We start from the raw sequence: 101,479 nt of genomic DNA, 5'->3' as shown, positions 1-101,479 counted from the left end.
GAGGGAACACAAACAGGGGGAGTGGGAGAGGGAGAAGCAGGCTTCCCGCGGAGCAGGGAGCCCGATGCAGGGCTCGATCCCAGGACCCTGGGATCACGACCTGAGCTGAAGGCAGTTGCTTAACTGACTGAGCCACCCAGGCACCCCGAGATCTTTCTTTTTTATTTTTTTATTTTTTTTTTAAGATTATTTATTTATTTATTTGACAGAGAGAGACACAGCGAGAGAGGGAACAGAAGCAGGCGGAGTGGCAGAGGGAGAAGCAGGAGTCCAATGCGGAGCTCGATCCCAGGACCCTGGGACCATGACCCGAGCTGAAGGCAGACACTTAACGACTGAGCCACCCAGGCGCCCCTGACCTGTAGTATTTCTATAAGTGCCACAAGAAGTTTCCCCGAGCATCATTCCCCCCCCCCACCCCGTTCCTTTCCCCTTCGCTAGTCCAAAAGAAATCCGAGGTGATGAGATGGCTCGTGACAGCTCTGGCTAACGAATTTACATTTAAGCTGGTTAGTTGGGCTTCTAGAATAGAAATCGTGTCATGCGTGGCATCTGCTAAGGTCAGAGGTGAGTTGGGGACCACCTTTTCCGATTCTATTTTCCCTACCGTGGGAACAGCAGCTGCCGTGAAGGAGGAGCCAGGTGTTTCATTTTTCTTTTTGCTTTTTAAGATTGTATTTATTTGACAGAGAAAGAGAGAGAGAGAGAGAGAGAGCGCAAGCAGGGGGAGCGGCTGGCAGAGGGAGAAGCAGGCTCCCCGCTGAGCAGAGAGCCCGACGCGGGGCTCGATCCCGGGACCCAGAGATCATGGGCTCTGAGGAGTTTCTGCTTGCCTCGTTGTTGGAGATCTCTGGATAGCCTCAGGGAAACATGGTCCACCGGAGGGTGGTAGTTTTAACTATCCGAATGTCTGGAGCAATTATCCTGAAGACACAGGATAAGGTAGTGTTGCAGCCGGCAGGGGTAAGCGGGTCCCCTGCTTCAGTACAGGTAAGCATCCTAGCGGAGCACAGATGGAACTGAGAGTGTATGTATCATTTATTACAGCAGGGGAAAGGCAATTTGCATCCCTCTAAAGGGGAGGATGTCTTGAGTGGAGTTAAACAGTAGCAGCAAAACAGGCTGCTTGTCCTCCCTTTGTCCCAAGGTTCTAGGGCTTTTGCTGATAGGGTTGTACTGACCTCCGCAGAAGCATTCTGTGAGGCCAGTGTCCAGTTCTTACAAGATGAAGGTTTGGGATTAATTTTTTTGAGGGAAATGTTAGGACCAGAAAGGACCTATAAAAAAGAAAGCTACCTTCAGAGGTACTTAGAGGAACAGCTATGAATTTTTTGTCAGGTGGATGAGTGTGTGTGCTTGAGAGAGAGAGAGAGAGAGAGAGAGAGAGAGAGAGAGAGAGATCAAATTCAGAATAGTAGCCATGGTCTGAGAAAACACCCAAGAGGGTTTTGTTTTTTCCTTAAGTGACAGAGGGAGACCATAGGAGGTCAAAAGTAACAGGGTGAAAGTAATGGAGATCTGGGGAGGTGGGGGGGGATGGGGTAACTGGGGGATGGGCATTAAGGGGGGCACTGGATGGAATGAGCACTGGGTGTTATATGCAACTCATGAATCACTAAACTACCTCTGCAACTAATAATATGTTAATTGAATTGAATTTAAATTTTAAAAAGTAAGGGAGATCATACTGAAAGATATTTTAGTTGGTTACTAGAGGGTGTCAAGATACAATAATAATCAAGATTCATAGTGGGATTGGGGCACCTGGGATCGAGCCCCGCATTGGGGTCCCTGCTCGGCGGCGAGTCTGCTTCTCTCTCTCCCTCTGTGATCTCTCTCGCTCTCACTCTCTTTCAAGTGAATAAATAAAAATCTTTAAAAAAAAAAGATTCATAGTGGGATAAAAAGAAAAAAGGGGTGCTGTAGAATCAGAATTAATCTTGTCATCTTGGAGAGAAGCTCTGCACCTCTGTGGTCATTAGCTTCCAGAGAATTCCTAAGAATCCGGTTTGACACCTACTAATGTCTTTTTCAAGAAGTTCGAGGGCAGTTTTCCCTCTGATCATGCAGGCTTTGTTTAGGTGGATATTTTGAAATTTGTTTATTTTTTTTTCTTTCTTTTTTTTTTTTAAGATTTTATTTATTTATTTGAGAGAGAGAGAATGAGAGGGGGGAGGGTCAGAGGGAGAAGCAGACTCCCCGCCGAGCAGGGAGCCCGATGCGGGACTTGATCCCGGGACTCCAGGATCATGACCCGAGCCGAAGGCAGTCGCTTAACCAACTGAGCCACCCAGGCACCCTGAAATTTGTTTATTTTTCAAGTAATCTCTACACCTAATGTGGAGCTCGAACCCAGGAGATGAAGAGTTGCTCGCTCCTCCTACTGAGCCAGGCAGGCACCCCTAAGTGGATATTTTGTAAATGCAACTCAAACCTATTAGGGAGACATCTGGAGGCATCATATGAGTCTCTAGTAGTATGAAGTCACATTGGCCTGTAATAGGGTAGAATCTAGTATTTAAAGTGAAATTACAAAACATATGGGGTGGTCTGTTATTAACTCAGAAGTAACTAGCCAGAGGTAGTCCACAGAGGGGTTAGATCTTATTGCCATCAAGGCTAATGATAATACTTTAGTCCCTGGAAGTTTGAGGGTTTCTCAGAAGTGTTGCGATTTTTAAAAAAGATTTTATTTATTTATTATTTATTTATTTATTTATTTATTTATTTGAGAGAGAGAGCACAAGTGGGGGGAGGGACAAAGGGAGAAGGACAAGCAGACTCCTTGCTGAGCTCAGAGCCAGACACTGGGCTCCATCCCAGGATCCCGAGATCATGATCTGAGCTGAGCCGAAGGCGGACCCTTAACCGACTGAGCCACCCAGGGGCCCTGATATTTTTTGTAATTCAAGTTTAGTTGACATACACTCCTACATTAGTTTCAGGTATACACAGTAATTCATAGTGATTCATCATCTCTATATGTAATGCTATGCTGACCACGAGTGTATCTACCCTGTGTCACCATACAAGACCATTACAACACCATTGACTATATTCCCTATGTTGTGCCTTTCATCCCCGTGACCGATTCATTCCATAACTGGAAGCCTGTATGCCCCACTCCCCCGCACCCCTTTGTGCCTATTCCCCCCACCCCTTCCCCTCTGGCAACCATCAGTTTGTTCTCTGTTGCTTTTATTTTTAGAATTCCATTCAGTCTCTCTACTTTTTCTGAAGTTTATGGATGATAATGGCTGTAGAGTTTGTGAGTTAAAACTTTACAGAGTTTTCAGATAACAGTTATTTAAACGAGTGCCATGTGTGTCCCTATTACTGGAGAGAGAAGTTGAGATTCCCCAAGTCAAATACAAAAGCAAGCGATTTCCCCTACCCTTACAGCAAAAGCTCTCTGGCAATGAAAAGCTCAGTTCACCTGGAAAATAAACCACAGCCAGAACATGCTCATAACCCATTTGGAGGTGTTCAAAGGGGCCTCAAGTCTTGGGTTCCTATCCACGTCCTACCTTTACAGTCTTTGCCATGATTGCGTCATTGGAGGTATGACATTCAAGGGGACCATCTCAGCAAGAGCCTTAAAGTTACCCCATCAATGTTGGTTCAGTATCAAGGCCAATTTATCTCTGCTATGGTGACTAATACCATGAAGCAGCTTTGCTGCCTTCCATTCTTCTTATGGCTATCTCGAGTATGGCAAGCGATATAGAATTGCCTTCATTTGTTGTCCATTTTGATAAGGGTTCCTGAAGTGGCTTCAGATGAACATGAAATTATCATGCCTGGGTGGCTCAGTCAGTTGGCCGCCTGCCTTTGGCTCTGGTCATGATCCTGGGGTCCTGGGATTGAGCACTGCGCCGGGCTCTCTGCTTGGCAGGGAGTCTGCTTCTCCCTCTTCCTCTGTCTGCCGCTCCCCCTGCTTGTGTGCTCTCTTTGTCTCAAATAAATAGATAAATAAAATCTTTAAAAAAAAAGAAATTATCACTGTAAAAAGCTAGTTATGTTCCCTCCACAAGTAGAGGGGAGGAATTTTGGCTGCGCGAAAATACAATCTGACATAAACATACTCAAAAGAGAGTTATTACAGGGGCGCCTGGGTGGCTCAGTTGGTTAAAGAGTCTGACTCTTGATTTTGGCTCTGGTCATGATCCCATGGGTCGTGGGATTGAGGGGATTCTCTCCCTCTGCCCCTCAACCCCCTCTTAAAAAAGCCAATAAAATAATAAAAAATAAAAAGAGATGGGATGCCTGGGTGGCTCAGTCAGTTAAGCGTCTGCCTTTGGCTCAGGTCATGATCCGGGGTCCTGGGATCCAGCCCCGCATCAGCCTCGCTGCTCAGAGGGGAGCCTGCTTCTCCCTCTGCCTGCCGCTCCCCCTGCTTGTGCTCTCTCTCTCTCTGACAAATAAATAAAATCTTTAAAAAAATAAAATAAAAATAAAAAATAAAAAAAGAGATGGGGCGCCTGGGTGCCTCAGTCGGTTAGGTGGAAGGTGCTTGGTTGCGGTTGGGGTCATGGTCTCGGGGGGTCCTGGGATATAGCCCTGCATCGGGCTCCGTGCACAGTGGGGAGTCTGCTTGAGGATTCTTTCTCTTTCTCCCTCTCCCTCTGCCCCTCCCCCCTCGTGTGCATGTTCTCTCTCTCTCTCAAATAAATAAAAAATCTTTAAAAAATAAAAAAGAGAGTTATTACAGCTGATTTAAACAATAAATTAGGCCCTTGACAATTTTATCAAGGCATAGTAGTAAAAAGTCAGCACTCTGGGGCACCTGGGTGGCTCAGTTGGTTAAGCAACTGCCTTCGGCTCAGGTCATGATCCCAGGGTCCTGGGATGGAGCCCCGCATGGGGCTCCCTGCTCCTCGGGGAGCCTGCTTCTCCTTCTCCCACTGCCTGCCACCCCCCCTGCTTGTGCTCTCTCTCTCTGTCAAAGAAATAAATAAAATCTTAAAAAAAAAAAAAAAGTCAGCACTCCTTGGGGCACCTGGGTGGCTCAGTCAGTTAGGCAGCTGACTCTTGATTTCCACTCGGGTCATAGTCTCGGGGTTGTGGGATCAATCCCAAGTAGGGCTCCACACTCAGTGGGGAGTCTGCTTCTCTCCCTCTCCCTCTGCCCCTCCCCCAGCTGGAGCACATTTATGATCTCTCTCTCTCAAATAAATAAATAAATAAATCTTTAAAAAAAAAGTCAGGTGGCTCAGTCAGTTAAGTGTCCAACTTGGTTTTGACTGGGGTGGTGATTTCAGGGTCATGGGATGGGACCTGCCCACCGCCCCCGGCCCCTGCCACAGGCTCTGTGCTTGGTGAGGAGTCTGCTTGAGATTTTTTTTTTTTAAAGATTTTATTTATTTATTTATTTATTTATTTGAGAGAGAGAGTGAGAGAGAGAAAGAGCACAAGAGGGGGGAGCGGGAGAGGGAGAAGCAGACTCCCTGCCGAGCAGGGAGCCCGATGCGGGACTCGATCCCGGGACTCCAGGATCATGACCTGAGCCAAAGGCAGTCACTTAACCAACTGAGCCACCCAGGCGCCCCGTCTGCTTGAGATTCTTTCTCCCTCCCCCTCTGCTCCTCCCCCTGCTTGAGCTAGTGTGCTCTCTATCTAAAATAAAACAAACAAATAAATAAATAAAATCTTAATAGTCAGCACTCCTTAACCTCCAAATACAGAAATGAAGAGAAGGGTGTCTCCTTGGTTAAACAAAATGATCTCTCTCTTATATAGATGAAACAAGCCATCTCTTCATGTGAATTTCTGCCCTTTCTGCTCTTTTTTTATTTTATAAACTTTGTTTTTTAAGTAGGTGCCATGCCCAGTGTGGAGCCCACTGAGGGCCTTGAACTCCCGACCCTGAGATCAAGACCTGAGCTGAGATCAAGAGTCAGATGCTTAACCCACTGAGCCACCCAGGTGTCCCAGCTGCCCTTTTTGTTCTAAGGCAGCCCTCAAATGAGCAATCTTGCTCATGGCAGAAGTTTCCCAAAGTGGTTACTACAATTTCGAAATTTCCCTGGTGAAATTATGTCAGTTCAGTTAGATAAACATATGTGTTGACTTTCCGGTGAAAAAACATGAACAAAGGTGCTTGGCCTGAGAGGCACAGTTTTAGACTGAGAAGATAATAAGAATTGCAGTGCTCCATAAGGGGTTGCTGGTGTAACTGATGTCTCCAGATTCTGGCTGAAGGCCAATCGTCATGATCATGGGCCAGGAATAAAAACCCTCCTGACGGTCGGAGCAGATGAAATTAACAAAGCAATTCTCAGGGACACAAAGACAGGACTGAAGAAGAAATTCATGTAAGTTTTGTTTGTTTTATTGCGGTGAAATACACATAAAATTTACCATCTTTACCATTGTAAGTGTACATTTCAGTAGTATTAAATACATTCATAATATTGTGCAACTATCATCACCATCCATCTGCGTAACTCTTCATCTTATAAAACTGAAACTCCAGGGGCGCCTGGGTGGCTCAGTCTGTTAAGCGTCTGCCTTCGGCTCAGGTCATGATCCCAGGGTCCTGGGATCGAGCCCGGCCAACAGGCTTCCTGCTCAGCGGGGAGTCTGCTTCTCCCTCTGCCCCACCCCCACCCCCCACTCGTGCTTGATCGTGTTCTCTCTCTCTCAAATAAATAGATAAAATCTTTTAAAAACCCTGAAACTCTGTACTCATTAAACACTAACTCCCTATCCGCCCCCCACCCCCTGCCCCTGGTAACCCACCATTCTACTTTCTGTCTCTATGATTTTGATTCTTCTAAGTATCTCATGTAAGTGGACTCCTTCAGTATTCATTCCTCTTTTGGGGACTGGCTTATCTCACTTAGCATAATGTCCTCGGTGTTCATCCATGTTGTAGCATGTGTCAGAATTTCCTTCCTTAAAGGCTGAATAATATTCCATTGTAGGTATATATCACATTTTGCTTACCCATTCAACCACCAATGAACACTTGGGTGGCTTCCATGTTTACCTGCGTGAATAACGCTGCTATGAACACGTTTGTACAAATATCTATTTGAGACTGCTTCCACGTAAGATTTTCTAATGGTTTCTAATGGTTTTCTCAGACCCGCATCCTTTGGACAAACAAGCCTTGGATACCAAGACTCTTCAGCCCCCAGGGTCAGCTTAAGAATAAATGTCAGGGTTATGCTCTTTCTCTTCCTATAGACTTTCCTTTTGTTGTGAAGTAACACTCAACTAAATATAATTATACTAAATATAAATGTAACTAAATATAACTCATATGTTTCACATATAAATTGGACAGACCACAGGAACAGGTGGTTGAAAGCTAGAAAATAATTTTACCAAGTAACAATGTGTATCCGATTAGATAACCAAAGTCCGGGGCATCCTTACTCCTAGGAAAACAAACAAAACAAATCCAATGCAGAGGACCTCATTGAAATGTCTATATTCAAGTCACTGTGAACTTACCCCCAAGCCAAGCATGGGCAGGGAGTTGACTCAACAAGCCAAGAGAGGGCTTTCAGATATGTGCACTATTACTGAGTTGAAGGTCACAGAGTAGGGCAGTGAGGGTTTCTGCCGAATCTCAGTGAAACCTCCTCCATTTGTGTTAATGCCCATCAGTCAAAGACCATCAGGAACCAAATTGGGTTTATTAGCTTGCTGCAATGAGGGAGACTATACATCATGGGGAACCATGGAATATTTGAGAAACGGATGTTGGAAGTAAGTGATTATGGATTTGAGCTTATGTTAGATGGTTTTTGTGGTTTTCAGGGTACAGTCTTGCACTTACTTTGTTAACTTTGTTTCTAAGTGTTTTTATTCTTTTTGATGGTAATGCAAATGGAATTGTTTTCTTTCATTTTTGGATAGTTCATTGCTCGTGTGTAGAAGCACAATTGAGTTTTATAATATTGATCTTATATCCTGTAACCTCATCTATTAATTCAAATGGTTTTGTTGTAGATTCCTTAAGATTATCCACGTATAAAGTCACGTCATTTGCAAATAGAAATAATTTCATTTCTGCCTTTCCACTGTGGATGTCTTTTTTTCTTGGCTAAGTGCCCTGGCTAGAACCTTCAGTACAATGTCAAATAGAAGTGAGAGAGGGGCGCCTGCCTGGGTGGCTCAGTCGGTTAAGCGTCTGCCTTCGGCTCGGGTCGTGATCCCAGGGTCCTGGGATCGAGCCCCGGATCAGGCTCCCTGCTCCACGCGAAGCCTGCTTCTCCCTCTCCCACTCCCTCTGCTTGGATTCCCTCTCTCACTGTCTCTCTCTCTGTCAAATAAATAAATAAAATCTTTGGAAGAAAAAAAAAGAAATAGAAGTGAGAGGGAACATCCTTATCTTTTTTTTTTTTAAGTAAGCCCTACACCCGGGAATGTGGGGTTTGAACTCACCACCCCGAGATCAAGAGTCAGGTGCTCTACCGACTGAGCCAGCCAGGTGCCCCTGGAACATCCTTGTCTTGATCCTGATCCCTGGGGAGAAAGCTTTCAGTCTTTCACTGCTAAGTATGATGTTAGCTGTGGGGTTTTGTCCTTCATCAGGTTGAGGATGTTCTCTTCTATTCCTAGTTTGTTGATGACATGTTACTTCTCAGCTTAAAACAACAGACTTCCAACAACATTAGCTCACAGTTTCTGTGGGTCAGGAGTCAGGACATGGCTTAACTAGGATCTCTGCTTAGGGTCTCACAAAGCTGAAATGAAAGTGTTGACAAGGGCTGCAGTCTCCTATCAGGCCTGACTGGGGAAAGATCCAAGCTCACTCTGGCCATTGGCAGAATTCAGTTCCTTGCAGGTGAAGGACTGGGGGCTTTGATTTCTTGCTGGCTGTCAGCTGGAGGCCACCTTCGGTTCCTCGAGGCTACCTCTCTTTCTTGCCACCTGAGGCTAGGGTAACCTAGAGCTTCATTATAATATATTTACATTATATATTACACTGCCAGGGTGGCCTGGGGTCCAGCCACCAGTCTGTGCCCAGTTTCAATGCCCCCCGACCCCCCTGTAGGGAAAGATGGCCATAACCGTTCCAGCAAGAGCCTTGTAGGGCCAAAAACTCCCACTCCCAACTGGTAGGAGGAGTCCCTTAGATGGTTGGAAACAACCTCAGTCAGAGACCGCCCTGCTATGACCCATAATCTATACAACCATAAAAAGAAAAGACACCCCTAACCTGGTGCAGTTGCCACCTCTGAGCCTGCCCTCTCTCTATTCTTGAGTATATATTGGCCTTAATAAACTGCTTCATCGGGCGCCTGGGTGGCTCAGTTGGTTAAGCAACTGCCTTCGGCTCAGGTCATGATCCCGGAGTCCTGGGATCGAGTCCCACATTGGGCTCCCGACTCAGCGGGGAGCCTGCTTCTCCCTCTGACCCTCTCCCCTCTCGTGCTGTTTCTCTGTCTCTCTCTCTTTGTCTCAAATAAGTAAATAAAATCTTTAACAACAACAACAAAAAAACTGCTTCGTGCTTGCTACCTTCCTCCTGGCTGCCTTTGAGTGTGGGTCCTCATGTAAATCTTTCATGGGGAATCCAAGAACCAGCACCTCCATTCACCCAACGCAGACTCTCCCGCCTGTAACAGTCCAACCTCATTTCTTTCTTTTTTTTTTTTTTTTAAGATTTTATTTATTTGACAGAGAAAGAGAGAGAGAGAGCACAAGCAGGGGGAGCAGCAGGCAGAGGGAGAAGGAGAAGCAGGCTCCCAGAGGAGCAGGGAGCCCGATGCGGGGTTCGATCCCAGGACCCTGGGATCATGACCTGAGCCGAAGGCAGACGCTTAACCAACTGAGCCAGCCAGGCGCCCCACCAAGCTCATTTCTGATGTAATTATGGACATGTAATCACATATATCTGGTCACCTTTGGTCATGCACACTTTCAAACGGGAGGGGATTACACAAGATTGTGGACACCAGAAGGCAAGGATCATGGGAACCACCTTAAACATGTGTTCATCACACCATCACTGAGTACATCATCTTCAGGTCCATAAAGGGATGTGTATAATGATTTTTATTATAAAGTTGTTTTTAATACTGAAGAGACGGAGACAGAATCAATGGATTAGATATACTCACAGCAGCATAAAGGGATCTTTGTTTTCTTCACTTTTAATTTGTGCCATGTTACCATACTTTGTTTTGTTTTTTTAATTTATTTCTTTAAAGATTTTATTTATTTGTTTGACAGAGACAGAGAGAGCACAAGCAGGGGGAGCGGGAGAGGGAGAAGCAGGCTCCCTGCCGAGCAGGGACCCCAATGCGATGCGATGCGGGGCTCGATCCCAGGACCCCGGGATCATGACCTGAGCCAAAAGCAGACGCTTCACTGACTGTGCCACCCAGGCGCCCCCATACTTTGTTTTAATTCCTAAATGAAAATAGCTTTATCTGTTACCTGATTTTAATAGGAATACATATTCGTTGCAACATTTTTTCAGACAACAGAGAGAAGTGTAAAGGACAGAGTGATAAACCATTATTTATCTCCCCACGCAGAAATAACCACTAACATTCCCTTCCCAACATTTTTTGCCCAATGTATACTCCAATTTTACCGAAGTTTTGGTTCCTTTGATGTGTCATTTCAAGTGGCTTGAAACCCTTTCTGGAACAATATATGGGTGAAACCTATTTATCTATGTATCCATCCTCACCCACCGAAGCGAGGAACTGTTTATGCAGTGAACAAAGTCGTATGTCTCCTCCCCAGGGAGGGAGAGGTGGGGACCGGATCCCCATTCCACCCCACTGAGTCACTTTTGCCTGCCCGTCTGCTAAGGGACAGCAAGGTCTGTTGCCCCGGTAACTGCCCTGCGACTGCCATGGCAACCGCCACGGCAGGCTCCAGCTACCACCTTGCCCCTTGGGCATCTCCATGGCGACGGGCAGGATGGGGGGCCGCGGGCGCTCCCCGGCTGCGCCTGCGTAGAGGGGCCGGAGAGGGGGCGCGGGCAGGGGGAGGGCCGGGTTCCCTGGCGCGCGCAGCCGCAGAGCCGCGCAGCCTTGCCCGCTCGCCGCGGCGCTGCGCATTTGCCCGCCAGTCCGCCCGTCCGGAGCCCGGCTCGCTGGGGCAGCATGGCGTGGTCGCCGCTGCTCGGCGGGCCGCGGGCCGGGGGCGTCGGCCTCCTGGTGCTGCTGCTGTTGGGCTTAGTTCGGCCGCCCCCCGCGTTCTGCGCACGGCCGGTAAAGGTGCGACACCGGTCGGGCACGGGGTGGGGGTGGCCGGGAGGATGCTGCGGGCCACGGTCCGTGCTCGGCTGCTCTCCCCTCGTCCTCGCGGGCCCCCCGCCTGCTCCCGGACGTGCGGGGGAGATCGGCCAGGGTGGTCCGGGCGCGCCCAGGCCGTGCGGGGCTCGCTGTCCGGGTGTGCGGGGCTCGGCTGGCCTCCACGCCCTGCCCACCCTTGGCCCCTGGCGCGGGCCCGGCCTCGCCCCGCCGCTCGCTGTCCCCGGGACTAGCGCGCATGAAGGCAGGGGTGCGCGCACCGGTCTCTGCCCGGGAGGCGCTGACTGGGGCGTGAGAATGTGCTGGCCCTGTCAGTGCGTGTCCTTTGATGCCAGCGCTTGCGAGCGTCCCTCCAGACGCGCCGTTGCGGGTCTGGGTGTGCAGCGTGTGTGATGCTGGGGGTGTTCCCGCATTTGACTCGTCTCAGGGACCCCGTGTGACTGTTTGTGAACCCTATGCTGATGGCTCGCCTATGGGCGTGTCTGTGTGTGTGTGTGTGTGTGTGTGTGTGAGATTTCGTTTTTTAGGTGGGAGTGGTCTTTGCATCCTCATGCGCACATCCCATTTTGGTCCTGTTGGCCTAAGTGACTAGGATTTTGTATGGGTGTTCCCGAGGCTGCTTCTCCCTGCCCCTTTATGGAGCTGTGTCATTCTGGGGAGAGAAGCCATGATGTCTCCGTGCTGCATTGTGTCTTTAAGGGTGGCGCGTGTCCTTGCATCTGGGCAGCTTGGCCATCGTAACCGCATGGGCAGCCGCCTATGTGAACGTGTGCAGTTCCTCGCGAGGGGATGTGGCAGTGTCGGGTTGCACATGTGACATCTCAAGGCCTGCTAGTGCATGCGAGTGTGTGTGAGGTTGTGATTGCTGGTGAGTGTGTGATTCCCCAGGAGCTAAGGCGTGGTGGGCGCCCAGGGCACCTGGAGCACATCATCCTCCAACTCGTCAGGGCTGTCTGCGTCAGAGATGGGGGACTTAAAAAATTAGTAAATAGTTTATATATGACATACTATAGTTAACATACATGTATGATGTAAGGAATAATGATAAAATAACCCTTGTGTTTACCCACCACTCAGGTTAAGAAATAGAGCATGACAGCCCTGCACCGGGCTGCTTGCTCAGCAGGGAAGCCTGCTTCTCCCTCTCCCACTCCTCCTGCTTGTGTTCCCTCTCTCGCTCTCTCTCTCTGTCAAATAAATAAATAAATAAAAATCTAAAAAAAAAAAAGAAAAGAAATAGAGCATGACCAATAGTTAGAGGCCCCTGGGGGCCCCTTGCGCACAGCAACCCCCCTGCTCCATAATCATTATCCTGTATTTTCTGTTCATTGATTCCTTACTTTCGTTTGTAGCTTCTCACATATGTGTGTATGTCTAAACAATATGTTGTTTAGCCTTTCCTCGTAGAAATGGAATCGTACCAGGCATCAGGCTCCTTGTAGTCACTAGGGGTCACTAGGAAGTCATCAGGGCGTCTGGTAATCTCAGGCAGCCTGCAGTGGAATTCGTTAACTTGCTTTTTTTTTTTTTTTTTTGGCTCTGCCTCGGTTGTGAGATGCGCTCGTCATCCACATTTGCACATTGAAGTGCGTGGCTATAATTCATTTATTTTTATTGCTGCCTAATATTTAATTTTCTGAGTATATCATCAGTATATGAGTATAGCATGGTTTATACATGCATTCTCAATAGAATTGGACTGTAGACATTTGGGTGGTTTCCAGGCTTTTTTTCCCCCTTGGTCCACTTCTGTGATGTCACAAACAGTGCCCCATGTGCTTTTTCATGAACTCGGGTCCAGTAGTATATACACAAAAGCTACCCTGGGGTGTAGCACCCCAGGAGTCGGTCATAGGATTTGTGCGGCGTTTTAGACATAAGCCGAATTGTTTTTCAAAGTTATTTTGGCAATTGAATTCCTACCGGCATGTATGAGAGTTTCTGTTTTTCCCACAGCCATATCAACATTGGGCATCATTAGGTGGTTTGAGTTCTGGCGATCTTTGGGACATATTATGCTTAGTGTCTCATTGGCGCTTTAATTTGCATTTTCCTGATTGCTAATGAGGCTCACTATTTTCCATATATTTAGTAACTCGTTTTGTTTCCTTTTTTGTGAAATACTTGATCATTAGTTTTCCCTATTTTTTTTTAAAGATTTTATTTATTTATTCATGAGAGACAGAGAGAGAGAGAGGCAGAGAGAGAAGCAGGCTCCCAAGGAGCAGGAAGCCCGATGCGGGACCTGACCCCAGGACCCCGAGATCATGACCTGAGCCGAAGGCAGACGCTTAACCATCTGAGCCACCCAGGCGCCCTAGTTTTCCCTATTTTTTAATCTAGTTTTTATTTATTTATTTTTAAAAGATTATATTTATTTATTTGACAGAGAGACCCAGCGAGAGAGGGAACACAAGCAGGCAAGCAGGGGGAGTGGGAGAGGGAGAAGCAGGCTTCCCGCCGAGCAGGGAGCCCGATGCGGGGCTCGATCCCAGGACCCTGGGATCATGACCTGAGCCCAAGGCAGACGCTTAACGACCGAGCCACCCAGGCGCCCCTCTAGTTTTTATTTTTTATTTAAGTAATCTCTACACCCCACGTGGAGCTCAACTCACTACCCCGAGAACAAGAGTCCAAACCTCTAACGACTGAGCCAGCCAGGAGCCTCTCCCTATTTTTATATTAGTTTGTTTTTCTCTTTGCTTTTCAGGCATTTTTTGGTATATTGGATGCTAACCCTTTATTGACTGTTTGTGTTGCGGGCATATTCTCCCGCTCCGGTTTGACTGTTCATTCTTTTTATGGTGTCTTGGGACAAAAAGAAATCCTTAATTTTAATGTAGTCAGATTTATTAATCTTTTCCTTTTTTTAGTATTTTATTTATTTGTCAGAGAGAGAGAGAGCACTCGATCCCAGGACCCTGGGATCATGACCTGAGCCAAAGGCAGACGCTTAACGACTGAGCCACCCAGGCGCCCCTATTTATCATTTCCTTTCCATTGCTCCCACATTTGGGTCATTTGTTGTTCCTGCATGGGTTTTTGAAGGAGTCGGTCCTGTCCCCACTGCTCTGAGTGTCCTTTCTGCCATGTAGCTAGTGCCAATATTTGTGGATCCGTTCTTAAGCTCTCTTCAATCCTATTAATTCCTTCTGCTGGAGTGAATCTACTGTTTAACTGGCCCACTTAATTTTTTTTGAAAGATTTCACGTTTAAGTAATCTCTACATCTAACATAGGGCTGGATCAGGGCTGGATCTCACAACCCAGAGATCCAGTCACAGGCTCCACCCACTGAGCCAGCCAGGAGCCCCTTGCCTTTTTCATTTTGAATTTCACTTAAAACATATTTGTAGATGTTCTAGGTGTTTCTTTTTCAAATCTTCATAGTCATTTTTATGGTCTTTTGTTCCTTACTCATACTTCTGATACCGGTTTTTTTTTTTTTCTTTAAACTTTCTGAAATTGCTTTAAAAATGTCTGAATTGAAAATAATCATTGGGTAATTTATTCTACAGAAAGATTTACACACATGCCAAATGATATATGAACAAAATTATTCATCCCAACATTACAAGAATAGCAAAAGATTGGGGGGGGGGTGCCTGGCTGGCTCAGTCACTGGAGCGCCAGGTTCTTTTTTTTTTTTTTTTTTTTTTAAAGATTTTATTTATTTGACAGAGACACAGCGAGAGAGGGAACACAAGCAGGGGGAGTGGGGGAAGGAGAAGCAGCCTTCCCCGCTGAGCAGGGAGCCCGATGCAGGGCTCGATCCCAGGACCCTGGGATCATGACCTGAGCCGAAGGCAGGCGCTTAACGACTGAGCCACCCAGGTGCCCCTGGAGCGCCAGGTTCTTGATGGGGTTGTGAGTTCCAGCCCCACATTGGGTGTAGAGATTACTTAAAAAATAAAATCTTTAAAAAAACAAACAAACCAATAGCAAAAGATTGGAAACACCGTAAATGCCCATCAATCGAAGACTGGTTAAATAAAATGTGTACATCCATACAAAAGAGATTCAACGCAGAGGAAAGAAAGGAAAACAGAGAGAGAGAGAGAGAGAGAGAGAGAAGAGGGAGGGAGGGAGACACGGAGGGAGGGAGGAGAAAGAAAAGAGAGAGAAAGGATGTACTGAAAGTACTGGTCTAGACATAGATTCCGAAATGCAAGGTGCGGAACAGTCTGCTACCTTTTGGGCAAAACAAGTGAATAGGAACCTATAAAATGCAAATATGGGTCTTATAGTGCGCAACATCAACGTAGAAAAATCTATGGCTCTCATAAACGCCATCACCACTCCTATAAAGACACCTGTTCTCAGGCAGCCCTGGGGCAAATTCGGAATCACTAGGAAATCGTCGGGGGGAGGGGGGAGTCTCCAGTGGCCTTAGGGGTGTCTGGGTATATTTGAGGGGCCGCGGTGCCTTTGGTGGCATCTGGGGGTGTTTGAGGTCCACGGGGCTCCCCTGGGTGAGGGGGGTCCCTGGCCTGACAGACGCTGACATCTCCCTCCTGCCACGTCTTCCGGCAGGAGCCGCGCGGCCTGGGCGCAGCCTCGTCGCCCCTGGCTGAGGCTGGCGGCCCCCGCCGCTTCCGGCGAGCAGTGCCCCGGGGCGAGGCGGCGGGAGCCGTGCAGGAGCTGGCGCGGGCGCTGGCGCACCTGCTGGAGGCCGAGAGGCAGGAGCGGGCGCGGGCCGAGGCGCAGGAGGCCGAGGATCAGCAGGCGCGCGTCCTGGCGCAGCTGCTGCGCGCCTGGAGCACCCCCCGCACCACCGACCCCGCGCTCGGCCTGGAGGACGACCCCGACGCGCCCGCCGCGCAGCTGGCCCGCGCCCTGCTCCGCGCCCGCCTGGACCCCGCCGCCCTCGCGGCCCAGCTCGTCCCCGGCCCTGTCCCCGCCGCTGCGCTCAGACCCCGGCCCCCGGTCTACGACGACGGTCCCACCGGCCCAGAGGCCGAGGACGCCGGCGACGAGACGCCCGATGTGGACCCGGAGCTGCTGAGGTACCCCCGCAAGGGGTGGGCAGGGGGCGGCGCCTGCATCCCCGGGCTGTGGCGGGGGGGCGGGTAGGAGGGCGAGGGGCGGCGGGGGGGGGGCCTGCCTCACGGCGTGCTGCCAACGCCTAGGCCCTGGGATCCTAGGAGGGAGTGGGGACCGCCACCCTAGGTGTTAGGGTCAGAGGTGCTTGGCTGCGGAGACAGTGGGGAACGGGACTGCCGGTCCCGGGCGCGGGAGGGGGGGCTCAGATGTCCGGTTGCTGGGGGAGGAGTGGGAGGCAGGGAAACCACAGTGTGTGCGCCGGGAGGCAGGGCCAACGGGAAAGCAGTGGGCTGGAGACGGCCGGGTCCCCGGGCGGTATGGGCTTGCAGGGCCGTCTGGGCCCTAGGGCAGCGGCGAGGACGCGCGGCACAGCCTCACGGCCTTCCTCTCGGGCTCTCCGGCAGGTACTTGTTGGGGCGAATCCTCGCGGGGAGCGCCGACCCCGAGGCTGTGGCTGCCCCGCGCCGCCTCCGCCGTGCTGCCGACCAGGATCTGGGCCCCGAGGTGCCCCCTGAGGGGGTGCTGGGGGCCCTGCTGCGGGTGAAGCGCCTGGAGACGCCCTCGCCCCAGGCGCCGGTGCGCCGCCTCCTGCCCCCCTGAGCACCGCCCGGGTCCTGCGCACCCTCGGGCCCAGGACCACCCCACCCCAACACCCCGACTGCTCCCCGTCGGCACATCGAGAGCGGCTTACCCCGTCAGCCGCAGTTGCAGCCCTAGAACCCCGAGATCCCCGCCTTTGGCCCCACAATAAATGCGATCTGAAGCAGCTCTATGCTTGTCCAAAGTGGCAGTTTCTGGGGGGGCTGGTGGGCTGAGTGGCGGTGGTGGCCCTTAGACAAAGGCAGAGGGGCCCCTGCCCTGGGTGGGCCCTTTAGAGCCCCCCTCCCCCACTCTGTGCCCCTCTTCTCACTGGGGGAGGCATGGGCCCCACCCCACAGGGCTCTGAGGACACTTTCAGGGCCTGCAGCAGCATTTTCCTGGGGTCCATCCTTCTGAGCACCAAGGGGTGGCTGTGAGGCCTGAGTGGTTTGAGCTGCGCCTCCGGCGGTGTCCACAGGCCCCCATGAGCCTTCCTGCCCCCCGGGGGGGCGGTGGTAAGGGCTACCAGTGGGAAGAGAGGGGGCGGTTGGCCTTCCCAACACACCCCTCCTTGCATGGGGCATGGGGCTCTGCGTGTGAGCAATTCAAACTTGGGCCTCCAGGTCATGAAGAAAGCGTACCTGTCAAGGCAGGGAGATAGGATGCACTGTTTGCGTTTGTTAGCTTCATCTGTAATGTTTAGATATTTAGTTATACGGTATGGAGGGATGCTCTCTCTATTCTCACCCCGACCTGAAGATACTGCGAGTTGTGGCGGGAGCTGGTTTATGCTCCGGCCTTCGCACCGGCTTTACTTCCCTGCGCGGTTTTACTCAAATGTCACCTACTCAGTAAGGCTCTCCTTGACCTCGCTGTCCCTCTATTCCTACCCTCGCTTTTAATACATAGCCTCATGTTACATCTGCGAGGGCAGGGATTCTAAGGGTCTTGTTTACCTCTACATCCTTTGCACCCAAAGCAGGGCCTGGCACACAGCGGGCTCCCCCCATTTCTTGAATGAAAGAATTCTCACAACTCAAGTAACATTCTCCCCAGTTTCACTCCCACCCACGTAACACTTGGCACAGAGGCAGCTTTGAAACCTGAGAACACCGTTTATTTAATTTGGCATACAATCTCTTCGCTCGCCAGTTACCATGATGCCCATCACCAAACGAAAATCTCCCCAACAGAGGGATTCATCTATCCCCAGTACACCAACAGTGTCCCACACAGCTAGTTGCTGGGGTGAGGGGTGGGGGTGGGGGGGGAGGTGGCCGCCTGTCTAGGATCCACCACCCTAGCCTGGGGGCAGGCCACTCTTCTTGACCGAGATCTTCAGGCCACAGAACAGCCGCAGCGGCACATGGCCTTCTGGTGCCGGGCCTTATCCCCACCCGGCCCTGTCATGGCCTCCTTTGCCATGGCCTCCCGGACCTTTTGGATCTCATGGATGAGCAGGGTAAAGGCCTCCTCTACACCTTGTCGTGTCTTGGCTGAGGTCTCCACGAAGGGGGCCCCCCAGCTCTTCGCAAGGGCTGCAGCAGCGGCCCGAGCATCTCCGGTGGTGCTCACAAGGTCACACTTGTTGCCCACAAGGACGAGGGGCTGGGTGTGGTGAGGGCCCCAGGTGGCCCGCATCTGCTGCAGCTGGGCTAGAGACGAGGGGTCATCCAGGGCGAAGACCCCCAGCACGCCATCCCCAATCGCCACGCACTGGTCACGCAGGGCCCTGTGAGTGGCCTGCCCTGCCGTGTCCAGCACGTTCAGAATGCAGCCCCCATGGCCCAGGGCCACCTCCTTCCAGTAGGAATCCTGGATCGTGGGGTCGTGGTCTTCCACGAAGCACTGGTGGTTCAGCTGGATGGTGAGCGCACTCTTGCCCACGCCACTCGCGCCCACCACGACCGCCTTGTACTCGGGCAGCTGCTTCCCGACACTCTTGGAGGGTGCCTGAGCCCTCTGGCTCTCCTCCTCAGAGCTAAGGCTCCACGTGCCCAGGCCCAGATCAAACATGTTGGCATTTCTCGGCAGCGCCATTCCCCCGGTGCACAGCTCAGGAAAGGGATGTGGACAGCAGGCCCTGCGAGGGAAAGAGAACAGAAGACAAGGGGGAGGGGCGGGGGGAGGTTAGGCAAGACCACTCGGGGGCAAGGGGTCAGCTGGGTGTCATTGAATCAACATTTACTAAGTGCCTAGGTGTGTGCAAAGCACCTTCTAGTAGGCCGAACACTTGATGTTGCTTGATCTCTGTCCGTCTCATTCCCTCTACGTGAAGGCGGGGATTTTAAGAGCAGCTTTATTTAGATGTAATTTATATACCACGGTTAATCTAGTTAAAAGTGCACAATTCAATGTTTTTGTTTTTGTTTTTGTTTTAGCATTTTCCCCACTGTCGTGCAACCATCGCCATAATCTAAGAACATTTTCATCACCCGGGAAAAAGAGCTCCTGCCCATTAGCAGCCCCTCCCCCTTCCCGGGGGAGGGCGGGGATTTGGGTCAGTTTTGATTTTGGTTTTGGATCGTATCACCGTTGAGCCCCAAGCCCGGCACTGTGCCGGTCGCAAATCATAGGCCGAGCAACATTCCTGTCCCCAGGGAGTTTGTATTCTAAAAGGTGGAGACAATAAATCAAATAAATCGGCAAATTATGAGGTCGGTTAGCCATTAGCATTAGAATTTAGTCTTTCTTACGTATTCAGCATGCGGCTATTGAGAACCCACTGTGTGGCAAGGACAAACAACTGGGGAAAATAGTCAAAATAGTTAACAAGCCCCGGCCCCCAAGGAACGTGACAACAACAAAGATAAATCAGTAAAATATACTGCAACAATAGGTGATAAACAGGTGGGAGATGCTTGGTTAATGTTAGGCCTTTTTATTATCATTTAATTTTCATGCATTATTTCCAGCGTCTTCCGGCGAGCGGGGTATTGTGATGGGTGTGGGGAAGGAAGGTGGGAGGTGTGGGGGTGGGGAAGTGGCAGCGAACAAAATAGACTAAAATCCCTGCCCTTGGGAGGATTAGATTCTGGAAGTGAGAAGGAGACCATCAACAAGATAAGCAAGTAAATTATCATGCAGTTAGGAGAGGATGGGCACACAGCAGGTGCTCAATTAGTGTTAGCTATTAATAGCAAATTACCATTAAACTTATTCAATACACATCCTGGCCTCGGTTCCCTGTGTGGCCTCAGGAAATGCATCATAATGGCTGCTACCCCGAGTCTCTCTGGAAACCCGGGGAGAATGGCAGTTTGGGGGCAGATGGTGGGTTCGAGGTCTCGGTGGGGGGTTCTGTTGAATTTGGGATCTGGAGGTCAGGGTTGGGGGGCGGGGAAGGTCCCAGGTGGGGATGCAGCTGTGAGGTCCTCGGCCCAAAGAGACTCCTGGCAATAATTATTAGATGCTCTGGCCCAGAAAGAAGGGGGGCCACAGTGAAGAGAGGTAAACTGAGGACCGATCTCTGGGGGGGGGTCCCCCGAACCCTTGGGGACAGAAAGAGGGAGATGATGTAGCAGCGAGGACAGACCGAGAGGCAAGGGCGAGGGCGGAAGCAGCGAGGAGGCCGCTGCAGGGGTCCAAAGCCATCTTCGATGGAGACGTCAGATTCTAAGGTGGAACGAACTGACAGGATTTGCTCTCAGAGCCAAAGGCGGTGCGTGGGGCGTGGGGAGGGGTGAAGGCTAACTCTCGAGTGTGGGGTCCGGGCAGCTGGGAATCTGAGGGTGCCCGCGCCCGAGGCCGGGGCCACGCGAGACGGGCTCTCCCCCGTTGGCAAAGGGCTCCGGGAGCGGTAAAGAGCGGCAGGAATGATTTCCCGGGACGTGGGCCTGCGGCAGGGGAGCCGCCTGACGGCCCCGCGACTCTTCCCAGCGCCCCCGAGAGCCTGGGCCATCCGCAGCCAGGCCGCTGGGTCGGCGCGGAACAGCGCCGCCGCCGCAAGCGTGGTGGCCGTGGCGGTTTACCCGCCGGAAGCCAAACGGCCCCGCGGGGGACCGGACCGACGGCAGTGGGGGTCTCCCCCTCCGCGAGGGACACTGAGCCACTTGCTGTGGGCCGAGAGCTACGAGCGTCCCCAAAGGGCCCCTGAGACCCTGTCACCCCCGCCTGGAGCCACCTGGCCCACGGCGTGTGGATTCGCCCAGGATCCAGGGGTGAGCGTCGAGGGGAGGGAGGCACCGGAACCTGGGCGTCTACAAACGGACACCCGCGCCGGGCCACGCTTCCCTTGACTCAGCCCGGGGAGGTGCGGCTGGGGGACCCACAGGTTCTCCCCTAAAGCTGTCCCCCGTTCCCCGGCCGGCCCAGCTCGTCCGGTTTTCTTGGGGGCCGGGACGCCCCAATCCCGAGGCTCGAGCCCATAGCCCCCGCTTCCCGCGCGCGCGGACACCCGCGCCCAGGTCTGTCTCCGCTAAGGCGGCTGAGCGAGAACGGGAGGAGGTAGGGGAAGGGTCCCCCTCCAAGCCCACCTCCGTCGCGCCCCCACAGCCCACCGCGGAAAGGCCTCCCCGCTCGGGGCCGGGGGCTGGAGGCCCGGCGGCCCGGCTCACCTCGGTCCTGGGCAAGGCGGGAGTGCTCGGACCCGAACCCACCGCGGCTCTGACAGGACTGACAGAGGAGGAGACGTTCCCACCCCGCCCCAACGGGTAGGGGGGTGGGGAGGCGGGGGGCGGGAGGGGCAGAGGGAGAACGCATGCGCAACGGCGCTCCCAGGCCCCTCTGCCGGCACGCCCCCCTCCCCTCCCGAGGGGTGGGTGTGGGGTGGCGCCCCCGCCAGTAACCAACCGGCCGCAAAGGAGGTGGTCTTGGGGGTGCACCGAGCCAGCGGCGGGACCTCCCTGTGTCCCCCCGGCTGCACCTCTTCCTTACCTTGCCTCCCTCTGGGAGGTGATTTCATGTTTTTGGCTTACGGAGGGTGTCACATTTTTGACCTGAGTGGCCAGACTTTGGCGTAGGTCTCATGAGGGCCTCAAGCAGAGCCTGGGCGGTCTCAAGCAGGCTTTTTGGAAAGCAGCTTGGGGGAGAGGATTGTGCCTGTTGCTGGAGGGAAAGAGTTGCAGGGGAGGGTTATTGTGTCAGGGCCCTAGGAACCTGATTTGAAGTGGATGGGTGTCAAGCTCAAACATTTCCCAGACTCCCTTGCAGCTATGGCAGCCATGTGACACAGGTCTGACCAATGAGATGGAAGCCCACGTTGTTGAGGGGGGCATCCAGAATGTTCCTTAAAGGAGGGATCACTGAGTTGGCCACAGCCCCCTGCCCCTTCTTCTTGACTGGGTGGGGCTCTGGTGGCCCACCCAGTGGGTATCTTGGGTTCATAAGGTGGCCATGAAGAAAAGCCTAAGAAACCTCAGCTTGAACTGTTCTCAATTGCCAAAGAAATTCTCATTATGTGGGAGAAATAAAACCCCCAAACTATCCTCTGGTTCCTCATCCCTGGTCAATGACAGGCACTCCTTCCCCTAGGAGGTTACGCATGACCACCAAATCTAAGTATGGGAAACCCAGACCACCCACACCCGAATCAGGACAAAAAGACAGATGGGGAGACTGAGGCCTGGTGAGGACACTTCCTGATGGCTGTCTTGCCTTCTCGGCCCGGGGTGTAGCTGGGACTGCCTGTGAGGCTATTTCTAAGGCAGGCACTCATTTGCTCTGGGATTCCGCCATTTAATCTACAGTCGAGCCAGTCAAGCTGCTTGCCCTATTTCCAGTCCGTTTTTTGGACACTGGATGGGCAGGGGGTTGACCTGGTAGAGACCCATGCCCTCATTGCTTCATTACTCAGCAGACCAGGGGTTGGCCAGGGGTGTGAGGTTCTTCACCCACTTAAGATTAAAAGGCTCTCTCCAGGTTTTGTAACAGCCTGTCCTTTATTACAAATGGAACTCTGCTATATATTGTCAGTTGATTCCCCTCTCTTCGTGATATCAGCCCCCTCTTGGGACCACTGAACCCCCCTTTCCTTCCAGGGCAGAGAAGATGGAGTCCCTCCAACAGACAGTGGGCAGAGGGAGATTTACAATTGATCATCACAGTCCTCTTACAAGTATTTATGCTTAAATCGGCACCCTTGGGGAGGTGAAAAGAGTCTTCAGGATGGGATGGAGTGAGGCTGCCCCTCATCCAGGTCCTCAGAAGGTGGAGAAGAGGGGCACGTTCCGGGATTTAGTGTGAGTGGGGCATGTTTTCCCCGAACTTGTTCTGGTGAGCGATGTTCTTCACATCCAGGAGAGCCTGAGGGCGCAAGAGGGTAGGTGAGAGAGAGTGAGGACCCCTCTACCTCAGCCAGGGGGCTGCCCCACCCCAGCCCTCGACAACCCTTCTCCTGCACTCTCCGATCTCCCCTTATCCCAGCACAGAAGGCATGTGTGTGCACGCATTCTCGGGGCTGCCCAGGACCCACCTGGTGGTGGACATAGGCCTCACAGTTGTAACACCAGGTAGACAGGTCGACGTAGCTGAGGACCAGCGGGTGTCCTGAGACTTCGTGGTGTTGGAGCATATGGGCACTGACGTAACGGCCACAGTGGACCTGAGGTTGGGGGAGGGAGCATCGGGTGGGGATCAGCAGCCACGTGCAGGCGGCTCCTGGGCCGACCTCCGCCCCCCCAACCCCCCCCAGCCCCCTCCGCTGCCACGTACCTGATAGCAAGATAGACACACCCAGTTCTCCTGGAGTGTTCCACAGTCCTGACAAGGTTGGGTCACGTCCAGGCCCGATTCAGGTATGGGACGTACTGCCACCAAATGGGGACACCAGGGCAGCGGTGTCACGGCATAAAACATGACCTGGAGTGGGTGAAACGGAGTCAGCTAGGGACTCCATGTCCGTGTCACATGTTCTCACACCGCACGCTCCTACGTGGAGGCGCACATGGGCAAGAGAAGGACGCCAGTCTCCTCCCTGACCCGAGCTCACCTGGTCAGCGTTGGCATGGTCCCCAAAGCTCTGAATCAGCACGGAATCATCCCTGTCCTGACCTCTAGCTGCCTCTCCTAGCAGCCCCTCCTCTTCTGCCATCTGAGATTCTGGTGCCTCCTGGAAGCACAGAGGTAAGAGATGCACCTGAGAGGCCGGGTTCTGGCCCCTTCTCCCCCCGCCGACCTGGGTGTGGTGGGGCTTACCTGAGCCTCGCTGTTTAGGTCCAAGGTCCTGAGATTCTCAGTCAGCTTACTGGGGGCTATCTGGGCCGTGGCTCCTTGCGCAGGTGAGGCTGGAGGAGTCTGGTTGTCAGTACATAAGGCTGGAGGGGTTTGGATCACCGCAGCTCCCCCCACGGCTTCCTCTGAGGTGGTCTGGCCCGGCGTGGCTCCAACTGTGGCAGACTCCACGATGGTCTGGTCCAGCGTGGCCCCTCCTGTGGCTGCCTCTGAGGGTGTCTGGTCCGCCGTGGCTTCCCCAGGGGGAGCCTCCGAGGTTTGGTCCTGACTGAGCTCCACCACGGCAGTCTCTGACTTAGCTTGGTCTGGAGTGGCCACTTCCATGGATGATGCTGAGGTAGCCTTCCCTGCGTCCGCATCCAGAATGTTCCCATCTGGTGCGGTCATCCCCACAGCTGACCCACGGTTGGCTGGCTGGGTCAGCTTCTTGGGGATCGACTTAGAACTGGAGGGTCCCTCCTTGTCTTCGACCTCTGGAACCACAGGAGGGAGATCCTTGAGCGTGGGTGCTATCCCCTATCCTGCATCTGATCCCTGCCCTCTCCCGAGCCCCCCACAGCCCCCCGTTCCCCACGCCTGCTCACTCATGGCCCGCAAGCTGCGCCAGTATCTGCGATGGACTTGGATGGTCTCGGTGATGGAGGCCAGGGCCCCTGACAGCGGGGGCCGTGACAGGGTTAGCAGTGGTGGTGGGTCCCCAAGGAGGGAACGGGTGCAGGCAGCCATGGACTCCGAGATGGATGTCAGGTTGTAGCCACCCTTTGTTAAGAAAAAAGGGGAGAAAAAGGTATGATGGGGGGTCCTCATGGAATTTGGGAGGCAAGAGGTTCTGCCTCCCAATCCCCCTTCGGGACCCTGGAAGTCTGGAGGGTGAGGACAAGTGAGGGGAAGTGTCATCTGTCAGATGGGCAGTACTCACCGTGTGAGGTGGTTGTTGAGGGGGATAAACTATGACGTCGAGTGCAAGAGAATAATTACCGCAACGACAGTAACACTGAGGATCACATCAGTAACGGCGGGTACGCATGAAGTGCTTGCGCTGCACCAGACCCTTTTTTGAGCATTTCGTGTGTGTCGACTCTCCTGATCCTTACAACCACATGTGCTCAATCTGCACAGGAACCCCCTTTCCTCACATTCTTTAGGCACCGCAGTCTCTGCTCTTTCTACAGATAAAGACACTGAGGCTTGGAGTGGTTAGATAATGTGTCTGAGGCCCTAACAACTGGTGGGAGGCAGCGCTGGGGTTGGGAGCGGGGCTACCGGAGGGAAGAGTTCATGTCCTCGACCACTCCCCTGCCCTGCCACAAGCAGGCCTGGGCCCACCGTGGGACCTGAGAGTAGCCAATTAATCTCTGCCAGCAACCGGGCTTATCCTCTAAGCAGTGAAAGGTAGCAGGTAAGGTGGCTGAGAGGGTTCAACCTGGTACGATGACTCACGGCGATAAGAAACTACTTAGACAGTGCTTACCGCATGCCAGGCACTTTTCCACGAGTAGCCAGCCCCATCTTATAGATGAGGAAACTGAGGCACGGGGGGGGGGCAGGGGCACTGAGTGACTTACAAAAGGTCAGTGGGTTTACTTTGTCTGGAGAGCTTGCTAGAGGCGGCTCAAGTAGTGGTAAAAAGCTTAGACGCTGGAGCCAGGCTGCTTGGCCCTGCCATTACTGAGCATGGGACCTCGGGCTAATCACCACACCTCGCCATGCCTCAGTTTCCCTGCTCTTGAGAGAGGAAAATGACGAGGCCAGCAGACTCGACCTCAACAGGCTGCTTTGTCAAGTAAGTGAATTAATAATATACACGGAGTGCCCAGAAGAGCGAATGGCACGTACTGAGCACTCAGTTAAGGCTGTTAAGCCGGTGTTGTGCTGAATGCCCAGTATGTGCCGACAGTCCCAGGCGGGGACACTCAAAGCCGGTTTTAGGAAATTGCCCCAAGTGTCTCAGCCAGCCAGCTGGAAGGACAGGACTTCCAGCCTTCCAAGCCGCCCTCCCACCGTAGGAAGAGGGACTGAGAGGGTTACCTCTAGGATCAGGATGATACGGCCATTGGCAAGGCCCATCAGCAGGTGGGTGAGGTGTGCATAGCCCTCGGGTGACACCTGGCAGCCCCCCAGCGGGTCCCCCCGTGCAGCATCAAAGCCAGCCGAGACCAGCACCAGTTCTGGGTTAAACTGAAGCAGGGAGAGAAGAGACACATGGCGTGAGTGTGGAGGCCTGGGTAGCCAGCAGGTGAGGGCGCCCCAGACACACACAGATGCAAGTCAGAGAGCTGGAGATGGGGAGACTGGGGGACACAAGACCAGGGCCCTGAAAACAGCAAGGGGAGGACGTGGAGACACAGGACAGACTCGGGGTTGGAGAGACACAGAGACACGGAGACAGATCAACAGAGACGTGGACGCACCAAACAGAGACTTAGAGATGTGACACACAGAGACATGGAGACACTTCTAGAAGCGGACAGATGGGGACATGAGGCCGAGACGTGCAATGTAGAGACTCAGATGTCAGGAGACGGTGACACGGGACATATGTGCACAACAACACAGGGCTTTGTATAAACGGCGCCAAAGGGAGGTGCACGCACACTTCCATCACAGAAGGTGACAAGGCCGGTGCTACACACAGAAAATGGTCGCATACCCGTATGTGGCCAGACGGCAGCATAAGGACTGAACCGACAGCGTGCTGATCACACACACGCGCGCGCGCAGTGCCCACCAAGAAGGCAGTCGCCTGTAGCCCCTCACGCAGAGTCAGGCAAGCACAGACAGGCCCCCCCGCCAGTCAGAGACACACACAGCCGCGGCAGACAGGCAGACAGAGGCCTGTCCCACACACCCTCCCACACGCAGAAAGCCACACACCAGCTGTCGCCGAGAGCACACCCGAGAGAGGCACGGTAGCGGCCAAGACCCATCTGCGCAGCCTCACACACGCACTCCCCCCCCCCGCCTTGCACGCGCCGCCGCGCGGGGCCGCCTCACACGTGCCCACCGAAGACCCCCGCGAGCACCCAGGGGTCCCTTACGGTCACGCGCACGGAGGCGGTCACGCAGAGCCACTCCGCGGAGGCAGGAAGAGGCCCAGGCCTTCGCAGAGTCAGCCCCCAACACAGCCCTCACTAGGGCCGCCCATCGGGACAGGTGCGGGCCCGCGGTCCCCCACGCGGTCACTGCCGCGTACATCCCGTACTGTACCTCGTAGGCAATAGGGAGCACCAGACGATGCCAGGCAGCCAGGTAGTCGGCGTCGCCCACGCGGGGCCCGTTCCAGGCCACGTTGACGGTGAAGCCGGTGCCCGTGGCCCGGCCTATCTGGCTGCTGGCGCCCTCATCCCCCATGGGAAAGAAGGTGCCGTGATCATATCGGTGCAGGGAAATGTACAGCACACTGCCGGGGTGGGAAGGGGGACCACGGCTGGTTAGTGGGCCGCCCCCGCCCGCCCGGCCACCCCTGAGCATGCATGGCTGCCCCCCCTGCCCCGGCCCCTCACCTGGGGTCTTGCTCAAATATGTGTTGAGTTCCATTACCATGATGGACGTCCCAGTCCACTATGAGGATCCTGGGGAGGGAACTGCTCCTCAGTGACCTGGGACACTGGCCCACTCGGGGAGGGGGCAGGGGCTGGAGCCCTGGGGTCTGTCTGCAGGGGCATTTTATTGCTGGTGGCAAAACTCTGGGTCCCCGGGGAAAGCAGTGTGGGGCAGGCTGGCGGTCCCATCAGAGGAAGGGTGCAAGCCAGAGCCTGGGTCCTGAGGTCTTCACTGTGGGCCCAAGCAAGTGCTCAGGGCCAGAGCCTCCTGCCCGCAGGATGGGTAAATGTGGGCAGCCGGATACTGGGTCTTCTTTAGTAAGCACTGGGGACCTGGACCCTGAATTCTGTCACAACAGCCCTCAGGGGCCAGAAATGAGGGAGCAGGGGGACCCTGGATCTTGTTTTATTAACTACCTGGGTGCCACAGTCTGGGGGTCCTATCTGGGGAAGCGCTGCAAGGCTAGATCCTTGGTCCTTTTCTGGGGAAGTGCTGGGCGATTGTACTCTTGGGTGTTTCTGGGTAAGTCCTGGGGGCGCTGCACCAAGGGGCCTGCTGAGTAAGCCCTGGGCTGGGGCGGGGGGGGGGGGGGCGCAGGGAGCCCTCACCGCAGCGCATGCCCACTGACGGCTTGGGCATGGCGAGCAGCCACAGCCACAGAGTTGAAAAAGCAAAAACCACACGCGGCATCCCGCTCTGCATGGTGTCCTGGGGGACGCACCACAGCAGTGCCATTCAAAACCTGGGGGGAGGGGCAGGAAGCAAAGATCAGACCACCTGCCCTCACTGCTTTCTCTCCCCTTTCTTCTCCCCTTCCGTCCCGGCCACTACCCCCAGCTGCTAGGGGCCTCCAGCCTGCAGCCCCATCCCCCCGCTGCCCTGGCCAGCAAGCAAGGCCTCCGGGGAGCAGGGGTCCCCCTCCGCAGGCCCCGCCCCGCCCTCCCAGGGCCCCCACCTCTCCCGAGCGGCGGCCCACCCCGCGGAGGAGGTACCTCGCCGGCCAGCACGGCTTCCACCAGGCGGCAGGCGGCGCCAGTGGCCAGCTGTGCGCAGGCGAAGGTGTCGGGGCAGATGTAGATGGAGTCGAAGCTGGAGCCCTCGCGGTGCAGCTCCCGGGTTTTCATCTTCGCTGTGGCCCGCAGACGACCCACGTACTCAGCACTGGAGGCACAGACGGGGCACAGGGGACAGTCAGGTGGCTACGGCCCCTCCCGTGTCCCACAGGGACGGGAGAGCCCTTACTCCAGCCCCCCCGCCCCCCCCACGGGTGGCAGGAGTGCCCTGAGGCCCCATCCCACCCCAGGCACGGGGTGGGGCTGGGGGGTCCCTGACCTGTGGCAGGTGAGCAGTTCGGCATCCGTGGCGGGGCGTGCGGGCAACGTGAGGCAGCGGCCCGCAAGGCCCAGTTCTTCCAAACGGCGCATGATCCGAAAGACTCGCTGAGGCATCTCTGGGTGGTGGCTGCGGGGGGGGGGGCAGGAACCAGAGGCAGGGCTTAGTGCTTGAGGAAGGGGGAGGGATCTCCCTGTCCACTTAGCTGGTGGCCCTCCGACTGCATACTTGTCCCACAAGTTGTAGTGACCCATCATTCGCTGGTCATAGACCAGCCCTGTTCGAGCCTGTAGCACCGGCCACATCGGGATTGGGAGCGCCGGGGGCTGCCACGGTCCCTCTTCTTCCTTCTCCACGTTCTCCTCCTCCAGGAAGTCCTCCTCCAGGGTCTCAGCTGTAAGGGGAGGCCACATTCACCCTACTCCCCCACCCTGGATCCCTGGAATGCTCTGGAACAACATTTACCCAAACGTGAAAGGGGCAGGAGGCCTGAAACCAGGGTCTAGTGCGAGAGAGGGCCTGACCCTCCCCCACCAGGGGGGCCCAGGGAAGCCCGAGGAGGGTCTGGAAGAGAGTCTCTCCCAAGGGCTCATTCCACGCTTGACTCCCCACCTAGCCCCCTCCCTGCCTCCTACCTGATCTTACAAGGACCTCCCAGAAGGGCTCCAGGGCTTCCAGAGCGCAGGAGAGTGACGCCTGGGCACTAGAGGGCAGGGGAGGGGAAATGTGACCAAATGTGCCCGTGGGTGGGCAGCGGGGGTCCCGCTTTTCTCCTCCTCCACCGGGGCTCACCTTGGGCAGGGGGCACCAGGAGACTCCAGCGTGGGGCAAGGGTCTCCCAGAAGGGTGTGGAGGGAGGCGCTGACGCCCTTGGCCAGGGAGCGGAGGTTGTAGCCACCCTGGGAAAGGAGTGTGAGGGGGCGTCAGGAGAGAACCAGGCGTTACCAGGGAAGAACAGGAATAATAATAATACTAGGGGTGCTGACTACGTTTCAAGCAACGAGGAATTGGAAGGGTGACTTCCGTTTCGTTCACTGAACAGTGCTACGAGGCGATGGCCACGATTACGGCGCCCATTTCATGCAACGAAAGCAGGGGCACGAGGAAGTTCAGTGACCTGGGTGAGGTTGTCCAGCTGGTGAGTAGAAATGCTGGGACAGAAACTCCTGCCTGACCTGAAAGCTTTGTTCTAACGTCCTCCTCGATCCACGGGCTGAGACAAGAAGTGAGTCACTCACCTCCAGAGACAGGATCAGTTTGCCTCCTGCCAGACCCATGAGCAGGTGGGTTAGCTGAGCGAACCCTGCCGGAGTGGCGGCCATCTCACCCTGGGGTGGGGGAGTGGACGTGGAGGATCAGCCTGGCTCTGTGCAAACCCCCTTCTGCCCACGTACCACCCCAGGGAGCCTGCCTTACCTTGGGGTCCCCTTGGAGGGCATCAAATCCAGCGGCCACCAGGACCAGCTGGGGCTGGAACTGAGAGGGAAAGGGACTACATGAGGCCACTTGCCCTCGTGGCCCATCCCTCAACATCGCTCCTGTCCCAACACACCCCAGACCCCCAGAACCTCAAGGGCGACTGGCAGAAGGAGGTACAGGAAGGCGGCAATGTAGTCGGCGTCTCGCATCCCCACCTGTGGACAGAGAGGCACGATGGGGACGTTCTGCCCTCTGCCCCGAACTGGCTGAAGGGCAGGGGTGGGCCTAACTTCGGGGGCAAAGGGCAGGCAGACACTGACCTGGTTCCAAGGCACATTCATGGTATATCCCTGGCCTCGGCCAAAACCTATGGTGGACCAGTTAGAGGCCTTCAGGTGGGGCCAGAACCGGCCCTGCTCATAGCGGTGGATGGAGAAATAGAGGACGCTGGAGGCAGAGGGAAGAAAAAAGAGGTAGGGGGCGGTTGAGAGTGAATGCCCCCAGACGCCCCAACCCACAGCTCCCAGTTTACTCAACCACTCATTCATTCTCTCGTTAACTTCCCCATTAACTCTTTACCTCCTGCATCCATTCATTCTTCTATTTAGTCGCCAACTTATCCACCCGTCCCATTCATGAATTCTCCCATTGCTCCACTACTTCCCTCACTCGTTCACCTGCTCTCTCACTGGGATGCCTCCTTTGGCGAACGCTCCCGCCCTCCTCTGTGCCAGCTCTGAGACCCTGATAGCTATGGGGTCTGTCCATCCCAGTCCCTGAGGGCTCCTGACTCTGCGGGGGACTCAAAATCATACCGGCCTGCCTCCTCTGCCTCCGCGACCAAGGTGGTGGTGGCAGGATGAATCCTGTGATGTTGGAGGCCCACAGTGGGGCACATGGCCCTTAGCTGGCAGGATCCGGCTAAGGTGGTAAAGAGCAGCAGGCCAGGTTGGGGAACCTGGTGCTTCCCCTGAAGGATGTGGGGAGACTCAGGCGTGAGGGGTAAGGGGGGCATGGAACTTGGTTGTGTGTGTGCAGCTGAGCTGAAGTGGGGACCAGTTCCTTCTCTCCGATACCATACAGGGTACCTCTACTACTTCCTGTATTTTGTAGGTGAGAAACTGAGCACTCAGAGCTGTGAGGACAGATACACGGAACAGACACTGAAAAGACACGAAGGTCCATGTTCTGATAGAAGGCCCAGCAGGGGGACCCCTGGGTGGCTCAGTCGGTTAAGCGTCTGCCTTCAGCTCAGGTCATGATCCCAGGGTCCTGGGATCGAGTCCCACATCAGGCTCCTTGCTCAGGAGGAGAGCCTGTTTCTCCCTCTGCCTGTCACTCCCCCTGCTTGTGAACACACTCTTTCTCTGACAAATAAACAAATAAATCTTAAAAAAAAAAAAAAAAAGGAAGGCCCAGTAGGAGGCTGTGGGAGGGCTTTAATTCTGACGGGGGCAATCAAAATGAGTAATCTCTTATCCATCCATCCATCCACCCATCCATCTGTTCATCCACTCCCTGTCTTGTTCCAGAAAGAATTTAAGGCAGCAGTTTTAGCTTTTTTTTTTTTTTAAGGGAAATGCAAGAAATGGTGGTAAGCAATAAATCTAGACCAACTTAGTGACATTTTAATAAATGCTGAAAACGTGGTTATGAAATCTGATGCAACTGATATAGAAAGATTCTTAAAATAGCAGAAAAGCGTCTTGGAACTGGGGGATGAAACCCACGTGAAAGCTGTGGTCTTGAGTAGGTGGGAGATGATGGGTTTACTTTTGATCTGATAAATATCAGTTCTAAACTTTTTTTTTTTTAGTAAGTTAACCAGTAGAGGAAGAGAAATGCACAGTAGAACATAAAGATGATCATCGGGGGAAGAAAGGAATAAAGAAAATATCTAAAGAAAGCCTACCCCATGACAGCCTCTGGAGCCAGTGGAAGAACGAACACCCAAGGAAACTAAGTTTATAAAGCAAACAGTGGGAGGCATTTTTGTTTGAAAGATTTATTTATTTTTATTTTAGAGAGAGATGGGCAGAGGGAGAGGGAGAGAGAGAATCTCAAGCAGGCTCCACGCCCAGCATGGAGCCCGAGGAGCCTGACACGGGGCTCTATCTCACGACCCCGAGATCATGACCTGAGCTGAAATCAAGAGTCTGATGCTTAACTGACTGAGCCACCCAAGCGCCCCAGCAGGAAGTTTTAAAATAAGTTCCACTGATTTCCAATGAAAGAATGATGGACTGACAGCACAGGTTCACCTCCTTGCTCTTCCACAGTCCCAGTCAAAAGATAGTAAGAGGAAGTTTAAACAAGTATCATCCCGGAAAGATGGAGAATGGAAGAAAGGATGTCAGACAATTAGAGACTTCAACAAATCTCTGGGAAATAGTCTTTGAGACTCCAGGGGCCCCACGGGGCCCTCTCTCAATCTGAGCGGATCAGGGAGGGCCCCCAAGATGACCTGAGGTTTCCCTTCTGAGAAATCAAGGGCGGATCCAGGTCAATGCACACAAAATCAATTCTGAATAGCCAATTCACTGAACGACCCATTCACTAGATTTCCTTGTTTCTTTTAACCACTTAGCTTTGGTTTACCTGTTTTTTGTCACCTTTGTAGTAGTATTTTAAGGCCTGATCTATTTGTCTCCACCGAGGACCCTGCTGATGGAATTAAGAGCCCGAGGGATGGAGAGCTAGGAGATTGAAGGGCATGGATAAATGCTTTTTTTCCCCCCAATTATACATTCTTATTCATGAGAAAGAATGCATTGAATATATTCACAATTCTTCATATCCGTGCATATTGTCAATACCATATCCACCAAAGAACACAGCAATAGCCTCCAATGCATTTATTAAAAGAAAAAGAATGATTCATGACATCAGGGAATTCTTGTTAGTTTGCTTAGAGATAACACTATGGTTATGTTTTTTTTTTTATTTAAAATATATGCTCTATGTTTTAGTGAGATGTTCAAGAATATTTACATAAAAAAGTGATACGGTAATCTGGGATTAACTTCAAAATATTACAGAAGGATGGCAGTGAGAGCAGGTCCAGATGAAACTAGATTGGCCACCACTTGAGTTGATAAATGTTGAAGCATTCAAGAAGCCAGAAATGAACAAAATAACACAGGAGGAAGAGATTAATAAAGATAAAAACAGAAAAAAATGAAGGATAAAAAAATAAACACTAGGGGCACCTGGGTGGCGCAGTCGTTTGAGCATCTGACTCCTGATTTCGGCTCAGGTCATGATCTTGGCTCAGATCATGATCTCAGGGTCATGGGATCGAGCCCCACGTGGGGCTCCGGGCTCAGCATGGAGTCTGCTTGAGTCTCTCTCCCCACTTCCCCTCTCACTCTCTCTCTCTCTCTCAAAGTAAAGAAATCAATCTTTTTTTTTTTTTTAAAGATTTTATTTATTTGACAGAGAGAGACACAGCAAGAGAGGGAACACAAGCAGGGGGAGTGGGAGAGGGAGAAGCAGGCTTCCTGCGGAGCAGGGAGCCTGATGCGGGGCTCGATCCCAGGACCCCGGGATCATCACGAGCCGAAGGCAGACGCTTAACAACTGAGCCACCCAGGCGCCCCTCTCAAAATAAATAAATAAATCTAAAAAAAAATAAATAAATAAACAGCAGAACAGTGGAGATGGCCAAAAAAACCAAAAGCTAGATTTGAAAAAATAAGTCAAACTGAGTAATGTTTGCGGAGGTGGAGGGTAAAAAAAAAAAAAGAGATGCCATCTCAAGAAGAGACCCCCTTTTAGCTGGCGTTTGGCAGAACCCCATCTAATGCATGTCATCTCAACATGACAGGGTGAGACCTGTCAGTGGGTATTTCCTGCCCCCATCCCAGGGAAACACCTCTCAGGAAACACTCCTGTGCACCACACGGCAGAGTTGGCCCAAGAAAGCCATGTGCAACAGCACTGTACCCTTCCATATGAATGCCAAACAAGAGCTGCTAGGGGGCGTAGAAACAGAGGAAGAAAGTGCTTTTGGAGATGAAAAGAATGGCTAAATACATAAATCAACAGAAGGGCTTCAAGGTAATAGCTGAGGAAATCTCCCAGGACACAGAGCAAAAGGGAGAAGAAAACACGAGAGAATACAACCCAAGAGACCAGGCAGAATACAGTAGAATACAGTGGAAGAAAGCATCAAAGGCCATTAAGAAGAAAGCGTCCAAGGGCTTAAGAAAGGCCTGAGTCTTCAGAGGTAAAACATCTACCCACCGCTAAGCAGAATGAAGGGGCCAGGGTGAAAGTTCAGAACACCAGGGACAGAAAGAAGAAACTAAAACCTTTGGAGAGGGAAACAGATTACTCAGAAAGGAATACAAAGCAGACATCTGTCAGCAACGTTGAATGCTGGAAAAGAACAAAGCCATGTCTACAGAACAGCCAACCTAGATTAAATAATGGGCCGCGGGAACTCAGGATCTATGGCGGACAAGGGGATTCTATGCAGTTGGTTTGGCAGAAGACTGGATCAAACAACTACTTAGTGTCCCTACTGACAAGGCCTTGCTCAATCACTTTCTGCAGGAAGGGGAAGCTGGTACCACCTTTCTGGAGGGACATCTGGTATGTGCCACTAATGAATCATTGAACATTCTGTCAAGAACTACCGATGTACTGTATGTTGGCTAATTAAATTTAAATTAAAAAAAAATAGGGGTGCCTGGGTGGCTCAGTCGTTAGGTGTCTGCCTTCGGCTCAGGTGATGATCCCGGGGTCCTGGGATCGAGCCCCGCATTGGGCTCCCTGCTCAGTGGGGAGTCTGCTTCTCCCTCTCCCGCTCCCCCTGCTTGTGTTCCCTCTCTCACTTTGTCTCTCTCTATCAAATAAATAAACAAAATCTTTAAAAATAAATAAATAAAATCTTAAAAAAAAATAAATAAAGCACGCTGATCCTCTGACCCAGCAATCCACTATTGGAAATCCATCCTATACATACATATATTTTAAAACTACAGATTATAGAATATATAAAATTATATATTTTCACCGTAGAACTGTCTGTTCTAGCAAAAACTAGAATTCACCATCAGTGTCCCACGGCCAAATGACCAGAGGTACAGCCATATAGTGGGACACTGAACAGCCCTTACAAAGACCGGGGTGTCTTTTTTAGAGGCACTAACATGGAGAGGTGTCCACGACATGCTGTTAAATGCAAAAAGCAAGCTGCCAAAGAGCATAGAGAGGACTGTCCCATTAGGCAGTGTGTTAGTGTTAACACTGAATATTCATACACCTAAAGGAAAAACTCTGTCAGAATATAACCTAAACTATCAATAAGCTATTTGGAGGTGACAGGAATTACAGGAGACTCACGGCTTTAGACATTTCCGTATTGTCCAATTTTTTTTTAAACAAACACTTGGCAGTTGTACTAATCAGAAAAATAAAGTAGTAATTTGAAGTTCACTCCAGCTCCAAGGTCAACTGGTGAACAAGATCTCCAAGCACCTGTGGGCTCAAATCTCATCTCTCCCACTTCTCTGTGTGACCTTGTGTAAGCCTCGGTTCCCCCATCTCTAAAATGGGGAACCCAAGAGACCCTGCCTTGGAGTGAAATTAAGCAACAATGCAGACGAGCAGGGAACAGCACAGAACCAGGTTCCGAGGTGGGCCCAGTGAATATGAATGCCTTCCCTTCCTTTCCAGGGCCCCTTCCGGCTGGGCCCGAAAGGGCGGGGGGTGGCAGCTGGGAGTCTAGCATCGAAGGCAGCCCTTGGAGCATACCTGGGGTCCTGGTCAAAGGTAAACTGTGTACCGTGACCATGGTGCACATCCCAGTCCACGATGAGCACCCTGTGAGGAGGACAGAGGGGGGTACTATAGAAGAGCATCAAGGCGCACCTGGGGGGGAAGGACCCAGGCCAGGACACCCTACCCTGCGCCACCCGCGTCACACCCCCCTGCAGGTTGCTGCTGACCTCTGAATGGCATGCTTCTTTTGAGCGTAGCGGGCAGCCACGGCCACGTGGTTGAACATGCAATATCCATCCATAAGACTGTGCTGGGCATGGTGTCCAGGAGGCCTGGGCAGGACAGGGGAGGCCACAGATTGGGGAGGGGGGTCCTCCTCTACAGAGGCAGACTCTCCGCTGCTCTCCAATTCTAGACCACCAACGCTCCCAGTGCCGATGTCTGCCAATCGGCCAGTAACTGAGTGACGGGGGCCCCTGGACCTCCACCCCCAGTCTACTGTTCTCTACCCAAAGGAAACCTGATAATGTTCATTAAAGTTATCAATGCATAGGGCTCACTTTGGCAGCACATATACTAAGATTGGAAACAGAGATTAGCATGGCCCCTGCAGAAGGGCGACACGCAAGTGAAGCCGTTCCATGTTTTTGTCACTATGTGGTCCACACGAAACCAACAGAATGCCATACGTTAACTATACCGGAACTGAAATTAAAAAAGCAAATAAATAAAGTAAAAATTATCAACACATACACCCTCACCCTCACACCCATCCTGTTCCTGGAGACTTAGCCCACAGCCCATATAACAAAAAGGGTGAAATTACAATGTTTCTAAATGGATAACGGTATTTGCTGTGACAGGTTTTGGAAGCGGCCAAAGACTGAGGGCAACCAAAACGCCCAGCGCAAGGGGGCCGGCTAACTTCCCGTGCATTCGCACAGCGGCGTTCCACGCGGGTCTATAGCATACACCGTTCGAGAAAAGCTTGCCAAGATGTAGAAGTGAAAAATGCACGTGTTCAGTGCTACCACCACTTGTGGCTACAAAAAAGGGGAGGGAGGAGAAAGGCCGTATCTTCCGCAGTTCACCAGTTCCGGGATGCCAACAATGCTTAGAGGTACGGTGAGTTCACGTGCCAACGATGAAGCAGAGAATGCTGCTAAATGAATTCTAAGACGCCACTGTTTGTCAGATGAATCCAGATCTCAAGACAATCAAATACGGACCTTAGCATCGATGAAATACAGATCTTAGCATCGATGAAATACGGCATTTACTCCATGAATAGGCACAGAAGGTTTCAGGGAACACACGTACAGTGACTACCTCCAGGAGAGGAATCAGGTCTCTGGGGGATGGGGTGGGAGACTTTTTTGGTACTCCCTTTTGTACTTTTTGACTCTTGAACCCTGTGAATATACCACCCATAGCAATACATTTTACATTTGAGGGGAGGAATCTTTTTAAATACAAAGAAAACAAAGGCTGGTGGGTCCTACCTGATGATGGCCATGCCATTCCGGATCTCGTTCCCCAGGACCGCATCCACCAGCCTGAGGACAGAGCCCGAGGCCAGGCAGGCACAGGTATATGAGTTCTGAAGAGACAGTGGGGAGCCAGAGAGGGAGTAAGGGAGAGAGTAGCCTGCCCACTCCGCTACTCCTCCCCAGGATGTGGTGGGCGTGGGGATGGGGAACCCCGGGATTGCCACCACCCTCTGCTCTCACAGTTGTTATCCATACCGGATGCAGGTAAACTGAGTCATAGGTGTCTGCTAGGATGCGGAGCTCTCCTTCATTCATGTACTGGGTCGTTTCCATCAGATCAATGTATTCTAGGCTGGGGACACAGACAGGAGATTCAAGGGCCTGCCTCCCTCCTGGGCCTGAGTCAGGGCCCTGTCTCTTCCCCATCTGAACCCTGGTCAAGTCAGGCCCCCTCAACTGTCAATCTGGGGGGACAGCTGGGATATAGGACATATTCCCTGCTTCTTCCCTAGCCAGCCTCATTTCCAGGAATGTCCCTTGTCCTGTGCTCTCGCCACAATAAATCCTACCCCCAGGCTGTTGGCTGCACTGCTGTGGCTGTCTGTACAGCTCTCCTCTTCATCTGACTCACTCTTTCTCAGCTCAGATCACCCCTCTGCCAAGCTAGCTTTCCTTGAATCACATCACCCCGGGGCCCTCACTCTGGGTTCCTGCAGCCCCACGGGGGGGGACCTCTGATCACTCTGTACACACACCCACCGTCTGTTTACATACTAGATTGTCATAACAATAGCCTCTCGGGGGTTAAGACATGGTGGGCACCATTCTAAGCACCCACCGCATCTCAAACCCTCCCGAGAAACTTCTGTTTGTTTGCTAGCTCCCATGTGATAGGCAAGGACTCTCAGATTCGGAGAGGCTCAGCAACTTGCCCAAGGCCACAGGGCCCATGATATCCCTTCCCAAAGAGTCTGGCCTGCCCTGGTTGGCCCGGGGCAGCCTCCTCCCCACCTCTACAAGGCTCAGAAGCCTTCACCTGTGAACCAACATCAGCTCCTCCTTTTCAGCAAACCGAGCCTGGGGAGACACAAGGAATAAAGGGCTCAGGCACTGGCCGCACCCAAGCTCCACCAGCTCCTGCCCACTACCCACCCAGGGTGTCAGCTGAAGGACTCACCTGGAAGGACACGCAGCGGTCCAGAAGGCCCTCCTGGATCAGCTGTTCCTTGATGGCATGGAGCCGCTCTGGGCCTTCAGGGAAGCTGGGTTGACAAGACATCCAGACACACACACATGCACGCGCACGCGCACGCGCGCACACACACACGGATACGGGTGAGCGGCTCCTCTGCTCTACACATCTTGCCCATCCCCCCTTCCACAGCTGGTCATGTCAGAGACTTTGGAGCCAACCCTGGCACCTGCTCGGCTCTGTTCTCGCAATACATCGAGAGCCTGCCCTCTCCTGTCACCCCCCCTGCTGCCACCAGAACCTCCTGCCCGCGCTCCTGCCCTCAGCTCCTCACTGGCTTCCCTGCTTCCGCCCTTGCTCCCCCAACAGCCCCTTCCTCCACACAGCATTGGCTAAAACCCAAATCAGATCACGTCACTCCTCTACTTAGAACCGCCTTGTGGCTCCCATGTCGCACAGAGGCAAAGCCCAAGTCCTCCGCCTGTTCTGGAAGGCCAGGAACCACCGGCCCCACCGCTTCTCAGACGCCGCCTCCCAGTGCTCTCCCCTCACTCACCCTGCTTCTCCCGCCCTGGCCTCTCCTTGTTCCTTCATCCAACCGAGTACTTTTCAGCTAGTTCCTCTCCCTGCCTAGAACACTCTTCATCCAGGTGTCTCCGTGGCTCACTCCCTCACCTTCCTTCCGATCCCTGCTCAAAGATCGGCGAGGCCTTCCCTGACCATTTTCTGCCACTCTCCCTCCCGCGTCGGTGTCTCTCAATAGCACCTCTCTTGCTAAAGCACTCTATCATTTTACTTTTTGGCTCACTGGCTGTCTTCCCCCTCTAAAATGCAATCTCCGCAAAGGCAGGGGTTCTGTTTGTTTTGTCTATTGCAGTGGCCTTAGCACCTCGGGAGATGGTAGACATGTATGCGATAATGAAGTCTTTTGCCATCACGAGCCTTCTGTTGGGATAGGGGACAGACACACGTAAGTGCGATCACGAACAAATGGTGACACGGACTAGGAATGTCTCAGAGAGCAGGTGTGGGGGAAGGGGAGTGGCCAGAGCCCTCTCTGAGAAAGTCTCTTTGAGATGTGAACATCAACTGCGAGGGGAGGAGGTGGAAACGAGTCTCTGGAAAAGGGGAGCGGCCAGGGTAAAGACCCGAGCTGGCCGAGCACCTGGCCTGGTGGAAGAACAGCAGGGGGACCCGTGTGGGTGAAATGACGTGAAGCGAGTGATTGGCCCATGAAGTCACCAAGGTGCCGGGCCACCAGATCACGTGGTACCTTAGAGGCCAGAATGAAGAATGTGGACTTTACCTTGAGGGCAATGGTGTGCCCTTGAAGGATTTTTAAGAAAGAGAACACAACCGTAACTAATGTAATGCTGTAAGTCAACTATATTTCAGTTGAAAGCTAACTTAAGAAAAAGAAGAGAACGACATCTCGTACCTTTTTTTTTTTTTTTGGCTGCCGTGTGGAGGACAGACAGCGGGGTGAGGGTAGAGGCAGGGGGGCCAGGGAGGAGGCCTCCGCAAGGCCAGGGGAGTGATGGTGGTGGCGGCAGCGGAGGCGGTGAGGGGAGGTCAGGTACTGAACACATTTCCAACATGGAGCCAAAAGAATTTGCTGATGGATTACAACATGTGTGAGCAAATGGGAGGTATAATTCTTCAGGTCTGCATGAATGTCCTTCTTCAAGGAAGCCTTCTGCGAACCCCGGATGCTAGTCTAGGGTCCTCTATCAAACACTCTTGAATCCCCCAGTCTGAAGTCATCCTTCATTAACCACTTCCCACTGCTGTTGGCTGTTTAAAGATTTGCTCTCCTACTCGACTATCGGCTCCTTGAGAAGGGACCCTGTCTGTCCGGTCTGACATGTCTGTACCACCAACTCCCAGACACAGTGCATACTCAGTAAGTGTTGGCCAAATGAAAAGAATCTTTTCAAGCCTAAGCCTCACCTCTCGAAATCATCTGCTTCCAGTCTCTAGGCTAGCAGAAGAATGGCTTCATTCTCGCTAATGGGCTCTAAGAGTGTTTATTTGTGCGGTCAGGGGGACAGCCTGGAGGACGCAGCCTCACCTGTCATCCCAGAGGCAGTGGAATTCATTTAGCTGCTCATCGAACACCAAGCCAGTGCCAGACAGTGTCTTGGCCTCAAGGTTCACATCCTGCAGGGGAAAAAAAAAAGGCGGGGGGAGACACCGATCCAGTTAGGGCCTGAGTCAGAAGGCACGCACCACACTGTCCAGGAGGGAGAACCACAGGGTTCTGATTGTCACAGAAGGCTAAACCCATTGAGGCCAGGCCACTCTCACCAGCTCTTTCAGGCCCACGACTAGGTCTTGCTCTGCTGCTTGGCTGAGCTTCTTCATTCTGCCTTTCTTCTTTAGCTCTGCTAAACTAGGGCTGGAGTGGAGTAAGGCACCCTTCTTAACACCTCGCTTCTGCCAAACAGAGAGAAGGGTCAGATTCCAGCGCACGGCCCACTGCTCCTTTCCACCCCCCACCCCCATCAGGGCAGGTCTGGGGCCTCACCGAGGTGACGCTGGAGTCGTGGGGGGGCGAATGGGGGTTATGCCTACTCCTTCGCTGCCTGGTTGTGGTGGAATCCTGGCCGGTGGAGGTCATGGTCGGGGAGACTTCACCCCTGACGCGGTTCTGGGGAGTGGGGTGGAGGTGACTACGAACCGGCTGAAGTGCCCTGAGGACCCCACCACCGCAGACCCTTCCCAGGCCCCGCCCCCCCCAGTCTCCATCCCTTCTTCTATCCTACTCCCCACCGCCTTCCAAACTCCGCCCCTTTCAAGGCCCTCTCCTTCCACTGGGGTGTCCATTCCACCTGGTCCCGCCCATCCCACTAGACTCCACCCCTTTAACACCATTCTTTCCCCTCGAAACGTCTTGCCCTTTCGCGGAGCAATAAACCCCCGGGCTCAGTCCGTCCTAGGGCCGGCCCTCTCTGGCTGATCACCGCCCTTTCCGCTTGCCCAAGTCCCATTCCTAGACTCCTTCATTCCTCCAAGCTTCGCTAAGACCCCACCCCTTCACAAATCTGCCCCCTCCAGCTAATCTCCCAGGATAATCACCCACCCTTTCACTCAGCCAGACCCAGACCCAGCTCCGGCCCCGACTCCACCCTTAACGATCCACTTAACTCCACCCCTTATCGGGCCGGCCCGGCACCTTCCACTTGGCCAGATCCCGCCCCTAACGTTTCAACGGGCCCCGCTCCTCGGGGGACTGCCCCCTTCCTTCCACCAGATCCCACCTCCTGCTCAAACCCTACCCTCAAGCTCCACCAAACCCCTTCAGTCAGTTTCGGGCCGCCTCCCGCCAGTCCCCTCCCCCTTCCCACCCCCGCAGTCGACACCGACCAATCCCCTCAGCGCCACTCACTGGGCGCAGCCCTTTTCTCAAACTCCGCCCAAGGCTCGCGCCGCCAAATTTCTGGCGACCTGCCGAACGGCGGGTCCTTGAAGCCCTCTTTTTCATTGGACCGGTCTCTCTACTGCCCGCCCCGATCTCGTACACACCGTGTGTCGTGGCACAGGGCCGCGCCCCTTGAGCAGGCCACACCTCTCGCGAGCTCACAAACGCCGTCAGCGCGTCAGCACGTCAGCGCGTCAGTGCGACGCTGGCCGTCCTGCGCCTGCGTGAAGTGCGCGCCGGCGGTTCGAGGCGGTGCTCAGGCTCAAGCTCGCCCCTCCCCCAACCACCGTCGCTGTAGTCCTGGCTGCCGTGACCGCTGTCCCTCCGTCCTTGTCCAGTCACCTTGGGAGTCTTCCGGACCCGCGCCAGTTGTGTCGCACGAGGACTCAAGAGAGCAAGCGAGGGAATTAGGAAGGGGCGTCTCCTCTCCTCCCGGCGGCTTCCCGCGCGGCGCGCTGTGATGACGTAGCGCGGGCGGGCTGGCGACGGGGACCCGGAGCGAGGTTGACACTGGAGGTTGGCTGGTGGCGGCCAAAATGGGAGTGGTGATGATGTTAAATACTGTGAGGATTTTCTTTTTTTTTTTTTAAGATTTTATTTTATTTATTTGACAGAGAACACAAGCAGGGGGAGTGGGAGAGGGAGAAGCAGGCTTCCCCGCTGAGCAGGGAGCCCGATGCGGGGCTCGATCCCAGGACCCTGGGATCATGACCTGAGCCGAAGGCAGTCGCTTAACGACTGAGCCACCCAGGCGCCCCTACTGTGAGGATTTTCTGAGTTAATATGCACTAAGGTGGCCCACAGGAAGCACTCACTAAATGTAAGCGACTGATATTCTGCCGGGAAAATGGATGGTAGGATGGAAGGAGTGTTACTGGGGGCAAGTAATTGTGATGATAGCAAGTAATATGTGACAGGCATTGTCGTAAGTCACAATTCTGTGAGGTAGTTCTTATTATTAAGGCTGCTTCTCAGATAAGGAAACTGAGGTTACGCGACTTAGCCATGTGACCTTGGGCAAGTTACTGAACATCTCTGTGCTTCGGTTTCCTCATCTGGCAAATTGTGATAATAGTCCCCAGGGCTGGAGTGGACTCAAGGAGGGGAGTTTTTCTTGGACAGCAGTTCTCCCTCCAACCCCCTTCCCTGGGTAACCTCTGCCCCCAAACTGTAATAGAAAGCATGTGCCTGGGAAGTAGGGGGAGTTGCACCCGTGTGCCCCTCCAACTCCCTCACTCGCCTTGTCTCGATGTCTAAATATCAGCCCCACAGGAGGCCGGTTTGCCCTCCTAATCTCCCTTGCTCATTCTTCACCATTTCCTACCGGGCTGTAGGCTGGGGCTGAAGAGATAAGCGGTCTGGGGTTCAGCATCGCTGACTAACAAACAGATTGACAGCCCCACTGCCCAGTAGCCTGGCCCTATGACCCTTTTGAAAACCCCAGTTCCACCCTTCTCTTTCCTTCCACTCTTTTCCTACCGGGACATTTTTTTTTTCGGTCCCAGTGGAAGAGGATCAAGTCTTAAGACCTTTAAACCTCCATGTGCACCAAAGAAAATGTGATACAGACTGAGGAACATTCTGGGGTTGTGATGCCTGCAGAGTAATAGAGAAGGGAGCCCTTTAAGACCCATGGCCCATTTTTCTGTATAATGAGAAGACAGATTCCTGAAGAGCAGAGGTCAGTAAACTTGTCTATAAAGGGCCAGATAGTAAATATTTTAGGCTTTGCAGGCCACATAATGGTCTCTGTGGCATATTCTTTCTTTTCCTTTAAAAATGAAGAGCCAGCAGGGCAGCTGGGTGGCTCAGTCAGTTAAGCGTCTGCCTTCCGCTTGGGTGGTGATCCCAGGGTCCTGGGATTGAGCCCTGCATCGGGCTCCCTGCTCAGTGGAGAGCCTGCTTTTCCCTCTCCCTCTGCTGCTCCCCCTGCTTGTGCTCTCTCTTTCTCTTTGTCAAATAAATAAATAAAATCTTTTTTAAAAATGAAGAAACCAGGGGCGCCTGGGTGGCTCAGTTGGTTAAGTGACTGCCTTCGGCTCAGGTCATGATCCTGGGGTCCTGGGATCGAGTCCCACATCGGGCTTCCCTTGCTCTGCGGGGAGCCTGCTTCTCTCTCTGCCTCTGCCTGCCACTCCCCCTGCTTGTGCTCTCTCTCTCTCTCTGTCAAATAAAGAAATAAAAATCTTAAAAAAAAAAAAAATGAAGAGACCAGCTGAAGTCTGGCTTTGGCCTGAAGGCTGTAGCTTTCTGATCCTGCTGTAGAATGTCAGTCTTTGGTTTCCTTTATCTGGCTGGGATTCTTTTACAGGATGAGTGCAGAGTTTCTATGCTTCCTGAAGAGAGGTATTCCCTTTGTGTAAGGACTGGGATTCATGGACAGGGTCAGGTCACTTCTGGTGTTTACGGGGTCAACCAGTGTTCCTGGACAGAGTGAGGATAGGGATTCCTGTAGTTTCTATAGTTTTGTTCCTTTCCTGAACCAAACAGGGATTTCTATACAGGACAAGACAGTTGTTTCTGGAGAGCTCCAGACTAGGAGTTCCCATACAAGTTCACGATGAGGCTCCTTAGACTGCGTTAAGAGTTTCCTATGGAGGGGTGCCTGGGTGGCTCAGTCATTGGGTGTCTGCCTTCGGCTCGGGTCATGATCCCAGCGTCCTGGGATCGAGCCCCACATCTGGGTCCCTGCTCGGTGGATAGCCTGCTTCTTCCTCTCCCTCTGCCTACTTGTGCTCGCTCTCTATCTCTCTGTCAAATAAATAAATAAATATCTTTTTTTTTAAAAAAAGAGTTTCCTATGGAGGGGCGCCTGGGTGGCTCAGTCGTTGGGTGTCTGCCTTCGGCTCAGGTCGTGATCCCGGGGTCCTGGGATCGAGCCCCGCGTCGGGCTCCCTGCTCGGCGGGAAGCCTGCTTCTCCCTCTCCCGCTCCCCCTGCTTGTGTTCCCTCTCTCGCTGTGTCTCTCTCTGTCAAATAAATAAATAAAATCTTTAAAAGAAAAAGAGAGAGTTTCCTATGAAGAGATCAGGTGGTCCAGTTCAGGGTCAGCACAGGTGTTTCTGTACAGGTTCAGAGCTATGTTAATGTAGACAGTAGGAACAGGTGTTCATGTCTAGATTCAATCAAATTGTTACTAATCGGGCTAAATTTTTTTAAAGATCTTAGTTATTTATTTATTTATTTGAAAGAGAGAGAGCAGGGGAAAGAGCAGAGGGAAAGGGACCACCAGACTCCATGTGGAGTATGGAGCCTGATGTGGGGCTTGATCTCACAACCCTGAGATCATGACCTGAGCAGAAATCAAGAGTCAGACGCTTAACGACTAAGCCACCCACGTGCCCCTGGGCTAAATTTTTTTGAAGATTTTATTTCTTGGAGAGAGAGAGCACGAGCAGCGTGAGAGGCAGAGGGAGAAGCAGACTCCCCGCTGAGCAGGGAGCCCGACGTGGGGCTCGATCCTGGCATTCTGGGATCATGACCTGAGCCGAAGGCAGATGCTTAACCGACTGAGCCGCCCAGGCACCCCAATTGGGCTAAATTATGCTAACTGCTGTAACAAACCCAGAATTTTAGAGGATTAACAAATAAGTGTTTATTTCTTACTCATATGAAGTCCAATGTGTATATTTATTACTGATCATTCAGGAACCCAGGCAACTTGCATTTTGTGGCTCTGCTCTCCTCTGAATCCTTGGAGTTCTCACTATTGAGCTGGTAGATGGGAAAAGAGAGAGTGAAGGATTCCTTGAGAGATTTTTATGGACCAGGCTTGGAAGTGGTGTATATCACTTTGCCCATACTCCATTGGTCAGAACTCTGTCACATGTCCACATCTCACTGTAAAGGAGGTCAGAAAAGTGAGTGAGCTTAGGAGAACACAGGTTTGAAGAGCCTGTAGCACTGCCTGCTACAGGATTCTATAGACCCCACAGAGCTGTTCTGTCCAATGTGGCAGCCACTATCCACAGGCAGAATAATGGTTCCTGTACAGTATGAGGGTGGGGCTTCTGGGACAAGGCTGGGGCCAGGGCTGTCAGACAGTTACATCAGGACATCCTGTTTGGGGTCAAGAGAATGTTTCCAGAAAGCAAGGTTAGGAGTTCCTATAAAGGATCAGGCCAGAGATTCCTGTGAGTGGAGTTAGGATTTCTTGTTGAGAGGAAAAGGTTTTCTATGGAGAGTCCAGTCAGAGGGTTCCAGTACAGTTGTAGGCAAGGCTTCCTGTAGGGGGTCAGGGCTGTGGAGCTAACACATGGTAAAGAGAGGAAGCCCTGTACAGTGTCTGCGTCGGGGGTCCTGTGCCAGGTGAGGCCGTAGGTACCTGTATAAGATGAGGTCTAGGCTTCAAGTAGAGGATCAGGACAGGCATCCCTGCCACAGGGTCAGGAAAGGTTTTTCTTTTTTACTTCTTTTTTTTTTTTTTAGGGAAGGGTTGTAAGTTCAAGACTGAGGTTGGTGTTAAGAGTTGGATTACAGGGGCGGGGGGGCGGGGCGGGCGGCGTGCCTGGCTGGCACAGTTGGTTAAGCATCAGATTCTTGGTTTCGGCTTAGGTTGTGATCTCAGGGTCCTAGGATGGAGCCCTGCATTGGGCTTCATGCTCAGCAGGGAGTCTGCTTAAGATTCTCTTCCTCTTCCCCTGCCCCTACACCCCACCCCCTGCACTTGCTCGTGCTCTCTCCTCTGTCTCTCTCTCTCTCAAAATCTTTTTTAAAAAAAAGAGTTGGATCATGGGTTCTTGTGGACTCTACAGGTTAGGGTGTGAGATCAGGGATTGTTGTGCAGAGTGACATCAGGGGTCATTGTCAACAATGGAGGCAAGAGCTTCTATATTCAATTGGAGTTCCTGAAGAGGTTGAGGATGGAGTTTCTGCAGAGAGAGTAGGTCAGTGGTTCAGAACTAGATTTTATTGTGACAGAAGTGTTTCTAAAATGCTATCTGGAGGGCTGAGCTCCAGTACAGTGTGAAGACAGAAGTGTCCTGTCCAAGGTCAAGGCAGGATTTCTGTAGAGAGATTGAGACTAGTGAAGAGGCTCAGGACAGGTTTCTCTTTTTTAAAGATTTTATTTATTTATTTGAGAGAGAGAGAGCACAAGATGTCCTTGAGGACATCTGCTTACCCCTACTATGTTCAGGATCTGAGGCAGAGGGGCAGAGGGAGAGGGAGAAGCAGACTCCCTGCTGAGCAGGGAGCCCAACATGGGGTTCTATCCCAGGACCCTGGAATCATGACCTGAGCCAAAGGCAGCAGCTTAACCGATTGAGCCACCCAGATGCCCTAGAATAGGTGTTTCTAAAGAGGTGGCACAAGGGCTTCCTTACAGTGTGAGCTCACAGATTCCTAACTGGGCTAAGTCCGAGGTTCCTGTGCCAGGGGAGGACAGGGCTTCTTCCGATGCAAGGTTAGGGCTGATACTCCTGTCCAGGGTCAGCATGGGTGTCCTGTTACTAATTAGAGAAAGGGTTCCCTTAGAGTGTCAGGCGAGGGCAGCTGTTCTGGGAGGCAAGGGCTGGGGCTCCTGAGCAAGGGCCAGGCACATGTCCAGCACAGGTTCTGAGAGGGGTTTCTGCTCAAGATGCGGACAGGGGCTCCTATAGGGTGAGAGGACTGGGGTTCTATGGGGTGGCCAGGCAGGCAGGAGGCTTTTACAAAGACCAGGGAAGTTCTGGACAACCCCTGTAATGAGCGTGGACTGCCGTGATTCTGCAGCGGGCCAGCATGGTGAGTAGCTGAAGGAGAGCTGTCCTTGAGGACATCTGCTTACCCCTACTATGTTCAGGATCTGAGGGCCCGCGGTCCTCATCTCTGGGGCTCTGGGGGAAAGCCATAAAGAGAAACAGCCCAAAAGCAAATTCAGATGTGAATGGATTGAGTGAATGATGAGAGCGAGAGAGAGCGAGAGAGAGGCAGCCCAGTTAAGTGTGAGCAAGACTCACGTGGGGGGAAGTTGCATCCAAAATCCACTCCTTAAACTCAGTGTGGTCAGGGCAAGTAATGCCAGTTCTGAGCCTTACTATTTCATTAGTAAAATGAAAATGTAAATTGCATAGTATACTTTCCTTTCCTTGGAGTGTTTTTTTTTTTTTTTTCAGGTGTTTATGAACCAAAGCAACTGAAGCTTCCCAGCCATTGCCCGGCCCAGAGTAAACACTCAGCAAATGGGGCTGTTTGCTATCAGGAGCTGCTGGGTAGTATGGACGCTAAGCCACGGAGCCTGGCTTTTCCCCCTGTCTCCCGCTGTGTGGCCTCCAGCGAGCCACTTAACCTCTCTGTCACCTGACTCCACACAGGCTCCTATGTAAGGGTTTTCCATTTTGGAAGAACAGATACCCCTCTGGGGCGGAGAAGTGGGCCCAGGTGAGTAGGTGCATTGGTGAGGGAGTTGGCCTTATGGGGAGGAGCTCCCCCACCTACGGGGTCTAAATATCACCCCCAGAAGCTATTTTGTCCTCCTAATCTTCCCCTCTCCTCTACCATTTCCCACAGAGCTGCAGGCCGAGCTGGGCCAAGAGAGATAAGAGATGACTGACAGGGAAGGCCCCCTGGACAACCCCCGTGGTCCCACACTGGCCATTCTGACCTTCTTGATGGCTCCCATTCCAGCCCCCCCCCTTCCTGTCCCGCACATGTCTTGTGTCTTCTGGAAGGGGGTCCCTAATGGAGGCCCAACTGAAACTCTGCATGTTGATACTTTGCATGAACAAGTACACACAGAGCTGCTCATGGCTGTCAGCCACTCAGAGACACTGTGGCCTGGCATACGCCACGTGATCTGCGCTCCCACATGCGTAGACGTGCAGAGAAATGCTGCCGTTACCCAACCCCCAGAGCTCCCCGGACGTGCAGACCCCCGCGGTCCCGCTGTTATAGCCTCCACACGCCCCTACACACAGCCTGCATTCAACATTCCAGAAGCGTCTGCTCCTGCTGTCGCCTGGTGTCACGCACCCTGTCTTGGAAAGCCTCACCCCCTCGGTCACACGCTGTATCTCACCCCATGGTGTGTGGCGACCCACGCCATCTCAGGCCACCCGGAGGCTGTCACATGCAGCTTCACGAACACTGTTCACAATCGCACGTCGCACCCCACAATCCTGAAGTGTCACATAGGCGGCCTCAGCTTCCCGTGGCCATACACTGCAGCCAGACACTGTCCTCAGAGACGCCCAGACATGCAACCTCCCTCCTGTTGTTCTTGATTCAGTCCCACACAGACTCACATCTCCGCTCTTAGGACTTTGGTGGTTTTATTTTACAAAAGCTTTGAAGGGCCAGGCCAGGGGATGGCTGGGGCCCAGAGGGTTGGGTTGTACTGACTGCTGGCTACATAGGAGAGGGACCCCACTGCCGCCCCGAGGCCATGCTCTGTGCTCTCAGGAACTCAGTGGAGCCACCACAGTGGTGGTGGTGGTGGGAGGAACGGGACCCGCGGGGAAGGAGCCTGCGGGGGAACCCAACAGGGGTCCCGGGAAAGGCATGAGGTGACTCACGGGCCCTGACAGCACCACGGGGCCCAGGCCTTGGTAGAGATGGGCAGCACTGGGTGGGCCCAACGTCAAGCCGGAGGCCACCTCCCCACAATTCCCACTCCCGCTGCCCCCGGCCACCACCATGAAGCCACCAGCCGGTCCTTCAGCTGCTCCTGTACCTCCCAGACTTGACCCTCGTTTCTTTTTCCCTTTTCCAGACGCTTTGCGGTTTCGAGTCTGGATACCATCCTTCCGCATAGTCAGTGGTCGGTTCACCTGCCCAAAGGGAGGCCGTGAGTGTTTCCCAACTCCAGATCTTTGCCTCTGTGTCTTGACCAGGGAGGCCATCTCCATCCCACCTCTTTAAGCATAGAGAATTGCTTCAGGGACTAGGGGAGCGTGACCCTGATATGGTGCGGGGATTGTCCTAAGGAATCCCAAGGTTGTGAGGCCCTGAGCTTGGGTAAGCCTCTGAGGCTGATGGAGCTGCCTCAGGTTTCAGGGCAGAGGGATGGAAGTTAGTGGATGGCTGGGAAGGAGGAGGAAGGAGATGGAGGAGGGAGGAGGGGCAGGAGGTCGTGGAAGGGTGTGAAGAGATGAAGGAAAAGGAGGAGGGAGGGATGAGGGCCAAGGAGGAGGGGAATAGAGAAGGAAGGAGGGGCAGAAAAGGTGGGGGAAAAAAGGGAGGGTTATGAGGGGAAGCAGAGGTGGGGGCAGAGCAGGGGAGGAGGGCAGTGGGACGACAGGAGGAGGGGGGAGGCTGGCGGGGGAACGGGCCAGGACAGACCTGGTGTAGCTTGTAGTAGAGGCCGCAGGCATTGCACACAGGGTCCCCACTGGCATTTCTCCGCCATAGCGTCGTGGTGGTTGTCTGGCAGTTGGTACACTGGGTACCCGCCCGTTTGCTGACAATCTGGGGGAGAGAGAACGTGAGGATCAGCCCCCTGGGGGGTGGGTGGAGGACTTGAGAGGTCAGGGTCAGGTTGAAGGCAGGGCTTCCCGTGCAGGGTAAGAACAGATGTACTCACAGGACGATGACTGTGGGTTCTGTATGGGGCAGGGCCTCCTGGCCGGGATAGGGGATTTTGGTATTGGGGGTGGGACTCCACCAGTGATTCCCAACTTTGACCATACATTGGAATCACTCAGGGAGTCGAAGGCAATCCTGACGCCCAGGCAGCACCCTAGGCCAATGAAATCTACACATCTAGGGGAGGGCGCCAGGCCCCGGTGGTTCAGGGTGTCCTAAGGTGAGGCCTGTGTGAAGCCAAGGAGGAAAACACTGCTGCGCAGGGACAGGACGGGTTCCCCGCATGTAGCCTATGAAGGTAGGTTGAGGATAGGCATTCCTATGCAAAGCTGGGTGCCTGCATGGCTGGGGAAGGGATGGGTGGGGGGCGTATGGGTTCTCGTGGAGCAGGAGGACCGGGGTCCCTGTACGGGCCGAGAACAGCAGTTCCTGGGGCAGGGGAGGCGGGCCTGGGGTCTTACCAGGCGCTTCTTAGGCCGGATGAGGGGCCTGTTCTGGCCATTCATCTTGTGATAGAGGCCGCAGGCATTGCATAGGTAGTGGCCCGTCCTGTCCCGCCGCCACAGGGGAGTGGCTGTTGCTCCGCAGTTCACACACTCCCTGGCCTCTGATGGGGCGGACAGAGGGGATGGGGGAGCCCAGGCTCAGCCCAGCTTGGCCTTGGACGCCCCCCCACCTCAGCCTCCCCGTCCCTTTTTGGGGACCTCACCACAGGGGGGCAAGGGCAGTGTCCCACGAAGCTTGGGGGAGGAATAGGCCGCTGGATTGAGGGGGCTCCCAGTGGGAGAAAAGAAGGTACTGGAAAAGTCAGGACCCCCGTAGGCACTGCTGGGGACAGGGATGGATGAAGGCAGCGCAGGCCCCAGCGTCAAGAGGTCTGGACTTAGCCTCTCTGTCTTTAAGGTCTCCAGGAAGCTGCTGCCGCCTTTCCCATCAGGGTCTTCCGGGGCCTGGGGAGGGGAGTCCTCGCGGGTGGGGCACACGGTCGAGGCAGGATAGAGCCCTGTCTTGCCGTAGGTCCAGCCGGCGTAGGGTGAGCCCCCTGGGATCCCCTCCATACAGTTGAGCAGTGGGTACACCTGAAAGACTTATTAGGGAGGGGGGTATGGGAAGGAAGGAGGGATCAGTCTAAAGCCGTCCCGCCTTCAGGGCGCAGTGCTGCCCCACAGCTCCAAGGGAGCAGCCAAGTCTCCAGTCTTCCCACAGGCTACCGGAACAGCTGCTGGCCGTCGGGTAACTCCTGGGTCCCGAGCCCCACCGGTCACTCTGGCAGCTGCGGTAACCTCCACCCGTTTCCAAAGGGGCTTTGAGGATGCCCGTTGGGGTTCGGAGCCCCATGGGTCCCTTGACAACTAGGGCCACCACCACCCACTTCCAATGTTGCTTTCCAATATGGCTACCCCAAGATGGCAGACCGGGAACATTGGCATTCCCAGGTCTGGGCTCAACTGGGGGAAGTGGCCATGTTCAAGGTGACCTCTTGGTGGGATTCTGCCCTAGCTAAGGGTCACCATGGCAGCCTGTGCTAAGACAGCCACCCAAAGGAGTTACCTGGGGAGTGCCTGTAGGCCTCGGCATCCCTGTAGTAGGCCAGAGCCGCAGCTGCAGCCGTGGCGGTGCTGGGGGCCGTGGAGGAGGCTGCTGCATCCAAGCCCTCTGACCCAGAGGGGAAGAAGACCCCCGACTCTGGTGGCGAGGATACCAAAGCCGGGTCCACAAACTGGGGCAGGGGCTCTGAGGTCCCCAGGGCCCCTAGGCCAGGGAACTCCATGGGGCCTCGGGTGGGACCTGTGAGGAAGGGAGAGGTCCTCAGACTCCAAACTCCTCCTCCCCTCCCACGCCACCCCTCCCCTCCTTTCTCCTTCTCCAACTCCATTCCCTCAGTCTTCATAGCCCTCTTTTCCTCCCCTGATTTCTCCCTGTCTTCCCCTCCATCATCCCCTCCTTCCTTCTATTCCCTCTTCTCTCCTTCTGCTTCCCTTTCTTCTCTCACCCTCCTCCCATCTCTTCTTTTCCCTCCTCCCACAACTCCCCTTCTTTCCCCTCTCCTCTTCCCCCCCTTGCTCCTCTTCCCACTCCTTCTTCTCCCTCCTCTCCGGCCCCTCATCCCCTCATTCTCTCTTTCCCCAGTCCTCCTCCTCTTCTCTATCTCCACCTATTCACCTCCTCCTCTTCCTCCTCTTTAAGTCAGCCACCTCTTCCTCCTTTCCCCTTTCTATATCTCCTCCCCTCCTCATTTTCTCTTTCCCTTCTGCGTGTCCCCCTTCCCCCTCTCCTCCCCTCCTTTTCCTTTATCCTTCTCCTCTCCCTCCCTTTCTGCTCATCACTTTCTCCTCTCCTCATTTTCTCCCCCTCTTCCTCCTCTTCTCTCCCTCTAGAGGAGCCTGGGTGGGATGGGCTGGGGTGCAGAGCTAGAGTCCCTTGAGCCACTTGTCACCCCTGGGACCTTGGGGTTTACCCTCTTGTGCTCCCCAACTTCATCCCTATCTGTTGCATATTTTAACTTTCTCAGAAACCCATGGTTTCCGGCTTGACTCCTCCCTCCCCCCACCTCCGTTGGGTCTGCAGACAGAGGGCCCCCTCAGTTCCTCCCTGCTTCATGGGGGGGGTCAGTACCCCCCACGGCTTATCTCTGCCATCCCCGCCCAACTTTTGAAATCACCCCAAGGCTACTGGCTTCCTCTGAGGAGGGGGACAGGTCTGCCCTGGGGAGGCCTACCATAGTTCTGCTTTCAGGTTCCTTCAGTTCCAGCCAGCCCCAGGCCTCAGTTTCCCCATCTGCCAGATAGGAGGTGGTGACAGGGGCCCAGCTAAGACCTGTGAGGTGGCAGCTTCATCTTTGCCCCTTTGTCTCTGGCTTTCCCTGTGTGTGTATCTATGTCCCCGCGTCTCTCTCCTCGTGACACTCTCTCCTGCCCAGCCTGGCCCTCGATATTTCTGTCCCATCTTTCTATGCTACCATGATATGTCTTGTCCTCTCTCTTTCCCTGTTTTTTTTTTTTTTAACTTATTTGACAGAAAGATAGAGAGAGAGTACAAGTAGGCAGAGTGGCAGGCAGAAGGAGAGGGGGAAGCAGGCTCCCTGCTGAGCAGGGAGCCCGATGCGGGGCTTAATCCCAGGACCCTGGGACCATGACCCGAGCCGAAGGCAGACACTTAACCGACTGAGCCACCCAGGTGCCCCTCTCTTTCTCTGCTTTAACGAGTGCCTAATTTTTCCCTTTCCTTTCTCCGGCTTCCCATGTCTCTATCTCTGGTTGTCTTTCTTTATCTCCGTGTCTTTCAACTCTTTCTGATTCACTTCTCCCTCCATCTCCAGTCATGTCTCTGAATGTCTCTACATCTCTCCCACTCAGTCTCTTTCGGCTTGTTTGTCTCTTCTCTCTCTCTCTTTCTGCCCTCTGGCTTTATTTCCATGTCTGTCTTACTAGTCCCACATCCTTGCCCATACCCCACTACACACAGCCCGGGTGAGGAGCCAGAAAACCTACCCTTGCCCCTAACTTGCCCTATGAATCTGAAGGCCTCAGTTTCCCTGTCCTTGGGATGGAGTAACAGAGATAGAGTAGAAGGCCATCTTCACAGCCCTAGCCTACGTGACCCACTGTGTGAACACGCTGAAGGTTGGGCTCAGGGTTGGGGGTTGTGCGGGCAAAGAGAGGAGCCCGTGGCTGTGTCTCTCACCAGCCTCATCCAGGCCGCAGGATCTCCTCTGACTCTCCCCGGAGTGGGTGTCTTGCCTCCTCCTCTATTTCCATCTCTTTTCCTCTGTGTGTCTCCATGATTCTTTCTATCTGTGAGGCTCTCTCTTTCTGCATTCGTGTCTTGCTCTCTTTCTGTTCCTGGGTCTCTTTCACTTTCCTGCTATCTCTCTGTTTCTCCTTCCTTTTTTTTTTTTAATATTTTATTTATTTATTTGACACAGAGAGACAACAGCGAAAGAGGGAACGCAAAAAGGGGGAGTGGGAGAGGGAGAAGCAGGCTTCCCACTGAGCAGGGAGCCCGACGCGGGGCTCGATCCCAGGACCCTGGGACCATGACCTGAGCTGAAGGCAGACGCCTAACAACTGAGCCACCCAGGTGGCCCTCTGTTTCTCCTTTCTTTTTCTTCCTGTCTGTCCCTTGCTCTTTGTCTCTCTTTTTCTCCCTTTCTCTCTGTTTCTCTCTTCCTTCTCTGTCTCTTGTTCTTTTTGTCTCTGTCACCACTGTTCCTTTATCCCCCCTCATCCTCACCTCCCCCCTCCCCCCCAATGATCTCCCTTCAGTCCCACTGCCCCACATCCTTGTGCCTAGCACCTTGGCGGGTCCAGGGCTGCCCACCCCTCCTATGGCAGGGGCCCAGCCCCCCCAGCCCCAGTTATCACTCTCCGGACAGAGATAAAGTTTATCTCGAGGCTGGGGGATATGAAAGCTCCTTATCAGCTGCCCCACTAGAGTAAGTGCCGCCCTAACGGGCAGCAGCAGCAGGCCGGCACCCTCAACTCTCCCAAGGCCCAGCCCCTCACCCCAGGTAACATCCCTGTCCCAGCCCTCAAGGGAGGGTCTCTTGGGACTGAAGGGAGCAGAGATGGGGTCTGGGGGCAGATGAGTCTTGGGAGGCTTTGAGGGGGAATTTGAGGGTCAGATGGGGTGGAGGAGTCAGGGAGGGGTTGGGGGTATAGCTGTAGAGTTTGGGGAGAGCAGATATGGGGTTTGAGGAGCAGAGACAAATTTGAAAGGTCACGTTTTGGGATCAGAAATAGGTTGGAAAAGCAGAACACAAGATTGGGGATCTGAGGTGAAGTTTGGGAGCCAGAGAGAACGTTGAGAAGCTGGGGATGTAGTTCGGGGGTCAGAGATGGATTCTGAGGGTCGTGGACAAGTTTGAGGGTTCCGTGGGTTTTGCTGGAGCAGAGATGGGGTTTAGGGGTCAGAGATGGGTTTGGACAGGCAGGAATGTGTCTGATAAAGATGGATTATGGGAGCAGAAGAGGAGTTTGAGAACCGAGATGGAGTTGGGGTGGAGAAGGATTTGAGGCCAGAGGGGATCCGGGGGGCCAGAGACACATTTGGGGCTGAGATGGGGTTTGGGGAAGGCAGGCGTGAGGAGGATTCATGTGGTAGAACAGACTTGGGGTAGTAGACTTGGTGTTTAGAGTGACAGGCATTTTGGTGTGTGTGCAAGGGGCTGGGGGAGAGTAGTGGTTTGGGGGGCTCAGAGGGAAGTCACAGAGAACAAATTGGGGCTTTGAGAGGCCCAGACGAAGATAAGAGGATGAAGCCAGGGTTTAGGGGACTGGAGAATTTGGAGCAGAAATCAGGATGGGGAGCAGGCAAGGGCTTGGGGAGCAGAAATAGACATGGGGGAGCAAAAGCGAGTTTTTGGGAGAACTCAGAGAGAAACAATTCCAGGTGAGTGAAAGCCAGATTCGGGGCAGAGCTAGGATTTGGGGGAGAAAGGCATGTTGTAGGGGGCAGGAATGGGGTATGGGGAACGGAGTTAAGCCATCAGGGGAACAGATATCTTGGAAGGAGAGGATGGAAGTCAGAGCAGAAAGAGGTCGGTTTTGGGGGGTGGTTTTAGGGCAGAGATGGGGGTTGGAAAGACAGATGGTTTGGAGGAGTTATGAAGGGCTTCAGGGGCAGTAGACACTTTGGGGACCAGCGGTGGGTTGGGGAGCCTGGAGCAGGCTGGAGGAGTAGCCTTGAGGTAAGGGACAGCAGGCCTGGGGTTTGCCTTGCTGGGGGCTCTTGGGGGGCTGAGACTGACCTGGGCTGGTTGGTGCAGAGGGTTCGGCCGCTTTGGGGATGTGGCGAGTTCAGTGTGATCCCAGGGGGTGTCCTGGCTGGCCTTGGCCTTTGAGGCTCCCTTCTTCCTTCCCTCCCTCCCTCCCTCCCCTCTCCCTCCTCCCTCCTCCCCAGGGAGTGGCTGGTGCCCCAGTGGGTGGGGCGGACCAGGGGAGGGGGCGGGCTCCCTGCTGGTGGGGCACCTCTTGGGCAGTGGGGGCCTTCCTCTGCCCCATCTGCCCACCCCACGGATTCTTGGACCCTGTTCAACGTGGGCTCCCGTGGACTTCAGTGTCCAGCCAAACAAAATGGGCTGAAGCCAAGATAACATAAAAATAGCAGATACGGTTTTATGACTCCACTAGGCTTTTCAGTGAGTGTTTCCAAAGTCCCTCCTGTGTGCTGCGTCAGGTTCGGGCTTGGGCACTTACGTACGTGAATCTTCCTGGCCAACAGGGAGAGGAGGGATGTTACTGTACCCATTTTGCAGACAAGAAGAATGAGGCTCACAGAGGTTCGGTGGGATTTGAACCAGAGCCCATGGGACATCTTGATGACCCAGGCCAAGCCGGGAGGCCGGGCCAGGCCGGGGCTGGCGGGAGGCAGGGGCACACTCACTCAGTGCCCCGCTGGGGCTTACGCCAGCTCCGGCCTGCCCTGGGGCAGCAGATAAGTCTTATCAGATGGAGGAGACTGTGGCTGTTGGCTCCGCGGTAACAGGCTGTCTTGGGGCGGGGGGCGGGGCTGGGGGGAGCACCCAGGGACAGCGGCTTCAACTTGTTGCCCGCCATGCTGCTTTGGAGGCGGGAAACAGGTGGGACCCAGGGTTGGTTTCTCTGTGGGTCCTTGAGGAGTGGGGTAGGGTTGGGGACGGGAAGAAGAACTGAAGGGGTAGAGAAGGGAGAGAGGCACATAGCAAGAGACAGAAGCAGAGAAGCAGAGAAGGGGGAGACTCGGGGAGAAAAAGGGACACAGCTAGAAGGAGGCAGAGAGAGGGTACGGAGAGGCGGGAGAGACGCCAAGAGAGCCAGCGACAATTAAAGATCTACAGAGAGAGGTGAAGAGAATGAGAGACAGGACAGAAGGCGAAAGGTAGAGCCTGAAAGTGACAGAGGCTAAGGACACAGGTGGAGAACCTGGGGAGGGAGACCGAGACAGAGATTCACGGGCACAGTCTGGGAGGAAGTCCACGAGACCCCAGGCGTCAGTCTGGGGTAGGCCCTGGGCCGGTGGTACTGGATTGGGTGGGACGGGGCCATGTGGGTCGATGTGGACCCATGTGATCTGTGGTTCTGCCCTCAACTGCTGAGAGGGACCTCCAGGACTCCTGCACCTCAGTCCCCACCTTTCTGCCCTGCCCCACCTCCCCCAGAGAGGAACAACAGTGACGGCAACCGGTGGTTCATGCTGACATGGACCCCAGGCCAAGCCTGTCCTGAGCACTTGGCTTCGTGTAAAATCAATGGATGCGCGCGCCCACACGAGGCATCCAACTCGGGTCCCCACAGAGCAGGGGTAAGAGCACCCAGTGGTGGCTCCAGGACTCCACAGGACGGAGCACCCTCCTGACCACCCATTCTACAGATGGGGAGACTGAGACCTGCCAAGGGCACAGGGCACTGACGGAGCCCTGGGTCAGTGGGGCCTGCTCCCCCACCGGCCGCCCCAGAAGGAGCTTGCTATCCTCCTCTTGCCTCCATGGGCCTCGTTGTCCTCAGAAGCAAAATGGGAGGTTTGAGGAGGAAAGAGAGCATGGCTATGACTCTGCATTTATTGAGCTCCTGCTGTGTGCCACGTCCCGTGCTGAGCCCTCCTAAGTAACAAGGGGGCGGTGAAGACCCCTATGACTTAAGGGCCGATGTTTTCAGGGCTTCCGCTCTGGAGCCAGCCCCACCTCGTTCATAGCCTGCCCTAACCACGGAGGGGCCGTGTGGCCTTGAGCAAGTTACCAGCCCCCTTGGACCTCAGTTCCTCATCTATAGAGATGGGGTAATAATAGTGGCTACTCCATAGGGTGATTGGGACAGCTAAATGAGATTTAATCCGTCAAGTGATTTTAACTCGCTTGAATCTGAGATCTCAGTAAACGTTAAGTACTCGTATTGATTTACTGAGTGCTTACCATAAACAGGGGATAGTACTTGACCCTTTTTTTACTAGCACTACTAATTCTAGTAATAATGCTAATCAATGTGACACTCATACCAATTTTAATTCCTAATCCTAATTCGAATATTGATACTAATCTTTTTTTTTAAGATTTTATTTATTTATTTGACAGAGACAAACACAGCGAGAGAGGGAACACAAGCAGGGGGAGTAGGAGAGGGAGAAGCAGGCTCCCCGCTGAGCAGGGAGCCCGATGCGGGGCTCGACCCCAGGACCCTGGGATCATGACCTGAGCCGAAGGCAGACTCTTAACGACTGAGCCACCCAGGCGTCCCGATACTAATCTTAATAGTGCTAGTAATACTGATATTAATTCTAAATCTAATCATTACTTTTCTATCTACAACCGTACTAATACAAATGCTAAATCTGATACGAATACTTTTTTTTTTTTAGCACTAATACCATCATAACAACTGTTAACCGAGCCATCCCAGGCCCTGTGCTAAGTGCTCTCCCTGCCTAATTTTATCCCATTCTCACCAGGTCTTTGTGGTGTAAGTGCGTATTATTGCCCGTATCTTCCAGACTGGGAGCGGGCTCAGAGAAATGAAGATGTCTGTCCAAGGGCCTGTGCTCAGCTCTGACACTGATTTGCTGCGTGGTTCCCGGGCAGGCCACCCTCTGAGCCTCAGTTTCTTTGCCTGGATGATGGGTACAATCATAGAACTCACAGCGAATGTTGTTGAGAAGGCCACTTGACACGGTCCTGCCCGGCCCGCTGTAGAGGTTGAGCTCTGTAGTGGTAACTTTCTTCGTTGTTATTTTTTATTAGAAACAACAGTTGCAATATTGGGAGCAAGGTAGGGAAAGCTGTCCTCCTCAGGAAGGTCAGGCTGGAGGCGTGTCTCAGACAAGAGTTTGGCCACCGGACTCAGCCTATTTCTTCATAACTGGAGCAGAGAAAGGCCTTAGGAGGGGAAGTAAAGGGTGGGGAGTGGGGGCCTCAGAACCCAGGCTCCATCAAGAGCCAGAAGCTCTGAGGCTCTGAGGCCAGGCTCACCCCATTCCCTCCCCCATCCCTGTGGAGGGGGCACAGGCCCAGAAGTCTGCGGCGACAGTTCAGCCAGCAGGGAGGCAGCTGGGAGTGGGCAGATAAGGGAATCAGCAGGGCCAGGCCAGGCTTTGGGAGAGACCCAGAGGGTGGGGGTGGGGGTGGGGTGTCCGGGCCAAGCATCCCCTCTGTCAGGCCTCCATTTGAGGCTCAGCCCCAACATCCTCTCTTCCTGGAAGGCTTCCCTGACTGGTTCCCTTCTTCCTGGCATCTTCTGAGGTTCTAGAGCTTTGTCTAAGCCCATGGCATGTGAACTGTGCTTCTTCCAGACGAGTCCGGAGGCAGATCCTAACTCCCCTTGGTCTCAATCGCGCAGGGAGGAAACATCAACCAAAGCCTGGCTGAGGAGTCCCACGTTTTTCTCAGAACCGAGCTGTTTTATTTTTTTTTTTAAGAGAAAAGTATAGGGATGCCTGGGTGGCTCAGTCGGTTAAGCGTCTGCCTTCAGCTCAGGTCATGATCCCAGGGTCCTGGGATCGAGTCCCACGCTTCTCCCTCTGCCTGCCTCTGTCTCTCTCTCTCTGATAAATAAATAAAATCTTAAAAAATAAGTATAAAAGATACTGTAACAAGCATTCACCTTGGTCAAATGTTAATATTTTGCCCTATTTGCTTCAGATACTTTTAAAAGAAATATATTCAGATCCAGCTGAAGTTCTTGTACAAAGTCCATTTTCCTCTCTCCTTCCACTACCTCGAGTTTGGTGTTTGTCTCCCTCGTGTTTTCATTCCATTACTACGTACATATGTATCCATAAACAGCTTACGATACCAGCAGTTTTCAGCTTGCTTTTGAACTTCATATACATGGAATCATATAGTTTATGTTTCTTTTGTTCTGCATAATGTCTGTGACACTCACCCACGTTGTCATGTGTATTAATAGTTCTTTTTTATTGAGATGTCATTCACATACCACAGAATTCACCCTTTGAAGTGTACGTTTCAGTGGTTAGTATGTTCATAAGGTTTTACAGCTATCACCACTGTCTAATTCCAGGACATTTTCATCACTCCAAAAAGAAGCTTAGCAGACATTCCCTATACTATTATCCGTCTCCCCACAGTCCCTGGAAACCACCAATCTACTGTCTGTCTCATGGATTTGCCTATTCTGGACTTTTCATATGAACAGAATCAGAATATGTGGCCTTTTGTGACTGGCTTCTTTCACTTTGCACAAAATTTCCAAGGTTCGCTCACATTGTAGCATGGATCAAACTACTTCATTCCTTTCAATCACTGAATAATATTTCACTGTATGAACATTCTACATTACGCTTGTCCATTCATCCAATGAACTGATGTTTTGGGGGTCACGAATAATGCTGCTATGAACATTCATATTAAGCTTTTTATGTGGACATGTTTTCAGTCCTCTTGGGTATACACCTAGGAACGGAATTGTGGGGCCATTTGGCAAGTCTCTGTTTAACTTTTTGAGGAATAGCAGAAGTATTCTCCACAGCAGTTGCATGAGGATTTCGAGTTATCCACATTTTCTCCAACACTTGATATTGTTCCTCTTTTTGATTCTGGTCATCCCAGTGGGTGTGATGTAATGTCTCGTTGTGCTTTTGATTTGATTTCCCTAATGATTATTGACATTGAGCATCTTTTCATGTGCTTGTTGGCCATCTGTATCTCTTCCTTAGAGAAATGTCTATTCAAATCCTTTGCCTGTTTTTAATTGGGTTGTCTATACTGTTGAGTAATACGAGTTCTTTTTTTGTTTTTAAAGATTATATTTGTCAGAGAGAGAGAGAGCACAAGCAGGGGAAGAGGCAGGCAGAGGGGGAAGCAGGCTCCCTGCCGAGCAGGGAGCCCAACGCGGGACTCGATCCCAGGACCCTGCCATCATGACCTGAGCTGAAGGCAGGTGCCCAACCGACTGAGCCACCCAGGCATCCCAGTACGAGTTCTTTATATATTATGGATACTAGTCCTTTATCAGATAATGTGATTTGAAAATAGTTGCTCCTATTTTGGGGTTGTCCTTTCACTTTCTTGTGTCCCTTGAAGCACAAAAGGTTTTAGTTTTGATGAAGTGCAATTTGTTTTTGCTTTGGTTGCTTATGCATTACATGTTGGCTAAGAAGCCATTGCCTAATCCAAAGATACAAAGATTTATGCTTTTTTTTTCTAGACGTTTAATAGTTTTAGCTTACATTCCTGTCTTTGATTTTTTTTTTTAGTTAATTTTTGTATATGGTGTGAAGGAGGGGTCCAGTTTCATTCTTTTGCATGTGGCTATCCAGTTGTCCCAGCACCATTTTTTTTTTTTAAGTGGATTTTTAAAAAATATTTTATTTATTTATTTATCAGAGAGAGAGAGAGAGAGAGCACAAGCAGTAGGAGCCCAGACACCCCTATTTAATTTCTTTAAATAGCATTTTATAGTTTTAAGTGTACAAGTCTTACCCCTCTTTTGTTAAATGCATTACTAAGTAGTTTATTCTTTTTTTTTATGCTATCGTGAATGGAATTGTTTTCTTAAGTTCATTTTTGGATTACTCGTTGCTAGTGTATAGAAATATGATTAAGTCTTGTATGATCTAGTATCCTGCAACCTTGTTGAGCTCATACACACACATATATATGAAGTGGTTTTGTTGTGGGTTCCTTAAGATTTTCTCTGTATAAGATCATGTTATCTGCAAATACTGACAGTTTTACTTCTTTTTTCCAATCTGGATGCTTTTTCTTTTTCTTACTTAATTGCCCTGGCTAGAACCTCTAGTACATTGTTGAATAGAAGTGGTGAGAGGGGACATCCTTGTCTTGTTCCTAATCTTCAGGAGAAAGTTTTTAGTCTTTCATCATTAAGTATGATATTAGCTGTAGGTTTTTTGTAGATTCACTTTATCAGGTTGAGGAAGTTCTTATCTGCTTCTAGTTTGTTGAGTGTTTTTATCATGAAAGGGTATTGAGTTTTGTCAAATGCTTTTTCTGCATCTGTTGAGAAGATCATGTGATTTTTGTCCTTTATTAATATGGTATATTACATTGATTTTCTTATGTTGAACAAATCTTGCATTCCTGGGATAAATCCCACTTGGTCGTGGTGTATAATCCTTCTTGTATATTGCTGAATTCTATTTACTAGTATTTTGTTGAAGATTTTTTGCATCTATATTCGTAAGAGATATTGGTCTGTAGTTTTCTTGATATGTTTCTGTCTGGTTTTGGTATCAGGTTAGTGCTGGCTTTGTAAGTTTATTCCCTTTTATGGCTGAGTAGTATTCCATGGAATGGCTATACCATAGTTTGTTTAACCATTCATCTGCTGTTGGACATTTGGATTGTTTCCAGTCTTTTCTGTATTACAGCAAACCTGCAGTTTACAAACTCATATTCCTCTCTATGCACACACAAGTGAAAGAGTTTCTCCAGGGCCAGAGGATATCAGTCCATCCATCCATCCACCCATCCACCCACCCATCCACACATCCACCCAACCACCCAACCACCCACCCATCCATCCACCCACCCATCTACGTACCCATTCATTCACCCATCTGCTGTCCACTCTTCCTCCCTTCCTCCCCCCTCTCTCCCCTCCTCCCTCCCTTCTTTCCTTCCTTCCTTCCTTCCCCCCTCCCTCCCTCCTTCTCTCCCTCCTTTCTACTTCCTTCTTCCTTTCATAAATCATCTATCTCCAAGCATATGACTCTGGGTACAAGGCAAGCTGTCTTTTAAAAATAGGCAGGAAGCGTGCCCCAGGGGGCCCTGGGTGCCTGGCTGCTGGGTGGCCTCTGAGCATGGGTGACCTCTGTGGCCTGGGGCCAGCAGCACTGGGGGCAGGGACCAGGGGTGCCGGGGACCCTGCACCCTTGTCAGGCACCACAGCAGTGGGAGGCCCACTGGGTTCTGTACCCACAGAGCAGCAACCATGCCCTTCCCTCCTATGATGGGCTCAACCAGCATGTATGGGTGCTGAATGAGCAAAAGGTGCTGATTCCCCTGCAAGAGGTTATTTGAATATATTTTGTTCTATAAGGATGGATTGATGTTTCAGATTGAACAAGCCACCAAGCAGTGCTCCAACATCACCCTGACAGACCCCTTTGACCCTCTAGACATTCCTCAGAATGCCACCTCTGAGGACAAGTACTCCATAGGGGGCCCCAGGAGCAGATCACGGTCTAGGAGGGGCCTGACAGAAAGCCAGCTAGATCCTATGAAACCTGGATTGGCATTCATACAGTCAAAGAGGGTTGGTTATCTTGTCCAGGAAACCTTCACCCAAAGTTACAGCATAATATTGTCCACGCAGTTTTTCAATGTACTGCTGGGCATTAAAGACCCCTCAGTGTTGGGGCGCCTGGGTGGCTCAGTTGGTTGAGCGACTGCCTTCGGCTCAGGTCGTGATCCTGGAGTCCCAGGATCGAGTCCCGCATCGGGCTCCCTGCTCGGCAGGGAGTCTGCTTCTCCCTCTGACCCTCCCCACTCTCATGTGCTCTCTCTCATTCTCTCTCTCTCAAATAAATAAATAAATAATCTTTAAAAAAAAAAAAAAAAAGACCCCTCAGTGTTTACCCCACCGAGCGCCTGCCAGATGGCCCGGCCAGAGAGGATGAGCCAGAACTGAACCTGGTAAGCCTGCGAATGCACAGGTGGCAGCATGGGATGTCATCCCCAGCTCGAAAGGGACTTGAGACTTGAGAAACGAGAAACTTGACCGGAGTGCAATATCATAATTGTAGGAAGAGAAACATTGATGTGGGTTTTTTTGTTTGGTTTGGTTTTTGTTTTTGTATACGTGATTTTGACAACTCAAGCTATGTTTGCCAAAGGGAATGGAATGGACTGGAGAACATGTGGTAATATGAACAGAAGAGATGGCCGAGGTGGAGATTTCAGACGTTTATATATAGCTCGTGGGGGTGCCGGGCCTTCTGCATGTGCAGGGATAGCTAAGTGCAGGGGCATAGATGGAGTGAGGGTCAGCAGGAGCCCTTTGCCTTGGCAGGGAGGACAATTGCTGGGTTGCTGCCACATGGTGATGATAAAGTACAGAACAGTTTTAGTCAGCTTCAGTATTAATTTTTGAGTTCTCTACAGATAATGACTCCTTTATTGCCTGCCCTGCCTCGTTCCCTTGGCTACCAACAAAGTGATTCCTTAAAGTCCCTTCTGGATTTAGGGCATGACCTAATTCACGTAAATTTGGGGAGGAAATGAAAGGCTATAAGACAAAGCAATCATTCCTCAAGGAGACGTTTCAAACAAGAGGGTTTGAAAATCTTAATGTCTGGATGAATGGATAAAGAAGATGTGATATACACACACACACACACACACACAATGGAATACTACTCAGCCATCCAAAAAAATCTTACTGTCTCTACCTGGGTAAGCGTGAGCCATGTATGCTTCCTTTTTTCTATGCAAGAGTACTGATACTTGTGAATCATCACATACTTGTCAGGATACCTAGAAAGACAGATGGTAGTCTAAAAATAGCATTGACCTGGGAGCCAGGAGACTCTGGTCTCCAGAATCCGGGACTGGAATTCCTTTGTACTTGAACTCCTTTGAATAACCAAATGCACTATGCTTTCCCTCACCGGGGCCTTCCTGGGGCACTGTTTCACAAGCTCTTTGTCTATGTGACATCTGCTCATCCTGCCCAGGTCAGCTCTCACAATTGACCTTCGGAGAGCTACTCCCAATCCCGAATTGGGTGCACCTTGGAGCTTCAGCATACTGTTCTCACAATACTGATTAGGCTGTGTGCTAATTTCCTGCTTTCTGGGAACTGTCGCCCAAGAGCCTGGCTACGAGCTCTTTGAGTACACGAAACACGTTCTGTTTACTTTTATATGCCCAGCACCAAGCAAGTGCCTGGCACATGGTCAGTGCCCTAACCATTTCTAGAGTAGAGAATGCCAGCCTCTCTGGTCATTCATTTCCTCAGCTGTGAGTGGGTTGGGTTTGCTGACTTCGAGGGAGACTCCTAGTAATAAAATTTATTATTCTAGATCCTTCTACTATTGTGTTTCATCTGGCTATTATCTATTACTAGGAGAAATGGGTGATATCAGTATCATGCTGAAAACAATCTGTATTACTCTCAGTTTATATTATTTTATTTTTTTAAAAAAGATTTTATTTATTTAAGAGAGAGAGAACACAAGCAGGGGGAGTGGCAGGCAGAGGGAGAAGCAGGCTCTGCACTGAGCAAGGAGCCCAATGTGGGACTCGATCCCAGGACCCTGGGATCATGACCTAAGCTGAAGGCAGACGCTTAACTGACTGAGCCACCCAGGTGCCCCCAGGTTATATTATTTTAATAAACATTTAATTATAAAACTAAGCAAATAATAAAAAAAAATTAAAATAGGAGACCTGCTACAGCTTTTGGCAGAGCCTTTCACATGCTGAAACTCACATCCTGACACATCCTCTCTTCCCAGCCTTTTTGGGGCTCTTTGGGGATTCACTCATAGGGTCTGGCTAAACTACCAGCTGGGGACTGTTTCGAGACCAGAGCCCATAGGACTAGGGGCTTGCTCACCTCAAGAGACCGTCAGACATGCTCCTTCATCCATCACTCATTCCTTCAGGAAGCCGTACTCTTACCCTTCCTCTCTGCCTGCCTCGTTTCCTGGTTCATCCTTGTTTCAGAATTCTAAATGTCCTTGGACCTTTTCTCCCACTGACATTTTCTCTCTTGGCGAACTCGTCCAGTCTCTGTCTTCAGAATATCTCCATAATCTACCCACTTTTTATCACCTCCCCTGCCAGCATCGCTGGCCTGGACCTCTGCAGTAGCCTCCCCCTCACGGTCCCCCTGCTTCTGCCCCTACAGCCTACTGTCCTCATAACAGCCAGAGGGAGCCTGTTAAATCCTAAGTCAGATCACGGGCCCTCCTCCGCTCACGACCTCCTGCTCTCCAGTCACTCAGAGTAAAAGCCAGAGTTCTCTCCAAGGCCCACGAGACCCTACACAATCTCTCCCCCACCCGCTGTATGACCTCACCTCCTGCTGTCCCCTCTCCCCCCCCCCCCCCCCCGCCAACTCACTGCTGCCTCTGTACTGGCTTCCTCACTGTTCCTCAGGCACCAGGCATGGCCACGCTTCAGGGCCTTTGCACTGGTTGTTCTCTCTGCCTGTTCTGCTCTTCCTCCAGCTATCAGGGCCAATCCCTCCCTCATCTCCTCAGATCCATGCTCAAATAGCTCCCTCGGTGAAGATGGCCCCCTGACCATCCCCTTACACATCAGAAACCACTCCAGCAGGGCGCCTGGGTGGCTCAGTCATTAAGCGTCTGCCTTTGGCTCAGGTCATGATCCCAGGGTCATGGGATCGAGCCCCACATCAGGCTCTCTGCTCGGCGGGAAGCCTGCTTCTCTCTCCCACTCCCCCTCCTTGTGTTCCCTCTCTTGCTGTCTCTCTGTCAAATAAATAAAATCTTAAAAAAAAAAAAAAAAAAAAACCTGCCCCGGCGATTTTTAGCTGCGTTCCCTCTTTTCCATGTTTTCTTTCTCTCCAAAAGCCTTTCGCATCCTCTAACATAGTTCGTATTTTCCTTACTTATTTTTATTCATTCTCTGTATCTCCAAACTTAGATATGCTTATCTCTTCTGTTCAACACTGTCTCCCCAATGTCTGGAACAGGGCCAAGCACATGGTGGGTGCTCAATATATGTTTATTAGTTGATTGAAAGGATGGTATTGGTCAGGGGGGAGGACAGACACAAATGAGGTTTGTCCTTGTCCTGTCTACTCTGTCAGGAGCTGAGCCTCAATCGAGATGAGTCTGGACCTAACAGATCCAAAGGTAGAAAGTACCACATACCCTGGGGGTGTGGTCAGATAAGGCACTCCAGGAAGAGGTCGTATCATCTGGGGTGGTCCTTGGAGGTTCCATGGAACTCACAGATCTTGAGGTTCAGTGAGGCCTCTGGGGTGGAGGACACAGCAGACAGCACTTGGAAGGGGTGAGGTGAATTCCAAAAGGATGGGCTAACTAACAAGGAGAAAGCTATCAGGGCCCTGAATCCCAAGGGGATGACCCTGGATTTGGTCCTCAGAGATGTCATACCCTGGTCACTGACCCCCATACAGCTCAGAGACCTCACACCCTGGACAAACATCCATACATAACACTGAGACAATAATAATGAAGAGCTTGTATTCATTGAGAGCTTATTCATTTATTAGGGGGACCTTGGATGGGGGATATTCAGATAGGTAGTTTTGGTCCCAAACCCAAATCAGTCTGCCCCCCTGCCACACCCCTAGGAAGAATGAAGTGCCCAAGTCCTCAGTCCTTGGAGATTTCTGGGCTTGGGTAAGAGCTTGCAGGAAGGAAGGGAGAGGGAGACATAACAGGGAACAGAATGGAGGAGGGCCAGCCTCAATCATGAGGAGATATAGTTGGACACCTCAATCAGGTTTCCATCAGGATCTCGGAAGTAGATGGACATAATGAGTCCTTTCGCCCCTGTTCTGGGGACCGCACCCTCCTCAATGGGAACCTCACAAGCCTGAAATGGGAGGGAAAGACAAAAGTCATTCATCATAGTTCATGTGTGAGACCAAAATTTAATCCCCAGAAGGCCCCTGATATCTTTCTCACTTCATCTCCTGCCAGTCTCCCCTCCCTCACTCTGCTCCAGCCATGGACCAGCTGTATGGCCTTGGGCGTAGTACCTAACTGCTCTGTGCCTCAGTTTCCTCATCTGTAAAGTGGGGATGATAATGGTACCTAATACTAGCTAGTAAGTGGCAGAGTCAGAATTGAAACCCAGGTAGCCTGGACCAAAGTCCATGCTCTTAACCCCCTATGCTTTCCCCACTTTACTTCCCAACCGGCCTTTTCCACTGATACTTTCCAAAGAAAGATTACATGCAAAACCTTAATCTGTGTTCCCCAAAAGGAGAAGCAATGCTTCCCTTACATGAAATCATTTTTAGTGTTAGAGGGACACCCTTTAAATATTCCCTCTTCAATCCTATTTCAGTCCTTTTTTTTCCTCACTAAATAATTTCTACACCCAATGTGGGGCTCGAACTCACAGTCCCGTGATCAAGAGTTGCATACTCTTCTGACCGAGCCAGCCAGGCGCCCCCTATTTCAATTCTTCTCATTATACCAAGAAGCAAGGCTCTGGTGGATGCTAACAAGTCCTTAGCACCTCCTCAACCATTTGCCAAATCTCCCCTTGTAATGCCAGGCCCAGAGGGTTCAGAGAAAGGAAGTGGATAAGATTTTATTTATTTATTTGAGAGAGAGCCAGTGAGAGAGAGAGAAAGAGAGAGAACACAAGCAGGGGGAGGGGCAGAGGGAGAGGGAGAAGCAGACTCCCCCCTGAGCAGGGAGCCCCCACGCCAGGCTCTATCCCAGGACCCTGGGATCATGACCTGAGCCGAAGGCAGACGCTTAACTGACTGAGCCACTCAGGCGCCCCCATGACTGGTATTTTTACAGCCGTTTGTTTTTTACAAGTTATCTTCCCTTTGTGTCAAGATATGATGGGCTTTTCACGTAACTGGTGAAACTTTGGTTTTTTACAGAAATGCGTTTCTGTAAAAAGAATTTGTTTGTATTTTTTTTTTTTTTTACAAGAATGATGTAATGTGGGGGCGCCTGGGTGGCTCAGATGGTTAAGCGTCTGCCTTCAGCTCAGGTCATGATCCCAGGGTCCTGGGATTGAGTCCCTGCATTGGACTCCCTGCTCAGTGGGGAGCCTGCTTTTCCCTCTCCCTCTGTCCCTCCCCCTGCTCGTGCTCTCTCTCAAATGAATAAATAAAATCTTTTAAAAAAAGGACGTAATGTTTCCCCCTTTTTTTTTTAAAGATTTTTTAATTTATTTTTTGACAGAAAGAGACAGCGAGAGAGGGAACACAAACAGGGGGAGTGGGAGAGGAAGAAGCAGGCTTCCGCTGAGCAGGGAGCCGGACGTGGGTCTTGATCCCAGGACCCCAGGATCATGACCTGAGCTGAAGGCAGATGCTTAATGACTGAGCCATCCAGGCGCCCCTGTAATGGTCCCCTTTAAAATACATTTGTTTACATGAAACAATGATGTCAGCAAAAATAATGAGCAAACAGTTGTGTACAAGCATTATCTGGAAGTGACAAAGGTGGTTATGTCTGAAATTTGAGGAAGACCTGACTGGGTCATGCTCCTGTTTCCACTGTACCAGCCGCAGCTTTCTCGAAAAGAACCAACATCCCACTCACTTTGAGGTGCTGGACCACTTCCTCCAAAAGTGTCTCTGTGATCAGGCATATGTCCACGGAGCCAGGAACTGGGTGAGCAACTTTGGGTTCAAATTCCTTTCCCACCTCATGGAGGTTCAATTTCTGGTCTCCAAAACACAATGCTTTCCGGTCAGCCTATTTTTTTTTTTTAAGATTTATTTATTATTTAACAGAGCGAGAGTGAGAACATAAGCATGGGGAGCAGCGGGCAGAGGGAGAGGGAGAAGCAGGCTCCCCGCTGACAGGGAGCCCGATGAGGGGCTCGATCCCAGGACCCTGAGATCATGACCTGAGCTGAAGGCAGACGCTTAACTGTCAGGTCACCCTATTTGGGGAGGAAGAACTAAACCCCCAAGATGAACATGAGACAAAGCCCCCTACCTACCCCAACAAGGTTAAAACGAAGTACAACAGGGCTTTTAATTAAAAATAACAAAAAATAAAAAAAATAAAAATAACAGTCCCTCGCCCCACCCCAGCCTAGTCTCATTCCCTAGAGGCAACTGCTTTCAGCCTGTGTGTGTGTGTGTGTGTGTATTTCTTCTGGAAATTATTTGCATTATCTTCAAATAATATGTAAATACTACCTGTGGCAGAGACAGCAATTTGTCTTAATATACATTTACTTAGTATACAATATAATATACATTTCTCCCTTTTTTCTTATAAACAACCCAAATTTCAATGGGGTCAATTGTGTGCCTGGCTTAAAAAGCCATTTCCCAGCATTCCTTGCTGGGGGGGGCATGTAAGATGGACTGGACAATGAGATGTCAGCAGAGGTTGCGGATGGAGCTTCCGGAAACCTCCTGGTCCCACTGAGCTGGCACCTCTGGCCCATTCACGTCCTCTTCCTTCCCAGACTCTGGCTGAGCCCCAACTTTCTACAGAGGTTGTTAAATGGGAGAAAAAGAAAACTCGATCTTTCACCCACTGTTCGTTGAGTTTTCTCCTATGTACCCCCAGACACAGTCAGTGACTGATAATGGGCAACTTTAGCCATCTTCTTGATTTAGCAACTTGATTTAGCAACTTGAGACATTTTCACTCCTCTCCCTGCTCGGATAAACAAGAATTTAGCTCATCCACATTACTCCCCCCTACCAATAGAATTCTATCATCATTTGTAGTTCCTCTTTTAGTTCCTTTATAATTTTTAAAAGACCCACTTGCATCTTTATGTCTTGATAGATGAACTACAGCTAGTATCTCACTGGCCCTCCTGTCCTCTTCATGTCCCCACCCTCTCCACCTCTTTCCTTTCTTTTATCATTTTCCTATATCTTTCTCTTCTATCACTGTGGCTGATACCACATCCATTCTACCAGAAAATGACCTTATTTCACTTTTTTCCTTTGGCTCTCTCTCTTTCTTGGAACCTTTTTTTCTCCTGTTCCAAACTGGACTGAGTGTTTTCTAGGTATCTTTCTGGGATCTTCCTCTTGGGAGCCAATGTGTCCTGACTTTGATGTCTTCCCTATTCCTGGTTTAATCACTCATTTTGATGTAGATGCTCTCAAGTAATTTTCAAAGCAAGTGGGCAAGGTTTCTCTTTTTAGATCTATGATTTTTTTTAAGGAAACTCTGTGCCAAATGTGGGGCTTGAACTCACAACCCTGAGATCAAGAGTCACATGCTCTACAGACTGAGCCAGGCAGGTGCCCCCATATATCTAAGAATGTTTTATTCTACACTCACCTTGATTAATAGTTTGGCTGGACATAGAATTTCCCCTCAGAATCTTGAAATTGTTCTATTGTCTTCTGGTCTCTGATGTGACTCTTGGGCAATCTGGTATCTGCATTATTTCTTTTCCCTTTGTAGTTGAATTACTTTTCTTTTTTCTTTCTTTCTTTTTTTTTTTAAAGTAGGCTCCATGCCCAACATGGCGCTCAAACACACGACCATGAAATCAAGAGTGGCATGCCCTACTGACTGAGCTACTTTTCTTTTTAACCTCTTTGAAAGATCTTAGGATATTCATTTCCACTTTGATGTTCTATAATTTCATGAGAACATATTTAAGTGTCATATGTGGTATATATATATATATACACAATGGAATATTATGCAGCCATCAAAAAACCCAAAATCTTGCCATTTGCAATGACATGGATGGAACTAGAGGGTCTTATGCTAAGTGAAATAAGTCAATCAGAGAAAGACAAGTATCATATGATCTCACTGATATGAGGAATTTGAGAAACAAGACAGGATCATAGGGGAAGGGAGGGAAAAATGAAACAAGATGAAACCAGAGAGGGAGACAAACCATAAGAGATTCTTAATCTCAGGAAACAAACTGAGGGTTGCTGGAGTGGTGGGGGGTAGGAGGGATGGGGTGGCTGGGTGATGGACATTGGGGAGGGTATGTGCTATGGTGAGCACTGTGAATTGTGTAAGACTGATGAATCACAGACCCGTACCCCTGAAACAAATAGTACATTATATGTTAAAAAAAAAAAAGATAGGGCGCCTGGGTGGCTCAGTTGGTTGGGCGACTGCCTTCGGCTCAGGTCATGATCCTGGAGTCCCTGGATCGAGTCCCGCTTGGGGCTCCCTGCTCGGCAGGGAGTCTGCTTCTCCCTCTGACCCTCCCCCCTCTCATGTGCTTGCTCTCTCTCATTCTCTCTCTCTCTCAAATAAATAAATAAAATCTTAAAAAAAAAAAGATAGTAGGAAGGGAAAAATGAAGGGGGAGAAATTGGAGGGCGAGATGAACCATGAGACTATGGACTCTGAGAAACAAACTGAGGGTTCTAGAGGGGACGGGGTTGGGAGGATGGGCGAGCCTGGTAATGGGTATTAAGGAGGGTACGTATTGAATGGAGCACTGGGTGTTACATGCAAACAATGAATTATGGAACACGACATCAAAAACTAATGATGGTGACATAACATAATAAAATAAAATAAATATGTCAATATTGTTTCTTGCTTCTTTTATTCACTCTTATATTTGTAAGATTCATTCTTATTATACTGTGTAGTGGTACTTCGTGCTTGATACTCAGTTAACCCTTTCTGGATAAAAACTGGAACATTCTCTTGCATTACTTTTATGGCAATTTCCTCCCCTCGTTTTTCTCTGTTCTCTCTCTGGAAGTTCTACTTTTCAGAGTTTGGAATCTCCTACATTGATCCTTTTTTCTCACAGATTTCCTGTGGGGTGTTTTTAGGGGGAGAGATTAAGAGTATTATAACCAAATTCTACTTCACTTGCAGTTTGTACTTGAGAAAGTGATTACCTTGAAAGTTGTGACTTCCATGCTCAGGATCCTGGAATAAAACATGGTGGTGTCTTTGATACTCTTTACCATCATCACAATATGGTCAAGCCTATGGATAAGGCATGGTGAAAGAGTCTGACTGCTGTTCCTCCATGACTTAAAGAAGAAAAAAATTTGAAAGAGATCATATTGCCTCTGGTCACACCCATGTTTCCTGTTTCCTTCTCTTCACCTGCCCTCATCTCCACAAGGACTATGCTTCCTCCTCAACCCCATTTCCAGGGGAAAGTCCTGAGAGGAAACTTGAGTAGAGTGTTTTTTTTTTTTTTTTTTAAGATTTTATTTATTTGAGAGAGAGAGAGAGAGCACAAGCAGGGGGGAGCAGCAGAGGGAGAGGGAGAAGCAGACTCCCTGCTGAAAAGGGAGCCCAATGCGGGACTTGATCCCAGGACCCTGGGATCATGACCTGAGCCTAAGGCAGATGTTTGACTGAGCCACCCAGGTGCCCACTTGAGTCAAATCTTATCACCCATGTGCGGATTCATAAGAGTCCGCCATGACCACTCTCTACTGTTTTCTTTTTTTATTTAGGATTTTATTTATTTATTTGAGAGAGAGAGAGACAGCGAGAGAGGGAACATAAGCAGGGGGAGCGGAAGAGGGAGAAGTAGGCTTCCCGCCAAGCAGGGAGCCCGATGCGGGGCTCGATCCCGGGACCCTGGGATCATGACCTGAGCCGAAGGTGGATGCTTCAACGACTGAGCCACTCACATGCCCCTCTCTACTGTTTTCTTGTTCTATTTCTTTCCCCTTGTAGAGGGATAGAGATGAAGGTAAGGGATAAGATGAAGACCAAGACCAAATCATCTCTCGTTGTCCCCAAACTGGAATTCCTCTCTTTTGCAAGGAATGACAAGACACAGAGGAGGCCCAACCCTGTGAGTACAAGCCCTCCGTTGGCCAGTTAAACCCAGTCCCATTTTTCTCCTCAGCTATGCCAGAACAGGAAGGGAGCATCTCAGATGACATAAATGTTTCTAGGCATGTGTGTTTACAGATCCACCTTGACGCCCAGTGGGAGGACACAACTTCCCCCTTCTTACTTCCTGCCCTCAGCACACTTTCCACCTGATCTTTCTCTTGATTTGCATTCTTTAGTAATTTGTATATTTATACGACATCTGCTACAAGGTTATAAGGTGCCTGTGGTCTGGCACAATAGCAGAGTATTGTGGTTAAAAGAACAGATTCTGGGAGCCAGACTGATGTTTAATTAATCTCTCTGTGCCTTGGTTTCCCCTTCTGTAAAATGTGCATGATTTTAGACATATAAGATTATTGTGAACATTTAAAAAAAGAGTTAGATTTTTAAGGGCTTAGAACAATATCTGGCACATAGCCAGTGCTGTAAGAGTTCACCGTGATGATGATGATGTTGTCGTGGTCATCTTGTTAAATTTCAGACTCCCTAGCATGGCCCTTAGTCTCTACAGCCTCATCTATCTCAAGCTACATTGTCCTTTTGCCCGTTCCTCATAAGGGCCATCTTTGTATCCTTGGCCTCAGAGCTGTATGCATATCTAATGCATATGCTAATATCTGTCTCTCTGACTAGAATATAAGCTACATAAGGGCAGATATTTTTCTCTGTTTTGTTCCCCACTGTGTCCCAAACAACCAGCAGATGTTCAATAATATTTGTTCAATTAGTGGATATCTACTACAACAATTAGGCCCAGTGCCTAGCACAAAGTCTGACTTCTACTCCTATTCTATTCTATTCTATTCTATTCTATTCTATTCTATTCTATTCTATTCTATTCTATTCTATTCTATTCTATTCTATTCTATTCTATTCTATTCCATTCCATTCCATTCCATTCCATTCCATTCCGCTCTATACTATTTTATTCATTCCATTCGACTGTGTTCAATTCCATTCAAACCATTACATTTTACACAATTGATTGCACTGAGCCCCAGCTTAAAAAAATACTGTGCTGTTCTATTCTCATCAGTGAGGGGAAGCATTAGCAAAGTTGCTGAGCTCTGCTGTCCTCATGGATACAGAGGATCCGTGGGAACACACAAGCAGTAGAATGAGAAATTGACCTTTGGGCTCCATTGAAAATAAAGTTGTATGTTAAAAACCTTTTAATGTCTGTAGGATCTGTAACAGCACCCCCTTTTCATTCCTGATATTGGTAGTTTATATTTTTTCTCTTAATGGCTTGAGAGAAAACAGAAATTACTAATATTTTACTAATGTGTTCAAAGAGCCACATGACTTTGTTGACTGTATCCAATGGATGCTTGCTTTCTGTTTCACCCGTTTCTGCTTTTATCTTTATAATTCCTTCCTTCCTTCCACTTTCTCGGGGTTCAATTTGCTGTTCCTTTTCCAGTTTTTTGATATGGAAGCTCAGGTAATTGGTTTTGTTTTTTATTTAAAGGTTTTATTTTTATTTATTTGACAGAGAGAGAGCACAAGCACAAGCAGGGGGATGGGGCAGAGGGAGAAGCAGACTCCCCGCCGAGTAAGGAGCCTGATGTGGGGCTCGATCCCAGGACCCTGGGATCATGACCTGACCCAAAGGCAGACACTCTACCAACTGTGCCACCCAGGTGCCCTTTTTTTTTTTTTTTTAAGGTTCAGGTCATTGGTTTTCGACTTTCCTGATCTATGCATTTAGAACTATAGATTTCCCCCTATGCACTGCTTTAGCCGCACCCCTTCCTTGAATTTTGGTAGTATATTGGAAATCAACTCAACCCATTTCTCCCATTTCTCAATGCCCTGCCAGCTCAGACTCACTCCTGCAGATCCTGTTTTGCAGACAAGGAGCTCCAACCTCACAAATTCAAGGATGAGCAGGGCTGGTTCTCTTAAAGAACCAGAAGAATGCTAGTGTGGTTTAAAATCCAAGAGTGAGTGAGGCTGAACAGGCAGGGAAGGCAAGGGACAGATAGTTCAGGGTTGTTGAGGTGACATTAGGGAGGCTGGTTTATAAAAGGATCCTTGCTGGGGCACCTGGATGGCTCAGTCGTTCAGCATCTGCCTTCGGCTCAGGTCCTGGGTCGAGCCCCGCATCGGGCTCCCTGCTCTGCAGGAAGCCTGCTTCTCCCTCTCCCACTCCCCCTGCTTGTGTTCCCTCTTCCGCTGTCTCTCTCTCTCTCTGTCAAAAAATAAATAAAATCTTAAAAAAAAAATAAAAGGATCCTCAGGACATAGTAATCATATAAGGCTTACTCTGTGCCAAGCCCTGATTCTAAGCACTACACGAAATACATTTTATTCCTCACAATAACACTCTCTAACAGAGTGCCCAGAACATGATGCCCTCCCTCCTGCCTCCTGTTTTTTACAGAACCCTCTTCAAGGTTTCCTTCAGGATGAACCTCAAGGTCAGTGCCCGGTTTCCTGGTCCCTTCCCACACTGCCCCATCCTGACATTCCTGGATCCACCCTGAGGGGGTGGAGCAGTCAGCCCTCAGCCCAGGCCCATTCTTGCAGGCATGTTGGTGTCTGACCACAGTGCAACAGGGTCTTTCCGTGTCCCTCTGCTGCCCTCTGCTTGTCTTTGAAAGCGGAAGAGACAGGAGGACGGAATAATGGATGTCAGCACCCCAGGATAGTCCACAAAGAAGGGAAGCAGGTTAGCAGGCCTGGGCTGGGGGATCCCCAACCTTGGTGTGAACACCCGTGCCCCAGGCCCCCGGGACCACCCCACTCACCTGCTTCTGGGAAGTTCTGCCCTACATCCTGGCTGGCTCCTGGAGGGCAGACGGCATAGCATGGCAGGCAAGGTGTCCTTGCCCTGGAGCCTCCAGACAACCCTCTGGCTCAGTGCCCTGAGATCAAGGGGCACGAATGGGAGGGCCTCGGGCTGAGGAATGCTGGTGGTGACAGAGGTAGGCGGTGCGAGTGCAAGGACTCTGATAGAAAACTCAGGACCCCGAAAGTACAAGCTTGAGGTCTGACTTCGTCGGCTCAGGCCACCATAACAAAGTACCACAGACCGGGGGGCTTAAACAACAGAAATTAATTCTCTCACCGTTCTGGGGGCCAGAAGTCTGAGATCGGGGTGCCAGCAAGGTGACGTGCTGGTGACGTCTCTCTTCCTGGCTTGAGGATGACCACCTTCTCTCTGTGTCCTCACATGGCGGAGAGAAAGAGCAGGCTCTCTGGTCTCTTCTTCTTCTTTTTTTTTTTTTTTAAAGATTTTATTTATTTGAGAGAGAGAATGAGAGAGAGAGCACATGAGAGGGGGGAGGGTCAGAGGGAGCAGCAGACTCCCTGCTGAGCAGGGAGCCCAATGCGAGACTCAATCCAGGGACTCCAGAATCATGACCTGAGCCGAAGGCAGTCGCTTAACCAACTGAGCCACCCAGGCGCCCTCTGGTCTCTTCTTGTAAGGGTACTAATCCCATATTGAAGACCCCACCCTCATGACCTCATCGAAACCCTAATCACCCCCACCCTGCAAAGGCTTCACCTCCTAATACCATCACACTGGGGGCTGGGACTTCAACATATGAATTTGGGGGGACACAAACTCTCAGTCCATTACAAGGTGTATGTATAAGGGCTTACTTTGTAATAATAAAAAAAATGCCCATCCCAAGTACGGTGAGGGGATCTTTTATTCTAGGGTGTGAGGTCTCTGGTCTATGTAGGCTTGTGTCCCCAGAGTGTGAGAGCGCTGATCTGTTTGGGAGTCAGAGTTTGTGTCCAGGGTGTGAAGTTGAAAGCTGTCTGAGTTAGGGTATGACCACTGACTTGGGGGTCTGTTTCTGAGCCAAGATCTCTTAAGCTATTAAGTGTTCTGTGTCCCGGGGTGCAATGTTTCTGAGTTCTTTTGGTGTATGAGCTTTGAGGTTTTCCCCATCCCCATCCATCCCTTACCATGCCCTCTCCTTGCACTGCTGAGAGGCAGGGACCATTCATCAGTCCCACTGCTGCTGACCTTACCCTGAACCGAGTTCCCTCTCTCTTGGGGGTTACTGGTCCAGCCCCTGGGGCATGTGAGTTTGAGATTCTTGTTCCTAGGCACACCCCAAGAGCCCCCCCCCCCACACATACGTACAAGTTCTCTATGCTATGCATATTGATTTTGGCATATGATTTTCCTTTATAACACATGAATATAGGTTTGAATAAAAGGTTTCAACAGTATATCCATATATGGACTACAAGGTCATTTCCACCTCCATACTCCAAAAATTACCACTCAGGTCAGTTTCTGGTGTTTCCTTACACACACACACACACACACACACACGTCACCATGACTAACTCCCACCTGCTTTTCCTTGTCAATGGCCTGTCCTGCAGAAGGCACCCCCACCCCCATAAGCACCCACACGTCCCACCCATCCTGCCTCATGTGCAGCGGGTGCCCTGTGGTAGAACACTAAGCCCCAGCATTTCTTTTTTTTTTTTTGAAGATTTTATTTATTTATTTGAGAGAGAGAATGACATAGAGATAGCATGAGAGGGGGGAGGGTCAGAGGGAGAAGCAGACTCCCTGCTCAGCAGGGAGCCTGATGTGGGACTCGATCCCGGGACTCCAGGATCATGACCTGAGCCGAAGGCAGTCGCTTAACCAACTGAGCCACCCAGGCGCCCAGCCCCAGCATTTCTTTCACTCTGCAATAGGCATCGGCTCTATGTGCAGATTTATAAGGTTGTCCCAATTGTTCGCTCCTACCAGCCTTGTGCACACAGCTCGGAGAATGTGTGTACGTGTTAGATGGAGTTAGAAGTGGAATTGCTGCGTCAGAGGGTTCATTCATGCGCCAAACACCTAAGGAGCGTGTTCTGTGTAGCAAGTGCTGTCCTAGGTGCTGAAGAGACATCAAAGAACTGGATGGGACAAATGTCCTTGCCCACGTGGAGCCTACATTCTAGTTGGGGAAGAAGAGGGTGTACAAAGTTGATTTCCCTAGATGTTTCACAAGATTCTGGAAGGTTTTATTCCCATCAGCGGTGCCTCTATTGGCTTTCTTTCCACTCCTCCCTGCGGGGCGGAGTCTGTGGCAGGAGGCTGGCCCCATTGGCCTTGGCTCTCTCTGAGATCCGCAGGGTCTGGGGCTCGGACGGTCTCTTTGGGGATGTGGACAGATATGTGTGTGTGGTCGGGGAGGAGGATATGGCAATTCAGTGGTCCCCTGGAGAGAGTGAGGGGAAATAGGATTAGAGAGGCCACTTAATGGAGTGGGCGGGAGCTAGGGACAATGGTCCACTGAATTAGGCATGAGGAGCCCCTCGCAAGTCACACCCACAGAAGGCGGGCTGGAGCAGTGGCACTGAGGAATCCAGTACTGTCTTGGAATTGTGAGACTGTTTTGCGGACACCCTGGGGGGGGGGGGTCACAGAGACAGGGATGTGGCCACCACACGAGGTAGCATGCACTGGGGAGTGGACAGCCTTGGGTTACTCCGACAGGGGTTTGGGCAGTCCAGAAGTCACACACACTAGGGAGTGGATACTCCTGGAATCACACACACTGGAGACTGCACACTCTTGGGGTCACACAGAGTGGATTGTAGACATTTCTGGAGTCAGATTGACCTGTGTGTTGACACTATTGTAGTCAGACAAACTGGGGTGTGGGCGGTCCTACAAACAGATTTGTGTGTGGAAGCTTCTAGAGTCACACATGCTAAGGAGGAGACACTCCTGAGTCACCCAGCCTGGCTAGTAGACATTCACAGGGTCACACGTATCAGGGTGTGTCCATCCCAGAGGTCAGATAGCAGATTGGATTGTGGAGCTTTTGGGATCACTCAGACTGGGATGTGGGCCCTTCTGGGCTCAGACAGCCTAAGGTGTAGACAACTATGAGGTAAGAATGAGCAGGTGTGGACAGACATGGGGTCACCAAGATGGAGGTTTGGACATTCCTGGAGTCACACTGGAGTGTGGACAGACACAGGGTCATGCAGAGGTGTGAACACTCCAAGGTGTCCATCACACACACTGGAGAGTAGAAATCTCTGGGGTCACACAGAGGGAGCTTGGGACACTCTTGACATTAAACACACTGGGGAGTGGAGACTCCTGAAATCACACACACTGTGGATTGGGCACTCCTTGTGTTGCACAGATTGGGGTGTGAACATCTATGGTGTTATAGAGACCGAGGAGGAGACACTCCTGGGATTGTCGTGACTGAGGTGGGGGGACAGTTCTTTAGTCCAATAAGTGATGCGTTGGCACCTCTCAGGCCAGAAACTGAGGTGTAGACACTCCTGTGGTCACACAGAGTAGTTGTGGGACAGTCCCTGGTATAGACTTGGGAGTGGACACTGCTGAGGTCACAGACTGTGGTGTGGATGGCCTTGGGGTCAAACAAACCAGGATGCGAATTCTCTTGGGTCACACAGACTGGGTGTGGACACCCCTGCAGTCACGCAAATGGGTATTTGGACACTATTGGGGTCACACACGCTGGTCACACACCTCTGGGGTCACTCACGTTGAACACTCACTATCATAGTCTAGGGTGTGGACACTGTTGGTTCACACACTTGGGGGGTGGGCACTCCTGGGGTTATACACTGGGATGGGGACGCTTCTGGCATCTCACACAAGGGTGTGCCCGTTCATGATGTCACACAGGACGGGGACTGAATGATGCTAGAGCTGTCCATTTGGTGACCCTGATTAAGAGGGCAAAGTTTGAATACCACCTGTTAAAAGTACTTAGACAAGGGGCACCCGGGTGGCTCAGTCGTTAAGCATCTGCCTTCGGCTCAGGTCGTGATCCCAGGGTCCTGGGATCGAGCCCCGCATTGGGTTCCCTGCTCCGTGGGTAGCCTGCTTCTCCCTCTCCCACTCCCCCTGCTTGTGTTCCCTCTCTCGCTGTGTCTCTCTCTGTCAAATAAATAAATAAATTCTTAAAAAAGAGCGTACTGTGTGTTAGCCACTGCACAAATCTAATTTAAAAAGTGCGAATGAGGGGAGCCTAGGTGGCTCAGTCATTAAGTGGCTGCCTTCGGCCCAGGTCATGATCCCAGGGTCCTGGGATTGAGTCCCTCATCGGGCTCCCTGCTCAGTAGGGAGCCTGCTTCTCCCTCCCCCACTCGCTCTCTCTCTGACAAATAAATAAATAAAATCTTTAAAAAGTAAAACAAAAAGGGCGCCTGGGTGGCTCAGTTGGTTAAGCGACTGCCTTCGGCTCAGGTCATGATCCTGGAGTCCCAGGATCGAGTCCTGCATCGGGCTCCCTGCTCAGCGGGGAGTCTGCTTCTCCCTCTGACCCTCCTCCCTCTCATGCTCTCTGTCTCTCATTCTCTCTGTCTCAAATAAATAAATAAAATCTTTAAAAAAATAAAATAAATAAATAAAAATAAATAAAAAATAAAAAAATAAAATAAAATAAAATAAAAAGTAAAACAAAAAAAACCAGACAGACCAGTGCCAGAAAGACAAGTCATTCAATCTTGAGGTTGACCCAATCAATGACCCTTCAGAAGAACCCATGACCTCAAGCCCCTCATCTCTGATTATTTCCCCTTAAAAACCCTCACTTGCAGGGCGCCTGGGTGGCTCAGTCATTAAGCATCTGCCATCGGCTCAGGTCATGATCCCAGGGTCCTGGGATCGAGCCCCACATTGGGCTCCCTGCTCGGCGGGGAGCCTGCTTCTCCCTCTCCCACTCCCCCTGCTTGTGTTCCCTCTCTCGCTGTGTCTCTCTCTCTGTCAAATAAATAAATAAAATCTTAAAAAAACAAAAGTACTTAGCCAAGGAGGCCGTGAGACCAAGGTGGTTCTGATACCTCAGTAGCCTCAGTAAGCAAACCGAAACCTAAGCCGGAGCAATGCACTTGTATCCAAGAAATCGAAATGTCAGAACAACCATCACAAACAGGCAACTAGGCTCTCCCGGTAAGGCCACTGCTTCAGTTCTAGCCAATCAAATAACCTCCTCCCTTCGCTTCCCATCTGCCCTAGGAAAGACTTGCCCCCAGCTCCTGTCCGGAGCTCTCCTCACCACTTCCGGTTTGGCGCTGCCCAGTTCCTGTTGCCTTAGGCTCCAAGAAACCGAAAATTTAAGCGTGCCTCAGTTTATCAGTTTATCTTTTAACACACCTGTGCCACCCACAGGACAGGCTCTCAAATGCGGGCCTCACTTTTAGTATCTGTGCCACCAAAGTGAGCACTGGGCTTCACTTTTTTTTTTTCATAAAGATTTTATTTATTTGAGAGAGAGAAAGCAGGAGAGGGGCAGAGGGAGAGGGAGAAGCAGGCTCCGCGCTGAGCAAGGAGCCCGATGCGGGGCTCGATCCCGGGACTCTGGGATCATGACCTGAGCTGAAGGCAGTCGCTTAACCAACTGAGCCACCCAGGCACCCTGGGCTTCACTTTTAATTGCCACGTAAGACCCCATAGACTGATTCTTTTCATGGGGACCCGGGATGCCTGAGGAAGAGAAGCGTCGAAGATCTATTGCTTGGAAGGTCTGCGGTGGATCATGACCTGAGCTGAAGGCAGACGCTTAACCAACTGAGCCACCCGGGCACCCCGTCTTCTCTGCTTCTGTCTCAAATCCCCCTCGGCTACCCTCTTACAAAGACATTTGTGGTTACATTTAGGTCCTGCCTGGATAATCAAGATAATTTCCCCATCATGGACCCTTAACTTTTTGGGGGGAGCGGAGCAGAGGGAGAGGAAGAGAGAGAATCTTAAGCAGGCTCCACACCCAGTGTGGAGCCTGATACCAGGCATGATCCCACAATTCTGAGATCATGACCTGAGCCGAAATAAAGAGTTGGTTACTTAACCAACTGAGCCACCCAGGCACTCCTGGAACCTTAACTTAATCACACCTGCTAAGTCCTTTTTTTTTTGCCACATAAGTGAACATTCACAGGTTCCAGGGATTAGGAACTGGACACCTTCTGGAGGACCATTATTCAGCCCACCACAGTGGTGGGCGCCAGGAAGCAGTCCTCAGGGCGGTGACATCTCAGTCGACATCTGAGGGATAGGGAGTTAACTGGGCAGAAGAAAAAGAGACAAAATAAGCCAGCAGGAGGGAGGAACAGCATGTGTAGAGCACTTGGAAATGGGAACCCACAATAGCAATGTGGGAGCGACCGAGCCTTTTAGGATGGCGGGCGGGACATCGGTGGGCAGGTTGCTCAGGACGCTGAACTGAGGCCTGTGGGGGTACAAGCCTTCTCCTCCCAGCTCCTCTCTAGACCCTGGGCCTGGCGAGGTTCCAGGTGGAGCCTGCTCCATCCTCAGCACCACTCTGGCTTCCAGAGGCCCAGGCTAGCCCAGCCAGGCAGAGGGGAGAGAAGGCAAAAGGCAGCCTGACCATGTGCCCGTGGTTGGTGGGCCATGCGGCTCCCTAGTCATGCAGAATGGACAGGCTAAAGGCCGGCCTGTGGCTGAGAAATGCAGCCTTTCACCAGGCCTGGAGACATGGGCAGCCAGCTCCCACTCACTCCCTCAGGAAGGCAGGCCTCCGGGCCAGAGTGCCCCCACCAGCACCCGTCAGTGTGGACTGACAATGGTTAAGAGCCTGGCGGGGCAATGGTTGGACAGCCTGGCCTGCAATCTCAACTCTGCCGCTCACTGGTGGGATGGCCTTGGGCCAGTGACTTGGCCTCCCTGGGAACCACCCCCCCCCATCCCACCTTTTCCTCCACTCGAAATAGTAGGTTAGTTATTATAAGCACCGAGAAGTACTGCGAGCCTCAGGATGCTGCACTGGAAAGGGGTAGGAGGAATCTGGGGCTTCTGAGACGGCATTGAACCAACCTGAAACCACTTCCTCTTTTTGTGAGTTCATCTATTCTCTCTCTTTTAAATATTTTATTTATTTATCTGACACAGAGAGAGAGAGAACACAAGCAGGGGGAGTGGCAGAGGGAGAGGGAGAAGCAGACTCCCGGCTGAGCAAAGAGCCCGATGCGGGACTTGACCCCAGGACCCTGGGATTGTGATCTGAGCAGAAGGCAGACGCTTAACGACTGAGCCACCCAGGCACGCCCCATCTATTCTCTTAATTGGTCAAGCTGGTTCAAGTTGATTTCCGTTACTTGCAGAAAAAAGCATCTTAACTGATAAAGGTTTCTCATAATCTTTTTTTTTTTTTGCTTAGAAAATTACGAAAAATTTAAATGTAGAGGATGTTGTGATGACAACTTTAGTGGAGGTTTGGCAGTTTTTTACATTTTGCATATGTGGCCAGCAGAATAATGCCCCGACCCTCAAAGATGATCACGTCCTAATTCCTGAGACCTGTGAATGTTAAGTTACACTGCAAAAGAGAATTAAAGTTGCTAATCAGCTGACCTTAAAATAAGACAATTATCCTGGGTTATCTGGTGGAGCCAATATGCTCATAAGGGTCCTTAAAAGTGGAAGAAGAAGGCAGGAGTGATGTGATATGAGAAAAGCCCAACTAAGGTTGCTACCTTTGAAGATGGAGGAAGAAGGCCATGGGCCAAGGGATGCAGGGGCCTCTCGAAGTTGGAAGAGGCAAGAAAACAGAGTGTCCCCTGGAGCCTCTAGAAGGGAACCGCAGACCTGCTAACACCCTGATTGGAGCCACTGAGACCTGTGCCAGACTTCTGACTTCCAGAACTGGAAGGTAGTAAATCTGTGTTGTTTTGAGTCACTACATTTGCTATAATTTGTTATAGTGGCAAAAAGAAACTAATACAGCATCCATTTATTTTTCTTCTGTTAATTTTTTTAAAGATTTTATTTATTTATTTGAGAGAGAGAGTGAGAAAGAACATGAGAGAGAACAGGCAGGAGCGGCAGAGGCAGAGAGAGAGGGAGAAGCAGGCTCCCCACTGAGCAGGGAGCCCGATGTGGGGCTCGATCCCAGGACCCTGGGATCATGACCTGAGCCGAAGGCAGACGCTTAACCGACTGAGCCACCCAGGCACCCTTTCTTCTGTTAATTTAATTGAAGAAAAGCTCAACACCTTTTACTTAAACTACCATGTATAGTGCCAGCCCCTTCACAGAAACTGCTTTTCTTTCTTTCCCTCTTGCTGATTCTCTCCACCCGCCAATCTGCCTCCTTGTGCATGTGCAGAGGAACATGGTAAGAAAAAATGGTTACTTGGTTATTTCTTGATGTTAGGATTTAGAGGAGCTTTTATTTTATTTTATTTTTTAAAATTTTATTTGAGAGAGCAGGGGGAGGGGCAGAGGCAGAGGGAGAGAATCTGGAGCAGACTCCGCTCTGAGCGTGGAGCCCCACGTGGGGCCCCAACCCCAAGCCCCTGGGATCATGACTTTAGCTGAAGGCGGATGTCTGACTGGGCCACCCAGGCGCCCCTAGAGGGATTTTTTTAAGTTTTCATCTATGGGGCGCCTGGGTGGCTCAGTCATTAAGCATCTAGTTTCGGTTCAGGTCATGATCTCAGGGTCCTGGGATCGAGCCCCGCATCGCACTCCCCGCTCAGCCGGGAGCCTGCTTCTCCCTCTCCCGCTCCCCCTGCTTCTGTTCTCTCTCTCTCTGTGTCTTTCTCTGTCAAATAAATAAATAAAATCTTTTTTTTCTTTTTTTAAAAAAGAAACTTCTATGTGATAATAATTTTAAAATGTCTTCTGTTCAGAGAGAGCTGAGTTAGTTCCTTAAAGATCCTTCATCTTCACCGTCTTGTGACCTCCCGACAAACCTGTGAAACCTGTGATGGATCAGAATGGTGCTTTTGACTCCTCATTTGACAGAAGGAAGAACGAAGGCTCATGGGGAGCACATGACTTGGCCAAGGTCACAGTCAGAATGCAGATCTCCAGATTCCATTCCAGAACATGGCCTAGAAGCACCGAGATCAGGAATATGTGGAAAGCATTCTGTCTTCCTATCTAGGATATAGTCCATCAAATCTGTTTTCTTCTGGAAGAATCACATTTGATTTTTGGCCCTCATCTCTATGATGGCCCCTCCCTATCTTCAGAGAGCCTTTTATAAGTAACAAAAAAGCATTTAATCATTTGTTTAAAAGTTGCTAGTATTACTTTTACAGATACAAAACTAAGCCGAACCCTTTCTGGCTCTTCCCATTAACTGAGGTTTACGGAATTTTAATGGATTTTTTTTTTTTAGACATTTCTATTAATGAGAATATGGCTCAATTAAAAAAAAAATTTTAAAGTAGGCTCCAGGGGCACCTGGGTGGCTCAGTCAGTTAAGCGTCTGTCTTTGGCTCAGGTCGTGATCCCGGGATCCTGGGATCGAGCCCCATGTCAGGCTCCCTGCTCAACGGAGATCCTGCTTCTCCCTCTCCCTCTGCCACTCCCCCTCTGTCCCTCTCCCTGCTTGTGCTCTCTTTCTCTCTTTCTCTCAAATAAATAAATAAAATCTTAAAAAAAAATAAATAAATAAAGTAGGCTCCATGCCCAGCATGAAGCCCAATGTGCGGCTTGAACTCACAACCCTGAGATCAAGACCTGCGCTGAGATTAAGAGTCAGATGCTTAACTAAGCCACCCAGCCACCCCAATATGGCTCAATTTTATTTTTATTTTCATTTTTTTAAAGATTTTATTTATTTGACAGAGAGAGAGACACAGCGAGAGAGGAACAGAAGCAGGGGGAGTGGGAGAGGGAGAAGCAGGCTCTCTGCAGAGCAGGGAGCCCGATGCGGGGCTCAATCCCTGGATCCTGGGATCATGACCTGAGCTGAAGGCAGACGCTTAACGACTGAGCCACCCTGGTGCCCCCCCGGCTCAATTTTTAAATGAGAATCTAAGCTGCCAATATTCCCATTAGGACTTTTATTTAAATTGAGAAAATACTTACCCATCACAGCCTGGCCGTACAGCTGGGACTCCTTGTACAATGGTGAGGTCAGGGGCATGCAGGGCCCTGGGGCATCGAGGGAGATATGAGTGTCTGGGTGGGAGCAGGCCACGTGGAGAGGCTCCAGGACCTGCTTGAGAGCCATTGCTTTATGCTGGGCATGAGGAATGTGGGAGTTAGTGCCAACCTCCTCTCTAGCTGTCATCTGGGAAACACTTGCTTACATTTCTCCCTGACCTCTCTAGGTTTGTGGAGAGTCCAGTTGGCAGGGGAAGGAGTCCAGGGTGGCTTCCCCAGCATGTCCCAAACCGTTTCATGATCAAAGCCGTCCTGGCAGTGGGCACAGGGGACATTGGTGACCTCATGCCTTATCTAGAGGAGGAGACCCTACCATGCTCCCACCCATTGCTGTTGTATGGGTGGCCAGATCTTCCAATATCCCAGCAGTAGCCAGATACTGCAAATTAGTAGAGAGTCTTTACTTTTTTTATTTTTTAAAAAAGATTTTATTTATTTATTTGAGAGAGAGAATGAGATAGAGAGAGAGAGCATGAGAGGGGGGAGGGTCAGAGGGAGAAGCAGACTCCCTGCTGAGCAGGGAGCCCGACGTGGGATTCGATCTTGGGACTCCAGGATCATGACCTGAGCCGAAAGCAGTCGCTTAACCAACTGAGCCACCCAGGTGCCTGAGTCTTTACTTTTTAAAGTTGATCACTAGTTATGTGTTTGTTTTGTTTTGTTTTTGTTTTGTTTTAATCCTTTGCCGTTGGGGCCCCTGGGTGGCTCAGTCGTTTAAGCATCTGTCTTTGGCTCAGGTCATGATGTTGGGGTCCTGGGATTGAGCCCCACGTCAGGTTCCCTGCTCAGTGGGGAGTCTGCTTCTCCCTCTGATTGCCGCCCCCTCCCCTGCTCGTACTCTCACTTGCTCTCCATTCTCTCTCTCCAATAAATAAATAAAATCTTAAAAAAAAAAATCCTTTGCTGCCACTAGAAAAGGAGGCAAAGATTTCAAGTGGCACACTACAGAAAAGGATGCCCAAATGTCCAATAAATACGTGAAGGATGGTCAGCCTCATTATTCATCAAGGAAAAGAAAATTAAAACTATGAAGAGGAACCTTACAATAATATCGTATTAGTAAAACGATTTTTTTAGTGTAATACTTTATGCACGGTTGGTGGGAGTGTAAACGGATGCAACCACTTTGGAAAACCATTTGGAATTCTTTAGGAATGCATACGGTATGTGTCTTCTGTGACCCAGAAATTACACTCCTTGATGCACGCTAAGAGAATAGATAAACTGCTTGCGGGATATCTACCAATAGAGTACTACAAAGTGATGGGAATGAGCAGGTTACAGCTACGCACAACGTCCAGGTACTTCACAGACATAATGTTGAGGAAAAAAAGTAAGACACAAAACATACATGATGTATTTTAATTCCTTTATATACTGTTCAAAGCAGGCAAAACGGAACTCTGCTGTTTAGGTTCACAGTGTGGGTGGTAAAGAGCAAGAAAAGCAAGGAAATCATGACCATGAAAGTCAGGGGGGTGGTCCTCTTTGGGAAGAGAGAACGACATGCCAGGGAAGGGGCCCACCTCGGCCTTCTGTGGTTCTGGCCATGTTCTGTTTCAGGGCCAGCAAACCATGACCCATGGGCCAAATCTAGCCTGTTACCTGTTTCTGCATGGCCTTGAGCTAAGAAAGGTAAGAGCTTTTTACCTTTTCTTTTAAGAGTTTATTTATTTAGAGAGAGACAGAGAGTGCAAGCGGGGGGGGGGGGGGGGCAGAGGGAGAGAGAGAATCCTAAGCAGGCTCTGTGCCCAGTGAGGAGCCCGATGTGGGGCTCCATCCCTGGACCCTGAGATCATGACCTGAGCTGAAATCTAGAATCGGATGCTTAACCAACTGAGACACCCAAGGGCACAGTGATTTAACAAGTCCACACATGATTCAGTGCTGATCAAGATAAGTGGATTCCTGGGCGCCTGGGTGGCTCAGTTGGTTAAGCGACTGCCTTTGGCTCAGGTCATGATCCTGGAGTCCCGCGATCGAGTCCCACATTGGGCTCCCTGCTCAGCGGGGGGTCTGCTTCTCCCTCTGACCCTCTTCCCTCTCGTGCTCTCTGTCTCTCATTCTCTCTCTCAAATAAATAAATAAAATCTTTATATAAAAAAAAGATAAGTGGACTCCTAATCCCCCTTCACCTATTTCACCCATCCTCCCACCTACTTCCCTTCTGGCAACCACCAGTTTGTTCTCTATAGTTAAGAGTCTTGTTTTTGGTTTGTGTTTTTTGTATCTTTGTTCCTTTGTTCTGTTTCTTAAATTCCACATATGAGTGAAATCATATGGTATTTGTCTTTCTCTAACTTATTTTGCTTAGCATTATACTCTCTAGAACCATCCATACTGTTGCAAATGGCAAGTTTTCATTTTTTTATGCCTGAGTAATATTCCATTGTGTGTATGTATGTGTGTGTGTGTGTGTGTATATATATATATATATATATATATATATATATATATATATATATATATATATAATATACCACATCTTCTTTATCAATTCACCAATCAATGAACACTTGAGCTGCTTCCATAATTTGTCTATTGTAAATAATGTTGCAAAAAATATAGGGGTGCATATATCCCTTCAAATTAGTGCTTTTGTAGACTTTGGGTAAATACCCAGTAGTGCAATTACTGGATTGGAGGGTAGTTCTATTTTTTTATTTTTTGAAGAACCTCCACATTGTTTTCCAGAGTGGCTGTACCAACTTGCATTCCCACCAACAGTGCATGGGGCTTCCTTTATCTCTACATTCTTGCCAACACCTGTTGTTTCTTGTGTTTTTTAAATCATTTTAGGGATGCCTGGGTGGCTCAGTCATTAAGCGTCTGCCTTTGGCTCGGGTCATGATCTCAGGGTCCTGGGATGGAACCCCGTGTCGGGCTCCCTGCTCAGCAGGGAGTTTGCTTCTCCCTCTCCCTCTGCCCCTCCCCCCACTCATGCTTTCTCTCAAATAAATAAAACCTTTAAAAAATCATTTTAAAAGGTAAAAAGCTCTGGAACACGTGGGTGACTCAATCACTTAAACATCCAAATCTTGATTTCAGCTCAGGTCATGATCTCAGGGTCCTGGGATCGAGCCCCGCATCAGGCTCCCTGCTCAGTGGGAAGTCTGCTTCTCCCTCTCCCTCTGCATCTCCCCCTGGCTTGTGCTCTCTCACTCTCTCAAATAAATAAAATCTTAAAAAAAATTCTAAAATAAAATGATTAAAAAGAACAAAAAATATTTTGTGACATGTGAAAATTATGTGAAATTCAAATTTTAGGATCTGTGAATAAAGTTTTACTAGAATACAGCCACTGTTGTTCATTTATGTATTGTCTATGGCTACTTTCACAACATTTTTTTTTCAATGAATTACCAAAATTTGACAGTTGGAGCTATTTTTCTGCTACAGTAACTGGCTCTTAAATCACTAAAATGGCAACACTACTTAAAATCATACCTCTTCAAATAAAGAACTGGGATGTCTCTCCTGTAGGTTTGGTTGAGAGAAAACCAAGAGGGGTGACTGAGAATTAAGCATACATATTGAAGAAAGGGAAAGTCTGTTTTGTGGCCAAAGTCCCAAGTTGTGAACAAGTAATCACCATTTGGAGATAACTTTGGATCTGTATACATGCTCTGAAAATCAGCCAATCGGTAATAGCCTCACTCTCGTGACTACACTTCTGAGAATTTACAAATCAACCACAACTTCAAGCTTGTGAAATTCAATAGACAAGTAGGCAAAAGATCCGAACAGGCACTTAAGAAGAGGATGCTCAAATGTTCAATAAATGTGAAAGACGGACATCTGGCTGGCTCAGTTGGTAGAACGTGCAACTCTTGAACTCGGGGTTAGAGTTCGAGCCCCACCTTGAGTGTAGAGATTATTTCAAAATTTAAAAAAATCTTTGGGCGCCTGGGTGGCTCAAATGGTTGGGCGTCTGCCTTCAGCTCAGGTCATGATCCCAGGGTCCTGGGATCGAGTCCCGCATCGGGCTCCCTGCTCCTTGGGAGCCTGCTTCTCTCTCTCTCTCTGTCTCTCATGAATAAATAAACAAAATCTTTTTAAAAAATAAATAAATAATAATAAATAAAAAATAAAAAAATCTTTAAAAAACTGTGAAAGACATTCAACCTCATTTTTTACTGGGGAAAAGCAAATTAAAATCCCAATAACGAACATCACATATATCAGAATGGTAACAAAAACTGTTTTTTTTTTTAAAGATTTATTTCTTTATTTGACAGAGAGAGACACAGCGTGGGAGCGAACAGAAGCAGGGGGAGTGGGAGAGGGAGAAGCTGGCTCCCCGCTGAGCAGGGAGCCTGATGTGGGGCTCGATCCCAGGACCCTGAGATCATGACCTGAGCCGAAGGCAGAAGCTTAATGACTGAGCCACCCAGGCGCCCACAAAAACTATTTTTAAGGCAATTCTTTATGCACTGCTGGTCAGAGTATAAGGTGATTCAACCACTTAGGGGTGCCTGGCTGGCTCAGTCAGTGGAGTCTGTGAGTTCGAGCCAAACATTGGGTGCAGAGATTACTTAAAAATATATATATTTTAAAAATGATTCAACCAATTTGGCAAAACATTTGGAATTATTTAAGAAAGTTTAAAGATATGCATCTTTTGTAATCCAAAAATTCCACTTCTCTAGGTACACTAGAGAATGAATAAACAAATTGTGGAGTACATCTAATTATCCCTGGGTGATAAATGCCTAGTCCTCAAAGCCAGCCAATCAATGATAAGCCCTCCTGAAAAGTCAGCCAATCAGTGACGACCCCAAGCTTCTAGGCGATGTCCAAACAGAGCACGCTCACTTGAGCCACCTGTTCTGAAAGTCGGGGGTTGACAGCAGCCTTACTCCAGCAAGAGTAGGAACACCCTGAAAGTCCTTCAGTGTCTTTGCACTTCTACTTCTCTACATCCAACAATCCATGCAGGCCTGGGTCTCCAAAACCTTCCCAAAGCTCTGACTTTGTTCTGGAAAAGTGCACCTTACAAGTACAGCTCACCCTTACAGGTAAATGTGAAGTTCACCTGATTTGCAGCAGATATTGAGCACAATTCATTGTTAGATCACAGGTCTTTCAATGGCTCATGGTTTGTTATGCATTTGACGTGTAACAGACGCACTGTGAGATGATCAAATCCAACTACAGTTGTGGTGGTTGTTATTATATATATATATATATATATATATATAATATATACATATGTATTTTTAATGTGTTTAAACCCCTAAATGCTAAAACACCAGTGTAAATTTTGTGGTGAATTTACTAAACAGTAGACACTAAATGAGGAAAAGTCCTTTTGAAATTCTTTGAGCAGTATCCAATTGTTCATTCAATATCAAAAATGGTAGGAAGTCAGATATAAGCCAACATAGTACAGCTAAGCATAGGGGATGTATGATTTCTTCAACTTGTACCAAAGAAACTCATAAAATGATGACATTTTCATTAAGAAATTTAGGGACGCCTGGCTGGCTCAGTAGGTAGAGCATGCGACTCTTGACCTCAGGGTTGTGATTTGGAACCCCATGGTGAGTGTAGAGATTAGTTAAAAATAAATTTTATTTTATTATTTTTAAAGATTTTATTTATTTATTTGACAGAGAGAGAGAGACAGTGAGAGCAGGAACACAAGCAGGGGGAACAGCAGAGGGAAAGGGAGAAGCAGGCTTCCCGTGGAGCAGGGAGCCTGATGCGGGGCTCCATCCCAGGACCCTGGGATCATGACCTGAGCTGAAGGCAGACGCTTAACCGACTGAGCCACCCAGGCGCCCCTAAAAATAAATTTAAAAAAAGAAATTAAGTGGAAGAAAATAAATTAATCACAGTAGAAGTTGTATTGGCCTTCCACACTCTATCACCATTAATTTTCAGCTCAAATGACTGCTTGAAATTATTGCTACCAGAGTATTTTCTGATTCCAAAACTTCAAGCTAACTTTTAAATGCCAGGATGAAATCTACTGCAATAATAAAAAAATGTAATAGCTCCACTTACTATAGAGATATTATGAAAGATCTAAATGCCTTACCTTTTATGGTATAACTGAATTCAAGTAATCACAATGCAGAGAAAAAAATTTCCATTTGCTTATACAATATTTTTTTGCATGAAAAAGGCTTGCTAATTAGGCTGTTTTGAGTAAAATCCCTTCTAGTTGAGATTTCAGAAACAATAGAAAATTTCTACAGAGAATCTCTTATTGATTTAGATGGCTCAGTCAGTTATTTAAGCAGCTGCCTTCAACTCAGGTCCTGACCTCAGGGTCCTGGGATGGAGCTCCCAGCTCGGCGGGGTATCTACTTCTCCCTCTCCCTCTCCCCCGCCCCTCTCCCCAGCTTGTGTGCGTGTGCTCTCTCTCTCTCTCTTTCTCAAATAAATAAAATCTTTTTTAAAAAAAGATTGTTTCATCTTTTGGTGAGTTGACCAGTTTATTATGTAATGTTCCTCTTTATCCCTGATAATTTTCCTTGTTCTGATTTTTACTTCATCTCTCTCTCCATCTTATTTCCATCATTTTACTTTTCATCTATCTATACCTTTATACTTAAAGTGGATTTATTATAGAAAGCGTATCGCTGGGTGTTGTTTTAAAACATGTGTTTATAATCAAACAACCTCTGTCTTTCATGAGTTTAGGCCAGGAGTCACAAACTATGGCCTGCAAGCTGATGGGCTATTCTTGTAAATAACTTTTTCTTGGAACACATACAACACCTATCCATTGACTATTGTCTACAAAAGCAGGGTTGAGTAGCTGCGACAGAGCCTGTAGGGTCCACCAGCCTAAAAAGTTTGCTCTCTGGCCCTTAGAGCAAACATTTGCTGACCTCTGGTGTAGATTGTTTACATTTAATGTTATTATTGATATGGCTGGATTTAGGGCTACCATTTTATTATTTTCTGTTTCCCTCTGGTATTATTTTTCTTTATAATTTCTTGCACAGCACATCTGCTGTTGACATATTGTCTTCATTTTCCATCATCTGAGAATGTCTTTATTTTTAAAGATTTTATTTATTTATTTGAGAGACCGAGAAATCATGAGTGGGGGGAGGGGCAGAGGGAGAGGGAGAGGGACAAGCAGACTCCCCACTGAGTGTGGAGCCCAAGGTGGGGCTCCATCCCAGGACCCTGAGACCAGGGCCTGAGCCGAAGGCAGCCGCTTAACCGACTGAGCCACCCAGGCGCCCCAAGAATGTTTTTATTTTATATTCATTTCTGAAAGTCCTTTTCACTGATTGGAATTCTGGGTTGACTCTTACTCTCAGCACTTTAAAAATGTTGTTTCAGGGGCACCTGGGTGGCTCAGTCGGTTAAGCGTCTGCCTTCAGCTCAGGTCATGGTCCCAGGGTCCTGGGATTGAGCCCCGCATTGGGCTCCCTACCCAGTGGGAGGCCTGCTTCTCCCTCTCCCATTCCCCCTGCTAGTGTTCCCTCTCTTGCTGTCTCTCTCTCTGTCAAATAAAAAATCTTTAAAAAAGAAAAAAAAGGAAGTTCCTCTCTATTAAAAAGAAAGAAAGAAAGAAAGAAAGAAAGAAAGAAAGAAAGAAAGAAAGAAAGAAAGAAAGAAGAAAGAAAGAAAGAAAGAAAATTGTAGAATTTGTATTGTTTTTTCTTCTGTGAAGAATATGTTGGTTTTTGGGGTGCCTGGGTGGCTCAGTCGTTATGCGTCTGCCTTCGGCTCAAGTCATGATCCCAGGGTCCTGGGATCGAGCCCCACATCAGGCTCCCTGCTCAGCGGGAAGACTGCTTCTCCCTCTCCCACTCCCCCTGCTTGTTGTGTTCCTACTCTCGCTATCTCTCCGTCAAATAAATAAATAAAATCTTAAAAAAAAGAATATGTTGTTCTTTTGGCAAATTGATTTATGATATTTCTTGGCATAATTTTCTTTGAGTTTATGCTGCTTGGGGATCATTGCATTTCTGGAGTTGTTAACTTGTCTTTCACCCAAATTTGGAGGAGTTTTGGTCATTATTTCTTCAATTTTTTCCATGCCAATATTATCCTTTTTTTCTGAGACTTCAGTAGCATCAATATTAGACATTTTAATATTGTCCAAGAGGTCCCTGAAGTCTTCTCACATTTTTCAATATTTTTCTCTTTGTTCTTCAAGTTCAATGATTTCTTTTTTTAAAATTTTTTAACATTTCTTAAAATTTTTTATTTATTTATTTATTTTATTTTATTTTTTTTAAAGATTTTATTTATTTATTCATGAGAGACAGAGAGAGAGAGAGGCAGAGGGAGAAGCAGGCTCCCAAGGAGCAGGGAGCCCGATGCGGGACTCGATCCCAGGACCCTGGGATCATGACCTGAGCTGAAGGCAGACGCTTAACCATCTGAGCCACCCAGGCGCCCCTTAAACTTTTTTATTATGTTATGTTAATCACCATACATTACATCATTAGTTTTTTGTTTTTGTTTTTGTTTTTTTAAAGATTTTATTTATTTATTTGAGAGAGAGAGAGCACATGAGAGGGGGGAGTGTTGGGAGGGTCAGAGGGAGAAGCAGAGTCCCTGCCGAGCAGGGAGTCCGATGCGGGACTCGATCCAGGGACTCCAGGATCATGACCTGAGCCGAAGGCAGTCGCTTAACCAACTGAGCCACCCAGGCGCCCCATCATTAGTTTTTGATGTAGTGATCCATGATTCATTGTTTGCGTATAACACCTAGTGCTCCATGCAGAACGTGCCCTCTTTAATACCCATCACCAGGCCAACCCATCCTCCCACCCCCTCCCATTTAGAACCCTCAGCTGAAGGCAGAGGCTTAACTATCTGAGCCACCCAGGCTCTGAAAAACAAGTTGAATGATTTCTATTAATCTATCTTCAAGTTCATGGATATTTTCCCGTCATATCTATTATGCTATTGAGCCTATCCAGATAATTTTTTATTTCAAATGTTATATTTTAGGGTACTAGAATTTCCAATTGGTTCTTTAAAAAAAAACCAGTATTTTAGGGGCACGTGGGTGGCTCAGATAGTTAAGCGTCTGCCTTCGGCTCGGGTCATGATCCCAGGGTCCTGGGATCAAGCCCCACGTCTGGCTCCTGGCTTAGCGGGGAGCCTGCTTTTCCCTCTGCCTCTCCCCCTGCTCGTGTGCTCTCTCTCTCTCTCTCTGTATCTCTGTGTCTTGAATGAATAAATAAAATCTTCTTTAAAAAAAAAAAGAATAGGGGCGCCTGGGTGGCTCAGTCGTTGAGCGTCTGCCTTCGGCTCAGGTCATGATCCTGTGGTCCTGGGATCGAGCCCCGCATTGGGCTCCCTGCTCACCGGGAAGCCTGCTTCTCCCTCTCCCACTCCCCCTGCTTGTGTTCCCTCTCTCGCTGTGTTTCTCTCTGTCAAATAACTAACTAACTAACTAAATAAATAACTAACTAACTAAATAAATAAAATCTTTACCAAAAAAAACAGAATAATATTCCCTTAAAAAACCCCAGTATTTTATTTTTTAAAAATAATCTCTCTGCCCAGTGTGGGGCTCGAACTCACAACCCCAAGACCAAGAATCACATGCTCTCCCAAATGAGCCAGCCCAGCACCTTGGGTGGGAGATCCTTATACTGCCTGAAGATCATTCCCCAGAATATGTGGTCTCTCAGCTCTTCGGGGGTTTTATCTGAATTATGATTTATCTTAACTATTTGGGCACTTGTGACAGAGAATTTGAGAACTCTGACCTGTGTGTGTGTGTGTGTGTGTGTGTCTATCTGTCTGTCTGTCTAGTGGGTGAGGTCTCTGAGAATCTTTGATTTCTGTGTCCCATGACATGAGATCCCTAGGTTGTCAGGGGTATATTTCCAGGTGTGAAGCCTCTGTTCCTTTTGGGGGTATCAGTCCCAAGATGTGACGTTTTTGTCTTATTAAGGTATTGTTTCTAGTGACTACAGTCTCTGAGCCATTTATCCCAAGAAATGAGACCGCTAAAGTTTTTGTAGTTTGTGTACTTGTGTGTGAAGTCTCTGAGCTGTTTTGGTGTTTGTCTTAGGGTGTAAATTCTCAGAACTCTTTTGGCATCTGTCTTGCATGGTGTGAGGTTCCTGAACTATTAGGGGTATGCTTTTAGGCATGATGTTTCTGTTCTTTTGGGGAAATCTCACTTCCAGGGCTGATGTCTCTGATTCATTCAGGGCTGTGTGATTAATCAGGGTATTAGTTATCTGGACTGTTCATCAGCACAGGCTATGTGGTCTCTGGAATATTTGGGGTCTGTATATCAGGGTATCAGGTCTCTGGGATATATGTAGATCTGGGGTGTGAAGTCTCTGGGATGCTTTGTGGTTGCTGTCCCAGTGAACTAGATCACATGAAGTGTTTGGGGTCTATTCCCCAGGGTTGGAATATGACATTTTGGAGACTGTGTGGACCAGGCTGTGAGGGCACACACACTTACCAGCTCTGTGCCTTATCATATGCAGTGTCTGAGCTCTTTTGGGACATGTGTCCAACGTATAAGATCTTGAAATTTTATGCATTTTTTTTCTCAAGGGTTTGAGGTATCTGAACCATTGTAAGGATTTTGTCCCAGAGTGTGAGGTCTCTGAGGTGTTGGGAGTGGGGACTCTGTCCCAAGGTATGAGGTCTCTGAGTGGTTTTGAGTTACTATGTCCCTGGGTGTGTTCCACCATGAGATCTCTTGGAGGTGGTTCTGTGTCTATGTCCTAACATATGAGGTTCCTGAGTTTCTCTGGATTATGTTTATTCATAGTATGAAGATTATGAATTATTTTTTTTAGTCTGTGTCCAGGGAGTGAGGCCTCTTAGCGGCTCAGGGACCTGAGCTGTCTGAAGGGTATGAGATGTCTGAGTTCTTTTGGGTCTGTGTTCCATGCCATGAAATCCTGTGTCATTTGGGGTTTGTTCCAGGGTGTGAGGTCTTTCACATTTTTGGTGGTTTCTGTATAAGGGTGTGATGCCTATGACCTATTCGTGGTCTATTCCTAGGGTACAAAGTCTCAGAATTTTATCATGTTTGTGTCTCAGGTAGGAGGTTTCTTTGCTAATTGGTTTCTATGGAGTTGGTGAGCTATTTAGGAGCCTGTTCAAAACCTGTTACCAAGAGGGGAGTTTCTGATTAGTTTTGTGGTCTGAGTCCAAGGTGTGGGGCATCTGAACTCTTTGAGTAACTGGCAACTCTTTGCAGGCTGCAAGGATTCTTTTTGGGGTCTGTACCCCAAAGTGTGATATCTCTGAGTTTGGGTTTTTTTTTTTTCTGGATCTGAATCCCAAAACGTGAGATCTATGAGCTCATGGGCATCTCTGTTCATGGCATGAGATTTCTGAATTATTTTGTGGTATGTGTCCAGGGTGTGAAGTCTCTATGCTGTTTTGGGTTCTGTGGCACATGATGGCCATTTGGGATATGTCTCCAGGTGTGAGGAGTCTGTCCCTATTGATAGTCACTGTCAAGGTTATGATGTCTCTGACCTCTGTTTCCAAGGAGTGGGGTCTCTGAGCTCTTTAGCCATCCATGTGACTGTGTGAGATCACTGTCTGTTCATGGATCTGGGTTCCAGAGCCCGAGATTTCTGAGCTGTCTGGGATTTTGTGTCCAGAGTGTCACGTCCTCTGAGTTGTCTTGGTTAGCTCTCAGGAGATAAGATCTCTGAGGTACTTACTGTTTATGCCCCAGGGTGAATTTTTGAGCCGTTTTGGGGTGTGCATTCTAGAATAAGAATTTCGGAGCTATCTGGGGCATGTGTCCACTTCTGGTCTCTGAGGTGTGTGACAGGATGTGAGATCTCTTTGTTTTTGAGTTTTCCTGTTCTCAGGAGGTCTTTGAGGTTGGGTTAGAGTTGTTGGGGGGTGGGGGGTGGTATGGAGTGGTCAGTGTCCAGAGCTTAAGGCCGCAGAATTGTTCTGTGCTGTGCTCAGAGTCTGAGATTTCTGAGCTCTTTGCGACACTGTGTCTCAGGGTGTGAGGTGTCTGCAGTGTTTGTAGGTCATTGTTCCAGTCTATGAAGCCTCTGAGCTCCTTGGGGATCTGCATCCAGTATATGAGGCCTTGGAATTGTTTTATGTTCTGTGTCCAAGCGTGTGAGATTTTTGTCGTCTTGGAGTCTGGTACCACAGAATGAGATTGCTGAGGTGTTTTTATTTCTTTTTGCTCAATGAGCATTTTCTAAGCTGTTGGGGTGTCCTTTTCCCAGCATGTGAGGTGTTTGAACTCTTTGGGGATGTGGGTCCAGGGTTTCAGGTTTCTGAACTTTGTGGGAGTCTCCGTCAAGGGTGTGAGACCTCATAGCTCTTGTGGGTCTAGATCCCATTACATGAGGTGTTGGAGCCATTTGGCAGATGTTTCCAGGTGTGAGGTCTTTGACATTTGTGTGGGTCTCAGTTACAAGAATGAGGTCTTTTATTTATTTCTGGGTATATTTCCCAGAGTCTGATGTCTCTGAGATACTTTTATGAGGGTGTATGGCTTGGTGTGATGCCACTGAGGTGTTTCCGGCTCATGTCCTGACCTGTGAGCTCTCTGAGCTGTTTGGGGGTCTCTCTCCCAGGACCTGCAATCTCTGAGCTGTTTGGGGTCTGTGTCTGGGGTGTAAGTACCCACAGCAGTTTCAGACTGTGTTCCAGGGTGTGATTCTGAGTTCTATGAGGGGCTATCCTTGTTGAGCCACTTGAGCTGTGAAATCTCTTTTCTTTCAGAGATATCAGTCCCAGAGTGTGGTGTCTCTGTCCTCTTAGGGATTACTTTCTTGATTATGATGTCCCTGCCTTATTTGGGGTCGGCTTCCAATGACTTGTGGGGATGTGTCACAAGGTATGACGTCTCTGTACTCTTGGTGGGTCTGTATCCCATAGCGTGTGGTGTCTGAAATGCTTTAGATGTTCAGTGTCTAGTTTGTAAAGTCTATGAGGTGTTGGGTATCTGTGTCTGGAGATCTGTGAGTGGTTTGGGGTTCTTGGCCTTAGTGGGCAAGTTGTTCCAGCTCATGTGGATCCCGAGTTCCATTGATGTGAAGTTTTTGAGTAATTTGGGGTTTGTTTCCAGGCATGAGGTTTCTGATCTTTTTGGTGGTCTCCGTTCCAGCAAGGGATATATGTGATCTATTAGGGTCTGTTTCCAGGTAGCAAGGTCACTTAACTGTATCAGTGTCTCTTTTCTTTCTTTTTTTTTTTAAATTAACTATTTGAGAGAGAAAGAGAAAGGGAGAGAGAGACAGAGACAGAGAACACACATGAGCGGGGGCAGAGGGAGAGGGAGAAGCAGACTCCCCACTGAGCAGGGAGCCCAACAAAGCTCAATCCCAGGACTCTGGGATCATGTTAAGGCAGATGCTTAACTGACTGAGTGACCCAGCTGCCCCTCAGTGTCCCTCTTCCAAGGTGTGAGGTGTCTGCATTTTTGTGTGTCGTTTTTGAGTGTCTGTGTTCTTGGGTATGAAGTCTCTTAGGATATTTGGGGGTTATTTCTAGGGCCTGAGGTCTTTGATCTATTTATTTGTTTAACCTGTTTGTCAAGTTGTAAGCCCTCTGAAATGTTTCCAGGTCTGCATCCAAGGTGTGACATCTTTATTGTTATGAACTCCATGTTGCAGATTTTGGGGTGTCTGAGATGTTTGGGGGCCTTGGTTATACAGTGTTAAGTCTCTGCACTGTTTTGGAACCTTTCTTCTAGGGTGTGGAGTCTCTGAGGGTTTGAATGTCTGTGTTCCTAAGTATAAAGTCTCATAAGCTGTTAAGAGATGTTTCCAGAGTCTGAGGTCACTAGAATATTTTTGTGCTGTGTCTTGTCCCAGGGTGTGAAGTTCCTGAGTTTTTTGGGAACTTATGTGCAGAGTGTCACCTTTCTGGGCTGTCTGGGGCCAGTATCCCAGGGAATGGGTCACAAGGCTTATGTCATAGTTCTTTGAGTTGTTTGGGTGTGAGGTCTCAATACTTTGCAGGGTTGATGCTCATCTTGTCTTTGAGCATTTCCCCCCCCCCCTTTGCCCAGATATTTTATGTATACCCCAGGTGGTGAGCTCTCTAAGCTGTTTGGGGGTCCATGTCCACGGTATGAGGTATGTAGGTTGTCTGGGGTTTGTGTCTCCATGTGAAAGGTCCCTGAGATGCTTTAGGGTCTCAGGGTGTGAGGTTCCTGTTGATGTTTGTAGTAGTCTGTGGCCAGAGGATGAGATCTATAAAATAACAGGTTATCAATGTCTTGTTATGAGTCCTTGGAGCCTTTGGCCAGCCTTTGGCCAGAGTGTGAGGTCTGTAGGCTGTTTTGTGATCTGTGTCCGCAGTATGAGACCCGTGCACTGTCTTGGACTCTGGGTCCCATGGTGCAAGGTCTCCAAGCTTTTCTGTGCCCTGTGTCCAGTGATATGACATCCCCGAGCCATCTGGGGTGTGTTCCAGTGGGGAGTCTCATTCTGTTTCACAGCCAGCCTGTACTCCGTGGTATAACATGAATCACCTTGATCAATTTACCCTTTACCGTCTAATGGTTTTCTCCTCCCATTCTTGTGCACACAGACCAGTGCATGTGTATTTCCGTAGGGCACATATTTATAAGTGGAATTGCCGGGTCA

At 50.2% G+C, this 101,479-nt stretch overlaps 5 protein-coding genes, 1 long non-coding RNA gene and 2 pseudogenes across 13 annotated transcripts; 4 read left to right on the top strand and 4 right to left on the bottom strand.

The window, feature by feature from the left end:
- The first annotated feature begins 11,017 nt into the window (after window positions 1–11,017).
- PCSK1N (proprotein convertase subtilisin/kexin type 1 inhibitor) lies at window positions 11,018–17,038 on the top strand. Its single transcript, XM_045891281.3, has 3 exons — window positions 11,018–11,192; window positions 15,761–16,233; window positions 16,675–17,038. Exons 1-3 carry the CDS (start codon window positions 11,079–11,081, stop codon window positions 16,868–16,870), a joined length of 783 nt encoding a protein of 260 aa, XP_045747237.1. The 5' UTR covers window positions 11,018–11,078; the 3' UTR covers window positions 16,871–17,038.
- Window positions 17,039–17,982: 944 nt separating this feature from the next.
- Window positions 17,983–19,817, bottom strand: ERAS (ES cell expressed Ras). Its single transcript, XM_045873524.2, has one exon. The coding sequence runs from the start codon at window positions 18,887–18,889 to the stop codon at window positions 18,188–18,190; it is 702 nt and encodes a 233-aa protein (XP_045729480.1). The 5' UTR covers window positions 18,890–19,817; the 3' UTR covers window positions 17,983–18,187.
- A 2,877-nt stretch (window positions 19,818–22,694) lies between these two features.
- HDAC6 (histone deacetylase 6) lies at window positions 22,695–42,613 on the bottom strand. 8 transcript variants are annotated; one of them, XM_054507886.2, is made up of 29 exons: window positions 42,111–42,135; window positions 41,250–41,372; window positions 41,030–41,158; window positions 40,794–40,882; window positions 38,708–38,792; window positions 38,567–38,607; window positions 37,786–37,882; window positions 37,543–37,640; window positions 36,268–36,372; window positions 36,074–36,142; window positions 30,634–30,760; window positions 30,463–30,528; window positions 30,311–30,370; window positions 30,133–30,222; window positions 29,687–29,793; window positions 29,530–29,597; window positions 29,123–29,288; window positions 28,895–29,023; window positions 28,555–28,723; window positions 28,171–28,304; window positions 27,523–27,591; window positions 27,227–27,419; window positions 26,048–26,197; window positions 24,604–24,778; window positions 23,984–24,492; window positions 23,778–23,897; window positions 23,501–23,647; window positions 23,262–23,390; window positions 22,695–23,092 (listed from the first exon to the last, which is right to left on the bottom strand). In XM_054507886.2, the coding sequence occupies exons 2-29, from the start codon at window positions 41,340–41,342 to the stop codon at window positions 23,024–23,026; spliced, it is 3,483 nt and encodes a 1,160-aa protein (XP_054363861.1). In that variant the 5' UTR covers window positions 41,343–41,372; window positions 42,111–42,135; the 3' UTR covers window positions 22,695–23,023. The 8 variants fall into 8 exon arrangements, with proteins under 8 accessions (XP_054363861.1, XP_064430091.1, XP_064430093.1 ...); XM_064574021.1 differs by having other exon boundaries at window positions 41,030–41,155; window positions 42,111–42,133; XM_064574023.1 differs by lacking the exon at window positions 42,111–42,135 and adding an exon at window positions 41,805–41,955 and having other exon boundaries at window positions 41,030–41,155.
- Window positions 36,593–36,689, top strand: LOC123851607 (U6 spliceosomal RNA; annotated as a pseudogene).
- LOC123846210 (uncharacterized) lies at window positions 42,477–50,177 on the top strand. The gene is made up of 3 exons (XR_006791227.3): window positions 42,477–47,866; window positions 48,238–48,502; window positions 49,833–50,177. It is a non-coding gene; the product is annotated as an uncharacterized LOC123846210 (long non-coding RNA).
- Window positions 49,376–52,415, bottom strand: GATA1 (GATA binding protein 1). The gene is made up of 5 exons (XM_045877386.2): window positions 52,196–52,415; window positions 51,354–51,731; window positions 51,106–51,251; window positions 50,402–50,527; window positions 49,376–49,890 (listed from the first exon to the last, which is right to left on the bottom strand). The coding sequence occupies exons 1-5, from the start codon at window positions 52,413–52,415 to the stop codon at window positions 49,519–49,521; spliced, it is 1,242 nt and encodes a 413-aa protein (XP_045733342.1). The 3' UTR covers window positions 49,376–49,518.
- A 3,568-nt stretch (window positions 52,416–55,983) lies between these two features.
- On the top strand, window positions 55,984–72,161 carry LOC123843783 (mammalian ependymin-related protein 1-like; annotated as a pseudogene).
- GLOD5 (glyoxalase domain containing 5) lies at window positions 68,004–74,626 on the bottom strand. The gene is made up of 4 exons (XM_064574813.1): window positions 74,594–74,626; window positions 73,099–73,236; window positions 69,830–69,985; window positions 68,004–68,129 (listed from the first exon to the last, which is right to left on the bottom strand). The coding sequence occupies exons 1-4, from the start codon at window positions 74,624–74,626 to the stop codon at window positions 68,004–68,006; spliced, it is 453 nt and encodes a 150-aa protein (XP_064430883.1).
- Window positions 74,627–101,479: the final 26,853 nt, after the last annotated feature.

The sequence above is a fragment of the Mirounga angustirostris genome, unplaced genomic scaffold (genome assembly GCF_029215605.1).
Source record: "Mirounga angustirostris isolate CCGP_5_RB_7025 unplaced genomic scaffold, mMirAng1.0.hap1 SCAF_11, whole genome shotgun sequence".
In the NCBI taxonomy this organism is placed as follows: Eukaryota; Metazoa; Chordata; class Mammalia; order Carnivora; family Phocidae; genus Mirounga; species Mirounga angustirostris.
This window is presented reverse-complemented; position numbering and strand designations above follow the sequence as displayed.

What these genes read in the sequence shown, in the direction of transcription:
- PCSK1N (XM_045891281.3), top strand. Translation starts at nt 11,079, where the DNA reads ATGGCGTGGTCGCCGCTGCTCGGCGGGCCGCGGGCCGGGGGCGTCGGC. An exon ending in TCTGCGCACGGCCGGTAAAG is followed by an intron (nt 11,193 to 15,760) that starts GTGCGACACCGG and finishes GTCTTCCGGCAG; the next exon opens with GAGCCGCGCGGCCTGGGCGC. An exon ending in GTGGACCCGGAGCTGCTGAG is followed by an intron (nt 16,234 to 16,674) that starts GTACCCCCGCAA and finishes GCTCTCCGGCAG; the next exon opens with GTACTTGTTGGGGCGAATCC.
- ERAS (XM_045873524.2), bottom strand. Translation starts at nt 18,889, where the DNA reads ATGGCGCTGCCGAGAAATGCCAACATGTTTGATCTGGGCCTGGGCACG.
- HDAC6 (XM_045877431.3), bottom strand. Translation starts at nt 41,342, where the DNA reads ATGACCTCCACCGGCCAGGATTCCACCACAACCAGGCAGCGAAGGAGT. An exon ending in ACGACTCCAGCGTCACCTCG is followed by an intron (nt 41,159 to 41,249) that starts GTGAGGCCCCAG and finishes TCTGTTTGGCAG; the next exon opens with AAGCGAGGTGTTAAGAAGGG. An exon ending in AACTGATCCTGTCTCTGGAG is followed by an intron (nt 29,794 to 30,132) that starts GTGAGTGACTCA and finishes CTCCTTTCCCAG; the next exon opens with GGTGGCTACAACCTCCGCTC.
- GATA1 (XM_045877386.2), bottom strand. Translation starts at nt 52,415, where the DNA reads ATGGAGTTCCCTGGCCTAGGGGCCCTGGGGACCTCAGAGCCCCTGCCC. An exon ending in GGCCTACAGGCACTCCCCAG is followed by an intron (nt 51,732 to 52,195) that starts GTAACTCCTTTG and finishes CTCCCTAATAAG; the next exon opens with TCTTTCAGGTGTACCCACTG. An exon ending in TCTACTACAAGCTACACCAG is followed by an intron (nt 49,891 to 50,401) that starts GTCTGTCCTGGC and finishes CCCTTTGGGCAG; the next exon opens with GTGAACCGACCACTGACTAT.
- GLOD5 (XM_064574813.1), bottom strand. Translation starts at nt 74,626, where the DNA reads ATGGCCCTTATGAGGAACGGGCAAAAGGACAAT. An exon ending in GGAACGGGCAAAAGGACAAT is followed by an intron (nt 73,237 to 74,593) that starts GTAGCTTGAGAT and finishes TTCTTCTTTAAG; the next exon opens with TCATGGAGGAACAGCAGTCA. An exon ending in TGGAAGTCACAACTTTCAAG is followed by an intron (nt 69,986 to 73,098) that starts GTAATCACTTTC and finishes AAAAAAAAATAG; the next exon opens with GCTGACCGGAAAGCATTGTG.